Below are 143,787 nucleotides of genomic sequence, written 5' to 3' on the forward strand. Positions count from 1 at the left end.
ATATATGGAGAGTTGAGAATTAAACGAAAATTAATCCATATTTTCTTTTGCATCAATGTACTTGTTCAGCTCCTTAAAGTCCACAAAATTAAATTTTATTGTTTCTAAGCTTATTACTTCAAGCTCCTCAAGGTGTTATTAAGAAACTTCAATTCAACAACTTTAGTTCCATCGTTCTGAATTCGGCCAGTCAAATAGTCAGTTTCTTTAGAGGTTAAAATGTTGAGAGTTATTCTACAGAGAACATCATATTCGGAAGGCATAAGCCATGGACATATAAAAAAATTCATAACTCAAAAAAATAATAAAATAATGCATGATCTGGGTATGAGACAAATAAAAATTAATAAAACAATTCATGATCTGGGTATGAGACAAATAAAAAATAATAAAACAATACATGATATGGGAGTGAGACAAATAAAAAATAATAAAACAATGCATAATTTGGGGGATAAAACAATGCATAATATAGGGTTACACGTACCCTGGAAAAAGAAAAAAAAAACATATAAAACTGATGTGATTAGAGGAAGGCAAAAAAAGACTTATATATAGAGAGAGTATAGATTTTTTTTAGAAACAACAAATAGATAAAATAGGTAACTTAAATTTTATTAGGTAATAGTTTTCAGAGTTTTATAAAAGCTCTAAAAAAGAGTTTCTATAATTTGGAATATATAAATTGAAATGTATTTCATGTTAGAGTTTTAATAAATATTTTATTTGAATTTTATTAGGTAATAATTTTTATATTTTATTTGAATTTTATTAGGTAATAATTTTTATATATTATTTGAATTTTATTAGATAATAATTTTTAGAGTTTCTATAATTTGAAATATATTTCGTGTTAGAGTTTTAATAAATATTTTATTTGAATTTTATTATGTAATAATTTTTATAGTTTCTATAATTTGAAATATATTTTGTGTAGAAAGGCAAAAAAAGACTTATATATAGAGAGAGTACATATTTTTTTAGAAACTACAAATAGATAGAACAGGTAATTTAAATTTTATTAGGTAATAATTTTTAATAAATATTTTATTTAAATTTTATTAGGTAAAAATTTTTAATAAATATTTTATTTGAATTTTATTAGGTATTAATTTTTGGAGTTTATATATTTGAAATGTACTTCGCGTTAGAGTTTTAATAAATATTTTATTTGAATTTTATTAGCTAATAATTTTTATAATTTATTTGAATTTTATTAGGTAATAATTTTTAGACTTTCTATAATTTGAAAAGGTTAGCCAAAAGGTTGAGAAAGTAATATTACACTTGATTTTAGCCAAAAGATCGATTTAATTCTGATTTAATCAACTAAAATTAATCTAAACACTGATACTCAAGGTGAAATCCTTATGAGTTCTAAGAGCAGAGTTAGAAAATAACTTGTCTGGGGGTTTCGAAACACGACTTCTCCTTCCTCTAAATGATAAGGTTCAGTGGACTTCTCGCGATGTCGCCGGCAGCAAACCGCCCACGTCGCTGCGATCCAAACACTTGACCGGGGTGTCCAATTCCATTCGCCTTGCGGTGCTGACGTGGTTCACTCTTCTCAGCTTTTGTGTCTGCCTCAGGTATGTTCGGAGTAGTTCTTCAGTTTCATTCTAGTGTTGTTTTGATTTTCATGATCATTTTTTTGATGTGTAGAGGATCATACTTACTTGCTTGATGTGAGTGTGATATTTGGCCAAACCTGAGGGGTTAGTGAAATTAACCCCTACTTTTCTAAGTAGAAGATAATTGACCTAATTCTCATGCCGACATATGAGTGTGTGGGACTGTACGAGATTTTTTGGTAAAAATAAATAAAACAAATTGTGATACAATATTTTGATTCATGGTTGTTCATTTGTTATTTTTAGAGTAAATTATACTTATTTCCTCCAAAGTTTAGGTAAATTACACTCGAATAGGCACTCATCACACCCCTAAACTTACATATTGTTAATCCTTTAGCAATAAACAAAAGAAAATAAAAAATGCAACATCTAACTACGAAAAATAATTACTGGATAACTCCACTTTCGTAGGGATCACGGTTGCATTTAGTGTATGCAACAAGCCTTTTAAACACCTAGGTTACCCCTAGTGGACGAATGAAGTCTTGCGAGGGTTTCCAGAAATGGTAGCCATCACTCGGCTGACAAGCCCTCGAGACCAATTCCAGTAGCTTTTTTGTGAAAAAAAGTCGTTTCGGCTGGCTGATGATTGGGGTTCAGTTGGCTCAAATATGCAATATTCAGCACTCATCACACCCTCAAACTTTCATATTGCTAGTCCCTTAACAATACAAAATTAAAAATCACTGTAATTGCTTCCATTGGAAATCTTATTTCGACGCGATCAGTTTAGACTCAAGAACGGACTAATTCGGAGTTAAAATGAAAGAGATATGACTATTTGAATTCTTTAGCCAAAAGGCCGATAAATGTGTGATTATTATTTTTTTAGGTCTATAGTTATATAAAAGGCTTCCATGTAATCCTTTTTACTTCATACCAATGTGGGACAAGAAAATTGAATTTTATTAGGTAATTTGTAATTTGTAATTTGAATTAACTTTTTAAATTAATTTTTATTAATTTATTAGATAATTTGTAATTTGAATTAAACTCTTTAAATAATTTTTAGGTAATTTTTTGTTTATAAAAACTCTTTTTTTATATTAATAAACAAATACTAAAAGTCAAAACGCCAAGAAAATAATACTACACTCGATCTTAACCAAAAGATCAAGAAAGGTTAGTCAAAAGGCCAACCCAAAAAAATTTAGTACTGCACTTGATCTTAGTCAAAAGGCCGAGAAAGGTGTGATTATTATTTTTTTAGGTCTATAGTTTTATAAGAGACTTCTATGTAATTCTTTTTACTTAAAACCAATGTGGGACAAGAAATATGAATTTTATTAGGTAATTTGTAATTTGAATTAAACTTTTTAAATTAATTTTTATTAATTTTATTAGGTAATTTGTAATTTGAATTAAACTCTTTAAATAATTTTTAGGTAATTTTTTGTTTATCGAAACTCTTTTTTTTATATTAATAAATAAATACTGAAAGCCAAAAGGCCGAAAAAGTAGTACTACACTTGATTTTAGCCAAATGACCAAGAAAGGTTAGCTAAAAGGCCAACCCAAAAAAATTTAGTACTACATTTGATCTTAGCCAGAAGGTCGAGAAAGGTGTGATTATTATTTTTTTAAATCTATAGTTTTATAAGAGACTTCTATTTAATCATTTTTACTTAGTACCAATGTGGGACAAGAAAAATTAATTTTATTAGGTAATTTGTAATTTGAATTTAACTCTTTAAATTAATTTTTTAAAATTTTATTAGGTAATTTGTAATTTGAACTAAACTCTTTAAATAATTTTTAGGTAATTTTTTGTTTATAAAAACTCTTTTTTTATATTATTAAATAAATACTGAAAGTCAAAAGGCCGAGAAAATAGTACTACACTTGATCTTAGCCAAAAGACCAAGAAAGGTTAGCCAAAAGGCCGACCAAAAAATATTTAGTACTACACTTGATCTTAGCCAAAAAGGCCGAGAAAGGTGTCATTATTATTTATTTAGGTCTATAGTTTTATAAGAGGCTTCTTTTTATTATTTTTTTACTTATAACCAATGTGGGACAAGAAAAATGAATTTTATTAGGTAATCTGTAATTTGAATTAAACTCATTAAATTAATTTTTATAAATTTTATTAAGTAATTTGTAATTTGAATTAAACTCTTTAAATAATTTTTAGGTAATTTTTTGTTTAAAAAAACTCTTTTTTATATTAATAAATAAATACTAAAACTCTTTGCACAAAGCTCTATAGATTTATAAGAGGTTTCTATGTAATCCTTTTTATTTAAAACCAATGTGGGACAAGAAAAATGAATTTTATTAGGTAATTTGTAATTTTAATTAAACTCTTTAAATAATTTTTAGGTAATTTTTTGTTTATAAAAACTCTTTTTTTATATTAATTAATAAATACTGAAAGTCAAAAGGTCGAAAAAGTAGTACTACACTTGATTTTAGCCAAAAGACCAAGAAAGGCTAGCTAAAACGCTGACCCAAAAAAATTTAGTACTACACTTGATCTAAGCCAAAATATGATACCCCTTAATTTCGGAATACGGGTTGATCAAGTCCGCGCACAAAATTAGGAGATATTAAAACAACTAAAGTATTTCAAACAAGCACATAGTACAAAATGAAATAAAAGAATAAATAATACGTTGAAGAAAAACTAATAAATAAAATTTTCATTAATAACTCGCCAAGGGTTACAACTCGGGAATCACTTAACTCAAGGACCCCTTAACCAAAATCCACTATCCATAAATCCATTAATAATTACTGAAGTAATAATATCCTACTTTGAAATAAAATAAAAAGAATAGATAAGTACTCGAGTTGCGAATCATCAACCTTGAGACTTGAACTTCTAATAACCTGAAAGATAAAAATAAGTGGGTCAAATCCACGAGCAAGTTTTCTCTAGCAGGCCTCTGAAAACCAATAAGTAAATCATCTCTGATCAAAACCAAACCTAGTAAAACTTTTATCTTTAATAAACAATGATACACACATATATAAGTAATTATATATAAATAAAACAGTCATATTTATTACTAGGTTCATTAATTCCAAAACCATTATCAATGATTAAATAATAATCATACCTAGACCAATCCACCATTTCTTTTAAATAAAAGTTCCTTAAACTCAATCCCATTCTAGACAGTTAATTTAATCATTTAAACAATAAACTGTATTTAAATGAATATTCCATTTAATCTAATACTTAATAATAATTTTAATTATTTAAATCACACAGCCAATATATAGGCTTTGACAAATCATCAACGTCTCTACCAGTATTATTTTATTAATATATATAAAATAATAATACACTAATTTGCAAGTATTGGATTATTCTAATTTATGAACATCTAATCTTAATCCAACCTATACATACAATACCAATAGATGCAATTTAAACATCTAATACGCATAGCCATTAACTTATACTTTAGCAAATCAACCATGCTGTGATATCCCTCGAATCCGAGACATGGGTTGATCAAGTCCAAGCCCAAACTAGAGGGAATATCAAACAATTAATATTTAAACGAACACAGAATATAAAAGATTTAAGAAGTAAAATAAATAAATAGCTGAAAAGAATTATAAAATATAAAATCCTCCAAAGTTAAAGATTAAAATAATCTAACTCTCCAAAACTTTCAAAAGTACAACTCGGGAATCCATCTAGTGAACCCTTACCTAAAATCTCAAATGATAAATAAACAACTAAAAATACAATCCAAATCAAAACATGGAATGAAATCCTACGTCGTTAGTAGAGTGAATGACCGTCTCTGCTCAGCCCAATCAAGCCCTAAGAATGGAACCGTTCGATACCTGAAAAAATATAAGAGTGGGTCAGACCCACGAACAAGTTCTAATTTAACTGCAATCCATACAGTGACCCGATACGCAGATACATTCTAGATATCTCACCATATCTATTTAGTCCATAAATATATATATATCCACACTAAGGGACATTCACTGAACTACAAAGGGGCTCTCAACTTGAATAGAAGGCAACATGCAAAAATGCACCCAAAGGTGGGCATGAATACCTAGACCGAGCAGGGTACACCTCAACTTATCGTAGCCAGCTACGCATCCACTGCATATACACATCTTAACCAACGAGCCTGAGACTCAAGCTCATCTCGTAGTACCATAACCATATATTTAAAGTCCATCCAAAACCAAAGTGGGTCATTCAATTGTTCATTGATTTGACATACCATTTATAATCCAGTTAATCACTCAACTTATTCAGTTAATCTGACATAACTCCAAACACTAGTTAATCCATGTAGTCACTCAACTTACTCAGTTGATCTGAACTAAATATAAGTAGGATTCAATTTTTACAATCCATTCCCTTATTCCAATAGGGTAGGTCTTAACATTTTGAGCTAAACCATCCATAGTATGACACCATCTCATACCAGTGCATACAAACCACACCATCCAGATAATTGACCGAATTTAATATAATAATTTAGCAATTATAATCCAACACCTAAATCCAGCTAATTGACATAATTTAATATAATAATTCAACAATTATAATACAACACATAAATCCAGATAATTGAAAGAATTTAGTATAATAATTCAGCAATTATAATCCAACACATAATTCCATGTAATTAACAGAATATATTTTAATAATTCTTCAATAAATATCTGAGAGACGCATAACAAAATCTAATATGTATAAGACCTTATTATGCATCTAAAATAAAATTAGAAATCCTATTCCAGTCATCTAAGTTGCTAAAACAAGTTTAAGCAACTAAATACTTTATATCCGTCATCAGTGTGCAACATTACTTAAAACTTCCACACTGTGAATACCATTAGCATACAAAGATAAATTATGCACTGTAGGTTCCAATATAGCATAAAATCATGTTTAAAGTTGTAATACCCCTAATTTTAAAAGGATAGTCTCGGTATTTATTTATTTATTTTTATTATATTTTTTTTAATTGTTTAATTGATTATTTGACTAATTGTTTATGTGTTTAATTGAATTAAGTGTTACTTGATTAATTGGTTACTTATCTATGTGTTATTTGTATTTTGTCTAGGTGTTATTTGTATTATTTGTTTAATTAGATTGTGTGCTTAAATGATGTATTTGATTAATGTTAATTAATTGTAAATTAAATGTTTTCATTTCTTTTATTATTTTATTTTATTTTTCTTTTATGGTTATGGTTAGTGGTAATTGGCCAACCAATTGGATCCCATGGACTGCTTGGATAAGAGGTTGGATGGGTATGGATAATTATCCATGGATAGTTGTATATGTATATATATAGATATATATGTATATACATATATATAAAAAGGAAAGTAATTTATTAATATTATAGTAACTTTAGTATTAATAAATAATCTGATGTATATATTTTATATATTTATATAATAAGGATATACATATATTTTATACGTAACATGTTTTAAGTTACCTTTTTAATATTATGGTAACTTTAGTATAAATAAATAATCTGATATATATATTTTATTTATTTAATGAGAATACAGATAGATTATATACTTAACATGTTTTAAGTTACCTTTTAATATTATGGTAACTTTAGTATTACTAAATAATCTAATGTATATATTTTATTTAATTAATAAGGATATACATAGATTATATACTAACATATTTTAAGTTACCTTTTTAATATTTTCATTTTTATTTTTTTTTATTAAGTTGACTTGGATTGGGAAAAGGAATAGGGTTATTATTTAGCCTATAAATACACAACTATAGGTTGAAAAAGGAGTGAAAATATATCACGTAATATATTCTAGAGAGAGAGTTAGAGAGAGAAGGAGAAAGAGGGAGGAAGGAGGAGAAAACCCTTTAGAGAGAAGATCAAGGAAGAAGAAGTTTAACTTTCAATCCGAAAGTTTAAGGCAAGTTCTTCTTCTATCTCTTTCCCTTTGATTCGTGTTTCTGTACATGCCTAGGAAATTCCAGGATTTACTAAACACATAAAATTAAATAATTATGCATGTTTAATTGGATTAAAGTATAGGTTTTTGTGAAATTGGGTCATATCTGTTCTTGTGTTATAAATTAAAAAATGCATGATTTTGATTTGATTTCTGGTGTGAATTTTTATATGTTTGAATTATGTATTTTTTCATATATGTGGAATGATGGAACGTAGAAACGTGCCTAGGATTCCTGAACATTAAATAGGGACTAGGTTTGGGTTTAAATAAATTTAAATACACTCCATCATAACGATGCTTGCTATTTAAATGTTTACACAAACGAATGGATTTAATCTTTTAAAATGCTTTAGCAATTGAGAATAAATGTGTAGGATGAATTGGATATGGAGAATGCTTATTTGACGATATAATAAAATATCATCATGTATAAGATTCAGTTTGTGTAGGACATATGATATATGAGCTTAAATAAATAATAAGTCATTCATATTCTGTGATAACTTGATATCATATTATCATAGTTATTTCTGGAATGTTTGATGTATTTCTTTAATTATTACATCAATTGTTGGATTGTGTGGTTTAATGCACCGGTATGGGACGGTGGCATTCTAGGGACGGATTAACTTATCAGTTAAGTCCTACCTATTTTATATAAGGGAATGGATTAACTAAAATGTTAAGTCCTACTTATATTCAAGTCAGGTCAGCTGAACAAGTTGAATGACTTATAGAGGATTAATTTATTATATAAGGGAATGGATTAACTAAAATATTAAGTCCTACTTATATTCAAGTCAGGTCAGCTGAACAAGATGAATGACTTATGGAGGATTAATTTATACTGGATAGGATGGTCACTAGATTTTATATATATAAGTATGGTGCCATGATATGAGCTTGAGTCTCAGGATCAGTGGTTAGGGTGCGTATATCGCCAGGGATGTGTAGCTAGATATAGTGTAGTTGTGTACCCTGGTAGGTCTAGGTACTCATGCCCATTATATGTGCGTTTTGCATGTTGCCTACTATTCAGGTTGAGACAACCCTATAGTCTAGTGAGGTTCCTTTAGTGTGTATATATATATATACGGACTACTAGTTACTGTTGGATTGACTAGGATGTATACGTGTATCGGATCTCTGCTTGGACTGTAGTAGAGTAGAACTTGTTTGTGGGCCTGACCCACCATTGTTTTTCAGGTGTTCGTCACGAGTAGAGGTTGTTCGTGCTGAGCGGGGATCAATCTACTTCATTCTTCCGATGCTACATAGGAGTTCCTTTATGATTCGGTTTCCTGTTTTAGAATACTGTCATTTGTTTAGTTTGGATTTTCTAGGGGTCCACACAGTATGGATTCCCGAGTTGTATTTTGGAGGATCAGTTTTATCAGAAGAGTTTATTAATTAATGGAAATATATTATGAGGTTTATTATTAGATTATCATTTTAGTTTCTTGTCAGCATTTTATTTATTCTTCTTTATTCTTTTGTACTCTGTGTTCGTTTATTATCAATTTGTTTTGATATCCTCGGGTATTCGGGCGTGGGCCTGGCCAACCCACATTCGGAAATTCGGGGGTATCACAAAAGTCCATGCTACAGTCCGTTAAATTTGTTAACACAAGATTAAACAATTTAATCCTTCCTATCTGTTAACAGCGTGCACAGTTGCTTATTTTTATACTGTTAATTCTATTTGCACTACGGATTAAATTATGCAATTAGAGAGTTTAAAATCATATGAAATTACTTTTAAAATCCTCAGTCCAGTCCTTGAAACAATCCAGAACACCAAACACGCCCAAAACGATGCCCAAAATAGTTCCGGAACGCGTCTAAACAAGGCCAAACAAGGGAGCCTGCTCTCAAAACCACAGAGCAGGCTCAATACACCATGGAGCCGGCTCCCTAGCCCTTGGAGCTGGCTTTGTGAAGAAGGGAGCCGGCTCCCAACCTCCTAGAGCCGGCTCTCTCCCCCTTTAAGAGCACTGATCCCCTTTCAGCTCCGTTTCTGATAATCTGCTTCGTCTCCGGCCTCTTCCTACCCTTCTGTTCTTCCTTAAAACTGATCTTAACAATCTAATATATATATCCAGTATCATCCCAACCCTTTGTTTATAACCGTGAGAATTAATACAACAATTAAAACAGTACCAATTTGTATGCTTTAAAACAGACGACAAACACCAAACTTGCAAGAACTGTTTCAAACAAACTTAAACACATACATATGATCAAGTTGACATATATCACGCATGCAAGATTCAATTAATATTCAATTACAATCCTAGAGATCATCTAGGTATGCACAGAACACATGCCAACGGGAGAGAGAAAGAAAAGAACTTGCTTGTGTGGTTTTGGAATCAAAACCTTGTCGCCGTCTTCCTAAGCTTTCCGACAACGTCCGTTTACGGTCAATTCAACCTCCTACTGCCAACCTTCCCTCTTCCTAAGTCCGACCTTTAAGCCACAGCCGTCAGTCCTCACCGAACGTGCTCTGTTTTCTCAAAATCTCTCTATTTCTCTCTATATCTTTGGTACGTGAATAGGGTTTTTCCAACCCTTTTAGCAGACTTATAACAGTACTTATAGGCACAATTCAACCCTAAGTCTAATTGTTAACATAAGACAGAAACCCTAATTAAACCCTAGTCGGGCCATAGAATAAAACTTAATTTATAATCTATGTTGGCTACCAATACGTGACTTTTAAAATAACAAAATCTAATGTGAAATATTATAACATAAACCCTAATTTAATCCAAGTAAAATAAGTAATTTTCAACAAAATACAATTAGTCAATTAAAGATAATAAAAATACCATTAATTCAATTAAACAACAAATGTAATGAAATACACAATTAAACACTTAAATAAAACTAAATATTTAAAACAATTAACAATTTAGCAAATACACAATTAATCACACAAAAATGCAATAAAATAATTATTAACAATGCCGAGACTATCCTTTTAAAATTAGGAGTATTACACATGCCATTATAAATATATTTATCTATATATTGGCAACTCAACCATGCCTCCTTAAGTATATATATTTATACTTTTAATTAGTAACTCATCCAGGCTTCCTAGGTATGCGTTTTATTCATACAAATATTTAGGCCATGTATTTAAGTCTTTGAGAACTCATCCATGCCTAAAATTCAACCATGTACTAACTTTAAACTTAACGATGAACTAAATCACAAATAGACATCTCATGCATTTCATAAGCAAAATATTACTTTAATAACCAGCCTATCCAGATATACCAAATAAGAATAATTAATATTAATCATCTTGAATGATATATATATATACATACACATATATTATATAATATATAAATATGTATAATACCATCCATAAAATCAACATGCCAACAATTGAATCAATAATTAAGGACACACATAACAATCATCATATCAATAATTCACGAAATATAAATAAAATAAAACAATTAATCTAAGCACCTAATAAAACAAAGCAATTAAAACTTAAAATAAATGTAATTAATTCAAATTAAGTCAAATAAATTATTTAAAAATAAAATACAAGTAATTAATCACAATTTAATAAATCATTTAAAATATCGAGGTATTACACAAAAGGCCGAGAAATGTGTGATTATTATTTCTTTAGGTCTATAGTTTTTTAAGAGGCTTCCATGTAATCCTTTTTACTTAATACCAATGCGGGACAAGAAAAATAAATTTTATTAGGTAATTTGTAATTTGTAATTTGAATTTAACTCTTTAAATTAATTTTTATAAATTTTATTAGGTAATTTGTAATTTGAATTAAACTCTCTAAATAATTTTTAGGTAATTTTTTGTTTATAAAAACTCTTTTTTTTTTTTATATTAATAAATAAATACTTAAAGTTAAAAGGCCGAGAAAGTACTACTACACTTGATCTTAACCAAAATACCAAAAAAGGTTAGCCAAAAGGCCGACCCAAAAAAATTTAGTACTACACTTGATTTTAGCCAAAAGACCGAGAAAGGTATGATTATTATTTCTTTAGGTCTATAGTTTTATAAAAGTCTTCCATGTAATCTTTTTTACTTATAACCAATGTAGGACAAGAAAAATTAATTTTATTAGTTAATTTGTAATTTGAATTAAACTCTTTAAATTAATATTTATAAATTTTATTAGGTAATTTTTAAGTTGAATTAAACTCTTTAAATAATTTTTAGGTAATTTTTTGTTTATAAAAACTCTTTTTTTATATGAGTAAATAAATACTGAAATACTGAAACTCTTTGCATAAAGCTCTATAGTTTTATAAGATGTTTCCATATAATCCTTTTTACTTAAAACCAATGTAGGACAAGAAAAATAAATTTTATTAGGTAATTTGTAATTTGAATTAAACTCTTTAAATTAATTTTTATAAATTTTATTAGGTAATTTTTAATTTGAATTAAACCTTTTAAAATAATTTTTAGGTAATTTTTTGTTTATAAAGACTTTTTTTTTATTTTTTATATTAATAAAAAAATATTGAAAGCCAAGAAAGTAGTACTACATTTGATCTTAGTCAAAAAGCCAACTACACTTGATTTTAGCCAAAAAACCAAGAAAAGTTAGCCAAAAGGCCGACCCAAAAAAATTTAGTACTACACTTGATCTTAGCCAAAAGGCTGAGAAAGGTGTAATTATTATTTCTTTAGGTCTGTAGTTTTATAAGAGGCTTTCATGTAATATTTTTTACTTAAAACCAATGTGGGATAAGAAAAATGAATTTTATTAGGTAATTTGTAATTTTAATTAAACTCTTTAAATTAATTTTATATTAATAAAAAAATACTGAAGGCCAAAAGGCCAAGAAAGTAGTACTGCACTTGATCTTAGCCAAAAGACCAATAAAGGTTAGCTAAAAGGCCGACCCAAAAAAATTTAGTACTACACTTGATCTTAGCCAAAAGGCTGAGAAAGGTGTGATTATTATTTCTTTAGGTCTATAGTCAAAGAAGGTAAGAGTGAGTTTCCGACCCGGCGGGTCAATAAGGCGACCCTGAAAGTAGGGACGTAGCCGCCCCTTCATGAGGTTTTTATGCAATCCTTTTTACTTAAAACCAATGTGGGACAAGAAAAATGAATTTTATTAGGTAATTTGTAATTTTAATTAAACTCTTTAAATTAATTTTTTAAAATTTTATTAGGTAATTTGTAATTTAAATTAAGCTCTTTAAATAATTTTTAGGTAATTTTTTGTTTATAAAAACTCTTTTTTTATATTAATAAATAAATACTGAAATACTGAAACTCTTTGTACATTTAATAATATATATATATTATAATTGTAAATTTGTAATGTAGGGATATTTTAGTCTTTTTATTTAATTCTATAAGTTATAATGCTTTTGACAAAGTCAAAGGGTATATAAGTCATTTTATATAGTGTCAGAGTTCTGCACATGACGGTTGGGGTGTGAGTGAAAGACGGAATAAACGTTTGAAGGTTGAGTGATGGTTATTTTTAAAAGTTATTTTAATGTGATATTTGGCCAAATCTGGGGGGTGTCAGTAAAATTATCCCAAAAGATAACTTTTTAAAAATATATAAATATTATTATTATTATTATTTTTTATTCTCTTATTTATTTAATATTTGGTGAAGTTTTAGAAGAACACTGATTTCTGAAAGCACTAGCATTCCTTTCCAATAAATTGCAGCATACCAAAGCAAAGCAACTTATGAACCAAAAATTCTGAGGAATTTCAATGTAATGAGCACCACTGAATCATATCTGACCAACACATAATATCTCAAATCAAGTCTTGTATTAGAGCAAGACTAGCCACTATTAAGCTGAGAAATAGTTCAGATCTGAGGAAAGTGTTTAGTCTATACCTCAGCTTCATCTTCTTTTCATGCAAGGTTGCTTCACTGCTTGTGCTCAAACTTGGCTTTTATCCTAATCAAGCTCATGTTCAGATGTTGGAAGTCTGTTTGATGTTAATGCAAATTTGCATATGCTGGTAATGCTTGAAGTTTGTTGATGGTGATAATTTCTGGTTTGTTCTTTCATTATAGTAGAGGGGGAAAATTGTCAAATTTAGTTGTCATTCTCATAAAAAATAAATAAATAAATAACTTTGCTTCTAATAGAAATTGAAAGTATACAGTTGGGATCCATTAGATTTGATGGTGACTTATTTCTTATTTCACCTGCAAAACAGTCCCAAAAAAAAAAAAATTTATTACATTGTAAAATATATATATATATGTAGTTTCAAACTTTTGTTCTTGTTTAATCCGAAAGCAATAAATTCAAACTTCACAAGCCTAGGATCATTTAACCCTTAAAAATAAATCACTACAATCCTATATTTAAAAACAAAAAAATAAAAGGGGGGTGTTGGCTCACAATAATGGTGATTCAGTCGCAATGTTTGCAAAACAATGCAGGAAGGAAAAAAAGGCAAAAAAAATTATCATATAAACGCTTAGGAGAATTTTTTTTATTACATGACCGGATAAAAAATAATATAAGACAATGAAAAATCCTTAATTATCTTAGGCAAAGAAATTATAGCAAATAATTCTTTTTGAAGCAAATAGTACTTATCTCGGTTTTCAGAAATAAATTTTCTTTAAAAAAAAAATTACATATTATTTGTTTTTTTCTTTTCATACTTGTGTGAAGTTTTCCTTTGTATTCTGTTTTCTTTTTGAATTAAACCTCTTGGAAACCAATAAAAGGGTTTTCAAAACTAGATAACAACGCAAGACCTACTGCAACTCTCTCATGGCCCTTCAAACCCTAAACCTCCGAATCCCCTCTACCATTCTTTATAAATTAATTGATTTAACCCCAACAAAAAAAATTGGAAAAAGAAAATAAAGTGTTTTTTAAAAAATAAATAACTTTATTTACTCCTTTTTTTTTTTCTTTTTTCTTTTTTTTTGTATTTTGTTCCTTTTATTTTCTTATTTATTTAATGTTTCGGTGAAGTTTTCCTTCTACAATTATGTTTCCCTTTCAATTAAGAACAAGGATCCTTATGAAAGGGTGAAACCAAATCTCAAACCCTATAAAAAGGTTTCAAAATACAGAATAAAAAACACAAGCTTTAAGACCTAAACCTCAAAAACATTAGCTTTGTATCTATTCCCTCACCCCATGCTATATATAAAAAAAAAAAATCAAGGTCCTGTTTATTCCTCCTCTCTACATCCTCCGCCAAGTATGATTGCGGGAATTATATACTATTTGTTGTGTGATTATTGTGATATTTTGACATTCATGTCTATGGTGAGTTGGTTGCAAGACTTTCCATGGACAGACATGCCCCCAATTAGGTGTGTGGTGAGTTGGTTGCGAGACATAAATAAAGACATTTCATGGGAACGCATGCCGTTTTCGGCCATGCATGACTTGTGCTACTTCCTCTCGAGTCTTTTTAAGGTTATCTTTCCACCTATCTTTCCACCTATCCCATCCATGGAGGTTCTGGATCTCTGCTCAATTGTTACTTGGATTGCGTTGGATACCCTTGTTACCATTCTTTACAGGAGTCGTTACTACTCTGCTATGATGTGATACTCTTATAATGAATTTTGGTTCCACTGTTTTTCAGATGCTGATGAAAATCATCATGGATATGGCATCTAATGGTGTGCCCTTTTCGGATGTTGATGAAGATCACCATGGACGGTTGGTAGAGGCTTATTACGGGTCTTTACCCTTTTTTTCTCCCCCAGTTATTTCCCCTCCGTTGATTGCTAACCCACGATTTCTCTTCACGTTTTTATTTAATTTTTTTCCCTTTTATTTCTTTTTATGTTATGTTGTAATTAATATATGGATGTGACAACCCTTCAAGTAAAAAGCAAAGTGAAGTTCTTTGATAATATTTGCTATGGTTTGATTTGTGTTGAATATGGCAACTTTTAACTTGACAGTACACTTACCTACGATAAGTAGAAAGTTTTTATGTAAAAATAAAGCGACAAGTATTCTTGTAATATAACTAAATTAAAATGCCCCATTTTTGAGTCTTATCAGGAGTATGGTTCCACCCACACCCGGCACCCTTTTTGCTTTCCTGATCGTGAATTTTCTTGCTTCCCTTCTCAATGTTCCTAGTCCTACTCCCCCACTCTAATTTTATATATATATATATATATATATATATATATATATATATATATATATATATTATTTGGTTTATTCCACCCACACCCGGCACCCTTTTTGCTTTCCTGATCGTGAATTTTCTTGCTTCCCTTCTCAATGTTCCTAGTCCTACTCCCCCACTCTAATTTTTTTTTTTTATATATATATATATATATATATATATATATTATTTGGTTTATTCTTTTCATGTTTTGTCAAGTTTTCCTTTGTATTATGTTAAACCTTGTTAAAAATCTTTCATGACCCTTCAAAACTTGAACCTCCAAATCCTCCCTACCATTCCATATAAATTAATATATATATATATATATATGTGTGTGTGTGTGTGAACCAGAGAGGAGAAGCTTGTTTAGATGGACATTGGATTAAGAATAGATCTAATTACTGTAATATTATGTTTGGAAGTGTCTTGCATTTGGATTGAAATTGAAGGAATTAAGTTAAAATTTTGTACTAACTTTTTTTTTTTCAATCCCAAATAATTAGATATATCTAATTACTTTATTATCCCTCACCTTTTTTTATTATTAATTTTTTTTTCTTAATTGGTAAGACACACGCATGCCTCCACTTAGACTCGAACCCCTGACCTCACAGGTATTTCATTGGTAAGACACAGGTATTTCATATGCGAGATGATTCGTCATGCTAAAGTTTTCAAGAAATGTGACTGGCCTAGTGGTGTTATCCCTCACCTTTTTAATACTATTCTGACTTGCCTCTAATTCTCTCCATATTCTTTAATTTTCAATCCTGTTAAATCTTAATTTTGTTTTTTTTGGAAAATCGTTAAATCTTAATTTTGTTAAACCTGAGAGTGAAGTCAGTGTGTATTAATCAGTAAGTGATAAAAGAGCTTTCAAAAAGGAGAAGAATGATTGTCTTTGTTTATTAACAAACTTGAATGCAACACGTCTTTACAGAAATTAAAAATAAATCACTCCTACATTCCTGCATTTAAAAACAAAAAAAAAATAGAAGGGGGGCGCGGGGACACGATAAAATAATAATAAAAAAAGGCAAAAAATATTATTAAATAAACGCTTACCAGAAAAAATATTATTACATGGCCAGATAAAAAATAAATATAAGACAATGAATAATCTTTAATTATCTTAAGCAAAGAAATTATAACAAATATTTCTTTTTGAAGCAAATAGTAATTATCTCGGTTTTCAGAAATAATTTTTTTTTTTTTTTTTATATAAAAAAATTACTCTATATTATTTGGTTTTTTCTTTTCATGTTTTGTGAAGTTTTCCTTTGTATTCTTTATACTTTTTGAATTAAACCTTGTTGGAAACCTATAATAGGGTTTCAAAAACTAGAAAACACAAGAGTTAAAGAAAAGACCTAGCGCAACATTCTCTCATGACCGTCAAACCAACAATAAACATGCAATGCTTTATTATTATTATTATGGTGAGAATAGATTATCTTCATTTACACAAATGAGAAAATAATAATGAGATTAAGTCATGACCAAGCTTGTCTAGATGGTTATTGGATTAAGAATATATTTAATTATTGTAATGTTATGTATCGGGGCACCGAATTGGTAGGGGTGCACACGGTACAATTTCGTTAGGAACCGGATCCAACAATTCTTTAAAAATGAAACCGGAACTTCGGTTCGATTCCACGGCTCCCACCTTAACAGCCAAGAACATCTTGCAGTAATCACATTAAAACGTATCATTTGCAAGGCCTACGAAGTGCCATGCTTAGGTGCCTTAAATTTCAAGCAGCACCTAAAAGATCAAAAGCACAAAGCTAAACCGCAACAGTTGCAACTAAGTAGAGAAGATAACAAGGAGAGAAAAGATCAATGACCATGGTGTGAACCGTGTCAAATTTGGTGCATAGATGAGGATTTGATGAAGATGCACCTAAAAGGTCAAAAACACCAGGCTAAACTACGAGAGTTGGAAACTCATAAGAAAAACGGTGGAGATCATCAGGCTAAACTACGAGAGAAGGGGAGGCGGAGTTTGAGAGGTTAGGTTTATTGGTTTAGGTTTTAACTGAGGAGAGGCAAATATAATAAATATAATAAGGGAAAAAATCACATAACCCCCATATATTATCATTTTCGTTTTAAAACCCCCCATTAAAATTAAACACTCCTGAACTAAAGAAATACTATCAAGTTACTACATATCCGTGACTAGGGCTGCAACTCGGGCTGGGCCAAGCTGAATTTACCCAAGCCCAGCCCGAAATTTTCAGGGCTTGGGCAATGTTTTTCTGTTTTAGGTCTGGGCTTGGACTAGATATTCTAAGCCCGAATTAAATTCGGGCTGGGCTTGGGTTGATATTATATAAAGCCCGAAGCTCAACCCGAACCCAGAAAGGGTATATTTATTTTAAAATTATGTTATTTCACAAGTGTATAATAACTTAGTTGGTAGTATATTTAGGATTTTTCTTACCGAGCACTTTATTAAGGTGTGAAATGACGAAATTAACCTTATAATTTAATATTAAATTTAAAACTGATAATTATAATTTTTAGGGAAAATTACATATAAATGGAGTCAAAGTTCCATATTTACTTAGAGGCTGAGTCAAAGTTCCATATTTCTCTAAAATGGATTGCTGAGGTGGCACATGGTTTTTTACTGTTTAGAAATTGTGGTGCCTAAAATACCCTTCCGTGAAGGTACTACTTTTTCTTCGAAGGTACTACTTTGTTTAACTGAAGGTACTACTTTTTGGCGTTTACGTACCATGTTTTTAAAACACCCGCGAATGTACTACTTTTTCTTCAAAGATACTACTTTTTTGAACTGAAGGTACTACTTTTTTGAACTGAAGGTATTACTTTTTTGTTAGGGAAGGGCATTTTAGGCACCACAATTTTTTAAACTGTAAAAAATTATATGCCACCTCAACAATCCATTTTAGAAAAATATGAAACTTTGACTCAATCTCTAAGTAAATATGGAACTTTCACTCCATTCATATGTAATTTTCCCTAATTTTTACCTCCACCACAGGCGACCCTCTTCTCCAAACTCTTTATCGGTACTCTCTCTCTCTCTCACACTCTCTCTCTATATATATATATTGTATCTGATGTTCTATATATTAATACATACACATATTATATATATTATATACACACACATAATTATATTGTATCAGGCTCTTCTCCAAACTCTTTATCGGTACTCTCTCTCTCTCTCTATATATATTGTATCTGATGTTCTATATATTAATACATACACATATTATATATATTATATACATACACATAATTATATTGTATCAGGAGACAGGAGTGCTTGGTTTCTGAGAATCAGTGCAAGAATGAAACTTTACTTCCTGTCTCCTACGGGTCTGGATACTATGTTCTGGGAAAGTAGGCTCTCAGTTCCCTTCCCCCAATTAGAATCTGACTTCACACTTTGCTGAGTGACTGCGGCTTCGGATGTGGATGGTGATGCCTTCCCCTACGACGAGTCAGAATTTCTTCGATAGCTGGGACATATTCTACTTCTACACAAGCATCCTCTCAACAGCTTCATTCGGCCGAGCTCTCTTCAATTGCTTGCTTCATCAAGCCAAGCGCCTTACCCAAGTTAAATTATTTATGGTGATCACGTGCTGAAAATGGAGGAGAAAATGAGATACAGGAAGGAGGGTTGGACAGGCTAGCGCTATGGAAGATGGAATGGTTTGATTCCCAAGGTCAGTAGTGGTGTGAAAGGACAGATCTACCAAAGGATGGTTTTGTACTTGTGAAATGATCAATCAGAGGAGAGAGAGCACCGATCTGAAAAGGGTGAGTTGAGTTGGATTTAATACAAAATGGGAAAGCAAATTGGAGTGGGAAGTGACCGTTTGAACAGAAATTGCATCAACTTAACAAGAAAAAAAAAAATGATTGCTCTGTTTCTCTGATGGGTCTGGTTTTAGAGAGAGAAAGGTACAGAGAGAGAGAGGGGAGAAGAGGAAGAAAGGCAGAAATTGCAGCAAATGGGTCCCGGAAGGAACTGGGTTGACTCAGAGTGTGAGAGGAAGAAGACCCACTTAGTTCAGGGTGCTTAATTTTAGTTGGAGTTTTTTCTGCGAAAATAATAAACGAGGCAGGATTATGTGATTTTTTTCCATATAATAATATACTAGTTTATGACACGAGTAATGACACACTTAACACTATGGACTTGACAGTATAGTACTATAGTTACTAATTATCAATATTATACAATTAAATATAAATATATAATATAATCAAATATATATATATATACGGTTTGATTCCCACATGCTTAGAATCGGAACCAAATCTTAAATTAAAGGTTTCTAATTTTTGGAATCGAGACCAGAATCGAAGCCCCCATTCTGTTCGGTTTCACAGTTTTTTGGTACACTTTTACGAATCGGTGTCTTAGATTTGGAATTGAAGAAATTTAGTTAAAATTTTGTACTAATTTTTTTTTTTCAATTCCAAATTTAAAAGGCCGATTCAATGTCGCCAACCATAGCATAAAAATCACCTTACGAAACATGTCTTATGTAAAAATAAATAATAAAAAAGACAGATTCAGCAAAACAATAATAATAAAAAAAATCTATAAATTCGAAACAAAACAGTGGTCTTATTATTTTGAAAAAGTTGCATAAATAAGTTTTTTTAAAGAAATTAATTATTATTATTAGCAAGAAATTCGCTTAAAGAAACTCTAATTCTCACCTTCCATATTGAGAAGAGGAGGAAAATACTACTTAAGTGATTTTTTTAAAAATAACTTAAAAAAAAAATTGTATTTTTTCCCTGTTTTTTTTTTTTTTCTTATTTATTTAATGTTTTGGTGACGTTTTAGAAGAAGACTGATTTCAGGATTGTTGTGAGCGAGAGACACATACACACAAACGCACACAGATGTTGGACACACGCACACACACATGTTGTATGCAAAGAAACAGTTGGTTTGGTGGTGAGGGCTTATATAGAGGTCCGCTTAATATGGGAGTGCTAAATCTGGCAAGTGGCAGGTGCAAAAATGTTGAGGGCAAGGTCGTCGTCGAACCGAGAGACTCCAACGACGCCGAAGCCGACGACGACGACGACAACGACAACGACGAGGATTGTTGGCATGGGCGTTGGAGGCTTACTGTCGTCGTCAATGGCGGCGTCCCTCACTCGCTCCGCCTTCCGCATCTCTCTCTTGCTTCTCCTCCTCGCCGCCATCGCCGTCGCTTGCATTTCTTTCCCCGTCCAAAAGGTCTCCTATCTATCTTTCTCAATCGATACGTATATATAAATGTATATGTATTAAATATTTGGCAGAATCTTTTATTCTTTTTTCGGTCGGATGGTATGAATCTTCTTATTTATGATTGTTCTACATTGATATTTGTTTTTATCTAGATATGTGGTTTAGAATTTATGGTGTGGAGTAAAATAAAAATAAAAATCGAAAGGTTCCGTTCTCACTTTCTTGGTTGTTACTATTCTAGTTTTATTTATTTTTCCAGTATCAAGCGTTGGACTTTAGTTTTTGGTCATTAAAATAGGAATTTCTTTTGGTTTATAGTGGAATTTTTTTTGAAACCCCAAAGATTTGGATCTTGAGAGCGCAATTACATACTAGAAAAAATATTTATGGTAAAAACGATAAAATATCTATTTGGAGGTACAACAAAGAAACATAAAAACTGCTAATCACCTACATAAGAACAAGCTAAAACTCAGTGGCCTGGGCCACTTGAACAGATTTTATTGGAAGCAATCATATAAATTCCATTTAGAACCATCACTCAAAATGAGATACTAAACTTCGAATTTATGAGTTTCTTATTTTGCCGTCACTGTATAATAGTAGAGTGGCACTATTCCATTGAATTATTCCTCCAAACCACAGTAATCTGAAAACAGAGCAATGACTTCTCAACTCTCTAGGAAAAATGCAGTGGCACTTGCCATCTGACAAGGGAAAGTTAAATGAACGGTGGTGGAGGAACAAATGATTACCATTTTTTATTTCTTGCTTTCTAATTTGCACCTAATGGAAATTATAAGAGATATAGATGCTTTCATTCTTCTTCATAATTTACTCGGAGCAGCTGCCTCCACTTCATTATCAAATATTTTGTTTGCTAAAAGAGTTGTTGCTGCAGATATTGAAAGATTTCTTGCTATGGGTTAGGCGGGATCTTGGACCTTGGGGTCCATTTGTACTGTAAGTCCTCACTGATGCCCAAATATGTCCAACTATTTCTATTTGTTTTGCAGTAAATATCCGTGCAGTGAGTTTGATACTCATTTTACAGGAGTTCATAATTTCATATTGATTGAGATGAAGGTAAAAGGATTGACAATCTAATTGCAATTAGTGAAGGTTTCTAATATCAATAAATTGCATTTTTAGAAATCTAGAGCATTTTTAGAAATCTAGATATATTGATTTATATTGATATTGCTTTGAAAATATCGCATGAATGATAGAGAATGATAAATTATCATGAAAAAGAAGATAAAAGTAGATATATTGAGGTAATGGAAGTATGGATACATCGGCCAATATGTTGCAAATATCATGGATTTTCTATTCCATAATTAATTCATGTGGGGGATAGCTCTTAATAGTTCAATAATGGCCTGGTTTACATTGATATTACTTTAAATTTGTATTTAAAGAAAATATAATTATCATAGTTAGAGCTTGTGAACCCCAATTAAGATTAGTAGAACAAATTAAGTACAATTTTGAAAACATATGTATGAATTGATTAATAAATACCAATAGGCCTGTGGCCTAGCGGTACTAGGCCCCTACTTCCCAAAGGGAGGTCAGGGGTTCGAACCTCAGTGGAGGCACGTGTGTGTGATTACCAATTAGGGAAAAAAAAAAAAAATTTGATTAATAAATACTGTTAAGAGTGTTTTTTTTTTTTAGGTCATCCTAAACTTTTCAGTGGCAAATAATTTTTATGATACCAGATACATATTATTAAAAACAAATGAATATTTACTATCACTTAAAACCGAATGATTTTTATTATTTTATTTTTTTCTAACTAGAAAAGTTCATAAAGTTAACATAAAAATATTGTAAGGTCATTGCCGCCGCCGGGGGGGGGGGGGGTGGTGTTTGCTTATTAATGAGACTAGTGGAAATTTGTACCACGGGGGGGGGGCGGGGGGGGGGGGGGGGGGGGTGGTGTTTGCTTATTAATGAGACTAGTGGAAATTTGTACCACGTAGATGAAAAATGTTCATATATCTTTTTACAGATTGAGATAATACTCATAATAGTGTATTTTACAGATATAATTTGGTGGGTTTTCTGAAGGAAATAAGTCATAAGTAGATGTATTCTCATGGTAAAGGGAATTTACTATAGGGTTGTGACTATAGTAAAAACTATTGCATAAAAAGCAAATTATTTGCAATTACTAACTCATACATCAAGGATTAGCATCAAGCTCATAGCATTTTGCTTTAGTTATGTATGAACTAGTTAGATGCATTTAGGATGAATTCTTGTGGTGTATTTTATTTGATGATAGCATTTTTTAATTTATGGAACTAAATCATGATTAAATAAGAAGACAGCAACTTAGGATGAAGGTTTGGGAGAAGTTTTAGAAGTAAAAGATTTAAGATAAGTAAGCCGACAACTTAGTATATGAAATGTATTTCAAACAAATTTAACAACACAAATGTGGTTATAGTGAAAATTGTTGATCAAGAGATACGATGTAGTGGTACTTTTGTTATTAAGTTAGATAGGTATTTATGAGAGAGTAGAGATTGGAGATAATTTTGCTCATAGAATTATACAAGGAAAGACATGATAGTGTGTGCTTATGAAGCTCACCCTTGATATAGTGGAATGGTGGCACAATTATTTTTTAACTCGTGGTAAGTGTTGCTTTAATTGGTATATACTCATTTAAAGAGCCGAGATGTAAGTTGTAGTGATCCTCGTTGTGCTTCTCTGCCCCACCCCCTCTATTAGTAAATTCTCGACATCAAGGCTACTGAATAAGAAACAAAATCAATTAATGGGTGCTGAAGTTTGGGCTTACCTTTGATTTATTTTTTATATAAAGAATAAGGGCTCAATCTTGAAAAGTAGAAATATAGGGTAATTGATAGTGACTAGCTTTATATTGATGCTCTAATTATAGTGGATGTAAAAAAGTTCGTTTTGTCTTTTAGTGCTAAAAAAAATCAAGAATAGAATAGGATTCTCGAACTAGGGTCTAGGAGTACTGTTTCACTGTCTAGGAAAATTGTTGTTCACAGCTGTAGCCTCAAAACCTTCGAGTGATCCTCTTAAACTTTGGAGCACTTATATTTGAGAACATTGTAAATAACTAAAAAAGTTAAGGAATAAATATGTATTGTTAAAACAAGAAATTAGTATCTAGTGATCAATAAAATGAAGTAACGATGAATTTGCCCCCCCTAGCTTTAAGGATTAAAACTGCCTCAAAAAGGTACAGAATGAGTTTTGTGGAATAAAATGTATCATCATGAAGTTTTCTGCTGGCTGCTCAGTTGATAGTTTTGGACTTCATTTCAAACATATGATTTCTAATCCCTCAAGGCTAACACAGGACTAACACGGGACTAAAATGGGACTAAATTCTGGCCAAGTTAGATCCACATCCCCAAGATGAACTGTGAATACAAATAAATATGATTGGCACCCTTCTCCCCTTCCCCGTGGAGAAAATGGCCAATACTTGTAGTTATTAAAAGGACTGCAAAATTTCACCGAAATCATATATATTTTCTTTTTCCAAAAATGAAATCAATTGTTGATATAATAGAATCTAATAGTTTTATAAGATCATTATTCTGTTTTTTCGTTGAACTGTGAGGCAGCATTGCACTTGGATTTGGGTGCCTGAATATTTTCACTTCAACTTGTGATTTAATTTTTAAAGTGTACTTTTTGCAATTTTCAGGGCTTTTGCATATATCCCTCTTACTGTCCTGGCAGTTCCGGCCTCAGTACTTACGGTAGGCATTGAACTTTAATTTAGCAAGCAAGCTCCCTTCTGTTAGTCTATGTGGGTTGTCTGTTTATATTATTCATGACAAAGGTTTACGCTGTCAAGCTACCTAACACAACCCTCCTTTATCTGGGCTTGGGATAGGCTGTGTAATGAAACATGGGCGGAGTTTCTATGTGGACCATCTATGTTGTTTAGATAATGGGAACTTACAGATATCAGGACTTGTGCTGCACTAAACAAATTGATGGATCATGCACTTATATGGGAGTTTGACAACTGTGGCTATCTTGTTTTAAAGCAAAAATTATATGTTTCACTCTAAAGTAACCAAAATTTTCAAGTTGGGTTAAAAGTAATTTTTCTTTTTACTTGTCTTTCACTGATGAATGGAGATTATGTGGTTCTTGTACTTCTTAATGTTGCAGCTTGGATGTGGTTATCTATTTGGGTTGCCAGTGGGGTTCATTGTTGATTCTGTTGGCGCTACCATGGGTGCCACAGCTGCATTCATTCTCGGTAGGACAGTAAGTGTCTTGAATGTGACTAAAACCTATCTTTTGATGAGCGCTTGTCTGCATGCATGATTTATGAAGAGGAGGATGTTCCGATCCTTACTTTCTTAGCGACATTTTTTTTTGGATTTGCATTCTCCATGAATTGGATGTTTATATGGATTTATTCTCATGCTTTTGGATATCTATTTATACATATTTTTGCTTCTTCTCTGCAGATGGGGAGATCATATGTGATTTCTAAGTTAAAGAATTATCCAAAGTTTCAGGCTGTTGCTATCGCAATTCGCAGATCGGGCTTTAAGGTTTGAATATTTTAAAGTTTTTCAAGCATCTCTGGAAGTGAGGCACATGCTTACTATTATTCGTACATTTTTTCATTATGCGTCCTATTTTTGTCCTTTCGAGAAGAAAATGGTTCTATTTGGATGTTATCCATTTTTAACAATAGCAAATAGTGTAATAGGAATTTTGAGTTATTGGCCAAGCTGTTGAATAATACTGGAGAATCTCAATTATAAAAGTTCCAATGGCTTATAAGAAAGGTTTTGATTTTATAATGCTGATATTGGCTTCTTTCATGTTTTATTCTTCGTTCTGCAGTCCTGTTTGCTGAGGATGAGATTTTGGTTCCAGTTAACCTACTGAAATATATAATTTTGTCAATTGCAAGTTGAGTGATTGTTGGTTTAGCTAGTGTTAGCAACATGACCGGTCTAATGCTACCACTTACCAAAACAAAGGGTCCATTGCTGGTCTTATTAGTAGGATGTAGTTAATGCATCAGCTAGACAGCTAAGAAGATATGTGTGAGTCATCTTGCCTGGCTTCTTGCATTAGTCCCCAAACAACAAATCTGACTTCAGTGAGCGGTAGCCAATGCTTATGCATCCAAGCATTAAAGTGGCATGTGCTTGTTTAAATGTGTTATTTGGCTGCTCAGGTTCCTAAGCCTCTGAAAGGTCCTCTGCACGTCGATGAACAATTCGATCCATGAGTTAACAGCAACCAAATTGTGTTAGCCATGGATCTATGTATTATGAGAGTGGACAACTCTTTTTTTTTTTTCTATCCCAATATTTTGGTGTTACATACTAATGTATTATTATTCTAGATATTTTTCTTTTGATAAGTAAGAATTGTATAAAAAGCACTCAAAAGGGGAGCGCATCCCAAAGGAACAACAAAAGGCAAAAAAACCTCTAAGCCTTCAAAGAGGCCAAAAAAACGACAATGTCCTCAATGGATCTATAATCTCTACCCGAAACCCAACAAAAAAGAGTGGAAACAATGGAGAACTTAAGAAAAGAATTAGGCAACTCCTTTTCATCAAAGTATCTCCTATTCCTCTCGAGCCAAATGCACCACCAAATACAAAGAGGCGTAGCCCTCCAAGCATCCCCGTATTATTATTCTAGATATGCGTCAATCTCTTTGTAGAATTATTATAAATAAAATTATCCAAGAAATGTACAAGGATATGAGAACTGTAGGATGTACGTATGTGGAAAATCTAATGTTTTCTAATAAAAGTCGGTTTAAACCAAGGATCCCTTTGGTTTTCAATAGTTTTTGATGAAACAGCGGATTTTATATACTTCTAAGGAAAACTAGCAATAAAATGAATATATTGAGAAACACATTAAAGCCAAAAGGTCGAGAAATGTGCAGAATTAAAAATAATATATGGATTGTAAACAAAGAGGCATTTAATAACAATGTAATGATAACAATTTAGGACCAAAGGATTACTCAAGGTATATGTATTTTATTCTAACACAAACCATAGATTGATAAAGGACAATGCAACAATTAGGATTGGAGCAGTTTGCGAAAAACATAGATAATGTGACACAAGACTATCAAATAAGTTAAAAGGAAAATTCTATATGATGGTCACTAGACCAACCATATGTTAGTATTGGAAAAGAAATAAGAACAACGCATCTATGCAGTCAAAATGAGAATGTTGAGATAAATGATAGGAGTAACTTTGAGGAGATAGGATTTATAATTGGTGATGGGAGTGGAGTGATACATGATAGTGATATATATATATATATATATATATATATATATATATATATCAGACCATCAAAAGTGTTTTTCAGTTTCTCAAAAGGGGGGGAAAAAGCAACAAGGCAAGGAATTGTTGTCACAGACAGACTGACTAGATGTATGACTGGGAATAGGAAAGGAAGACTTTATAAATAAAAGTAAGAGGTCAAAGGGTCGATCAAAACTAACAACAAATCTTCAGAAATTAGATATAATAGGGGTAGCTTGTATTAGGGGTATACTCGGATTAAGGCAAGGATGATGATGATGATACTAAAGTATCTTTCTTTGGTTGGAAGTTAAATAATTATGGGTTTATTTAGCATTAGTGATGGGTTGGCTTAATGCTACCAAAACCAACCATACCCATCTTATGATATACTGTAGTTAATGTATCACCCTAGGTTGTCCGTGTTTGCCTGCTGGCTCACTTACTACTTACAAAGCCCAATGGAGATTTTGGGAGTTCCGGGTACGCATTGGAATGCTTATTCATTCAAGTGGTTAAGTTACATGCACTTGCCTTTGTGTTCTATTTCACAGCATAGATCCCTAGCATCAGCAACCAGATATTTTAAGCCACAAATCTATTTAATGTGAGAGTAGATAATTCTTGATCTTGTGGTTCTAAAGAATTTTTTTAACATCTAGCTATAAACATATATTTTTTTTGCTTATATTTTGTTCATGTACTAACCTATTTTATATTTTTTCCCGATATATAGTAGGACTGGAGATGAGATTTCTACTACATGATTTAAGATATATCAATAGTCTAGTCTAGTCTCTTGATTTTTTCTTTTATATATTATTTAAAATTTTAATGTAGTTCACATATAAAGGTTATTTATGTTGTCTTGACAGTTGAGTCGTTGACACTGCCAGTCAAGACATTCCAATACCTGATATGATCTTAAGAAGTGTTTGGAGATATTTAAATATACTTATCAAAAAAAAAAAAAAAAGATATTTAAATATAAAATCACTAAATAAAGGCCTTATAATAAAGGTAAAATTGATGTTGATTTTGTCAGCCTTACATGTTTAAGGTTTGCTTCCTGCTTTGGTTCAGAATTGGATGTGTCCTGCATCTGGTTCGTGTACGCGCTTTGAAATCTACAATTGTAGATGGTACTTGAATGTTGTATGCAAATCGTTCAACAAATATGTAGTTCCAAACTCTAAATGTTGGATGAAAAATTAATTTTTATATATTTCCTCTGACCTTTTCTAATGTAGATTTTAAGTTTTCCTTTCTCTTTCTTACAAAATTGCTAATTATTCCACATACCTATAATAAAAGAGAGGGTTCATAATTTGTGGTTCTAACTTCCTTGGACCATTCTGTCATTCCAAATTTCATCTACAGCTGGCTAGAATCACTATTTTTGTGATTGAAGTAGCTAAGTATTTGCTAGCTGGACCGAGTTCTAAATTAGTAGCATTACTTTGTATAAGCAACTCATGCAATTAAGGTTGTAATTATGATAATTTAAGCACCATGAACATGAATAAGACATCATGCTTTATCTTCTATGTTATTTAAATTCAAAATTCTGTGTCAGTTTCTTCTATGACTCACTGGGTTATTAAATATATATATATTTTATTTTGATCTTTGATTATATGTGATTTTTGCTGTAAGATTTTTAGTTTTTTTTTTTTTTTTTTTTTTTTCCTGATCTTGCAGATTGTTTGGCTGCTTCGGCTTGTTCCCTTACTTCCATTTAACATGTTGAATTATCTACTATCTGTGACTCCTGTTCACCTAGGAGAGTACATGGTGGCTTCTTGGCTAGGAATGATGGTATTCTCTCTTTTTAATCATCCAGCATCTTGCGTATTAGGTATAATATATTATTTAATATACAGTCAGAATCTTTTAAACAGAAGTTGCAAATTTGTAATTTAAGATCGTTGTCATTAAGTTCTGTGGTTGATGTAACATTGGGTTTCTACAAGACAGTCTTGTTGCAAAATTCCAGCCTATCAGCTGTACGCGTTGGTTAGTACACGTGCTTTTAGATAGTTAGACATTCTATCCCGTCTTATTTTATCTTTTGCTGCCCATAAAGAGTCTTTGCATTTCACAAGTGGTGATGCTGAAGTTTCTAGGTCATCTCTGTGTTCTGGTCGTCAGAGTTGAATGTTTACACCTCAAGTAAACTAAATGTGTGATCTTATGGTTCCTAGGCTACTAGCTCTTATTTCACATGGCCATAATGGTCCTACTAAGTTTTTATTTCGGAACTCTGTCAGTTTAAACCAAAATTTAGACTAGAATGCTTCCATTTTTCTCCATCCATATTTCTTTGTCAACTCCCTGTTGGAATAGGTATGATGCAATGAAATGATCTAATAGCTGTCCAACACAATCTTTCTTTTCCTGTTAGTGAGGGTGTCTTGCTGTTCATCAATTAAGTTTGATGACTATTCTGTTTTGTAATTTTTTTTCCCCTTTTTCTTTGATTGATTTTACTCGAGCAAGTTAATGAATTCCTTTTCTGTTTATTGCTGCAGCCACTCACTTTCGCACTAGTATATGTAGGAACAACTCTGAAGGATCTCTCTGATGTCACAAATGGATTGAATGACGTCTCAAGAACTCGTTGGGTAAGAGCCATGCCTCCTATTATTTGATTAGCATTAAGCTGGTTGTTTTAGTTATTATCTTTTTATTTATTTATTTATTTTTTTGATAAGAAAGAATTCATTAGAAACCCTCAAAGGGGAGCGCAGCCCAAGAATAAAGGCAAGACCAAGGTGGTCTGCCTATATCTACTGATTTACAATACCAACCCTGTACCCCAAAAAATAAAGTATTAAAGAATAGAGAACTTAAGCACCCAAGCTGGAACCTCAATCCCATCAAAGGACCACTTATTCCGCTCATGCCACAATCCCTACCATAAACAAAGGGGCGCCACCCTCCAAGCATCACGAACATGCCTCCTCACTGCATATCCTCTCCAAGTTCCGTGGGAACTCCGAAATAACCCAACGGGACATCAAAATAGCAAAAAGCATAGCCCAACTGTCTCGAGCTACTGGCAATGCAAGAGAAGATGGCTAATAGGCTCTTCATCCCTCTTGTACATGCAACACCAATAACAATAACCTAACACCTCATTCTCAGGTTATCAATAGTCAGAATCCTCCCTAGGACCACTGTCCATCCAAATAAGGCTACCTTGAGCAGTGCCTTGGTGTTTTAGTTATATGACGATACAAAGAAGGTATACATGAAAAAAAAGAAAGAGAAAAATAAGTTACAAAGAAGGTCAATCACATTTAGAGTTTAAAGTTTATCAACTGTGTAGACTAGGTAGTATGTAGATAAGAATACACATAATAATATTTGCAGTTTTAAATTAAAATTTGATTCACTTGTGTTTAAGGTGGCAGTCTATGTCAGATAATATCTTCTTTTTGAAGCAATATTGCCTTGTCGGTGACAATGGGCTGCATGTATGGATGAAAGAACTTTGGAGTGACTCGATCTCCCCTCCATGAGTATCTCTATTGGAAGGTGGTGTTTGTAGCTTTTTTCTAATACAATACTAGTCCAACTCTAGAACAAACTATCGTGTGAGAGACTATTAGTTTCATTAGTCATCTCATCTTGTTTGTCCCACCAAGACATGTTGACGAAGAGTATTCAGTATGTGGTGAATTGAAAGTATAGGGGTTCTCTATTCTTTTTGTTAATAAGTACACTCCAAATGCTTTGAAACCTCATATCTAATTTCGTTTGCTAGCTCGGGGATTTTGAGGTAAATACCTGGAATTTTTTTAGCAACTATTGTAAATTGTGGGGGTCTGTCGAAGATTTTGTACTAGGATCTCCTTGAAACATGATTTCCACCTGATGAGCTCGTTATATTGTCATTGTTTCTCTTAGTTTTGGTATAGATCCATGCTATGTTGTAAAGTTAGCACCTTTTTTAAGACATTATCCATGTCGTATTTCCGAGTTAAAAAAGTAAAATAGGAAAGATTTGGATAAGTGGGTTGAAATATATTAAGATGGCATGAATTATGTGTTACGAAAAACATGGTGAACCCGAGAAACAATCAAGAAACACGACAGAAAAGTAAACACCCCACACACAAAGAACACAAAGATTTAGCGTGGTTCAGCAAAGACTACATCCACGGTGAAGATCCGACGAAAGTTCACACTATGCGAAAATCAGGAGATTACAAGTTTCAGCCCCAAACCTTAGCTCTCGCTCTCATTCTCTATCGGGCTACAAGAGAGTACTATAGGGTCCATGACTTGTAAGCAAAAAAAAAGGTAAAAATTCAACGAGACCCGGAACCAAATTCGGGCCACATCATCAAATTATGCATGGCGGAATATTGCAGCTTCAACTGGAGTGAAATTTTTGTAATATTGTGTTTGCTAAGTTGTTTTGAAACTCTCTTCTGGCCTCTCGACCTCTGTTGCTGGATGTGTTTGGCTGAACAATTCCGACAGGTTAGCTCGACTGCTCGAATACAATGTGATAATTTTATCTCAGCATATTCCACTAAAGTTGTATGGTCAAGGATGCAAAATATTCATGCCTGCTATTGCAGTCTGAGATGTCAGCATAAGCCATTAGGTATTATGGTTTGTGGATTTGCGAACCCATTTTTTGGACTGGTAAACAGTAGAAATGTCTACTGTGAGAATGTTGATTACTTTTTGTGCAGATAATGCTAATTGCTAAACTTGTACCTAGTCCATTCCTCCTAGTACCCTCAATTAAGGGGGTCTAACCTTGGGTAATCACCTTTTCTCACTAACATGAATTTAATGTGTTTGTTAGATGACGGACTTAATGTGTATGGTTTATTTATATATTGTTTATTGTGCTAGAAGAAATTCACAAGCTTGCATTATACTATATTAATCTACTCTTTGAACTTGTGTCTTTTTATGCTTATCAACTTCTATTTTGACTATTGTTTGTCGATGCAGATATTTATAGTACCGGGCTGCCTGGCATCTGGTAAGTCACATTTGATTGAACTATTTAGCCTTGTGTAGTTCTCTTGGGATGCGCTCCCCTTTTGAGTGCTTTTATACAATTTTACGTATAAAAAAAAGTCACATTTGATTGAACTTCCCTTTCTACTGCATCATTAAACTGTCATGGTTCTATGCATGTGGTTTGTGGGCGATTGTGTACACCCAGAGTCCTCAAATCATCTGAGAGTCCAAAGTGGCTAGCGGATGGGTTGATTCTTCGTCACCAAAGAAAAATTAATAATAATTATAGTCACGGTTCTTGCTGTTCCATCCTTTCAAATGATTTCGTGTTACGCTTGTTTGTTCTTTCTGTATATTTCATATCAGAGAAATAAAGATGGACCAAAAACCATGACTCCATCCCTAGAATGTAAGCTAAAAGCATGTATTTGAGGGAATGAACTTGATGATTTATTCTGTATTATTTATTGGTTGTGCCAGATATTGTCTTTTGAAAATTCTGTATTTAAAATAAAAGACACAAACTGAGAGAGTGGGTTTTGTAATCATACAAAACATGCGGATTCAACCGTTCAATACAAGGTTGGAGGTCAAAGAATTCCAGGCTTTAAAAGCTGAATGGTAGCTTCTGGAAATTTACTGGTAGACAAAATCAAACTAAGGGTTCAAGTCACCATAAGGGCATGAGTATAATAGGAGGAGGAATTCACTGATTGTTCTTTCTTTTTCATTCTTTGTTGGTTTGTGCATAGTGATTCTGATGGTGTATATCACTAAAGTAGCAAAGGCTTCTTTAGATAAAGCACTAGAGGAAAATGCTGACACAGAGGACATCACAACCTTGCCAGGGCTACAATGGCAAGGGCTACCCGTTGTAGCAGAGCCACTTTTTCCAGAAGCTTCTCATAATTAAGATAGCCCCATCTGGCACGATCATGTCACTTGAATGATATATGTAAGTTCTTTCTTTGCTTCCTATATATATATATATTTTTCCTAGTTGGTATTGACACACCCCCTCCAACGAATTGTTTACGCCTAACAGGAATCAATCCTGAGACGCGATGCTTCATAAGGCACCATGGCCCAAGTCTTTATCAACTAGGCCAACCCCTTGGGGTCTTTCTTTCTTTGCTTCATGGTTGTTTCTCAACCTGCATGTACAGCACCAGGCTAACTTTTTTCAGTAATTAGCCCTTCTCTTATACATGTGATTTCAAAGGGAAACAATTTTCTGAGTTAACAAATTTTTTCATAGTTTGGCGGCCTCAATTAATTTCTGCCAACAATCACTTTCTTCTTCTCCTTTTTTATGGATCTAGGTGATCATATTGAGCTAAAACTGCGTTTGGATGAGTAGATGGAATGGTAAATAGAGGGTAGTATTATTTGTGACCACTACTTCCTAGATAACTGGGGAAAAAAGGGATGAGATAGTGATAATACTTTATATTTAGGACAATGGAGAGAAGAAAATCAATAATTTGTCTTATACGGAAAGAAAAGAGAGAACTATTTTATAATGTGAGTTGTTAGATGGGAATAGAAATTATGTTATAAGAACCGGGGCAACACAAACAGTCCCTATGGATTGACTAGAGCATTTAAAGTAATAAGGCTTGAGAACATGGTGAGAGTAATAAGGAATGTCTCATGCATAGTCCTAAGAAGGCTGCACAAAATACACTGGAAAAGGATGTAGCAGCTATCAGACGGCTGATTGGTAGATTTGACGAGTCTGGATCTGATTTCAAAGGATTCCAGAACTCTAGTGCCAATCTGTCCATATCTACGGAAGGGCAACATGGTCAGATAAAATATCTAACAAGAAACTTGGCTCTTTGTTCATTGTTTCATGAAATTGAAACCCTTCTTTGGTTGTTTTTCCATTCCTAAATATGTCCCTTGCCTGTTTTCTAATACTTAATACTTTTTACTCCAATCCTGTATGGTATTTAAAAGTTTGAAAAGAGGAATTGATTACTGGATTGGTCGAAGAGAATGAAGCCCCTCTCCTAACAATCAACACACACACACGATTTTCATAGAAAAAATGATAGTTTGCTGCGCTTGTGTTTACATCGGAGACCATTATTTGGGCTGAACCAACAGTAACCCTGGGATATTTTGTCCACAGATGAAGTCAAGGAGCGCAGCAGGTATATATATCTGATCAGTGTTAAAGGCACGCCTAGGCTCCAGGCTCATGCGGGTGCAACAATTGCACCTGTTGTGTGCCCACTGCCCAGATGTGCCTTTGACAACATTTGCACTGGAATATGTATATGCTTTAATAATAATTTAAATTTTCAATTTTGCGCCTCGCTTCACTTAGGCATGTGCCTCACCTTGCGCCTAGGCTCCAAAGGACCTCTAGCGCCTTAGTGCGCCTTGGGCCTTTGATAACACTGTATCTGATTGATATGCTCGAGCTGTTTATTATCTTTGCTCATTTTTTAAATTTCTAATGCCTTTTTAAAACTAAAATTCTTTCTCCAATGCCACTTTTCCTTCTTTGTGAGGATATCCTGCTTTGGGTTCACCAATCAAGTTATGGTGACCTATCTCTTCGTAGGATCTTTATATAATATATATATGCATAGATTTTGTTTTCAGTTAATGAATTTCTTTTCTGCTTATTGCAGCTACTCACATCATGGATAGAATGAAGTTTCAATAACTTGTTGGGTAAGAGTTGGACCACCTATACTTCAATTAGCATTAAGTTAAGATAAAATTTACACCATAAAGGTCAATCACACTTAGAGTTACTGGATTTTATCAACTGGTAAACTACGTGGTATCCTCTACCTAATTTTGAATCCACATAATAATTTTTGCATTTTCAAATGAAAATTTAATTCAATTTTATTTAAGGTGGCAGTTTAAGAAACATATCAGGACCTGGTTAACCAAGAGTTGCAGTTTCGATGGATTTCTGGATGTGTTACTGTATGGAGAGTTAAAATAAGATTCTTTCGTGTTGTTTTCCTTAGATTTTTCAGTTAAATTTATCATTTTTCAGTTTCTATGATTTCTAACATGCTTGCGAATTACTAGCTTTGAATTGCTGACTGTACTGAGTGTTGACTGTTAAAATATTCTACACTCAGGTTAGGATTGTTAGCTCAAGTAGTATGTAACTAAGCATTAGTTCGTTCAAAAGACTCATATGATTTTACTCATCTTCTCTTCGTCAACACTCAAGTTAGGATTATTAGCTCAAGTAGTATGTAACTAATCATTAGTTTATTCAAAAGACTCATATGGTTTTACTCATCTTCTCCTAGTTGAGCTGACAAGCGTGAGGATGAAGCGTCAAATTTGACAATGCCTGAAGTCAATTTGGGAAAAAAAATTAATTAAATTGTTAGGTCTATCTTCAGTTTTTTCCCCACCAACAACTCTTTGTGCCTTGCACAACCAACACGATACAATGCCTTTTTTTTCTTTTTCTTTTTCCTTGTGACGGGGATGAGAGGCAAATTATTTTTAGGTGTTGCCAAAGTTTTTTTGTTTTTTTTTTTTCCCAATATATATGGATAAGCTTCATGAAGTTATTTTTCTCCTAGTTGATTACAACCCTCTGCCCCCGCGGGGGGGAATTGTTTGCACCCAAGAGGATAAGCATTACAAGGAGAGATTTGTCCCACATCAGATCCGGATGGGAGAGTGATTGGGTATAAATGGATGGGTATGCAGCGCTACTCAACAGTTTAAGCTTTTGGGTAAATGATTAAGCGCCCACCCGTTACAGTTGGTATCAGAGCCAGACCAGTCTTTGATCCGGTGCCACGCCTCCCGACTCGGAAGGTGTTCAGGTGAGTCACCCGAGTAGGCAAGGTGGCCCGACCGCAACGAGGATGTTGCGAGTTCGGGTTGGGGAGTATGTTATAAGGGGTATTTGTCTCACATCGGATCCAGATGGAACGTGAAAGGGGTATAAATGGGTGGGTATGCAGCACTACCCAACAACTTAAGCTTTTGGGTAAATGGGCAAGCGCCCACCCTTTACAATAAGCTTCATGAAGTTTTTGAATATATATATATATATATATATTATTTTTTTTGAAGTGATGTTGCCTTTTTTTTTATCAAATTGGGTGGAGTGATCATCACTCGTCGTGTGGTAACTGAATTTTGTTTTAGGCATTGGATGATATCAACAAATATCTCTGCAGGAAGTTGGTTTTTGTAGCTTTTTTAGTGTAGAGTGTTAGGCTCATTTTGAAACATTTATTATTTGAGACTGTTGGTTTCATTAGCAGTCGACGTGAGTATTTAGTGTTTGGTGAATTGGGAAGTATAGGTTGTTCAAGATCTAGTTATCTATTCTTTGTGGCAAAATACACACTAAAGCCTTTAAAACATCATATCTAATTGCCATCTGCTAGCTTGGTACTTTTGAGTTAAATTCTTGAAACAATAACAATTATTGACTTGTATAGATATTGTGGATTAGAAAAGTTCTAATAATGAAATTAGAAATGAAGACATTTGTGAGATGGTTAAAGTAGCACTAATTGGAGAGAGAACGAGATAGAATTGGTTAGATGGGTTCTACATGTGCATAGAAATTTAACTGCTCCAGTTAGGAAAAATGTCATAGTCCACATCGTGGGTATTACTAGGGGAAGGGAAGACCAAAGTTATTGTGGTTAGAGTTAGTAACATGTGGTTTGACTGAGGCTATGGACTTAGAGAGGAATAGAATTATAGGATTCATGTAGCCGACCGGCTTTTTTGTTGTTATTAGTTGTTATTATAGATCTTCGAGGTTAGAAGTTTCGATAATGGCGTCTCCTTAAAACTTCATTTCTGCCTTATGAGGTGGCTAGATTGTCATTTTTTTTTTTTTTTTTTTCTCTTAGTTTTGGTAAAATATATGCATATGTTGAAGATTTAAGGGAAAAAAAAAATTCATTTAATTTCATGTCTTGCACTACACTATTCAGATATTATTTGTTTTGCAATCTCTTGGTGCTCACGGTTTTAAAACGCGTTTGAACAAGTAGGAGGCATCTTCACTATAAGTGTGAGCGACATTGTACACATTTTTATTTTCTTAAGAAAATTAGTAAATATATGAATGGTGGTTTGAAGGTGGTCAATATGTCATGCACCATGTATAGTGAAAGTGTGCAGTTTCAACTGGAGTAATTTTTATCTCAGCATACTCCACTACCTAGTTGTACACTCAAGGCCAAAGTATCTGGTGCATATAGCGGTGCCAACACAAAGTATTCTTTGAACTGTGCAAGGTAAACATTTGGAAGTAGATCAAGTGTAGGAGCAGTGTCACTTTGCACAAATATTTATACTGGTCAATTCCTCCCGACACCCTCAATTAAGCGGGTAATGGCCCTTTCTTAATAATAAGTTAATGTTTTTGCTAGATGATGACGTGATATATATTTTTTGGTTACTGAGCTAGACAAAGTGCAAAAACTCCCATTATATTGTGTAATTCAGTCTTCGTTGCCTTAGTTATTTTGATATTGTTTAGAAATGGTGGTATTTGTGTTATTGGGGTGCATGTATTTTCTTATTGGCACAATTTTGTTTGAAGAATTCTATTAAGCATGTTTGTTGTTGAAAAATAATCTCTCTGAAATAAACGACGTGGACTTGGAGAATGGCTTTGAACATAGAAATCTCATGGATTCACTTACAGTGGACTAAGCCTAGTACAAAGTTGGGAGTATAAAACCCGAGGAGGAGTTTGAAACATGAATCAGAAAAATTGAGCATAGAACTTACAATAGCGAACAAGTTTTCTATGTAATATAATATTGAATATTTGCTAATGGATTTCTGTTTCTTTTTTCATTTTGCTGATAACAGTGATTCTGATGGTGTACGTTACCGAAGTTGTAACTTGCAAGGGCTTCTGTATACAAGGGAGTAGCGTTAATAGCGGAGACATGGTATGTGAACCTCGGCGGCGCCTGTCATAAGTAAAAACAGGCATTTTCGGTGTTGATCTGTGAGTGAGTGTCGAATGTGAAAAAATTTCTTGTTTGCTTGTGTCTGTATTGGGCAGAGGAATAGGAAGGAAAGGGACAAGAAATTTATTTGCAGCTTTCTTGTACAAAACACAATGGGTTAGTAAAAACAATTTTCAAGGCCTCTGGGAATAGAGAGGATTTTGTCCGAGGAGGTTAAAATTATGTGAAATTCATTAAATGATGATGTCATGATGACGTAATGTCTCAAAAAAAAAAAAAAAAAAAAATTAGATCATGAGTGTTTCCTGAAGTTGGAAGTTAATTTTTATCCGAACACAACTTTGCATGAAAGATTATTATATACTATTTTATGTTACTTGAATATAATACAGGTGGTGTATGTCCTAGCATAATTTTCTATATAATACTCCAATAACATGTCTTACTTTTCCTACAATATATATGTGGCCATTATTTATTTTAGTATGATTTTTGCGATGCCACTAGTATTAATCTTTATCCTATATATACACACACACACACAGCACATATGTTTGTAGTTCATTAGAAATCTAAATTTATTTTTTTTAATGTTAAGATTTAGGATTTAAAAGAAGCAATAAAAATCTATCTTTATTATATAAAGAAATGTATTATAACATCAATTTGTATTACACATTATATTCGAGAACGGAAAAAAATCAATAAATTAGCGTTCACTTGATATACAAGAATGGTCTTGTTGTCCTTGTAGTCGGTAAAATTTATTAGTTTAAACAATTTGATTGCTAATAAAGCCTAAAGGTTTTGTTTGTATAGCACGAGAAAAAAAATAATGAGAGCAAATACTAAGAAATAACGGTGATAACCTCTTATGGTGTTTAGCTAATGATGCTAATGACGAGGTAAAAGTCAGGTAATAACCTCAAACTGTGTATGGGAAATATAGCAGAGTGATTTTTGTTTGGAGAAAAGAGAGATTTTGTAAATTTTGAGTGACGAGGGTAAATTTGGAATTTGCTTTTTATAAAAATGAAAAAAAAAAAAAAAAAAACTGGTGCCTAACTATGTTTTTTTTTTTCTCCGTCTACGTTTTAGCGAGAAAAGAAAATCACTGGAGTGAGCTTATAGATTCTTACATTATTTTTTTTTTTTTGAAACAAACAAAAAAAATTTGCCTCCAAAAATTTCGCTCCAAATTCATCCCATTATTAAAGGAGGAGATACACTAGGCTGATGCTGAAAAAACAGGACTTATATGAAACCCTCGTCCAAACGAATTCAAGTTATTTAATTTATTGGTGTATTTTGTTATTTTAAAAAAGGAAACTTTTTTGCGTTGTGCAACCACTTTAGCATCCTAGCGCCAGAAACACGATCACGAGAACTTTTCCGAGTTGCCCTAGCCGCGATCTCCTCAACCCATCACTGTCTCTCCTCTCTACCGCAGTCTACTCCGGGTATAGTCATCGTTCTCCACCGCACTGTACTCTCTGAGTCTTTTAGGTTTGTTGTTTTTCACTGCCACTCTTCATTTTTTTTTTTTTTTTGGCCTTCATTCTCTCTAATATACACACGCACACACATGACAATGACAATAATGTCAGGGTAAACATTAATATGGTTTCTAATGCTGGACAAGATTATCCTTTGCTGCACCCTTTATGTGTGTTTGTGTGTTTGCCTGGCAGTTGTTTGTTAGAATGCTTAAGTGAATGTCTGTCACTAAATACACACACACACCCACACACACACACACACACACACACATGTTATGATGGTCAATTTCTAGCACTTCGTTTGTCTGATTTTCACTTTTCTTTGGAAAAAATTCTTCAAATATATATATTTTGATTGAGTCAACTTTTAATTAAGCAAGGGATACTCAGAGGTCAGGTGTTGACTCTTCTGTTGAAGTGGTTTAACAGTTTTGGTGCAAACAGAGAGAAAGACCCTGTTTATTCAACTGTTAAAGGCACCAAATCTGCATATGCTTCCCCCCCAAAAATAAATAAATAACTAGAGAAAGGAATTTCTGCAAGGCATCTGAATCTCTTGCAGTGCAGATGACTGAAAAGATTCGCGGTTCATTTCCGGCTTCCAAAGATAGTGGAATTGATTATGATTGGGACATAGCTGGTGAGGTTAGAGAAATGGAGAAAATTGATGTTAGAGCTAATTCAAAAACCTCAAGGTACTCCGTATATTTTTATATATGCTTCCATTTCTCCTTTGTTATTGTTTTTGTTGCTGTTTTTGTTTTTGTTTTTAAAAAAAATATAGAATTAATGTATTTCTGAAATTATTTGGAGATTTTTTATTTTTATTTACATATAAATAATTATGGTTTCATTCAGATGAATGAGCATGCTTAATTAAGACTTCTAATATTAATTGAATGTCCTTTCAACTTATTATCAATATAGTTTGCTCAATTTGCATCAACACCAACCTTGTGGGAATGGATCCTGATTGCCAGTTTGCATTATGTATATTATGTGTTTTTTAGTGTGCTCAGTTTTTCTTTTTTCAGTTGATGAATGAAGTGGTAAATGGTAATAGTCATGAAGTATATGTTGGTTAAAGAAGGTCAAGGATCAAACATTCTGTAATTTTAGCAAAATTATGGGGATTGTATTTTGATCTGACACTAGTTTTCTTGAATTGTTTGAGATAAATTTGTTGACTAAAAGATGTAGTTCATTGGAATCTATACATCAAAGTGTCTGATTGGCATTGCCTTTTTTTTTTTTTTTTTACATGCATCTATGTATCAATATGTTTTAGCAAGGCACCTTGTGGGTTTCTCATGCTATTGCATCAGGTTCCCACTATCTTTTTCTTTCTTTCTTCATTATACCACTCTTGAAACCTTGACCTCGAGCTAGAAGTTAAGAGCCAAAGCCACCAAGCCAGAGGTAGACCGCTAACCCACTATACATGTGACAAAGTGACATCTCTCTGGTGTTAAATTAGAATAAATCACAATTTAAGCCCTTTGAAGGAAAGAACTTCTAATTTGGCATTTATTTAATGAAGCACTGACACAGACACACGTGTACAAGGCTTGGACATGTGTCCGACACGCGCTAAACATGTCTTGTGTATTTTAATATATCTAACGCTGCCAGACACTCTTATCGGACACAGCCGGACACCGATTCGGACAGCCGGACACCCAGGCTGAAGATACGCCGCTAGGAAATTTTTTTTTCTTTTCAAATAGACAAGATCATGATTCCCATGAATCAGTCGGCTAGAGGAAGAAGATGAAGCGATCCAAGAAGTTGAGAAGGGAGCCAAACCAGTGCAACATGGGTATCATTCATATATATATATATATAACGTAAATTGGTTTGACGTATGTATAGAAGTAAAAATTGTCAAGATAGAGGAAAGGAGAGAGAAAGGCCGGAAACGATGGAGCACATAGTGTTTGTAGATCTGAAATTGAGAAGACAGAGGGGAATGAGTGATAATGGCCGGTAGGAGCACAGAGACGTGTGTCAGTGGAAAAGAGTGATGGGGGAGAGAAAGAGGGGGTAGGTATCACATATATAAGATTCTATCTTATCTATATATATATATATATTTGTTTTTTATTTTATTTTTTTACCTATAATTGTGTAATTTCTTTTATTTTATATATACATATATTTTATTTTATATAAACAACTATATCTATATTTTTTTTCTTTTGGAATTTGGATTAAAGTTTTTGAAAAGAAAGATGGTGCAAGTGGGCTAATTTAAATGAGTGATATTTATTAATATATATAAAAAAAAAAATGTAGAAAAGTAAATTTTTTAATATACAATAAAAAAAATATATTATCATTTTATTGCCGTATCCTTGCCGTGTTCGTGTCCTATTTTTTAGAAAGTTGTCGTATTACCGTATCTGTGTCGTACCCGTGTCCCGTGTCCGCGCTTCATAGGTATTTATTTTCTATTTAATTTAAGTAGATTTTGAAAGCCTTCCTTCAAATGAATCTTGCAGAATACGAAAAAGATCAAGATTATTGAAGGTACAAGGCTTAATAGAGAATGCATGGAATGATTCTTATTTTTTGGTCTGGTTATTTGATTTAATGCTTCATTTGCTTAATTTTCTTTTAGATTCAAACTATTTGATTTTTATAGTTGATAAACCTTTAATAGTGTTGCTTTTCTTGGACATGTTTACTTTTGTTCCAATGTTCAAAACTAAAATAATTTTCACTTTGGATTTCACTTAATACTTAATCAAGCTTGATTATCTTAAAAATAAATTATGTTTCATATTGTTTTACTTATGAATGAGCACAATGAAAATAAATTGCCTTCTACATATTGCTAGTACTCTGACTTATCAAAAAAAGAAAAACATATTGCTGGTACTCTGACTCAAAGGTTGCATGCATGATTTATACATGGAGAGTTGCTTTCATGTGCTATGTTGATTTGCTTTGATTTGGTGAATTAGAAATGGTGAGTAGTTGACTTTAAAAGGCTTCATGCATCTTCTGAGGGTTTATTCTTAAAGGCTGGTTGTAATAGCCCACTCTACCACATGGTATGATAGTGACTGCTTTGGGGCCAAGCTTGCACGTTTTTGTTCTTGGGTTTACCTGAAAAGGCCTCGTACCATTTGGTGTGTACCAATCCTACATATATAGCACTTCCCTTTCTACACCTGGGCAATGTGGAGTCGTGCACTTGTAACCTGCCAGTGCCTTGCATTCGCCCACGCATACCCACCCACAAGGTCCCCACAATCCACCCCCCCTTAAGAGGCCCAACGTACTAGTCGGCATACTTCCGACTGGGTCTGATACCATTTGTAACAACCCACTCTATCATATGGTATGATATTGAACGCTTTTGGTCCAAACTCACACGGTTTTGTTCATTGGTTTTACCTCAAAAGGCCTCATACCATATCAATCCTACATATATGCACTTCCCTTTTCCACACTTAGGCGATGCGGGATCGTGCACCCTTAGTCTACCAGCATGGTAGCCTGCCAGTGCCTCTCACCCGCTCACGCACACCCGCCCACAAGGTCGCCACACTGGTTCTTTGTAAATTGTCATGGCGAGCAGTTGCTTGTTCGGGTCTTTACATTTTACAGAATGGTTGTTTTCTTGTGCAATTTATTTTATGGGTAAGTTATAACAAGAAATGGGTCATGCCAGAACGTAATATATATATGCACCGTAAAGTGCGTAAAATAGACTTAATACTTAGGTATTGAAGTTGACCATTCATCATGCCTTCCATGATCACCGTGTTATCAGATTTAAAAAAACCCATTACTGGTGGAACTTTTGTTGAGCCTAACTCACCCCATGTTGCTTTAAGGATTGACCATGCTATTTAAGCAAATTATGAATATTATTCAAGCATGAACCAGGAGACCCAACGAGGCCATGTATTGAATTGGATCATATCTATTGTTTCTCCCATGTATTACATAGAGTAGTGGGAAAGAATGAATACTATTTAAGCAAATTATGAATATTATTCAAGCATGAACCAGGAGACCCAACGAGGCCATGTATTGAATTGGATCATATCTATTGTTTCTCCCATGTATTACATAGAGTAGTGGGAAAGAATGAATAAATCTTTGGAGTATGGGACAGACTAGGGGGTGAAGCGCATCCTTTCTATTGGTTGTTCTCTCCATCTCTCTCTTGCAAAACAGACAAGGCTTAAACTGGAAATGCTTTGGAGAGCTTCTTTGCATAAATGTGTGGAAAATTGCAACAGGGGAGAGCATGAGTTAAGCGGTTAGGTGTCTTGTGTAAGAAGAATGACAAAAGAGTGATTAAGGCTGTGTTCTTGTGACAGTTTAAAATCATGAACCTCCTCAACTCATCTCTATTTTCAATTTCATTAAACATTTTAAGGTTACCAAACATCTTATTTATTTATTTATTTTGTTTATTGTGTTAGATTTTCTGAAACAGTTTAAGGTTACCAAACAATATTCCTTTATGTTACCAAACAATGGTTTTGTTTATCAATAAACATGTCATAAACACTGCGTAAAGTTACGAAAACAGTTACCAAACGGACAATTGGTCTAAAGTCATTTATTTTATTTTTCTCATATCCATTTAAAGTGCACAATTGGGTATTTAGGATTTTTATATTCTCGTTGTCACTTAATGCACAATTGGGTATTTAGGATTTTTATATTCTCGTTGTCACTTAAATTTTTTTTTATTTTTAAATTTTATAAATTGCGGAGATTAGGGTTTTGATGCTTACAGAAATAAAATTCACCATATAAACACTGCTTGTTATGTAAACTCATTAAATTATTTTGTAAGTACTCTTTATTTTGTTGATTCTCTTTCTCAAGTCTATCACATGAACGATCAAGTAAAGAACCAGATTGCCTGTGTTGACAAAACTGTCGGAAATCACTTCTATAAACCTAGATACATGTATAGAGTGGTATATATACATGTGTCTGTGTGAGTGTGTACGTATACATGTATTTAATTGTGTATATTATTGTAATTGTTTAATTTAGAAATGCTTATGATTTTATTTTATAATTTTTGTTTATTGTACCAGGAAAAAGGTCATCGGATTGGATGATCTTTTGAGTGACTACTACAAAGAGAAAGATAAACTCAATGAGAGGGAAGCTAAACGGGCAAAGACTAGAAAAAGTTACTATTCAGATGAGGATGAGGACAGCACAGTAGCAAAACTCTCTGATTGTGTTGACAAATGTCAAGAAAAGGCATAAATTTTCTTTGTTTATATATATATATATATATATATATATTTATCTTTTTGCCTTTTTGTTTTTGTTGCTATATTGTTCTTTTACATTTCTTTGTTTTCATTTTATTATTATTATTATTATTTTGTTTTTATGTTGTTCTTATATGACTCACTGCATTCCCTAACAAATAGGAATACTATTTGTGCAGATAGGATTAGTAAGTGGCGAGGATGAGATCTATTTGTGGGGTCTCCCAGTTTTTGGAAAACAGGTTTCATTTATTGAGCAAACTGGAGTTTAGGGTTTATACAGTAGTCTACAAATTTGACATGAACTATTTAGGTAGGACAAATTATAACATATGTTTCCTCTTTGTAACTTGCAGAAGACTGGACCATCATTGATACATTTTGAGCTTGAAAATTGCTCGCTTTTGCAATCTTTTATGAGCAATGAGCTCAATTCATTAGTTGATCTTAACATTGACAAAGGTTTCTAATTTTCTTTTTCTTTGCTTGCCTTCTGTCCTAGGATTATATGTGTTACCTGTCTTGATCCTTTGAAATTTTGCACTACTTTTGAGTTTGGTTATAAGAATGTTCTAACAAGCATACCTGATTGAAGTTTAATTTGTATTTGCTATGTTCTTGCAGGAGAAGTTTTCCTTGAAAGTTTGTTGCTCAATGGGTGGCTATTGAATTTGGTCTATTCATGCAGTAGCGTAGAAAAATCCATAGCAACATGGACATTCAATTTGAGTGAGTATGTTGTTCTATATTCATACATCGAAACAGGTACCTGATATTCATCTTACCATTGCTTTTTCTGGCTTCTCAGTGTTGTACTCATCAAAGGAAGTTCTGAGGACTTCAACGGTAGACTTTTGGTGTGAGATTCTCTCACCTAAAAAGGAGGTAATCTTGATCTCTATTTTACAAGGTTAATTTGAAGCAAAGTCTTCTTGTAACATATAAAAGTGGAGTAAATTATTGTGACCTAATTACATACGCATGCTGAGAATGTCAGAAATTACACATACACTCTATGCTCTACTTATTTTAATAATTTTTTTTGTAAAAAATAGAAAGGTCAACATAATACAAAAGACTGTTACACCCCTTTTAAGTTCAAAATTTCTCCCTCAAATCTTCTCACATCATCTTTATCTATACATTCCTCACCCATTTTTCTTCATTCTCTCTACCGTTTTTCTTTAAAAGTCTCGCTCTATATATTAATCATTCTCATATTCTCCCCCTCTTAGGGCTGCAAATGAACCGAGTTGTTCATGAACAACTTGTTGAAACTTGGCTCGTTAAAAGCACATGTTCGTTCATGAACTCATTTTTTAAGGCTCGTTTAAGGGCAAATTGGGTTTTCTGAAAGGTTCACAACTCGTGGCTTGTTAAAAGCTCATGTTTGTTCATGAACTCATTTTTTAAGGTTTATTTAAGGGCAAATTGGGTTTTCTAAAAGATTTTACTCAACAATAGTTAGTAACGGGAAAACTGGAATGATACACCATACCTTAGGAGAGGTTTGAGTAATTTCAACCATTATAGCACTTGTGTAGTTAAACCCAACTTCAGCAAGGTGATTGGATTTACCCATTAAACTGAGTTATAATCTATATATATATATATATATATATATATATATATATATATATAGGGTAAAAAACTGAGTTATAACCTTGTTTGGTTAACTTTATCTTAGTTACAATTCTTTATCTGTCACAATGCTTAATCTGGTTGATACATTGCAGATTAAAATCAACTGGTTACCTAAATATTCTGAACTACAAAGGGCTCTCCTAATCTATGGTTATCTGTTGGATTCACCATCCAATTCTTCGTGCAATACGGAAATGTTCCATGAAGGTAAGCCGCTTTCCATCTTCTATTTGCTACTTCTCATGCACAATACAATGCAGAGGTAGTGCATGTGGTTGAAATGATAATGTCCATGTATTGTAGAGCTTGGTTTAAAACCCTTTGAATCAAGTGTTTATACTTTATAGACATTGGGAATGCGCAACTGAGGAAAATGCAGAGGACTGCCAATAGCAGAGCACAACATATGATTAATAGGTTTAGGATTTAATTAATACAAATCTGTAAAATCTTTTGATTGCAAAAAATTCCTGAAAGTCGAAGATAAATTTTAAATATCAGTAGCATGTTTCAATAATAGGTTTAGGATTTAAGTAATACAAATCAGTATAATCTTTTGTTGGAAAAATTAGTCCCGAAAGTTAAGGATAAATTTTTAATAATCAGTAGCATGTTTCAAATTTGGATATTAATCTTGCTCATTTCATTTTTCTAATTTTTTTTAAAATTGATTTCTACTGTAGTGTCAGGATATTTTTGCCTCCTGTGTCCTTCATATCATTCACCTGAGGACAACTATATGTTGGACTTTATGATTAGACTATCTCCTGGAAAAGAGAAAGGAGGAAGACATTATACTTTCAATATACTTTTAGTTGTACACTGATCTCTAAACTAGTAATTTATTTCTCTTAATTAGAATATACTTGTTGCCAGTTTGGATAAGGAGTTGAATTTAAGTTGATCGTATACTATGTAATATCAAAAGAGGATTGAATTTAAGTTGATCGTATACTATGTAATATAAGGATAAATTTTTAATAATCAGTAGCATGTTTCAAATTTGGATATTAATCTTGCTCATTTTCATTTTTCTTAATTTTTTTTAATTGATTTCTACTGTAGTGGCAGGATATTTTTGCCTCAAACTAGTAATTTATTTCTCTTAATTAGAATATATTTGTTGCCAGTTTGGATAAGGAGTTGAATTTAATTTGATCATATACTATGTAATATCAAAAGAGGATGCTAACAAAAGGCTTCTTGTGTCTAACATGGCTTCATATACTGTTAGTTTTTTGTTAGTGTTCCAATCCCATGTGGCAGATGGGTTAGAGAGGTGTCCTTGTTGCATAGTGTAACTGAACTTAACAAAGAACACTTTATTACTTAACTGATTTTTCAGTAATCCATTGTTGTATATTATTAATGAGTACACTATTTATTAATGATCCAAAGCTATATTTTATTCTCTTAATTTTGCAACATGGGTACTAGTCATTTATCATTTTGTTTGATGTGTAGTGTGAAGATGTGCTAGCAACTCATCTGGTTTTGAAGTTTCAAAAATAAATTCATCTGGTTTTGACTTGACTTGGTGTATAATAATTGGAAAATCCAATGTTGGTTTTTAAAATAATGTTCCATAATAATTATACTACTAAACACTAGCTTTGATGGTATCTTCTGTTGTCCTCTAAAGGAGAGGTGCAAAGGTTCAACTCTTAGATTCCCAATCGGGACATGGCTGTTGTACTTATTGAAAAAATAATTATAATAATAATAATAATAAAAAGAGATTCAAAAATATTTTACGAAATTTTAAGTTTATAAAACCATCTTCACTGGTGTTCTTATCTTACTCACCCACATAAATACAAGTTTTGCATTGACATGATGTAATTTCCCTTGACTTTACAGTGACACATTTTTCCAAACAGAAGCAACAACAATGAACATAAGTTCCTTCTGGAGGGATTCGAAATGTGAACAGTTTATATCATTGAGAGCGTCTATTCTAACTAGAATATGGCTTTGTTTATTATGGGAAGAATTGATATTTACATGCATCTGACTGAAATGGGTGGCACAAATAATATGCATTGATGATATTGAGTTTTATCACTCTCGCTTTTGGGCTCTATTGGCACCATTTTGGTTTGTCTAATATCCTGTGATTGATGTGGTTTCATCTTATATGATTATGAAGATCTCTTTTGTTGCAGTATGTTCTTTTGGTGCTTCTTAATTTTCTAATCTTGCTTTATGAGAAGATATCTGGATTATTTTATTCTCCAACAAAAGCAACAAGGGTGCCAGTAATTTACAACTTTTTTTTGGTGTGTAGTTTGCAAAAGTCCATTATAGTTCTTCCACCAATCACTAGCTTGAGTGGTATCTCCTGCCTTCTTGTAAAGCCCATTATACTACTAGTGTTCTTACCCCCCTCGCCCACATATATACCAATTTTTGCATTGAAGTGATGTCATTTTCCTTGACAGTAATACATAGTCAATTTCCAAAAGATACAACAAACATATTTTCCTTCTGAAGGGGTTTTGAATTTCAGCAGTTTATATCATTGAGACATGCTTCTTACTGCATATGGCTTTCTTTAGGACGGGTAACATTGACATGCTTCTAACTGAAATGGGTTGCACAATGCATTGATGTGTTAGGGTTTTCTCACACCCACATCATTTTGGTCTGTCCAATATCCTGTCATTGATGCGGTTTCATCTCATATAATTCTGATGATCTGTTTTCTTGCAGTACTCTTTTTGGTGTTTTCTTATTTTTCTGAAAGTAGGAATTTTATTACATTTGTGTTGGTGGGTTTTTTACAACTCAAACTCGTCTTCTAGATTTCGACTGTTGGGGACCACCCCAAAATATCAGAGCTTGGATCAAATATGTAGCTGCTTGTTTTCAAGTAAGGTAAGTGACAAATGAACTTGGTGTGGTTTGTTTTATTGACAAAGTGGGGATCTACATGGTTGATTTATTTTTTGAATGTTGAAACCTGCAAATATTTCATGTTTACAACCAAGACTAACTTACAGTAGAGTTGCAATATGATGTTCTCTGGATGGCTTTATATGGATTGAAGTGTCACTGATTTGGGACTTTCGATTGCTGGCATGAATGACATTTTTCTTTGCAGGAACACATATTCAATCTTCTCGACTTCGGAAGCAGAAGAGTTGCTGGTTGTGATTATCTGTCTCTTCTTAGATCGACAGCTTCTAGGCCTGTCTGTGATCTTGTATGAGTGTATGCTATCGGCTATTAGTTTCTTTACAGATTGCGAATGGAATTGGAGTTGCCAAAGAATAGCAAAATCCATTGCTTGCAGGTTATTGATTGATATTATGATTTGCTTCGTTTTACATCAATGGGTGACAACTAAAGCACTTTTTACTTGAGGGCTTTTATGATTTTACATCAATGTATGATAACTAAAACATCTATTTTATGCATTTTATTGTGCTGAACCACCATCTTTTTTGCTATTCATTAATGGTTTGATTCTCATATGCACCTGGTATTCCTTTTGTAGTTATTTTTAGTTAATTGTGCCGGAATGTGGATAGTATCTATTTGGAAATCACCAAAAAGGAACCGGGACAAGAATAAAATGACTAGTACAAAGTTCATAGAATAACGTGATTTGAGTCTGATTTGCAGTTTGTCATGAACCTTAGTCTAAATACATTAGCATACTTTTTCATGATGGTGACTGGTGAGAAGAAGGTTATACTTCTACATTCCTTAACGGGCTGCTTGATGATCAGGTTAAGTATCAGTGCTAGTTGATTGATTTTTTTTAAGGAATTTTTTCTTTTTGAATGAAGAATTCCAGTGGTGAAAAAGAAGGCTAACCTCCTACCATGTAGCATAAGGGGTGACACAAAATGTAACACCATTAATATTCTTCACTCTCTGTAACCCATATTTTTGCTGAGCCAAATTATCAAGTCACTAATAAAACATATATAAAAGATCTTAAAATAACTTCGGTTTTTTTGTCAGGACCATTGGATGTGGGAGCTTGTATGATTTATTTGGTATTGTTGTGTACTTGGGATGAATAAGCTGTGATAATTGTGTTACCAGACTAATAAATATTCAATAAGCTGTGTTGAATGTCACAAACTACCTACAGAAACATTACGACCATATGGCTTCTGCCTTTTTATTTAATGAAATTAATGCCTTGCACACTTCCATATGGTCATTGAACAAATGAATAAATTTCTTGGTTCTTTAAGATTGGCTTTTCTTATTCCTTTTCTCCCTTTCCTCTCTTGTTTTTGCTGATTACATGATGTGAATACAGAGTCCCCAGGGATGTGAACTCCATCAGAATTTTGGAGAGCATTTCAGGAGTAGATGCACGCAGCAAACATCTGAGGAGTATGGTGGCGTTTCAAATACTACACACTTGTTTTGATAACCAGGTAGCCCATATCCTTGTGCAATTACAGATCAAATATGATTGCTTACATATAAGATCCCACAAGATGTTTCGGTTTTATCAGCAAGTTTTTTGGTATAATTTCGTAGTTTCAGTTGATTGCTTGAAATAAATAGTAACCCAATTTAACTCTCTTTCTTGGTAGGTAAGCGCAAGCACACACACAACACACACACACACACACACCTAGACTTGGGTATGTGGTTAGTATGTATCCAAGCATGAAACATATCATATTCCCGAACAGAAGTGCACAGAGGCTGCTAATAATTCACATTATCTAGTGTTCCTATTTCATTTTATGGAGTAAAATAATTTCTTTATGTTACATAGTGTGTAATATAGGCATTTCACTTGTCTGAAGCAATAATATAATAAAATTGAATAATTGGATATGCTTTTTATTTGCATGTCCAACCAAAATTATCAGACACATATCCCATACTTATGTCTAAGTATTGTGTGTACTACAATTCTTACTACTTTTGAAGAGTCCATGTAACATACCATGAACCCACTCACTGTTGCCCAAATGGGTACTTGATCCATCCACCTCTTTTGTGGGAGGAGGAGATGCCACTAGAGCTAAAGCCTTAATGATAACTCAATTCAACTCAAATATGGTTTGTTGTCTACTTTATGTGGGTTAACAAACATCCATCATCTCTACCCCGAGAAATTATTGTATGGACCAAGTCCATACACCTCACTTCGCTGAGTTGGTGGACTACACCAATTAATTTTAGACACATGTAATAAAAATTTATTTTTATATTCAATTTGCCACATCAGCTTTGCAACATCTCTCTCCTCTCTCAGCCTTCCCAATCCACTCCATCTATCTCTATTCTCGTTCTCAACTCTAAACTTGCCCTCTCTCTCTCTCTACAACTACAAAAGAATCAGAAGTTCAAAACCCATATCGGCATCAGTTCAGATTGTTCAAAAAATCAAAACCCATATCTTTCAGTTTCCATCGCCCGCTGTTCCAGTTCAGGTTCGTCGTTCGCAAGCTTCAGCCGCTGTCTCTCAACTCAGTCCACCAAGAAACATCAAGAAAGAAATTCACCGTCTTCGTCGGAAGAATCCCAAGGATAGAATCCAAACGGATCGTCGCCGAGGAAATTGCCGAAATTGGAAGCTTTTGCTCTGAAATGGATGAAGGAAGAGAGCGATTGAGGGCGAAGAAGTAGAAGTGAGAGAAGAAGAAAGAGTGGAGAAGCAGAGGGCACCGGTTTCTGCCATTGTAGAGAGAGAGAGAGTGTGTGTTTAGAGAGAGAGAGAGAGGGTCTTTTGGGTCCCGAATCTGATGGATTTGGGAGAGGTCCGGCGATTAACAATTTGTTTGGTCCAACGATTAACACCTGAGCGGCAACCGTATGGTCATGGTTCTGATGTGGCAAATTGTGATGCGAAATTGTGAAGTACCATCTCTGAAGAAGCCATCGTTTTAGAGAGAGAAACAGGAGAGAGTAAAAGTTGGGTGGAGAAAGAGTTGGGTGAAGAAAGAGATGTTGCAGACGTGGCAAATTGAATTTAAAAATAATTTTTTTATTGCGTGCGTCTAGAATTAATTGGCGTAGTCCACCAACTCAGCCAAATGAGATGGTGGACTTGGTTCATACAATAATTTCTCCCATTCCTTGTAAAGGTGGATCCTTTTGTCAAATCAATTATGCGCTTTTATCGTCTAATTGAGCTCAACATCCATGGCTAGTTGATTACATATGCCAGCTAGACAAGCCTCCTGATATTCCAATTTGTTTCTTCTATAATATGTTAATTATGATTTACATTTATATATTTCCTTGTCATCTCCTCAGGATACTGAAGGAGAAGAGATCCTGAGACGGCTTGTCTCGATAAATGTGAAAGACAAAAATTGTGATCTTTTTAAAATGTATGTTTACTTGGTTCTTATTGAGAACTGGCTGTTATATAATTATATGTTGGAAGACAAGCCAGTGATCTTCGAATTGTGGAGTGTTCTTCTGAGAAATTGTTCTTGTCAAATAACCAGCACAGATTTAAGGTCGTATGCATCAAAGGTGTGCAATTAAACCCTTTGTGTACTCTGCTTGCTCTATTATTTCTTGAAATTATATACTACGTATTTCTTTTTCCAATGCAGGTCCGTAGCAAGGCTTCTTATCTGCTACAAGGCACTGGCAACAAATGATTGTTGTTAAGTAAGAACTTCGCTAAACTGCTACTTATCACCAAATAGTGTGATTAGTCTGATATTGGTTCATTCAGCTATTGCCAGGAAATTCAATGGGAAAATCGGTTCAAACCTCAGCTATTGCCAGGAAATTCAATGGGAAAATCGGTTCAAACCTCAAAAGGATACCTAGTGATGGACTTCGAATCAACCGCTTTTTTTTTTTTTTTTTTGGAGTTAGAGAAGTGAAATGTTTTTAACAGACCTTGAAGTATATGAGATTAGTTGCTCCAGATTTTGTGTGGTGTGACTTGCTGCTCATTCATTATATTACTCTTGTAGTTTTTGAGCTCGGAACTCTTTTAATATGCATGCCCTTTTATTTTTGGGCCAAATTTAGAGCATCCATGTCTGTTCCTTGGAATATTGTTCGCACTAAGGCCATGTTTGGTTGGGATATTGTTCGCACTAAGGCCATGTTTGGTGTGAGTGAATGGAATCAAATGAAGTTGGAATGGAATGTTTTTGTTTCCGTTCTCTTATTTGGTGTGTCACATTAAAATTGGAAGGGCCATACTGAAGTATTTCCAGGAATGCCCATTGTATCTAAAAAGTGGAATGTCCTTTCCTCTTCTCGAGAGGTGGAATACCATTCCATTCCCGCTAACAATTAAAAAAAAAAAAAAAAATCAAAGACAAAATAGCTTTTGGCAAATACACACGTAAAAGTGAAGCTCACAGGTGTGGGATGAGGCTCGCCGGACTAACTTTTTGGTTTGGTCATCACTGGTCTCGCCGGACCTGTTTACAAAGTTTGTCGGAACTGTTGGTCGCCGTGACTGAAGCACGCTGGAACTGATGCTTCAGTTGAATCGTCAATGCTCACCGACCAAGCTTCGGATGTGAACTTTGGTGGGTCATCGGAGAGAGCTGAAATGTAGCAACTCGCCAAAATGATGAAGATTCTGCAACTGGAGCACATCGGAATTAATAGACCTTTGCTGCTCGGAATTCACACCGGAATCACTGGTTGAATGAAGCTCGCCGGCGTTCATGGTGATGGAGCATCAGCTGGGTCTATCTTCACCGGAACCGTTGAGTCTTTGAATGCAGCTCGCCAATTTGCCAGAGCTGAAGGGCTTTCACCGGTTTTAATGGAAGTTGAGAGTCCCAGTGTTCACCGGTTTTAACGGAAGCCGAAGGTCTAAACTTTTGCCGGAACAGTGAGAAGACTCCCTTTTGGGCACAATGAACGCTTCAGATTCAATTTCTATCAAGCTCTGATTTGCTTGTAAATGATTTCTTTTACCAGATTCAATTTCTTGTTCTCGCTGTTATATCTATAATACCCACACATATATATACATGTATATACTTACATATACATATATTTATGTTTCTCTACTTTCTCTCTCTGTGTCGTTTATTTTCTCTTTCTATTATCTATTCTCCCTTTTATTTTTGTAGAAGTTTTTAGTTAAATTTTTTTACTAATATTAAAATATAATTTAAAAAAATAATATACATTCATTTCAATTTTTTTACCAAACAAATGGATGAGAATAAATATTTTATTTTTACATACTCCATGTTTGTAATCAAACGGTAGAATGAGAATCATTATTTTTATTCCATTCTCTTTGTTATTTCATTTCTACCTCCATTCTCATTCCACCGCATCAAAATAATCCTAATATTATTTGAAGAATAATTGGGATTTTCGGAAGAAGATGACGTTGGTTTGATTAAAATTGAGAAATAAAAAGGAATATAGAAAATTTAAATGCCAAAGCTGAAGCAGTTTTTCTTTTGGCCTAATATTGAAACGAGGCACTAGTGAAACTTATTGCAGACAATAAGTATATCCTTATCTAAAAGCATTTTCTCATTATCTTATCGGAAATAAAATAACGGACACGAAAAAAAAATCATGGATACGAATAAAATTCTAATATTTGAAAACTCTCAATAGAGTGTTTTATTTTGAATATAAGTGATAGGAACATTGTTGAATGTTAAAAATTAAAAAGATTTCAAAACATATTTAATTTTTTTTATTACCACTTAAAGTTTTTAATACTTAAAATTCAGCTTATTTTTAGTTTTATCAAATTAACTTCCCGTGGCCAAACAGATCCCAATTATAAAAGGAAAACTGAGTGAGTTACCTGAGACCAACTTCATCCCGCGAATTTTCTCTCTCTAAAATGGGAAAGAGGACCGCTAAGTACTCTGTGGTAATCTCAAACTCCGTCCGTCTCTCTTACACACACGTATTGAATTAGTGTTACGTGTGCGACTCAGTTTGAGTTTTGGAACAGGTGGATGCGTTCACCGACTCGCCTTTCAAAGGAAACCCAGCGGCGGTTTGTTTGTTAGAAGAAGAGAGGGACGAAGAGTGGTTGCAATCAGTTGCAAGTGAGTTCAACGCCTCCACAACGTGTTACTTGACTCGGCTCACTCACTTCGAATCTAATATTCAAGAATCGTCCGATGTAATTATAAACTCTAAGTTCCGTCTCAGATGGTTCACTCCTGTAGCTGAGGTCCGCTTCACTTTTCTCTTTTTTAAGCCTTTGTTTATAAACCCTAGTGTTTGATTGGAACCAAGAAAACAAAGTTTCAAGAATTTGCTCAATAATGCTCATTCTTTTAATTTCACACAAGAATCAGTATATAAAATTAGTCTTTTCAATAACTATCTGTAATTATGATTTATAGTGTCTTAAATACGTGATTCCTTTTCTTTTTTCACATTTGAATTCAGGAATGCTGTTCTTGTGTACTGAATTACCACTTCTGATTCTCCTGACAAATAATAATAATAATAAATTTATTATGGTACTTAACACTTTGATGTTCCTTTGCTATGAATTGGAAGGGAAAAAGTGATGCGGGTTAGTATATGGGTAACATGTATTACCTCTTTAACTTTTAGGATCCAGTTTATTTTGCACTTGGATAGTTATTTTGCAATTAATCCGAGTAGAATTATTGGTTATCTTTCTATCTTGGTTATCTTTCGATCTTGGCGAGGAAGGATTAATTTATATTCATTTATATGCTAAGAGTGGTATATGGTAACTTACATCCCACCGGTGCCTCAGTTGATTCTTATAGTTAATGTGTTATAGTTTAATTTGCAAGAGTTCATGCCTATTTTCAGGTTAAACTTTGCGGTCATGTAACCTTAGCAACTTCACACTACCTATTCACATCTGGTTTAGTTAATGGCAATGAAATCGAGTATTTGACACTATCTGGAATTTTGACTGCTAAAAGAGTTCCAGCTGCCCAAAGATTAGATTCGTTAATGTTTCAGAATGGTGAAGCACTCTTTCATTGAATTGAATTTTCCAGTTGTACCAATGATTGAGTTCACCTGTGCTGAAGTCTTGTCGCTTTCTAAAGTGTTGGGTGGTGCTCCTGTGATGGAAATAAAGAAGACTACTGGAGATGATCTGTTTGTACGTGTTCCATCTGGCTTTTGATTCTTTATTTATTACTTGCATAAGTATGCCACTTCTGATTTTATGTAAAAATTGAAATAGTGAATGGGTTGCATTTTATAAAACCCTGGGAAATGTCCTTGCTATGATTTTCATAACAGAAGGTCATATTAGTTGGTAATGGTATGCATCCCCAAACTTTACTGTTTCACGGTGCTTCTGGAACGAGATAAAATGTTCTTCAAGCTTATTTATGGTTAGTTTGTACTTGAAAGAGACTGATAGTTATTGTACATGGCAGGTTGTGCTTTCATCGGGAAAAGCAGTCGCAGATTTACAGCCACACTTTGACGAGATACAAAAATGTCCTGGAAGGGGAATTATTGTTACAGGGCTGGCTGCACCTGGATCTGGTTTCGACTTTATTAGTCGATTTTTCTGTCCAAAATTGGGTGTCAATGAGGTAATATGTTGAATTTTGGCCTCAAGCCATTGTACATATTTATAATTGTGAAACAAGCAGCCAAAGAGGCATGCAATTCTGTAAAAGTCTTGCAAGGGACTTTATGTTAACTTTTGCTTCGCAAACCAATCCCGATTTAGCACTACAACACTATGAAAGAAAGCTCCACATCTTGGCTACTTGCAAAACATGTTATTTTTGTTTCTCTATATTTTTTGAGGACTGCTCTTACATATCTCTCGTTATTTGGGGACCCTTTTTACCTCTTTGAGCTTCTATTGAATTGAGAAATAGGTTTGATTGTACATCTTTTTTACTGTGAAAGAGTAGAGTGAATGAGATAGATAACGAATTTGGAACCGCTAACGAAAAAAAGTATAGTTAGGAAGGCAAATGGGCTTTTTTGGGGATAGAGGGACTTTAACACTCACGATTTCTAAAATCCTCTACTATAAATTTCACTGTTGTCGGTATTGACATGTAGAATGGGACTTTATCTTTATTTTTGTTATTAATAAGTTCTCCAAAAGATCTATCAGACTATTGAGTGAATGATTTGATCAATGAATATCTGATTCTTTCTTCAATTTGGAATCGATTCACAACAATTCTTCAATTTTTCATATAAAAAAATACAGATTCGTGTCGTCAGTAATCATTTGATATAATATTTCAGTATGTATACGTATGTATATAGTTTCATCCTTCAGACCCTGCTTTTCCCTTCCCAGCCTTTGTCAGATTTAATTTAAACCAGAATCATCTGCATAACCTATATTTGGTTTTCTTTTTCAATGATTGTCCATAGCTGGATTATTGTTAGGTAATCGTAGTATTCAGAAGTAAAGAATTCCCGCAAACTACTTATCTGGATTTAGTGTAGTTTCAATGGACACTGGTATGTCGCATGACTTGTCTTGATTTCCCAGGATCCTGTGTGTGGGAGTGCACATTGTGCCTTGGCACCCTATTGGTCCAAAAAGCTGGGGAAGTGTGATTTTGTTGCATATCAAGTAATCTCTCTCTCTCGTCATCATCATCTTCACCTACATTTGCTTTCTACTAATGTTATTGTTAATTGACTCAGGCATCTTCTAGGGGAGGCATAGTAAATGTGCATTTAGATGAGAAGAGTGAAAGAGTGCTGCTTCGAGGGAATGCCGTCACTGTAATGGAAGGTTCTCTTTTGTTTTAGATTTTGGGGTTAATTCCATCTTTCATGTACGACATGATTGAAGATCTTGGCTATTATTGTTGGAAACAGTCCCTTTGCTTTCTCATTGAAACTTCTGAAATCTTGGCTAAATTAATTACTTGTACTGGAATCATTTGTAAATTCCGACTTTAATCTTCTTTCTATCTATTTAAGTACTTCATACAAGAAAATGTGCTTTCGTTCTATTACAAATCTTTACTATTAATGCCGATTAATGGATCTATCCCACTTAGCTGATGACTAATTATAAACGAAGATTTCTTGAGGCAAGCCCTCAATCACTATATCAAGGTCTTTTCTGTAAAATCTGTGCAATTATTATCTCTTCTTCAATCTCACTCTTCTTATCAAAGGGTGAAAGAGGTTCATTTATTATCAATCCATGGAGTGGATGTGCACGGTAAAAGTTGTAACACCATAAGGAACTGGCAAGATAAAATTATGTACCAAATGGCGGTAAAAGGATAACGGATAGGCAGCAAGTGGAATGCTGCTCTGCTGGGCTGAATTCCTTTTGCGCTCAGAGATTAATCATGTCTTGATACAATGGGTATGTTCAACAGTGTAAGGTAACTTACCAAAGTCCCATTCACTCTTGCCAAATTTCTCTTTTCATTATGTCACTACAACATTTACTTATCTATTTAATACATCTTTACCATTTTTTTGATTGATTTAAAAGAAAAGTTCATATTCTTGACATTATAGTAAACCTTTTGAACTTTTACACCTACGAGAATTTTTTTTTTGAATAACAGCAAATAGCCTTCAATATTGATAATTACTTCGATATTGATTGTTTGATTCTATTTCTGATTTTTTATTTTTATCATTTTGTTGTGACACATGAAAGCACAATATTTACAGTTTAAATCTATTGTAGTGCCAATTTGTTTGCTTAAGTGTAAATCGTAGGTCGGGTGTGCTGTGTAGCCCAGTTGGTGGGCGTGCTCTGCTTTGTGGTTTGGGAGCCAGGAGCCTTGGTTTGAGCCACCCATCAACACCTCGCGCCGCACCCCCCCCCCCCCCCCCCCCCCCCCCCCCCCCCAACACACACCCCCCCTCCTCCTCCACCTCCTTGTCAGGTTAAAAAAAAAATTTGTAAATCATAGGTCGAGCTGAACTGCCGAAGTTAACTATATACCTTTGGGTGAGAGAGAGTTGGGATTACCCAACTACCTCACCTTGCAAGAACCATTCTAGCATTTCCCATTTTATCAAAAGAGAAACGAGGCTTAGCTTAGTGGGAGGATACTGGGAGCACAATTCAAATTCATTGAGGTCAGAATAGTCTATAGATGGTGGTGCATTTTAATTGGACTTCACAGGACCAGATAGGATAGGTCTAAATACTTTTTTCTAAGATTAATTTCCGATTTTACTGCTCATTTTAGTTTACAATAATCAGCTCTTGGATGAACAATTGTTGAAAATCTATGTTGGAAGTGATTTCTGGAACAATTGTTCACCACTGGCTATCTAAAAAGTGTAGGAATAACTGCTGTGCTATTTCTTTTCCCAAAAAATATAAGGGGGAAGAGAAAAAGACAGGAAGAGAATAGTTGTCATCAAATTTATATCTCAAAATAAGATTGTTCTAGTTTCTAATTCAAGTTATGTAACTGTTCCATAGGCACCAGAGCAAGTAAACTAATGTCACTTGCAGCCTTACAAAAATTATCTATATTGCTTGTTATGATGATTTTATTCTTTCACTAATTCCTCAATTTTGTTTTTGGAGATTAGATTACAAACTGCTAGTTAGCTCATATGATGTTGCATTTCTAGCCTTTCCTAATTGTGTTATTATTTTTGGTTAAATCTGCATTACGCTCAGTGTTGCTTAATTAGTTAGTTGGCTCTGTGCGGTAGCATTTGCCTGTCTGTGTATGAGTGTATGCTATCAGCTATTAGTTTCTTTACAGATGGCGAATGGAATACCAATTAACAAAGAAAAGCAAAATCTATCCATTGCTTGAAAGTTATTGTTTGATCTTATAATTTGCTTGGTTTTCCATTAATGGATGACACCAAAGCACCTTTACTTGATGGATTTTATGATTTTACATCATTGTATGCTAACAAAAACATATTCCATTTTATCTATTTTATTTTGCTAAACCACCAGCTTTTTTGCTATTCATTAATGGTTTGATTCTCATATGCATATGGTATTCCTTTTGTAGTTAGTTTTGAATAATTGTGCGAGAATGTGGATAGTATCTATCTGGACAATCACCAAAAAGGAACCGGGCCAAGAGTAAAATGACAAGTATGAAGTTCATAAAGTAATGTGATTTGAGTCTGATTTGCTGTTGGTCATGAATCTTTATGTAAACACATTAGCATCCTTTTTTTTCTTTTTGAATAAAGAATTCCAGTGGTGAAAAAGAAGGCTAAACACCTACCATGAAGCATAAGGGGTGACACAAAATGTAACACGATTAATATTCTTCACTACTATATAACCCATATTTTTGCTGGGCCAAATTCTTCAGTCACTAATAAAACATGTATAAAAAAAAAATCTTGCTATAACTTGTGTTGTTTTGGCAGGACCATTGGATGTGGGAATTCGTATGATTTATTTGGTATGGTTGTGAACTTGGGATGAAAAAGCTGTAATAATTGCATTACCAGACTAATAAAAATACAGTTGTGTTGAATGTAACAAACCACTGACAGAAACATTACGGCCATATGGCTTCTGCCTTTTGATTTAATGAAATTAATGCCTTGCACACTTTCATATGGTCATTGAACAATTGAATAAATTTCTTGGTTGGGGGCAATGTATAATGAGTTTGTATAGGAAGTTTTTTCCCCCTTTAAGATGGGCTTTTCTTATTCCTTTTTTTTTTTTTTCTTTTTTTTTTTTTCAATTCTCTCTCTCATTTTTGCTGATTTTATGATGTTATGAATACAGGGTCCCTAAGGATGTGAACTCCGTGTGAATTTTGGAGAGCATATCAGGAGTAGATGCACGTAGCAAACATCTGAGGAGTATGGTGGCATTTCAAATAGTTCTCAACTTCTCACTTGTTTTGATAACAAGGTTGCTCATATCCTTATGCAATTGCGGGTCTAATATGTGTGCTTACATATAAGATCACACAAGATGTTTCTGTTTTATCGGCAAGTTTTTGGTATAATCCCGTTGATTCATTTGATTGCTTTAAATAAATAGTAACCCAATTTAACTCTCTTTGTAAGTGCACACACCCGAACAACTCACACACATACACCCCCGAACTTGGGGTACGTGGCTAGTATGTATCCAAGCCTGAAACATATCATATTCCCGAACAGAATTGCACAGACACTGCTAAATATTCACATTATCTAGTGTTCCTATTTCATTTTATGGGGTAAAATAATTTTTTATGTTACCTAGTGTGTAATATAGGCATTTCACATGTCTGAAGCAATAATATAATAAAATGAATAATTGGATATGCTTTTTAGTTGCATATTCAACCAAAAGTATCAGACATACTCATGTCCAAGTACTGTGTGTACCACAGCTACTTGTAAGTTCTAACTACTTTTAAAGAGTCCACGTAGCATACCGAGCTTCAAGAACTTGACATGGGTTTTATAGGAAGAAGTAGCTCGTCAGGATCCAATGATGACTGGATTCTTGGATCATCAAAGACAAGTGACGGAGATCGTTCAGGGTGGAGGAAAGACATTCGTCTTGAGTCCTGAGGCTCCAATACCCTCTTATGAGGAAATAGCGGCTGCTTGGGAGCGATTGCACCCACTCGCTGTTGCTCAAATGGGTACTTGATCCATTATCCTCTTTTTCTCATATAATTCAGCCCAACATCCATGGCTAGTTGATTGCATATGCTAGCTAGATAAGCCTCCTGATATTCCAATTTGTTTCTACTATAATATGTTAATGATAATTTACGTGTATATATTTTCATGTCATCTCCTCGGGATACTGAAGCGGAGGAGATCCCACGTTTATTGTGAAGGACAAAAATTATGATCTTTTTAAAATGTATGTTTACTTGGTTCTTAACTTCTTATTGAGAATTGGCTTTTATATAATCATACATTAGAAGACAAGCCAGTGATATACGACTTGTGGAGTGGTTTTCTAAGGAACTGTTCTTGTCAAATAAACAGAACAGATTTGAAGTAATATGTTAATCGAAGGTGTGCAACTAAACCCTTCTCTTTACTCTGCTGCTCTGTTATTTCTTATATTATAGATTTCTTTTTCCAATGCAGGTTCGTGTGGTTAGGCTTCTTATCTTCTGCAAGGTATTGGCAACAAATGATTGCTGTTAACTAAGTACTTTGATACTAATTGTGTAACTCAATTAGTTTTATAATGCCTGTTTTATGTATTTGTATCTTAGTCACTGATTTTGTTGCCCTGTCTAGGTATTTGTCGTACCGCAAATTCTTTTCGAAAATGGAGTACTTGTGCTGCTCTCTCTCTGTAGCAGTGAGATTCCCTAATATCGTGCAAAGAACAGCTTGGATTTATTGAAGAAGATGTCATTCCTTTTATTCCTTTATTATAAATAAAAAGCAATATCGAAAAATTGAATGCAAAATCTGAAGCAATTTTTTTTTTTTTTTTCTTTTTGCCAAAATTTGAACTTATTGAAGACAAGAAGTAACCTTTAATGGTTGAATCGGAAGTTCTTTTTTTTCTCTTTGCCTTTTTCTCCCGTTTTATGTCTATATATATATACCAATTTCTCTATTCCACTCCGTTTATATCTCCTTACTTTTTTCTATTTGATCTCTATTGTAAGAGCTTTCTTTGATATGGAACCCATTCCTGTCCTTGACCACTTTTATAGTTGGTGTGAGGCATCCCTTCAATAGTTACACTGCCACAAACTTTGCCTCTCTTTTGCTTCATTCTCCGGAAGAAAAAAAAAAAAAAAAAAAAAATTGCCTTTGTTTTTCTTGTGGTTCAGCGGTTGATATGGGATTTGGATCATCTTATTAGTTTTTCCCTTCAACTCAGGGTTCTAAATATGCCAATCATCACTTGTGCAATTTCCCACTAATTACAATTCTTAGAACCAATAAAAAACCTTAATAGAGACTTGTCCTTGGCATTTATCGAAAAATAAAAAAATGATCCACATCATGATTACATCAGAGAAAAAGTGAAAAGGAGTTGATTATTTATGCACAATTCAAGAAGGTTTCACTCTCTTATTTTGTTATATAAATAATCAATCAATTAGGTGTTAGGTGGTGCAAGTATTATTATATAGATTTGAGTATGGAAATATATATATATATTACGAAAATAGAGATATAGATATATATGTGCGAATGCATGACAAAGGAAATGAACCTACACAGGGGCACAGGAATCAACTTACACTAGACTTTGAAATGGTGAACAAAGTCAGGACATTAGTCATTAATGTACTAGCCTATTGTCAGTTACGGCCTCAATGGAGACATCTTTTTTGGGACACGGGAGTATTAAATAAGTAAGTAAAAGGTGTAATTTTTTTACACTAATCTCCTCTAAGATTTTGTCAACTTACACATACCTTTCATTTTATCTGTCATATTACATTAACCTCCCGATGATGAGAGTAATTGAAAAAGTAAAATTATTAATTTACTCTTACTTATTAATTTATTATAAAAAAATATAAAATATCATGGATGTAAATTACCAATAGTACCCATTTTAAGATTTTTTTTTTTGTTATTTTCTTTCTCCTTTCCTACTGCCGACAAGCCCCCTCACTCTCTCCTCTGTCCTCGGCAGCCATGCTTACTTGCTTTTATCCCATCTCCTTCCAATAAAATGGTTAAGTCATGATTAAAGTAATGAAACAAAATAATAAAAATAATCTTTATCATCCTTTCTCCAAATGGACTTGATTTTCAAGTATTTGGTATATATGATGCAATTGTGCATTTCATGTTAGTGGGGTAGTAAATGGTCTTGATGAAGAAGGTTATGTAAGACTAAGAGGTATGTGAATTAAGTCTCCTAAATACTATGTTAGTCGGAGTTTGTATTTGTGTTAGTGGAAGACATGAGAGTTAAGTCTACTAAAGACTATGTTAGTGAGATTAGTGGGAGTAATTGGGTACTGAAATGTAATTGGTTACATATGTCTTAGAACCTATATAAACTCATGTACTATGCCTATTTTATGAGGGTAGAAAAGTTAAATGAGTAGAAGAATACAATGAATTAGTATAAGTGAAATAAAAAGTGTTTTTCCTCCATTTTTATTCTTTTCCAAGTAATATAGTATTGTGTGTGTAACTAGGCCACTATTTTCAACAAAGTGGTATCAGAGCAAAGTCAGAAAGTGGTATCAGAGAAAAAGCCAACAATCCTTCCTCCAAATGGATGTTTGTTTCTTATATGTTCCCACCTTGTTAGTGGGTTTGTGCTGGAGACGGGTGACATCAACGGAGAAGAGCATGGACGGCGATGTGCTCGATGACGGAGTGTATTGTCAAACACACGGAACGACGGCGATGCAAGGGACTATTCTTACCGGTGGCGAAGAAAGATGTCTTTACCGATGAGCATGGACTAACTAAATCATGGCGAAGCTAGAAGGAACTGTCCCGAGGAGCAAGCTACTGATTTGCAGATGTTGGGACTGTGCTTTACCGGTGATGACCCAAGCAGGTTTGTACTACTGACAGCAAGAGAACTTACCGGCTATCAAGGATTTTACGGCAATGGAACTTACCGGCTTGTTAGCGGTGAGCTTAGAACAACTAAATGGTCGACAAGGATGACGAGACCTTCGATGATGGTGACCGTCAGTGTACTTGGATGACACCGGTTGTAAACTTGCAACACCGCTTATGGGGGCGACGGCCAAGCCGTCAAAATGTTAAGACATCTTCATAACATTTTTTAGTTTGTTCCGGTGAGCCACCAACACACCAAATTTTTGTGGTTGTAGTTTATATCCATTGGGTGTTCTGGTTTATTGATATGAGGGCACCATTGTCATTTTGAATTTATAAGTTAATGATAGTTTTGTAAATTTACAGTGAGTATTGAGGTTAAAAATGTTATTTCAAGTATTAGAAGGGTAAAATTGTATTTTTTTTTCTACTGACATCAGCACAAACCACTAGTTGTTTAATGGCAGGGGAGGTCCGTGTTATCAGTATACAAACTTTGAAGGATGTTAGTATAATTTGACAAACAAGAGTGGAGGTCTGTGTACGTTGATGAAACTTTAAGGGAGGTTAGTGTAATTATTCCTTTTTTATATTTAACATGTATATGTAATTTACACATACCTCCCCTATGGTTTGCCATAATTACAAGCGGCACCCCTCCTGTTTCGGAAATTATGCGGACCTCCCCTACTTTTGAAAATATCCTACACGGACCTCCCTTATGTGTGACGGATCGTTAAATACACTAACGGAGCTGTCAAAATTACTAAAATGCCCTTAATTCTCTATAATAAATGACTAAAGTACTAAAGAGAGAGGGAAAAAGGCGATCTGAGAGTTCTTCGGCTGGGATCACGATCCGCCATCGTAACTCTGCTTCTTCTTCTGTCACATCATGCAAACAATTCATCTAGCCAAAATTGAACCGCCTTGGGCCAATAGGATAAGGGGCAAAGCCTAACACAACTGTTTGAGGTTAAGATTAGTTCAGAACTATAGCTTAAAACAGATCAGTTCAGAACTGTAGCTTAAAGCAAAAAACAGAAAGAAAATCGGTTGTATTTGGTGGCCTGTAGAGAACATCCATGAGAGAGAGAAAGAGGAGAAGTATCATGGTGGATTGTTGTGTGTATATAGTAGCATCCATCAGATCCAAGATTTGCAGAGGTTGCAAATTGAAGTTCAAGAGAAGAAAATTTGAGGATCAAATGATCGGAGGATGCCAGAAAATTTGATAAAAACAGAGACTTTTAAGTTCAAAAGATGTTGGAAAATTGCCGTCGTCCGCAAACCCTGGATCCCAATCCCCATAATCAAGTTTCGAATTCTCTCTCACTCGTGCCTACTTTGGAAAGGGGTTCTTCATCAATACCTCGATTTCAGATCAGACCTTTAATACATGGCATTACACATTATAACGAGCAAACAGTTGTCCTACTTTTCAGCCAGATAAAGCCGAGATCAATTCGAAACATTTAAATCAATAACGACCTTTTTGAAATCTGACATACTCACCCACGACATGTGATAAATTCTCCCAATCTGACATACTCACCAACGGAAATAAATGATGAATTACTGGTGCAATTGACGGTGCCGGTGAGACAAGTATTGGTGCTGCAACAGGCGAGGTTATTGGAGAATACACCGGAGAAAGGGTTACTAGTGCAATTGACGGTGCCGGTGAGACAACTGAGGTTGGAGACAGGACTGAGGAGGAGAAGGTGATTTGGGTGTTATAGCTGGAACCAGAGAACTTACCGGCGGTATAGTCACCGGATATGGAGAAATGGGTGACGTTGCCAGCGGAGTGTGAGACATTGGAGATGGTGACAGTACGGGTGTTGTGGATGGGGCCGACGAAGGGAAGGATCCTGTGGGTGACGGTGACGTTACCGACGGTGTGTGAGATATTGGAGATGGTGTTGTAGCTGAGGCCGGCGAAGGGGAGAACTTTGTTAGTGAAGGTGACGATGCCGGAGTCTGACCCACCGACGCCAGAGGTATGGCCACCGGGGGAGACTTGTGATGGTTTCTGACTGCCAAAACAACAACGATGAGCTTCTGACCCTTTTGGCAATTTTCTTTGTTTCCACTGATGAAAAAGAATGGACCCGACCGATCAAACTTGAAGACTGAATCACCATCGTCCATCTTCATGATCAACTTCTCTGTGTTGCACTTGTCATAATATCATACACACAAGTGGCATACACACACACACACACACACACACACATATATATATATATCAATTGGTAAGGGTAAGGGTATTTTAGGAATTTTACTAAAATTGGTAGATGACGCCATCATTTTTTGTCGTTGACTCTAACATAAGGGAGGTCCGTATAAGATATTTTTAAAAGTAGGGAGATCCGCGTACTTTCCTGAATAAAAAAGATGTCGCCTATAATTACGACAAATCATAAGAAAGGTTTATGAAAATTACCCACATGTATTGATTGGTGCAAGTGTCAAGACATTGGATGTAATAATTTATTTATTTATTTATTTATTTTTTTCTTTCAAAGTTAAACATACTCAAAAGCATAATAGAATTACTTACTGGTGCCAAACAGATCCCAAGAGTTAAAGTGGGGAATTTAAGTCTGGTATGCTGTTGAGGTTGACCATCTGAGTTCCGATCGACTTGATACCAACTTCATCCCGCAGTCAACTCATCTTTGGTTCACAGACGCCTGAATCTCTCTCTCTAGAATGGAAAAGAAGACCGTTAAGTACTCTGTGGCAATCTCTCTCTCTTACACACATATCACACATATATGTGTTGAATTGGTGTTTCGTGTGTGACTCGCTTTGAGTCAAGGCATTAATTTCATTAAATAAAAAGGCAGAAACCATATGGTCGTAATGTTTCTGTAGGTAGTTTGTTAAATTCAACACAGCTTATTGAATTTTTATTAGTCTGGTAACACAATTATCACAGCTTTTTCATCCCAAGTACACAACAATACCAAATAAATCATACAAACTCCCACATCCAATAGTCCTGACAAAAAAACAGAAGTTATTTTAAGATCTTTTATACATGTTTTATTAGTGACTTGATAATTTGGCTCAGCAAAAATATGGGTTAAAGAGAGTGAAGAATATTAATGGTGTTACATTTCGTGTCACCCCTTATGCTACATGGTAGGAGTTTAGCCTTCTTTTTCACCACTTGAATTCTTCATTCAAAAAGAAAAGATTCCTTAAAAAATATCAATCAACTAGGACTGATACTTAACCTGATCATCAAGCAGCCCGTTAAGGAATTTAGAAGTATAACCTTCTTCTCACCAGTCACCATCATGAAAAAGTATGCTAATGTATTTACAATAAGGTTCATGACAAACTGCAAATCAGACTCAAATCACGTTATTCTATGAACTTTGTAATTGTCATTTTATTATTGTCCCGGTTCCTTTTTGGTGATTTCCAAATAGATACTATCCACATTCCGGCACAATTAACTAAAAATAACTACAAAAGGAATACCAGGTGCATATAAGGATCAAACCATTAATGAATAGCAAAAAAGATGGTGGTTCAGCACAATAAAAGGCATAAAATAGAAGATGTTTTAGTTATCATACATTGATGTAGAATCATAAAATCCCTCAAGTAAAAAGTGCTTTACTTGTCACCCATTGATGTAAAATGAAGCAAATCATAATATCAATCAATAACCTGCAAGCAACGGATTTTGCTATTCTTTGGCAACTGCTATTCCATTCGCAATCTGTAACTAATAGCCGATAGCATAAACTCATACAAGATCAGAGACAGGCCTAGAAGCTGTCGATCTAAGAAGAGACAGATAATCACAACCAGCAACTCTTCTGCTTCCGAAGTCGAGAAGATTGAATATGTGTTCCTGCAAAGAAAAATGTCATTCATGCCAGCAATCGAAAGTCCCAAATCAGTGACACTTCAATCCATATAAAGCCATCCAGAGAACATCATATTGCAACTCTACTGTAAGTTAATCTTGGTTGTAAACATGAAATATTTGCAGGTTTCAACATTCAACTAATAAATCAACCATCTAGATCCCCACTTTGTCAATTAAACAAACACCACCAAGTTCATTTGTCACTTACCTTACTTGAAAACAAGCAGCTACATATTTGATCCAAGCTCTGATATTTTGGGGTGGTCCCCAACAGTCGAAATCTAGAAGACAAGTTAGAGTTGTAAAAAACCCACCAACACAAATGTAATAAAACTCTTAGAACTTTCAGAAACAAAAGAAAACACAAAAAGAGTACTGCAAGAAAACAGATCATCAGAATTATATGAGATGAAACCACATCAATGACAGGATATTGGACAGACCAAAATGCTGTGAGAAGAGCCCAAAACTGGGTGTGACAAGACCACAACACATCAATGCATTGTGCAACCCATTTCAGTTAGAAGCATGTCAATGTTACTTGTCCTAAAGAAAGCCATATGTAGTAAGAAGCATGTCTCAATGATATAAACTGCTGAAATTCAAAACCCCTTCAGAAGTAAAATATGTTTGTTGTATCATTTGGAAATTGACTATGTGTTACTGTCAAGGAAATTGACATCACTTCAATGCAAAAATTGGTATATATGTCGGCGCAGGGGATAAGGACACTAGTAGTATAATGGGCTTTACAAGAAGGCAGGAGATACCACTCAAGCTAGTGATGGGTGGAAGAACTATAATGGACTTTTGCAAACTACACACCAAAAAAAGTCGTAAATTACTGGCACCCTTGTTGCTTTTGTTGGAGAATAAAATAATCCAGATATCTTCTCATAAAGCAAGATTAGACAATTAAGAAACACCAAAAGAACATACTGAAACAAAAGAGATCTTCATAATCATATAAGATGAAACCACATCAATCACAGGATATTAGACAAACCAAAATGGTGCCAATAGAGCCCAAAAGCGAGAGTGATAAAACTCAGCATCATCAATGCATATTATTTGTGCCACCCATTTCAGTCAGATGCAAGTTACCTTACACTGTTGAACATACCCAATGTAGTCGAGACATTGATTAATCTCTGAGCGCAAAAGGGATTCAGCCCAGCAGAGCAGAGTTTCACTTGTTGCTCATCTGGTATCCTTTCTACTGCCATTTTATATATAATTTTAACTTGGCAGGTCCTTCTGGTGCTACCACTGTTACCGTACACATCCACTCTATGGATTGATAATAAATACACCTCTTTTACCCTTTAATAAGAAGAGTGAGATTGAAGAAGAGATAATAATTGCATCAATTTTACAGAAAATACCTGGACAGGGTGATTCAGGGCTTGCCTAAAAAATCTTCATTTATAAGTAGTCATCAGCTAAATGGGGTAGCTCCATTAATCGGAATTAATAATAAAGGTTTGTAACAGAACGAAAGTACATTGTCTTGTATGAAGTACTTAAATTGATAGAAAAAATACAAATTCAGTACATTAAAGTCACAATTAACAATTGATTTCTAGTACAAGGAATTAAATTAGCCTATATTTCAGAAGTTTCAATGAGAAATCACAGGACTATTTCCAATGGCCAAGCTCTTCAATCATGTCGTACATGAAAGATGGAATTAACTCCAAAATCTAACACAAAAGAGAACCTTCCATTACAGTGACAGCATTTCCTCGAAGCAGCACTCTCTCGTTCTTCTCATCTAAATGCAGATTTACTATGCCTCCTCTAGGTGATGCCTGAGACAATTAACAATGCCATTAATATGAAGCAAATGTTGGTGATGATGATGATGATGAAAGAGAGAGAGATTACTTGATATGCAACAAAATCACACTTCCCCAGCTTTTTGGACCAATAGGGTGCCAAGGCACAATGTACACTCCCACACACAGGATCCTAGAAAGTCAAGACAAGCCATACGACATATGAGTGTCCATTGAAACTACACAAAGTCCAGATAACTATTTTGGGGGAATTCTTTACTTCTGAATACTACCATTACCTAACAATAATCCAGCTATGGACAATCATTGAAAACAAAACAAAATATAGGTTATGTAGATGATTCTGGTTTGGAAATGAAACTAATCTTCAAAAAATATAGAAAAACAAAAATTACATGTTGTGCAAGTTGCCAAGATGTGGAGCTTTCGTTATAGTGTTGTAGTGCTAAATCAGGATTGGATTAAGAATCTGAAAGTTTGAGGTTCGACAACTCCCTCACTCTTTCATATTTGGCATTTTCTTTCCAGTTTTCATGCTTCGCGAAGCAAACGTGAACATAAAGTCCTTGCAAGACTATTACAGAATTGAATGCATCTTTTGCTGCTTGCTTCACAATTATAAATATGTACAATGGTTTGAGGCCAAAATTCAACATATTACCTCATTGATACCCAATTTTGGACAGAAAAATCGACTGATAAAGTCGAACCCAGATCCAGGTGAAGCCAGCCCTGAAACAATAATTCCACTTCCAGGACATTTTTGTATCTCGTCAAATTGTGGCTGTAAATCTGCAACCGCTTTTCCCGATGAGAGCACAACCTGCCATGTACAGTAACTATCAGTCTCTTTCGAGTACAAAGAATCCATAAATAAGCTTGGAGAACATTGAATCTTGTTCCAGAAGCACCATGTGACACTAAAGTTTGGGGATGCATGCCAACTATTATGACCTTTGTTCTGAAAATCATAACAGGGACAGTTCCCATCATTTGGTTTTATAAAATGCAACCATTAGCTATTTCAATTTTTACATAAAACAAGAAGTGACATACTTGTGCAAGTAATAAATAAAGAATCAAAAGCCAGATGGAATACGTACAAACAGATCATCTCCAGTAGTCTTCTTTATCTCCATCACAGGAGCACCATCCAAGGCTTTAGAAAGCAACAAGACTTCAGCACAGTTGAACTCAACAGTTGGTACAATTGGAAAATCCAATTCAATGAAAAAGCACTTGTGTGCTTCACCATTCTCAAACGTCAATGAATCTGATCTTTGGGCCACTGGAACTCTTTTAGCAGTCAAAATTCCAGATAGTGTCAAAAACTCGATTTGGTTGGCATTAACTAAACCAGAAGTGAATAGGAAGTGCGAAGCTGCTAAGGTTGCATGACCGCAAAGTTTAACCTGAAAATAGGCATGAACCTTTGCAAATTAAACTACAAAATATTAACTATAACCCCCAATTGACTGAAGAATCAACTCAACAGCGAAGGACCATCAGTGTTACAGTTTACCATAATAATTTTGTGTCTGAAGAATCGCAAAAACAACACTCTCTTAATTCAAATGTGAAAAAAGAAAAGGAATCATGTATTTAAGAACACTATAAATCATAATAATAACATAGCTAAAGGAGAGAGTAATTTCATATTCTGATTCTTGTGTGAAATTCAAAGGATAAGCATTATTTAGCAATATATTCTTGAATTTTTGTTTTTTTGGTTCCAAACAAACAATAACAACGGGAGGCTTGAAAAAGAGAAAGGTGGAGCAGACCTCAGCGACAGGAGTGAACCATCTGAGACGGAACTTATTAGGGTTTATAGTTACATCGGACGATTCTTGAATACTGGACTCCGATTGAGTGAGCCGAGACAAGTAACACGTCTCGGAGATGTTGAACTCCGATGCAACTGATTGCAACCACTCTTCGTCCCTCTCTTCTTCTAACCAACAAACCGCCGCTGGGTTTCCTTTGAAAGGCGCCATATGGTCATTGAACAAATGAATAAATTCTTGGTTCTTTAAGATGGGCTTTTCTTATTCCTTTTCTCCCTTTCCTCTCTTGTTTTTGCTGATTACATGATTTGAATACAGAGTCCCCAAGGATGTGAACTCCATCAGAATTTTGGAGAGCATTTCAGGAGTAGATGCACGCAGCAAACATCTGAGGAGTATGGTGGCGTTTCAAATACTACACACTTGTTTTGATAACCAGGTAGCCCATATCCTTGTGCAATTACAGATCAAATATGTGTGCTTACACATAAGATCCCACAAGATGTTTTGGTTTTATCAGCAATTTTTTTGGTATAATTTCGTAGTTTCAGTTGATTGCTTTAAATAAATAGTAACCTGATTTAACTCTCTTTCTCGGTAGGTAAACACACACACACACACACACACACACACCTGGACTTGGGTATGTGGTTAGTATGTATTGAAGCATGAAACATAGCATATTCCCGAACAGAAGTGCACAGTGACTGCTAAATATTCACATTATCTCAATTCAACCCAAAAATAAATAGTAAAATAATTTCTTTATGTTACATAGTGTGTAATATAGGCATTTCATTTGTCTGAAGCAATAATATAATAAAATTGAATAATTGGATATGCTTTTTATTTGCATGTTTAACCAAAATTATCGGACACATATCCCATACTTATGTCCAAGTATTGTGTGTAATATAGTTTGTCAGAAGTGTACAGTGACTACTTTTGAAAAGTCCATGTAACATACCATGAACCCACTCACTGTTACCCAAATGGGTACTTGATCCATCCACCTCTTTTGTGGGAGAAGGAGATGCCACTAGAGCTAAAGCCTTAATGATATCTCAATTCAACTCAAAAATAGTTTGTCGTCTACTTTATGTGGGTTAACAAACATCCATCATCTCTTCTCCACTCCTTGTAAAGGTGGATCCTTTTGTCAAATCAATTATGCGCTTTTATCGTATAATTCAGCTCAACATCTATGCCAGCTAGACAAGCCTCCTGATATTCCAATTTGTTTCTTCTATAATATGTTAATTATGATTTACATTTATATATTTCCTTGTCATCTCCTCAGGATACTGAAGGAGAAGAGATCCTGAGACGGCTTGTCTCGATAAATGTGAAAGACAAAAATTGTGATCTTTTTAAAATGTATGTTTACTTGGTTCTTATTGAGAACTGGCTGTTATATAATCATATGTTGGAAGACAAGCCAGTGATCTACGAATTGTGGAGTGTTCTTCTGAGAAATTGTTCTTGTCAAATAACCAGCACAGATTTAAGGTCGTATGCATTAAAGGTGTGCAACTAAGTGTACTCTGCTTGCTCTATTATTTCTTGAAATTATATATTTCTTTTTCCAATGCAGGTCCGGAGCAAGGCTTCTTATCTGCTACAAGGCACTGGCAACAAATGATTGTTGTTAAGTAAGAACTTCGCTAAACTGCTACTTATCACCAAATAGTGTAATTAATCTGAGATTGGTTCATTCAGCTATTGCAAGGAAATTCAATGGGAAAATCGGTTCAAACCTCAAAAGGATACCTAGTGATGGACTTCGAATCAACTTTTTTTTTTTTTTTTGTTGAGTTAGAGAAGTGAAATGTGTTTAACAGACCTTGAAGTATATGAGATTAGTTGCTACAGATTTTGTGTGGTGTGACTTGCTGCTCATTCATTGCATTACTCTTGTAGTTTTTGAGCTCGGAACTCTTTTAATATGCATGCCCTTCTATTTTTGGGCCAAATTTAGAGCATCCGTGTCTGTCCCTCGGGATATTGTTGGCACTAAGAACTTCTCATGATGTATAACCACATTAGTTTTATAATTCCCGATCTTTTTATTTTTATTTTTTATTTATTTATTTTTATTTTTTGTATCTAAGTCATTGCTTTTGTTGACCTGTCGAGGTATTTTGTATTCTCCAAATTAACGTCTTTTTTTCTTTTTTTTTCCCCGAAATGGGAAGCTGATTCTCCAAATTAACTTTTCTAAAATGGATTATTTGAAGAATAGTTGGGATTTCCGGAAGAAGATGACGTTCGTTTGATTAGAATTGAGAAATAAAAAGGAATATAGAAAATTTAAATGCCAAAGCTGAAGCAGTTTTTCTTTTGGCCTAATATTGAAACGAGGCACTAATGAAACTTACTGCAGACAATAAGTATTCCTTTTATTGTTGAATATAAATGTTCTTATTTGAAAATTGATATTTCAGCAAATAAACTAAAATATACCGAATCAGTGCAAGAGTGCAGGAGCAATAACACATTGACTAAAATTGTGTGACATAGCCAATAAGTTGTATTAATTACAACCACCTTATCCAAAAGCATTTTCTCATTATCTTATCGGAAATAAAATAACAGACACGATAAAAAAATAAAGGATACGGATAAAATTCTAATATTTAAAAATTCTCAATATAGTATTTTATTTTAAATATTCAATACAGTGTCTTATTCTGTATTTAAGTGATAAGGACATTATTGGATGTTTAAAATTTTAAAAGATTTCAAAACATATATATATTTTTTTATTACCACTTAAAAGTTTTTAATACTTAAAATTCAGCTTATTTTCAGTTTTATCCAATTGACTTCCCGTGGCCAAACAGATCCCAATTATAAAAGGAAAACTGAGTGAGTTACCTGAGACCAACTTCATCCCGCGAATTTTCTCTCTCTAAAATGGGAAAGAAGACCGCTAAATACTCTGTGGTAATCTCTAACTCCGTCCGTCTCTCTTACACACACGTATTGAATTAGTGTTACGTGTGCGACTCAGTTTGAGTTTTGGAACAGGTGGATGCGTTCACCGACTCGCCTTTCAAAGGAAACCCAGCGGCGGTTTGTTTGTTAGAAGAAGAGAGGGACGAAGAGTGGTTGCAATCAGTTGCAAGTGAGTTCAACGCCTCCACAACGTGTTACTTGACTCGGCTCACTCACTCCGAATCTAATATTCAAGAATCGTCCGATGTAATTATAAACTCTAATAAGTTCCGTCTCAGATGGTTCACTCCTGTAGCTGAGGTCCGCTTCACTTTTCTCATTTTTAAGCCTTTGTTTATAAACCCTAGTGTTTGATTGGAACCAAGAAAACAAAGTTTCAAGAATTTGCTCAATAATGCTCATTCTTTCAATTTCACACAAGAATCAGTATATAAAATTAGTCTTTTCAATAACTATCTGTAATTATGATTTATAGTGTCTTAAATACGTGATTCCTTTTCTTTTTTCACATTTGAATTCAGAGAATGCTGTTCTTGTGTACTGAATTACCACTTCTGATTCTCCTGACAAATAATAATAATAATAATAATAAATTTATTATTGTACTATAACACTTTGATGTTCCTTTGTTATTGAATTGGAAGGGAAAAAGTGATGTGGGTTAGTAAATGGGTTGACATGTATAGGTTACCTCTTTAATTTTTAGGATCCAGTTTATTTTTGCACTTGGATTAGTTATTTTGCAATTAATCCGAGTAGAATTATTGGTTATCTTTCTATCTTGGTTATCTTTCGATCTTGGCGAGGAAGGATTAATTTACATTCATTTATATGTAAAGAGTGGTATATGGTAACTTACATCCCACCGGTGCCTCAGTTGATTCTTATAGTTAATGTGTTATAGTTTAATTTGCAAGAGTTCATGCCTATTTTCAGGTTAAACTTTGCGGTCATGTAACCTTAGCAGCTTCGCACTACCTATTCACATCTGGTTTAGTTAATGGCAATGAAATCGAGTATTTGACACTATCTGGAATTTTGACGGCTAAAAGAGTTCCAGCTGCCCAAAGATTAGATTCGTTGATGTTTCAGAATGGTGAAGCGCACGAGTGCTCTTTCATTGAATTGAATTTTCCAATTGTACCAATTATTGAGTTCACCTGTGCTGAAGTCTTGTCGCTTTCTAAAGCGTTGGGTGGTGTTCCTGTGATGGAGATAAAGAAGACTACTGGAGATGATCTTTTTGTACGTATTCCATCTGGCTTTTGATTGTTTATTTATTACTTGCATAAGTATGCCACTTCTGGTTTTATGTAAAAATTGAAATAGTGAATGGGTTGCATATTATAAAACCCTGGGAACTGTCCTTGCTATGATTTTCATAACAGAAGGTCATATTAGTTTGTAATGGTATGCATCCCCAAACTTTTGTGTCTCACTGTGCTTCTGGAACGAGATAAAATGTTCTTCAAGCTTATTTATGGATAGTTTGTACTTGAAAGAGACTGATAGTTATTGTACATGGCAGGTTGTGCTCTCATCGGGAAAAGCGGTTGCAGATTTACAGCCACACTTTGACGAGATACAAAAATGTCCTGGAAGGGGAATTATTGTTACAGGGCTGGCTCCATCTGGATCTGGGTTCGACTTTATTAGTCGATTTTTCTGTCCAAAATTGGGTGTCAATGAGGTAATATTTTGAATTTTGGCCTCAAACCATTGTACATATTTATAATTGTGAAACAAGTAGCCAGAGAGGCATGCAATTCTGTAAAAGTCTTGCAAGGTACTTTATGTTAACTTTTGCTTCGCAAAGCATGGAAACTGGAAAGAAAATGCCAAATATGAACGAGTGAGGGAGTTGTCCAATCTCAAACTCTCAGATTCTTAATCCAATCCCGATTTAACACTACAATATTATTAAAGAAAGCTCCACATTTTGGCTACTTGCAAAACATGTTATTTTGTTTCTCTATATTTTTTGAGGACTGTTGTTACATATCTCTCGTCATTTGGGGACCCTTTTTAAACATGTTACATATCTCTCCACATCTTGGCTACTTGCAAAACACGTTATTTTGTTTCTCTATATTTTTTGAGGACTGTTGTTACATATCTCTCGTCATTTGGGGACCCTTTTTACCTCTTTGAGCTTCTATTGAATTGAGAAATAGGTTTGATTGTACATCTTTTTTACTGTGAAAGAGTAGAGTGAATGAGATAGATAACAAATTTGGAACCGCTAACGAAAAAATGTATAGTTAGGAAGGCAAATGGGCTTTTTTGGGGATAGAGCGACTTTTACCCTTGCGATTTCTAAAATCCTCTTACTATAAATTTCATTGTTGTCGGTATTGACATGTAGAATGGGACTCGACTTTAACCCTCGCGATTTCTAAAATCCTCTTACTATAAATTTCATTGTTGTCGGTATTGACATGTAGAATGGGACTCTATCTTTATTTTCGTTATTAATAAGTTCTCCAAAAGATCTATCAGACTATTGAGTGAATGATTTGATCAATGAATATCTGATTCTTTCTTCAATTTTTCATATAAAAAAATACAGATTCGTGTCGGCAGTAATCATTTGATATAATATTTCAGTATGTATATGTATGTATATAGTTTCATCCTTCAGACCCTGCTTTTCCCTTCCCAGCCTTTGTCAGATTTAATTTAAACCAGAATCATCTGCATATCCTATATTTGGTTTTCTTTTTCAATGATTGTCCATAGCTGGATTATTGTTAGGTAATCGAAGTATTCAGAAGTAAAGAATTCCTACAAACTAGTTATCTGGATTTTGTGTAGTTTCAATGGACACTCGAATGTCGCATGACTTGTCTTGATTTCCCAGGATCCTGTGTGTGGGAGTGCACATTGTGCCTTGGCACCCTATTGGTCCAAAAAGCTGGGGAAGTGTGATTTTGTTGCGTATCAAGTAATCTCTCTCTCATCATCATCATCATCTTCACCTACATTTGCTTTATACTAATGTTATTGTTAATTGACTCAGGCATCTTCTAGGGGAGGCATAGTAAATGTGCATTTAGATGAGAAGAATGAGAGAGTGCTGCTTCGAGGGAATGCCATCACTGTAATGGAAGGTTCTCTTTTGTGTTAGATTTTGGGGTTAATTCCATCTTTCATGTATGACATGATTTAAGATCTTGGCTATTATTGTTGGAAACAGTCCCTTTGCTTTCTCGTTGAAACTTGTGAAATCTTGGCTAAATTAATTACTTGCACTTGGAATCATTTGTAAATTCCGACTTTAATCTTCTTTCTATCTATTTAAGTTCTTCATACATGACAATGTGCTTTCGTTCTATTACAAACCTTTACTATTAATGCCAATGAATGGATCTATGATCTATCCCACATTATAAACAAAGATTTTTTGAGGCAAGCCCCCAATCACCCTATCAAGGTCTTTTCTGTAAAATCTGTGCAATTATTATCTCTTCTTCAATCTCACTCTTCTTATCAAAGGGTGAAAGAGGTGCATTTATTATCAATCCATGGAGTGGATGTGCACGGTAACTGTTGTAACACCATAAGGAACTGGCAAGGTAAAATTGTGTACCAAATGGCGGTAAAAGGATAACGGATAGGCAGCAAGTGGAATGCTGCTCTGCTGGGCTGAATTCCTTTTGCGCTCAGAGATTAATCATGTCTTGATACAATGGGTATGTTCAACAGTGTAAGGTAACTTGCCAAAGTCTCATTCACTCTTGCCTAATTTCTCTTTTGATTATGGCATTACAACATTTACTTATCTATTTAATACATCTTTACTATTTTTTTCATTGATTTAAAAGAAAAGTTCATATTCTTGACATTATAGTAAACCTTTTGAACTTTTACACCTATGAGAAATTTTTTTTTTTTTTTTGAATAGCAGCAAATAGCCTTCAATATTTATAATTACTTCGACTTATCAAAAAAATATATATATTTATAATTACTTCAATATTGATTGTTTGATTCTATTTCTGATTTTTTATTTTTATCATTTTGTTGTGACACATGAAAGCACAATATTTACAGTTTAAATCTATTGTAGCACCAATTTGTTCTCTCAAGTGTAAATCGTAGGTCGGGTGTGCTGTGTAGCCCAGTTGGTGGGCATGCTCTGCTTTGTGGTTTGGGAGCCAGGAGCCTTGGTTTGAGCCACCCATCAAGCCCCCCCTCCCCCTCCCCCTCCCCTCCCCCTCCCCTCCCCTCCCCTCCCCTCCCCTCCTCCTCCTCGCCAGCTTAAAAAAAAATTGTAAATCGTAGGTCGAGCTGAACTGCTGAAGTTAACTATATACCTTTGCGTGAGAGAGAGTTGGGATTACCTAACTAACTCACCTTGCAATAACCATTCTAGCATTTCCCATTTTATCAAAAGAGAAATGAGGCTTAGCTTAGTGGGAGGCTGCTGGGAGCACAATCCAAAATCATAGAGGTCAGAATAGTCTATAGATGGTGGTGCATTTTAATTGGACTTCACAGGACCAGATAGGGTAGGTCTAACTACTTTTTTCTTAGATTAATTTCTTATTTTACCGCTCATTGTAGTTTACAATAATCAGTTCTTGGATGAACAAGCGTTGAAAATCTATGTTGGAAGTGATTTCTGGAACAATCATTCACCACTGGCTATCTAAAAAGTATAGGAATAACTGTTGTGCTATTTCTTTTCCCAAAAAATGTAAGGGGGAAGAGAAAAAGACAAGAAGAGGATAGTCGTCGTCAAATTTATATCTCAAAATAAGATTGTTCTAGTTTCTAATTCAAGTTATGTAACTGTTCCATAGGCACCGGAGCAAGTAAACTAATGTCACATACAGCCTTACAAAAATTATCTATATTGCTTGTTATGATGATTTTATTTTTTCACTAATTCCTCAATTTTGTTTTTGGAGATTTAGATTACAAACTGCTAGTTAGCTCATATGATGTTGCATTTCTAGCCTCATTTACTAATTGTGTTATTATTTTTGGTTAATCTGCATTGCGCTCAGTGTTGCTTAATTAGTTAGTTGGCTCTGTGTTGTAGCACTTGCCTGTCTGTGATCTTTGATTGAGCATATGCTATCAGCTATTAGTTTATTTACAGATGGCGAATGGAATACCAATTAACAAAGAAAAGCAAAATCCATTGCTTGAAAATTATTGTTTGATCTTATTATTTGCTTGGTTTTACATCAATGGATGACTACCAAAGCACCTTTACTTGATGGATTTTATGATTTTACGTCATTGTGTGCTAACTAAAACATCTTCCATTTTATCTATTTTATTTTGCTAAACCACCAGCTTTTTTGCTATTCATTAATGGTTTGATTCTCATATGCATCTGGTATTCCTTTTGTAGTTATTTTTGAATATTTGTGCCATAATGTGGATATTATCTATCTGGACAATCACCAAAAAGGAACCGGGACAAGAGTAAACTGACAAGTATGAAGTTCATAAAATAATGTGATTTGACTCTGATTTGCTGTTGGTCATGAATCTTTATGTAAACACATTAGCATCCTTTTTTTCTTTTTGAATAAAGAATTCCAGTGGTGAAAAAGAAGGTTAAACACCTACCATGTTGCACAACGGGTGACACAAAATGTAACACAATTAATATTCTTCACTACTATATAACCCATATTTTTGCTGGGCCAAATTCTTAAGTCACTAATAAAACGTGTATAAAAAAATCTTGCTATAACTTGTGTTGTTTTGGCAGGACCATTGGATGTGGGAGTTCGTATGATTTATTTGGTATTGTTGTGAACTTGGGATGAAAAAGCTGTAATAATTGCATTACCAGACTAATAAAAATACAGTTGTGTTGAATGTAACAAACCACTGACAGAAACATTACAGCCATATATGGCTTCTGCCTTTTGATTTAATGAAGTTAATGCCTTGCACACTTTCATATGGTCATTGAACAATTGAATAAATTTATTGGTTGGGGGAATGTATGATGAGTTTGTAGAGGAAGTTTTTATCCCCTTTAAGATGGGCTTTTCTTATTCCTTTTTTTTTTTTTTTTTTTCAATTTTCTCTCTCATTTATGCTGATTATATGATGTTGTGAATACAGGGTCCCTAAGGATGTGAACTCCATGTGAATTTTGGAGAGCATTTCAGGAGTAGATGCAAGTAGCAAACATCTGAGGAGTACGGTGGCGTTTCAAATCCTTCTCACTTGTTTTGATAACAAGGTTGCTCATATCCTTATGCAATTGCAGGTCAAATATGTGTGCTTACATATAAGATCACACAAGATGTTTCGGTTTCATCAGCAAGTTTTTGGTATAATCCCGTTGATTCATGCGATTGCTTTAAATAAATAGTAACCCAATTTAACTCTCTTCTTGGTAGGTAAGTGCACACACCTGAACAACTCACACACCCACCCACCCACCCACCCCTGGACTTGGGGTACGTGACCAGTATGTATCCAAGCCTGAAACATAGCATATTCCCGAACAGCATTGCACAGACACTGCTAAATATTCACATTATCTAGTGTTCCTATTTCATTTTATAGTGTAAAATAATGTTTTGTGTTACCTAGTGTGTAATATAGGCATTTCACATGTCTGAAGCAATAATATAATAAAATGAATAATTGGATATGCTTTTTAGTTGCATGTTCAATTAAAAGTATCGGACACAAATACCATACTCATGTCCATGTACTGTGTGTAACACGGCTGCTTCTAAGTTCTAACTACTTTTAAAGAGTCCACGTAGCATACCGAGCTTCAAGAACTCTACATGGGTTTTATTTGAAGAAGTAGCTCGTCAGGATCCAATGATGACTGGATTCTTGGATCATCAAAGACAAGTGACCGAGATCGTTCAGGGTGGAGGAAAGACATTCGTCTTGAGTCCTGAGGTTCCAATACCCTCGAATGAGGAAATAGCTGCTGCTTGAGAGCGATTGCACCCACTCACTGTTGCTCAAATGGGTACTTGATCCATTATCCTCTTTTTCTCATATAATTCAGCCCAACATCCATGGCTAGTTGATTGCATATGCCAGCTAGATAAGCCTCTTGATATTCCAATTTGTTTCTACTATAATATGTTAATGATAATTTCCGTGTATATATTTTCATGTCATCTCCTCAGGATACTGAAGCGGAGGAGATCCCACATTTATTGTGAAGGACAAAAATTATGATCTTTTTAAAATGTATGTTCACTTGGTTCTTACTGAGAACTGGCTTTTATATAAATCATATGTTGGAAGACAAGCCAGTGATATATTGTGCAGTGTTTTTCTAAGGAACTGTTCTTGTTAAATAACCAGAACAGATTTGAAGTTATATGTTAATCGAAGGTGTGCTACTAAACCCTTCTCTTTACTCTGTTTGCTCTGTTATTTCTTATATTATAGATTTCTTTTTCCAATGCAGGTCAGGTTCGTGGTAAGGCTTCTTATCTTCTGCAAGGCACTGGCAACAAATGATTGCTGTTAACTAAGAACTTTGATACTAATTGTGTAACTCAATTAGTTTTATAATGCCTGTTTTATGTATTTGTATCTAAGTCACTGAATTTGTTACCCTGTCTAGGTATTTTGCGTACCGCAAATTTTCTTTTCGAAAATGGAGTGCTTGTGCCGCTCTCTCACTCTCTAGCAGCGAGATTCCCTAATATCGTGCAAAGAACAGTTTGGATTTGTAGAAGAAGTCATTCCTTTATTATAAAAATAAAAAGGAATATCGAATAATTGAATGCAAAATCTGAAGCAAATTTTTTTTTTATTTTACTTTTTGCCTAAATTTGAACTTATTGCAGACAAGAAGTAACCTTTAATGGTTGAATCGGAAGTACTTTGCCTTTTTCTCCCATTTTATGTCTATATATACCAATTTCTCTCTTCCACTCCGTTTATATTCCCTTACTTTTATCTATTTGATCTCTATTGTAAGAGCTTTCTTTGATATGGAACCCATTCCTGTCCTTCACCACATTTATAGTTGGTGTGAGGCATCCCTTAATAGTTACACTGCCACACTTCGCCTCTCTTTCGCTTCATTCTCCGGAAGGAAAAAAAAAATGCCTTCGTTTCTCTTGTGGTTCAGAGGTTGATATGGAACTTGGATCATCTCTATTAGTTTTTCTCTTCAACTCATCATCTAAGGGTTCTAAGAAAAAAAATTATCCACATCATGATTACATTAGAAAAAAAGTGGAAAATGATACTTACACCGGTTGATTATTAGCGCACAATTTAAGTGACCGGAGGATTTTACTCCCTTATTTGTTGTATAAATGATTAATTCATTAAGTATTTAGTCAGCATGTATCATTATTTCCTTATATATATTTTTATTTTTTATTAGATTTGCATATTTCACGAAAATAGAGATATAAATATATATGTGCGAATGCATGTAGTAGGAACCTACACCGAGGGATATCGAAATCAACCTACACTAGAATTTGAAGTGTTGAACAAAGTTACATTACATATATAAATGAAAGAAAGAAACTTGTACCGATTACTTACGTATACACTCCCTCTTCATTTCATAATTTCACCTACCTCCCTTGAGGTTTTGATTTATGTAGCAAATTATCCCCTGTGATTAGGCAATTGGCGGTGTCAGTATGAACAAATTGGTATAAGGTCAATTTTGCCCTTCCAATTCTTGAAATGACATTTTTAACCTCATTGGCCAATGCAAATTTACAAAATTACCATTAACTTATAAAATAAAAAGGATAACTGTGCCTTCATATCACCGAACCCAGAACACCCCCATTCACGGATCGTTTCAACTTTGTAAGTCGCCGGAATTGAGCCCACAGTATTAATCCATGCACCAACAGATGGTGACCAAACAAGTCTGAACGATGTGCAAGGGGGACTAGGCGATGCAAAACGGGAATTGCAGCCACAGAATTTACCAACAAGGACCGACGACGAAGCTGTTTTTACTTGCGCGAAACGGCGAGACTGAATTGACAGGCGATGAGTGATTAAACGGCGGTGAAGAGGACGGCAGACATGCTTCAATGAAGGACGCTGATGAGACTGTTTGGTGGAATGAAATTACCGGCATGAAGCGGGCTGTGACAAGGATGGTGAAGCTTGCGGTTTTAACAATGGTGACGAACTTACAGAGCTAGGCCGGATTCTTCTACAGAGCTTTGGCGTGTCTATGGCCGTTTTGAATTGGGTTTCACCGAGGTGGGTTGAGGAATGGCTGCTCGCCGGACTGAACCGGGTTTGGTCGAACTTAGTTCGCTCTAGCTTTGAGCTTGACTGAATCGCAGAACTGGGTTTGGTATGACTGAATCGCTGTTAGCCGGTCTGAAAAAGGAGGAACCTTAGTTCAGTCCAAACGCCGGACTTCAACGCCGTCAAATCTACGGCTGTGTAGTCGCCATCAAATCTACCTTCGTAACGCTGGATAAGAACGAGGTAAGACGGATCAAAAACGACGACGGCGAAGTTCACAGCTACCTCGACCCAGTTCAGTCCGGTGATCCCAAGTCCGATGAAGCTCAGTTCAGTCCGGCGAAGCTTCGCGGTATGTGGTGGGTGGTCAGTCGTCGTCGTGGTGGGTTGAGGTGGAGAAACGACGAGATCGGTTTTGTAACTCGCCGGAGATCGCTTCACCCAGTTCAGTCTGGCGATCCCTACTCCGGTGAAGTTCAGTTCAATCCGGCGAAGCTCGCAGCGGAGGCTGTGATAAAAAGCAGCGAACTGTCCTTGCAATTGAACGGCGGGCAGTAAGGACTGAAGCTTGAACGACGATGTGTCCTTGCAATTGAACGGCGACTGTCCTTGTAATTGAACGGCGGGCAGTAAGGAGAACGGCTCGGCTGTGATAAGAGCCATCTTTTTCTGTGGTTGCTATCGGTGGCATAGTTTCTTCGTCGCCAGCATTAATAAAGAAAAAAGAAAAAGAAAAAAAAGATATATATAGTGTGTGTATATATGCGTCTGCGAGTAGAGAGAGACATAGAGGGTATTAGAGTCTTTTCATTTTAAGTTATAAATTTTAATATATAATTTAAGGATAAAACAATAAAATCACATTTTTCTGTTAATAAACTAAACAACTGTAACTGACAGGGATGTTGGTGACATTATGAAACGTAAAGGTGGGTATGAAACATTGACAAAGCATAATAGAATTACTTACTGGAGCCAAACAGATCCCAAGAGTTAAAAGGGAAAATTAAGTCTCGTATGCTGTAGACGTTGACTATCTGAGTTCCGACTTGAGACCAACTTCATCCCGCAGTAACTCTTCTTTGGTTCACAGACGCCTGAATCTCTCTCTAGAATGGGAAAGAAGACCGTTAAGTACTCTGTGGTAATCTCTGTCTCTTACACACACATCACACATATATGTATTGAATGGGTGTTTCGTGTGTGACTCGCTTTGAGTTGTGGAACAGGTGGACGCGTTCACCGACTCGCCTTTCAAAGGAAACCCAGCGGCGGTTTGTTGGTTAGAAGAAGAGAGGGACGAGGAGTGGTTGCAATCAGTTGCATCGGAGTTCAACATCTCCGACACGTGTTACTTGTCTCGGCTCACTCAATCCGAGTCTAGTATTCAAGAATCGTCCGATGTAACTATAAACCCTAATAAGTTCCGTCTCAGATGGTTCACTCCCGTCGCTGAGGTCTGCTCCACCTTTCTCTTTTTCAAGCCTCCCGTTATTGTTTGTTTGGAACCAAAAAAACAAAAATTCAAGAATATATTGCTAAATAATGCTTATTCTTTGAATTTCACACAAGAATCAGAATATAAAATTACTCTCTTCTTTAGCTATGTTATTATTATGATTTATAGTGTTCTTAAATACATGTTTCCTTTTCTTTTTTCACATTTGAATTAAGAGTGTTGTTTTTGCGATTCTTCAGACACAAAATTATTATGGTAAACTGTAACACTGATGGTCCTTCGCTGTTGAGTTGATTCTTCAGTCAATTGGGGGTTATAGTTAATATGTTGTAGTTTAATTTGCAGAGGTTCATGCCTATTTTCAGGTTAAACTTTGCGGTCATGCAACCTTAGCAGCTTCGCACTTCCTATTCACTTCTGGTTTAGTTAATGCCAACCAAATCGAGTTTTTGACACTATCTGGAATTTTGACTGCTAAAAGAGTTCCAGTGGCCCAAAGATCAGATTCATTGACGTTTGAGAATGGTGAAGCACACAAGTGCTTTTTCATTGAATTGGATTTTCCAATTGTACCAACTGTTGAGTTCAACTGTGCCGAAGTCTTGTTGCTTTCTAAAGCCTTGGATGGTGCTCCTGTGATGGAGATAAAGAAGACTGCTGGAGATGATCTGTTTGTACGTATTCCATCTGGCTTTTGATTCTTTATTTATTACTTGCACAAGTATGCCACCTCTTGTTTTATGTAAAAATTGAAACAGCGAATGGTTGCATTTTATACAAACCAAATGATGGGAACTGTCCCTGCTATGATTTTCAGAACAGAATGTCATAATAGTTGGCATGCATCCCCAAACTTTAGTGTCACATGGTGCTTCTGAAACAAGATACAATGTTCTACAAGCTTATTTATGGATTCTTTGTACTCGAAAGAGACTGATAGTTACTGTACATGGCAGGTTGTGCTCTCATCGGGAAAAGCAGTTGCAGATTTACAGCCACAATTTGACGAGATACAAAAATGTCCTGGAAGGGGAATTATTGTTTCAGGGCTGGCTCCACCTGGATCTGGGTTCGACTTTATCAGTCGATTTTTCTGTCCAAAATTGGGTATCCATGAGGTAATATGTTGAATTTTGGCCTCAAACCATTGTACATATTTATAATTGTGAAACAAGCAGCAAAAGAGGCATGCAATTCTGTAATAGTCTTGCAAGGACTTTATGTTCACATTTGCTTCGTGAAGCATGAAAATTGGAAAGAAAATGCCAACGACCCACTCCACCACATGGTATGATATTGTCCGCTTTGAGCCTGAGCGGTTCTGTTCTTGAGCTTCACCCCAAAAGGCTTCATACCAATTGGAGGTGACATACTTACATATAAGCATTTCACCTTTCCTCTACCCAGGCGATGTGGGACTGTGCACCTGTAGTTCGCCAGTGTGGTAGCCTGACAGTGTCTCTCGCACCCGCCCACAAGGTCATCACAGAGGGACTTGTCGAACCTCAAACTTTCAGATTCTTAATTACTTATATCGGCAAAAAAAGAAAAAAAATTAAACTTTCAGATTCTTAATCCAATCCTGATTTAGCACTACAACACTATAACGAAAGCTCCACATCTTGGCAACTTGCACAACATGTAATTTTTGTTTTTCTATATTTTTTGAAGATTAGTTTCATTTCCAAACCAGAATCATCTACATAACCTATATTTTGTTTTCTTTTCAATGATTGTCCATAGCTGGATTATTGTTAGGTAATGGTAGTATTCAGAAGTAAAGAATTCCCCCAAAATAGTTATCTGGACTTTGTGTAGTTTCAATGGACACTCATATGTCGTATGGCTTGTCTTGATTTTCTAGGATCCTGTGTGTGGGAGTGCACATTGTGCCTTGGCACCCTATTGGTCCAAAAAGCTGGGGAAGTGTGATTTTGTTGCATATCAAGTAATCTCTCTCTCTCATCATCATCATCATCATCACCAACATTTGCTTCATATTAATGGCATGTTAATTGTCTCAGGCATCGCCTAGAGGAGGCATAGTAAATCTGCATTTAGATGAGAAGAACGAGAGAGTGCTGCTTCGAGGAAATGCTGTCACTGTAATGGAAGGTTCTCTTTTGTGTTAGATTTTGGAGTTAATTCCATCTTTCATGTACGACATGATTGAAGAGCTTGGCCATTGGAAATAGTCCTTTGATTTCTCATTGAAACTTCGGAAATATAGGCTAATTTAATTCCTTGTACTAGAAATCAATTGTTAATTGTGACTTTAATGTACTGAATTTGTATTTTTTCTATCAATTTAAGTACTTCATACAAGACAATGTACTTTCGTTCTGTTACAAACCTTTATTATTAATTCCGATTAATGGAGCTACCCCATTTAGCTGATGACTACTTATAAATGAAGATTTTTTAGGCAAGCCCTGAATCACCCTGTCCAGGTATTTTCTGTAAAATTGGTGCAATTATTATCTCTTCTTCAATCTCACTCTTCTTATTAAAGGGTGAAAGAGGTGCATTTATTATCAATCCATAGAGTGGATGTGTACGGTAACAGTGGTAGCACCAGAAGGACCTGGCAAGTTAAAATTATATACAAAATGGCAGTAGAAAGGATGACAGATGAGCAACAAGTGAAACTCTGCTCTGCTGGGCTGAATCCCTTTTGCGCTCAGAGATTAATCAATGTCTCGATTACATTGGGTGTGTTCAACAGTGTAAGGTAACTTACCAAAGTCCCATTCACTCTCGTCTAATTTCTCTTTTGATATATTTCCATTACAACATTTACAGATCTATTTATAACATCTTTACCATATAAAATAGTTTCATTTGATTGATTTAAAAGAAACGTTCACATTGTTGACATCAAAGTAAAACTTTTTAACTTTAACAAATAATTTGAAAAAAATCCAATAGCCTTCAATATATTTAATTACTTCAATAATGATTGTTTGATTCTGTTTTCTGATTTTTTTTTTTTTTTCATTTCATTTTGTTGTGACGCATGAAAGCAAAGTATTTACAGTTTAAATCTATTGTAGCGCCAATCTGTTCTTTTAGGTGTAAACCGTAGGTCGAGCTGAACTGCTGAAGTTAACTTTATACCTTCGAGTGAGAGAGAGTTGGGATGACCTAACTACCTCACCCTACAAGCACCATTCTAGCATTTCCCAAAAGAGAGACGAGGCTTAGCTTAGTGGGAGGTTACTGGGAGCACAATTTAAAGTCAGAATAGTCTATAGATGGTGGTGCATTTGAGTTGGACTTTACAGGACCAGATATGGTAGACCTAAGTACACTTTCTAAGATTAATTTCTGATTTTACCTCTCATTTTAGTTTACAATAATCAGGTCTTGGATGAACAATTGTAGAAAATCTATGTTGGAAGTGATTTCTGGAACAATCATTCACACTGGCTATCTAAAGAGTATAGGAATTACTGCTGTGCCATTTCTTGTTCCATAAAAAGTAAGGGAGGAGAGAAAAAGACAGGAAGAGAATTGTCGTCAAATTTATATCTCAAAATAAAATTGTTCTAGTTTACCAGGCAAGTTATGTAACTGTTACGTAGGCACCCAAAGCAAATAAACTAATGTCACATACAGCCTTACAAAATTATCTATATTGATTGTTATGATGATTAATGGGTGGATGTAAGCAACCTCACAAAATTTTGAGGTTGACAATGAATGGGTGGATGTAAGCAACCTCACAAAATTAAACAATATTGATGATTACCCCATAATGGTTCCAATCTTTTAACCATGCCTCAATTTGGTTAATGGAATACCTAGAGGATGAACTCCACATGTTATTTAGCATGAAAATGTGAACTCTTGATCAAATATCAAATCTATAATTATTTAGTTTTATTTCACATGTAATAATTTTTTCAACTCCTTAAATTTCCTAAAATGTTTCAAAGGTTGGTTTGTTGATTAGAATTTCCCTTCCTAAGCTTCTCAATTTTATGGAATCACTGAGCTTCAAATTGCAGGGCCCAACTAGTTTGTTGATGAGAATCCAAACATGCATGTTGAGGGGAGCTGCTGGAAATTGTTACCAACGTTGGTTGGATTACGATTTCCCTTCCCAAATATACTTCTTGTTAATATGTGGTTCTATTATAGGTTTTGTGTGTGTGTGTGTGTGTGTGTGTGTTTTCTAAAGCTTATGTACTTGTGTAGGAGTTGTTTTAAACTAAATATGGCATTCGGATATTCCTGAGCCTCAAATTGGGAGTGTTTTTCTTTCATCACACCAATAGTATATAATTGAATTCAAAATATACATATAAAATAGTTGATGCACGTTGGGAATTGAAATCCAATGCATAATGTTCGATGGACTAGTGTAAGCAAAGCAATCACCTTGAATTGTTGATGTTTACTAGTCCATTTTTTGCTGCATACTTATAGGATATTAGCAATTTAGCACATACATACATACATACATATATATATATATATATATATATATATATATATAAACTCAGTTAAACAGAAGAACTTCACTTCAAGAAATTAATGGTAGTAAAGTTAAAGTTAGCACATGCGGTGTTATGAGGCAGAATTGAAGAAGTGAAACCTAGTCTGTTGAGTCCTAGATCAAACTGTAGAAGGTTATCCTCCAACTGATGCCCTCCAATCACGATTGATGTCCTTGGATTGGCCCCACCGTCCACAAAGCCAAGACACCACACATCAGCATCGCTTCTTGCGATCCTGATCATTGAATTCCATCCAAATATCCTCCAAAACACATCGTCACTCTGCATCACAAGATCTACGGTCGGAACAGCCGGTCCCACACGCGTACTTAAAACATCAGCCGCTGAGTAACACACGGTGAACGGCTTCACCGCATCTGTTACGGTGAGGTTCAGCCCAGCGGATTCACTAACAAACGCCTCAGTAAAAGCCTTGTACATCGAAGTCTCCAAAACAGTATATGGAGTAACGGTGCTGATTTTGGTCCCACCGATGCCATTCTGATCGACGGTCAGTAGTGTGGCATTCAATTGCACGGCCTTTCCGTTGACTTTTACTGAAGTAACACCTATAAAATACTCATCCGAGGGGTGCAAGTAGGTTATTATGGTGCTCCCGGCTGGGTTTACTATCAGTGGAGTGTAAATAAGTGATTTGGAGAGGTCAATTTCGGGTGAGAAATAGTAGGGCCCATTAGTATTGAAAAAACCAACCCCAGGTGACGAGGCTGAACCGGACAGGCACAGCGCAAACACGCAAGGCAAAGAGAAGTCGGTGCTAACCTGCGCAGGGAGCGACAGGTTCGATCTACCCAGACCGGCTAAACCGGTAACTCCCTTGGCGAGACCTTGGAGTAAAGACGTGTTGGAGCAAGAGAACACGAACTCGGGCACGTGGCTGAGTTGACCCGGGTTGCGACCGTCCGTGGTGGGCAAAGCGAGCGAGTCAACAAGGGACTCGGCTAAGATGGACTGCTGAGTCACCGGGTTTTCCGGGAAGAGCGCGCAGGAGTTGTTGGCGCAACCCGGAGCGGGCGGGTTGAAACAGTTGGAGCAAGCGTGCGGGTCGAGGGATTCGCAGAGTGAGGAATTGCAGGGGAGGGAATGGTAAGTGGAGGAAGTGTATTTCTGTGTGCAATCCAGCCAAGTGAAGGAGGAGCCGAGGTGGAGGAGTAAATTGGTGGGTTGCGGAGGGGTTTTGAGGTAAAATGTGACGGTGTACTGACGGGTAGAGTGGTCTTTTGTGATGGGAGTGAGAAGAGCTGAATGAGAAGAAGAAACAAAGAGAAAGAAGAAGATGGTGAATGGAAGAGACATTTGTATTGTAGTATTTCTCTATATGGAAAGTGACACTGAGAAATTGAAATGCAGTGGTTGAAGTCAAGTAGAAGGGAATGAAGGATGTTACCGACAATGGCAGACACTAATAATGAACTACTTTTACCTTTTACCCGAAAAAGAGTAAAAAGTTTTACAAAATTTAATTTGACCACGTCGTCATCTATTTGATGAAAATAAAATGAATTACTGTATAAATAGTGATAATTGATTATAATCACTTTTAAAATGGGTCATAAGATAATTATATATAATTTATTTATATCATGAAGGATTTTTTATGTATAATTTATCATGATATTAGGATAATGATATAAGGTGAAGTTCTACCGCTAACCCTAACATATGGATTAATGGGTCAAACTAAATTACCGAATAAATCCTGACCCACTTCTAAAATGGGTCATAAGATAAATTATACAGAATTTATAAATAATTATCATGAAGGATAATTATGTATAATTATTATGCTATCAGGACAATGATCAAAGGTGACGCAAGTTACAACTATACCCTCAACGAAGCCTAGAGGGGTGGAGAATGAGTGAACAACAATACTCAAGAAGGGATAATATTGGAACTCTTTCACACGTAATTTTTATTAACCCTCAATATTCTCTCTTCAAAAAATTTGAAGACGAATAATAATAAGCACATTCAAAGTTCTGTCGTTCTTCGATTTAACAAGTTCAAGCACACCATTTGAGATTAAGCCTCCACGCTCACAATTGGAAATTAATTTAAACTTTCTTCATTCTTCAAAGATTTAAAGGAAGTTCATCACAATCGGTTCAAGATCAAGCATTGAAGGCCTTGTATCAACAAACAAAAATAATTTACCAAAACTCCAACTAATGTCTTAATGAAGTTTTACTAGAACTATAAATAAAGTTTTCTATACCTGATATATTAACTTACCTTAACTTATGTGTTATTTAAGTGATAAATTAAGTATAGCTTCATTAATACTAAGTTAATTACATCCACACTTATACTAATATAAATAGAAGGCCTACGTAACCTACTAAACACACATTCTCAATATAAGATGTATACTCTCTAAACTAGTTATTTAGAGTGAAGGAAAAGAGATTTGAAAAAGTGTTTTCAAACTATTGAGTTTGAGTGTGTGAATTTTATACTTTCAGTTGATCAGTCGAAGATAAATACACATGTTCCCAATGAGAAGTGCCACCTTCATAAATATACATATTTTATATCTGGGCTTAGTTGAATTTCGGAGATAGTGCTGACATTTGTCTTCCGTTTGCACATGTGAGATGCTTCAACTATCTTCAAGCGATTACGTGCCTCTAAGCCTTAATACTCCCCATTTCAACATATTAGTTCCAACATTATCTTCATTTTCTACCCAAATCAAATACTAGTCCAACGAAGTTTGGAAGATTTTTATATTTTTATATTTTATAGACGATGGCGGTGTGGGACCTCTTAAAGTACTCCATAATCCACCACTGGGTATATGCAATCCTCCCGTTCCACATGGACCAAGCAATTATGAGAAAAATTTCTTGAGAATGGCCCTAATGGTAGAGACGAACATAAAAAATTAGGTGATGCGGGCGACATTCAACAATAAGAAGATAAAAAATGTTGTGGAGGCAATGGTGGGTTTTTTTTTTTTTTGTAATTTTAGTGGAGAAAATTTAAAATATTATAGCTATATAATACCCAAAAAACATATAAAAATCAATTAATGGGGGCATTAATAATGGCCCCATTGACTTTCAAATATGTCCGTGCCTATTAAAGGGAATTCAAACTCCCAACCTTTTACATAAGGGAAGTGGTGAGGGGTTAGGCAAAGGGGAAGAGGAAAGGAGGGAGAATCACGGCGAACACAAAAATTTATGTGACGGGTAATAGAGTGATTTTTTTTTTTTTTTTTTTTTTTGTAATTTCAAGGGGGTAATATGAAAATTTCATAAGTATGTGTTGAACACTACAATAGGTAGGGAAGGGCATAGGGGTTGTTTCGTCATATGATTTTGTTAGGAAGAAGGTGGAAGAAGTGTAAGAGGATTTTTTTTTGTTGGGCAATTGGCATTTCCCTTCTTTTATGGAGTAAACAAAGAATAATTTTTTTACCAAACCGGTACCCTTTGGGTGGTGAGAGACAGAAGGATACTCGAGTTTTTTTAATTTCAATGAAACCAATACCAATTTCTACATGGCAACCCAAGTCTTAACTTTCAAGTTATAGGTAACTCATTTTAAATCCAAAATAGGGTAGAGTGCACTAAAGCCCCCTGAGCTATGACCCAATTGCAAGAAACTCCCCTGAATTAAGTAAAAACCCTAAACTATCATTCTGTTGCATATATGCCCAAATCGTTAATAAGGCATTAACAGAAAAGTTAAATTACTGTTTAACCCTTAAATTAAATGATGTCATTTTGATTTCTATCCAACTTTAGCTGATGATGTGGTAAATAGTAGGTTTATTGTACAAAAATACCCTTACTTTGAATCTACCACCTCATTATAACCTGGGTGTTTATGTAATTTTAATTATTTAATTACTCCAACTTTTATTTCCTCTCACGCACCTCTCTCATCTCCTCTCATCCCCTTAACGTCTTTTGCAAACCCTAATTACACGCCGTGGCCGCCATGCCTAGAACAACTCCACCGTCGGCAGAGACCACGAGAACTACGACTACACAAAGGTTGCAAATATCAACCATCGGTCTAGGCTCTGATGGCCGGATCTTTCTCGGCGTCAACCTCGAATTCCCCGGCCTCCCCTTCCACCACAACGTCAGCGCCGAGCAATTCCTCGCCACCAACCTCGCCTTCCACAGCGAGCCTGTAATACCCCTAATTTTAAAAAGGATATTCCTAGTATTTAATGGTATTTAATTTATTATTTAAGTGCATTTTATTTTATTATGTGTCATTATTTTTTTTTATTTGGTGCTTAATTATTTTCTTTTGTGGTGATTTAATTTATTTAAATGATATTTATTTTTAGTTATTTGATTGGAATTACTTGTTAGTGTTTTAATTATTTAATTGGCATTAATGATTTAAATGTAATTGGTTTAGTTATTTGATTGGAATTACTTGTTAGTGTTTTAATTATTTAATTGGCATTAATGGTTTAAGTGTAATTGGTTTAATTATTCTATGTGTGTCTTATTTTATGTGTGTCTTATTTGGTTTAATTGGGTTTACTAATTATTATTTTGTTCAATTAGATTATTTGTTAAGTATTTAATGGTGAATAGGGTAATTAGGTAAATACATCTAACTAGGGTTTTAATTATAGTATAAATTAGGGTTTTATATTGTAGCCGTCGTAGGTTTCTACGTTAATTGGATGGGCCGGTTAGGATTGTGAGTTGGACTTAAATGAACCTAGGGTTTAGGAAAACTCTATAAGTATAAGGTAGACGTCTGTGTAGGGTTTTTTTAAACAAAGCACACGTTTTGTGGAAGTGGAGAAGGAAAAACGCAGTTTTTCACATTCTGCCAAGGTTTGATCAAAGCTCCGATCCCGCTTCGTCCGTGGTCCGATCGAGCTGAATTTTGGAGAAGAGGTTCATGACTCAGTGACGCACAATCTGAACGGTGGAGATCAGAGTTTGACCTCTGGAACAGTAATTCGTACTCGTGAACAGTAACTGGGTCGCACAGGTTTTTTCCATTCTGCCCAGATTTCATCAAACATCCGATCCCGCTTCGTCCGTGGTCCGATCGAGCTGAATTATGGAGGAGAGATTCACGACTCAGTGACGCACAATCTAAATGGTGGAGATCAGAGTTTGACCTTGGGAACAGTGATTCGTACTCATGAACAGTAACTGGGTCGCACAGGTTTTTTTCCATTTTGCCCAGATTTCATCAAACATCCGATCCTGCTTTGTCCGTGGTCCGATCGAGCTGAAATTTGGAGGATAGGTTCATGACTCAGTGTCGCACAATCTGAACGGTGGAGATCAGATTTTGAGTTCAGGAATAGTGTTTCGTACCCGTGAACAGTAACCGGGTTTTGGAACTCGCCGGGATTTTTTAAGAAGACGACATTGAAACTTTGAACAAAAGTTTCTGAGGCAAGATTCTATCCTTACTCTTTCCCTTAGGCTTCATACTCTTTACACTCTTAAATGATTCCAGGATTAATGAAGATTAAACCAAACTAAAATGATATCTGTTTTGCTATGAAACTGGTAGTTACAGTAGTGTTGTATGCTTGTTCAACCTAGACAAAGCATGTTTGTGGATGCATTGTGATTCTGTGGTTCACGTTTTTCCTTACCACTGCTAGTATAAATTATTGGAAGGATGGGTCTAGATGATAGCTATCTTAACTTCTGTAATAGCAACTGTTGGAACTTAAATACTAGGAGGATTTGAGTTTAACACTAGATCGGTTTTGTGGAACACTATAATTTGAGCATGTCTACATACATACTGTGAATATTGTTTTGATGCTTACATTATCACAGTTAGTATCAACTGTGGAGGTTAGGATTTTGTGATACATACCCTACATATCTGTATGTCATTTGTAAGGTGTTGAATGGAAGTTTTAATTAATTCTGTCTTTATATCAAACTAAATGGAACAACTTAAATTTGGCATGTATATGTTGTTGTTGTGACCCTGTTTATCAATGCTTATTTTATCACTGCTAACATTGAATGTTGGATGTTGGAATTTAGTTGATATATACTTGATTTATTGGTATTATTGACTACTGGAGGATTAGAAAGTAGGCACCGGTATGGGACGGTGGCATACTAAGGATGGGTTTGGTTTTTAAATCAATACCATTACCCACCTACTTGGAATAAGAATGGGATTAACTAAAAGTTAAGTCCCGTGGATTTGTATTGTCATGGCAACTACTTGTTGAGCGGCAATACCAGGGATTTTGGATGGATTTTATATATGTACTATTATGGTGCCTCGGTATGAGCTTGAGCCTCAGGACCGATGGCTAGGGAGCGTATATACATCGGGATGTGTAGCTGGCTACGATGGTTGGAGGTGTACCCTGTTTAGGTATAGGTACATATGCCCACTTCGTGTGTGTTTTAGCATGTTACCTCTATTCAGGTTGAGACCAGCCTGTAGTCCAGTGAGAGTTCTTTAGTGTGACTATATATATATTTACGGACTATTAGCTATTGTTGAATTGTTTAGGATGTACATGCGTATCGGGCCTCTGTTTGGATTGTAGTAGTATAGAACTTGCGCGTGGGCCTGACCCACTTCTATTTTTAAGGTACACGACAGTTCCAGGCTTAGACGTGTTCCTGCTGAGCAGAGGTCTCTATTCACTCTTCCGACGATGTAGGGCTCTCTCTATAATTTTATTTCTGGACGTTTATTACATTTGTTCTATCTTCCGTTTGGATGTTTAATAGGGGTCCACTAGAGATGGATTCCCAAGTTGTAAACTGATGGAGTTTTGGAGTTTGGGTTTGATGGATTTTAATAATTATAATATTCTGCGGATTCTCTTTTTAATTCCTTCCAGCTTTAATTTCATTTCTTAATTTATTTTTTATTCCGTGTTCATTATAAAATATTAAGTGTTTGATATTCCCTCGGGTTTGGGCCTGAGCCTGATCAACCCGTGTCTCGGATCCGAGGGGTATCACAGAGCCCCGCCTCCTATACATAACCGTCTCTGCTGCCTCATGCGGCCACTGCCGCCAATTCCTCCAAGAACTCCGCAATGCCTCTGACATCCAAATCTTCGTCACATCATCATCATTCGATAACGAATCCTAAGAACCCCAAAAAAAAAAAAAATTCTTCGGAAAGTCTGATTGAATTTAGTGACCACTTGCAGGTGTAAAGAGAGTATGTGCATCTAGAGAGAGAAATTGAGAACCCCTAAAATTGAAACCCCTATTTGTGTCATAAGGGCTAATTTTGTCCTTTTAAAATTTTTTGACCCCTCACGTGACTTAAATGCTCTCATTTCTATTAAATTTATAAAGGTAGGTTAACATTTGCAACAAATTGAATAGTTTAGGGAGTTAAGTGTCTTTGTCATAGTTCAGGGGGGTTTTAAGAGAGAAAAGAAAGCTCAGGGTCCAAAATATTTCAAACTATTTCATCTCACAAGATGCCTTCCCTTCTTATGAAAAATAAATAAATAAATAAATAAATAATAATAATCCCTTCAATTTCAACAAAAAAAATTTTAAAAATAACAAAACAAGAACTCTCAATAAATTAATAAATAAATAAAATAAATTTTTCAAAGAAAGAAACAATTGATATCTCACTAAACAAGAACTCTCAAAGAATTTAAAGAACCAACTAAAATTTCAACAAAACAAGAACTCTGAATAAAATACCAACTAGGAAAAAAAATAAAAAATAAAAAATAAAAAATAAAGGAACTCTGAAAAGAAAGAATCAACAAAACTACAAGTACTTAGGCATCGGGCGCAAACCCTCTGTTTTGCGGTTTCCATGCTGTCTCCTGCAGTGAGTGTTAAGTGGTCTTGGTTTGGCCACGTTTTACTCCACTCAATAGACACTAAGATTGTGTTTAGCAATTACATCACTATTTATAAGTAACATTTCACCACCATTTATAATTAAGTAACTCATAGAAGTCTAAAAGTAATATCACATGAGTTTAAAAAGTAACATCACCATTTGTAATTACACCACTATTTATAAGTAACATTTCACCACCATTTATAAGTAATATCACAGAAGTCTAAAAGTAATATTACATGAGTCTAAAAAGAAACATCACCATTTGTAAGAGGGTAACATCACTACTAAAAAAGTAAAGGGTTGTTGACAGTCAAATACCTCACAATCCCTTTCAAATTTATGATACCCCTCGATTCTAGAGTCACGGGTAATCAAGTCCGAGCACAAATCCGAGGGAATATCAAACAATTAAAGTATTTTAAATCGAACACGGAATACAAAGTGAAATAAGAAATAAAATTAAATAGCTGGAAGAAACTAAAAGTAAAATCCTTTATAATTAAATACTTAGAATCTAATAATCCAAAACTCCATCAGTTTAACAACTCGGGAATCCATCTCTAGTAGACCCCTAATAAAAATCCCAAACTAAATGAAAGTAAAAATTGAAAATAAAATCCAAATATAATATTTGGAAAGAAGTCCTACGTCGTCGGTAGAATGGAAGATCGTCTCTGCTCAGCACGAACAAGCTCTAGACTGGAAATGTCCGTTACCTGAAAAATGATGAGTGGGTCAGGCCCACATGCAAGTTCTATACTACTACTACCCAAGTAGAGACCCGATACGCATGTACATCCTAACCAATCCAACAATAGCTAATAGTCCGTAGATAAATATATATATATATAATCACACTACAGGACTCTCACTGGACTACAGGCCTGTCTCAACCTGACTAGTAGGCACCATGCGAAAACGCACCCAAAGGTGGGCATGACTACCTAGCCCTAGCAGGGTACACATCCAACCATCATAGCCAGTTATGCATCCCAATGCATATACGCTCCCTAACCAACGACTCTGAGACTCAGGCTCATATCGTGGCATCATAAAAATATATTTAAATTCCATTCCAATCCCAAGTGCCACTCAATTATTTATTGATCTGACACAAAATATAGGTAGGACTTAACTTTTGTAGTTAATCCGTCCCTTAATCCAGAGTAGGTAGGACTTAGTATTTTTGAGCTAGTCCCCCTAGTATGACACCGTCCCATACCGGTGCATACAAACCATCCATCCAGTATTGATAATATATATATGATAGCATAACATATCAATATCAACATATCCAATCATAAGCATAACAAGAATGTTTAATTAGCATGCTTGTTCAATACATCCAGTACCTGGTTCTCTGACAAATTTTTAAGTGCAGAGAAGAACTATAACCATCCTGTAACTCATAATAAACATAATAATAATAACAATAGTATATACATGCTTACTTGTAATTACTCCACAACATCCCACAAGTTGACATAAACAAATTCTTGGTAACATCAACTAGTTCCTAACTGAATTTATATTAGTTAATAGGCTTAATCCCATATCCTTGTTATATGATTTACATATCAAACTCCTAATTCAGTTGCTAATTTAAAATTAATCAACTTGAATCGTCTACAAAATTTCAACCATGTAAACTTCCTTAAAAGTGTCTTACTGTCACTTATGAATATATATAATCATTCTGTAATCTAATAAACTTAACTTAAATTACAGAAAGATGATTTAACAATATTACCATTCCCAGATAAATTGCAACTCATAGGGTTATGCACTTAAAATCCTCTGCCTCCAAGAACAGTCCACAAGTTCACCTGAAACTATAACGGTTTAAATCTACCGATTTCTTTGTAATTTATTATGTAACATCACACCTTCAGAATTTCTAATAGGACTTAGATGCTACTGAAATATCCCTGCATAGCTCCTAATAGCATCTGAAAACACCAAATTCTGAAACCCGTAGCCAAAACCATCACTGAAAAGGCGAAAAAACTGAAACCTGTTGAAGGAGCCGGCTCCACACAAAGTGGAGCCGCCTCCACTACCAAGTAGAGCCTGCTCCACTTTTTTAATTGAGCCTGCTCTACTTGAAATAGAGCAGGCTTCTTCCCCTGTGCGTTGTTTTTCCAATTCCGGCGGTGTCCGGCTGTGTTGATCCTCCAAACCAAATTCCTTGCTGATTAAAATTAAGTCCTTGGGTGTTCAAAAGTTAATTAACTTCCTTGATTAATAATCACATTCAGTGGGAACAAGAATTAAACAAAATAATTTAAAAACGGTTAACATGTACCTACAAGGAAACATGCTGTTCAACTTCTTCTCCAACTCCGGCAACTTTGTTCCTCCAACCCAAGTTTATAACTGATCAAAACTAAGTCCTAAGGTGTTTTAGAGTTAACTAAATTCTTTACTTATTAATCAAATTCAATCAGAACAAGAATCAAGCAAAACAGATTAAAACCGAATGAAAACACATACATGAACACATACTGTTTTGAAACAATTACTTGTGCAACCATATTAATTTAACTTTATTACTTTCTGGGACTAAATTAGCGATGCAAAGAACACAGGCCAAAGAGATAGAGTTAGTTATACAACTTGCCTGTGAGATTCGGTTCAAAAATCTCAACGTCTTTCTTCTACGTTTTCCGGCGAACTACCTTCTCCTAACTCCCCTGATACTTCTGCCTCCAATACGTGTGGTTAGGGTTCTAAACCCTTGCAGTTTTATACGGATATATATATAGGCCAACTAAACCTAGGTGCAATTAAACCCTAATCCTATTACTAGACAGAAAAAATAAGTCGGCTAAATACGTGGCTTCCCTAAACTGATAAAACCCAAATTTAATAAATAAAACATTTAACTTAATTCAAATAAATACTAATTAACATAAACAACCAATTTAAAATAAAACAATTTAAAATAAAACAAATAATCAATTTAAGCAATTAAAGCAAAACAAAAATTTAACTAAATAACAATTTAAATAAACAAACAAACACAACAACTACAAATAACCAACTAAATAAACTAAAAACACAATTAAACATTTAAATAAATTCCAGAACTATCCTTTTAAAATTAGGGGTATTACAAAATTCCTCTTTAAATTAACATGTGACTATTTTTTTGGATGTTCTATTTTTATGTTAAAATTTAACTTAAAAAATATATAAATAATATGTAAAATTGAGTTAGATTTATATGTAACTATTAGTTTTTCAACACTATGTAAATACCTTTTTTTGATAGTGAAGGTGGTGAGTGTGACAATTAGTATTAAACTTTGCCAAATTTTTTCTTTTGATGGTGAAGGTGGTGTGTATAACAATTAATATTAAATTTTTCTAAAAAATTTTCAAAGATATGTTAAATAATTTAAAACTAAGTGCATGTTTTTTTAATATTTTGAAGAAAAAAAAAAAGATGTGGCTCTTTTTCGTTATTTTTGGAAACAACGAGTGTTTTGTTTGTTGTTTAAAGTTAATCGAAGTGATTTTAATTTTAGTTATTTTTTAATATTTTGAAGGAACAAAAAAAAAAAAAAAAAAAAAAAGAAGATGTGACTTTTTTCGTTATTTTTGGAAATAACCAGTGTTTTGTTTGTTGTCTAAAGTTAATTCAAGTGATTTTAATTTTGGTTTAAATTCTTTAAATTAACATGTTAAAGTGTTTTAAAAATACTTTAATTTCAAATTATAACATAAATGATATGTTGAATTGAGTTACGTTTGTATGTGACATTACTTAATCTGTATTATGTGCAAACCTTATTTTGAGGGTGAACATACTTACAAATGGTGGTGAATTGAGTTACGTTTGTATGTGACATTACTTAGTCTGTATTGTATGATACCTTATTTTGAGGGTGAAGATACTTATAAATGGTGGTGAAATGTTATTAATAAATGATTGTGTAAATGCCAAACACAGTCTTAGTGTATATTGAGTGGAGTAAAACGTAGCCAAACCAAGACCACTTAACACTCAATGCAGGAGACAGTATGGAAACCGCACAGCAGATGATTTGCGCCCCTTAGGCATCTATCACCTAAAGTTAAATTCAATAAAAATGGGGCATATGCCGAAACCCAAAAACCATTAAATTTTAAATTGTATTCCTTCCATTTGAGTTAGTATAATGATCATAATTTATGAAGATTTTCTTAAGAGGGATTTAAATTTCCCATTCAATACACTCATGCCAAAAAATCCTAGGTTCTTCAATCTTGAATATTATTGCTATAAACATCCAAAAGCCTGCACAGGATAGTTCCAATTGTTCAAGAGCAGATACAGGAGCTCTACACACAGAAAGTCTTGTGATCGACTCCTCTAAGTTAGTAAATTGGGACTAAATCGATAAGTGTTGCTTGTAAAAAGACTAGTGGTTGTTAAGGTTTCCACGTAATCATACCAAAAAAAAAAAAATTCCAAAATCCTCAAATCATGGTTCCCCATATGTTGACAGTGTTTTTATTCCATATAATTATATGATGATTATTTTTATGTTGTAAGTCCGTCATTATTCATTCCATTCTTATCACAATTATTTTTATTGAAGACAAGAACATTCTATTATTATAAAAATTATTAACAATATACGTGTTGAAGAGCATTATAATATGGAAAAGGTTAAAGCTTCTAGCAATCTTGTACGTAATTGAGTTTTTCTCCACACTTATCCATTAACCAGAATGTTTGAATTGAAATTAAAGGTATTAAAATGGAATATTTAGTTGACCCGTTGTGAGTCACTGCATTACTTATTTGATCAGATCAATTTCCCTATCCTGCCGCGCTAAAGTTTGAACTTTCAATAGTATACCTGTCGAGTGCCGGCATGAAATTTGTCAACCTCACATAGTTGTTACAATTTTTTTTTATTTTTTATTTTTTATTTTTTTTTGTTGGTGTTGTCGTCGTTGTCATTTAAAGGCACAAAAGTTTAAAGTCAAGATAACAGTACAGAAGCATAAAATAAAGTCAGAAAAGACATATAAATTTTGAAACATAGCAAATAAATTAAGAACAAGCTCCAAATTTGTGGAAATAACAGAGTCCAACACCTCCAAATAGAACTGAACTGGAGAGACCGAAAGGTCTGGGCATCAGCACGCTAATCGCTCCAAAATTACAACCACAAGGCGCTCCGACACACAAAATCCTGCACAAGATCCAATCAAGAAAAAAAAGATCAAATCTAGGCGGGAAAAACCCAAACCGGTCTAGATCAGAGATCTAGTCAGAGAAAAATAACAGATCTGTTCAGGCAAGTAGAAAACGAAACAAACATGAGCAGATCTAGCCGAACAAAAACAAAAACGGCGTAAAAGACACCCACGGAGCATACTTATTTGAACACACCAAGTTTATTGCTATAATGAGAGACATGCTAACAGCTTCCCACTTCCATAGAAGGGAACAGGGACTCTAGAAGGAAGAAAACGAAGGCTAGTGTAGAGAGAGAAAGGTGAGGAGGTGAGAGCGTTTTCTGTCTGTGGATCAAAGACCTTTCCATAGTTGTTACATTAATAAATCTCATTTACTGAAGGAAAATGATACTCTCTCTAACATAGAGACCGAATAGGAAGTGGAATTAATTATGCTATCCTATAAATAATCTTCTTCTTTTTCGGTAAATATAAATAATTTTCTTTATACAGATACAATACTGAACAAAAATATTTTAATAATTCCTCTTAATTTTATCTCAATCGGCTCTCCTTAATTAGCATGCATATTAATAATAATAATGAAGATGATCAAAGGACCTGAATTCCATGTAAACATTTCTTGCAAATATAAGCATTCATTTCTTGGTTGATGATGATGAAAGTAAGTTGGCAAAGGACCTGAAATAGTCCACTTATAACCTACCTTGATTTATTTTTATTTGGCCAATGGCTTGAATTCCATGTAAACATTTCTTGCAAATAAAAGCATTCGATTTCTTGGAAATAAAAAATAAAAGTAAAAATCTGGAAGTCAGAGTCGTAAACCTAATGCTTCTAGTCTCGCTGAGCTGGCAAGTGAAAGCAGCCCTCATTGACTTTGGCCTGTCCACCGCGGCTTATCACCGAAGAAACTATGCAAATCAACAATATATAAATAGAGGTGGCCTTCCACCACCTCAAACATCATCCTATCTATCTAGCTAGCTCTACCATGGCTTCCTCCATTCAGATTCTCCTTCTCTCTTCTCTCCTATTCATTTCTCTCTCCAATGCTCAAACCTCTTTTCGACCCAAAGCTCTTGTTCTTCCAGTCTCCAAAGATCCTTCCACCCTCCAATACCTGACCAAGATCAATCAAAGAACCCCTCTCGTCCCGGTTAGCCTCGTGGTCGATATCGGTGGCCAATTCTTATGGGTTGACTGCGAAAACAACTATGTTTCCTCCTCCTACCGCCCTGCTCGCTGCGGCTCGGCCCAATGCTCACTTGCCAGAGCCAGTGGCTGTGGGGACTGCTACAACGGACCCAAGCCAGGCTGCAACAACAACACATGCGGTGTCTCTCCGGACAACAGCATCACCCGCACCGCCACCGGCGGTGAGATTGCTGAGGACGTTGTGTCGGTTGCATCAACGGACGGGTCAAACCCCGGTCGGGCAGTGACCGTTTCCAGGTTCATTTTCTCGTGTGCACCAACCTTCCTTCTAGAAGGCCTAGCTAGTGGTGTGATGGGCATGGCAGGACTCGGCCGAACCAGAATCGGATTCCCCTCCCAGTTTGCCTCCGCCTTCAGTTTCAACAGAAAATTCGCCATTTGTCTCACGTCCTCCACATCAGCTAACGGTGTTATATTCTTCGGTAACGGTCCATACAATCTTCTTCCTAACATTGATGCCTCTCAGTCACTCACCTACACGCCACTATTTATCAACCCCGTGAGTACTGCATCGGCCTATTCCCAGGGCGAGCCCTCCGCCGAATATTTCATTGGAGTGAAGTCCATCAAGATTGGCGACACGGTCGTGCAACTCAACACTTCGTTGCTGTCGATTAACAAAGAAGGGTACGGAGGAACAAAGATAAGCTCGGTCAATCCCTACACCGTCATGGAGACCTCCATCTACAAAGCAGTCACTGAGGCCTTTATCAGTCAGGCTGCTGCTAGGAACATCACTAGAGTTGCATCGGTTGCACCATTCGACGTTTGTTTTAGCTCGGAGAATGTTGGTAGCACTCGAGTTGGGCCATCTGTGCCCTACATTTATCTGGTTTTGCAGAGTGAGAGCGTGGCGTGGACGATGACCGGTTCAAACTCGATGGTGTATGTGAATGACAATGTGTTGTGTCTTGGACTTGTTGATGGTGGTTCAAACCCTAGGACTTCTATAGTGATTGGAGGGCACCAAATAGAGGACAATCTTCTACAGTTTGATCTGGCAACTTCGAGGCTAGGGTTCAGCTCTACCCTCTTGGGCAGGCAAACTACATGTGCCAACTTCAACTTCACCTCTAGTCCCTAAATCATCTTCTCCACTGCATGAGAAACATATATTACACATATATTTACAGTTTGAATAAGTAGGCTTGAATGTCACGTGAGATAGACCTACACTACATTTGTTTTCTAATTTCTTTTGTTACAAATTCTGATCTCTGTGTATTTTTTTTTTTAATAAGAAAGAATATTATCATTTTCCTAAAAATAGTTATATGGCGCTGGATTGATTGATTTTTGAAAAGTATGTCAAAGTTAATTTGCGGACTCAATATGGATAGATATATATCAATAGACTTGAACTTCAGTTGTTGAATACTATTAATGATTTTTAAATATATATCAAATAGTAAATTAACTACTTTATGATATGCAAATGTAACTCTTTTGACATCTTCCCATTTTTTCTTCTTTGAATTTGTGGACCTTTGTGTTCAGGACACAATTGATATTTACATGTGTTACTCTAATCATTCATATTCATCAAATTCGCAATTTGTCTTGAACAAATTATTAGTTGGTGGCACACATATACATTTAAATAAGGATTGCTGTCGTTGTCCACCCTCTAGGCCTATCAAGTAAAGTGGTCATACTCCGAGACCCACCTTATCGATCAATAAGTTGGGAGAATGGCATTATATTTCCACATTGAAAAGCTAAAACAATTTTTAGAGTTACGTTCACTTGTTCAGCACTTGTTCAGCATCTTTAAAATGAACTACGGTTCCTAAGTTAAAATTTCTCTATATTATTTAAGTTGAATCATTATAATTTTAATATGTGTCATTTTATCTAAATTTAGAATTGACAATGCTTCACATAATTTAGTAATAAAAAAGACTTAAAACGACAATATTTTGAGAAAGAAAAACAGTTTTAGGTTCAACTACCCACCTCTCTCTACCAGTATTCTTGGTTTGATTTTTTTTCGTTTCATCTCATGCACAACTAGATTCTCCTATTTTTTCAACGTTTATTGTCTTTCCTCTATTCTAATTCTTTTTTTATGTTTAAACCTGAACTCTTCTCCTTCCAATTTCCTTCCACTGGACATAAAGTTAGGTTCCATTTTTTTTTTGTTTATTATCTAAATCAATGAGATAATTGTATTCTTTTGAATATATGATTTGTTAATTACAGCAAATTAGTAACTGCATTTGATTTCGTCCAAGTGCAGGTTATTTAATCTAAACTGAAAATTAAGGTTTAAACTCACCGATGATCACCACAAATTTGCAAACTTCACCATCAATTCTATAACAATCCATGAAGAACCCACTAGTTTCAGGCAGAAGAGACAAAAAAAAAAAAGAGAGTTAAAGAAGTTTTAGCATTCGTTAACGACGTTTCTTTATTCATCGGTTAAACAACTTTAATTTTTATTTTTTTATTTTTAATTTGTTGATGTGGTGCATTATGAGTCATAGATTTGTGATAAAGGTCACATATCAGAATTTTTAAGATTCAACTTAGCATAATGTAGATCCTAGTCCCTTTAAAATTTAGTGGATCAAACAAATTAATAAAATTTTATCAAAATTAAATTATCAGAATAAATAATATGAATTCTCAGTTTTTTTCTTTTTCTTTTTTGGAGCTGAAACATAAAGCATAAAATAGATCAAGGATCAAAATTTTAATTATGCATCTTATTCCACTCCAAAGTGCTTGGCTTTAAAGATTTATGAATATAGGATTTTATACCTTGCAAAGCTGTAACAGAAAAGAAATCACCTAAATATATGTTCATTTAGTCAACAAGTGCACTTGAGTGTTCTTTTGCATATTTTTTTCTGGCTTGACTTTATATATCTGTACTGTAATCTTGGTTTTAAATTTTTGTATTTTTGAAAAAAAAAATAAAATAAAATGAAAGACATTTGTATTGTATTTCTCTATATGGAAAGTGGAAAGTGACACAGAGAAATTGAAATGTAGAAGTTGACGTCAGGTAGAAGAAGGGAATCAAGGATGTCACCGACAATGGCAGACGCTAATAATGAACTACTTTACCTTTTACCCGAAAAAGGAGTAAAAAGTTTTACAAAATTTAATTTGATCACGTCAGGATCTATTTGATGAAAGTAATATGAATTACTGTATAAAATAGTGATAATTGATTATAATCACTTTTAAAATGGGTCATAAGATAATTATATATAATTCATAAATAATTATCATGAATGATATTTATGTATAATTTATCATGATATTAGGATAATGATAAAAGGTGAAGCAAGTTACAATTCCACCGTTAATCCTAACATACGGATTAATGGGTCAAACTAAATTACCAAATAAATCCTGACCCACTAAATTATTATAATGTCAGGGAAATGATCAAAGGTGAAGCAAGTTATGGTTATACCATCAAGGACGAATGTTTGTTCCCATATTATGAATATCATAAATATTTTTTCTCTCCCTGTTTTGAGGGTTCTTTTTTCTTCTTCTTCCGGTCCGTTTTTGTTCTTGAAACTTGGTTTCATTTTTCATTATCTTTTTGAGTTCTACGCTATGGAGGAGGCTCTGGCATCTCAGCTTCTGTCTTTCAATCTATCTGCAGAAGAGGAGATTGGGGTGGTGTTAGATGACTCCGAGGCCATTGAAGGGGTTAGGCTGTGTGAGAACAGTCTGGTCGGCAAAATCTTTACGGATGGGCCCGTTAATCTCTTTGGCTTGCGCAAGATGTTGAGCGCAGCTTGGGGCTGTGAGCGATTACAGATGCACAGGGTGGAGGAGCTCATGTTCCATTTCATTATTCCACTGAGGAAACTCGGGAGCGAATCCTGAAGAATCGTCCTTGGAGTTTCGATGGTTCTCTTCTTTCGATTCTGTTGATGCCAAAAATCTACACGCTCCGGAGTTCGGTGGCGATTCCTGCAAAACAAGAGAAATGATGACCGGCGTGGTGCTGGCTGGATGCACTCCGACGGTCAAGTAAGTACTTGACGATCTAATATCAGATTACATATAAAATTTCTGGCCTACCTTTTTAGGTTGACCCATCATTTCTTTTATAAAAGTATTAATGGTAGTAGTTGTTGAAACAAGATTCTCCCTGATCCAAGATGATATTGTTTCCTTCTTACAGGAATGGTAACACTAGTTACATATGGTAACAGATATTTTTTATGATTCCATAGAGATTTTGGGTAAGATAAATCTCTACCCTTATCTTATTTCTCTTTTGACTTTGAGTTGCCTATTATTTTTATCCTTATCAGTTGCCCCCATTCTCGTGCTTGCTTGTCAAGTATCGAGAATGTCAAAGTGTTTTTTTTGAGTAACGTCTCTTTAACAGAAATCAATCTCTTTTTAGGTTAACCCTTATTGGGGAACTCTTTTTGGTTGATCTCCCTTACTCATTTAATAAGGAAGCAGATTTGCCCGAACTTCATGAGCTGAGGGAGTAGGCTTTCTTAAGCTGAATGAGCTTCCTTTTAAAAAGAAAAGTATATTTTACGAGCTTCACTCAGCTCGCCCTTTAAAAAGGGAAATATATTTTACGAACTTCACTCAGCTCGCCCTTTAAAAAGGGAAGTATATTTTAAAAGCTGATTTCGACCTCTTTTAATATGGAGGATGACAATTACGAGCTTTATTCAGCTTGGGCCTTTATAGTACGAGACACTTTTATTTCAATCCCTTTTAATACGGGGAACGACGATTATAAGCTTTATTCAGCTTGCTCCTTTAATAAGGAGATTCTTCAAGCTTCAGGAACTTATCCTTTTAATATGGGGGGTTCATCCCCGTGAGTTTCGTAATCTCATCTTTTTAATAAGAAAGATTAATTTTCTATAGTTGCGTGAGCTCACCTATTTGATAAGAAAGACTGATTTTCCAGAGCTTCGTGAGCTTGTATCCTTAATAAGAGAGGTTAATTTTCTGCCCCCCATTCTTTTTTCTTTTCTTTTTTTCTGCGTTCTGACGCCACATATAACATAGCTGCATAGTTACTATTTGCCACTTCACTTAGGGATCAGTCTTTCTTGCAATACAAATAAACCAAACCCAAATATCATTAATCAACATACGAACATGGAGCAAATATAATATTATATGTAAACAAAGTTACCAAAAGCATGTAAAAGAATTACATGCAGTACATACCAACTGATTGAAGGAAAGAAAGAATTTTAAAAACTTTTTATATATCATAATTGAATATATAAATAGAAATTCCAATCAACAACAAGTATTTATTCGTTTATCAGATATAACAACTCTAAAAACATTTAAAGTTCAATTGAAATTATTTGATGCATGTGATATGTTTAGGACTTCAAGAAATAGACCCAATAGCACAGCTAGCGCACTCACTAGTATATTGTTATTCATTAAACAATAAAACAACAAAATCTTAACTATAGTTACCAAAAAAAACGCAGTACCCAATGGTTCTATAGATGCTTTGAAGATTTTCTATTCAAACATCCAGGACTAAGTGCTTGGAGAACCTCTTATAACATCTTGGACCAAATTGTTTTCTTAAGCTAGTAACTAGATTTTTTTTTTTTTTTATTAACTTATATTCATATAAACTAATGAAGAGAAGACTTTAGTGTATATGAGTAATTGCATAAAGGCAACTCTAGAATTCCAAGCTAAAAAGAGATGTTGTCTCGTTCGACATGTACTTTTTAAAACCAAGACCTACTATGGAGTTAAGTAGCACACAGCTATGAGCAAGGAAAAATGGATGATATCATGCAGCTTTTGCATTTATCTTGCATATATCAAAATTCATATAAACATTAACCACAAAATATAAACATTAGTTTTGCACTTTTCATCTAAAGAATGATGATGTCATCAAAGTTCATGTTTAATATACCACACACACACACACACACACACACACACATATATATATATATATATATATATATATATGAAGTTTGTTTCTTTTTGAATGAAAGCTTGATTACCCATAAAAAATATTTGTCCAAATGCTTTCTGTAGTTCAGAAGGCAACAAGGAAATTTAAAAGAACAGAGGTTAAAAAAAACAGTAGGACTACAGGTTCAATGGTGCCCATACAACATGTATATTAGAGATATGCAGGCCTTTGAAATTTTTAATTAAAATTTTTCACAAACAATAAATATTTTAACCTTATAAGTTTATTAGGAGCATGCATACTGTCATGATTTAATGTCTACTCAACAATAATCTGTATTCTACAAAATCTTTCTAAGAGAAGTGTGTTAATCAAATATCTCATAGAATAGTCATTGTACATACATTTGAATGCAAATTAAATATTTTAATATTAATTAAATATTAATCAAATATTCAATTAAACATCTGACATCTTATTTTGATACCTTTCGCTGAAGACATTCGCGAGGTAAATGTTCTTCTTTTCTTTGGCTTTGGTACTAAACTAACTGTCTTGATGTTGGGGTCATGCAAAAATAAATAAATAAATATATATATATATATATATATATATATATATATATATATTTTAAGGTCATGCTCTCAAAAGATGGGACCAAGGAGGTCGGTCAGCAAGTGTTGCCTCCCTGCCCACTGTAATAAGTGTAGAAAACTGGTGACTGTGTGGCCATTTAATAACCTTTACGAGATACCCCTTCCTGGGGAATGTCCTCTGAATTCGTTTTGTTGGGTTTGACCACTTGGTAGCGTATACTGATTGCTTACCAAAGATCCAATCATATTCTGTGTTTGGTTGTTATAGGTTATACCAAATTGAGTTATAAATCCTTATGTACAATGATAATATACATAGAATAACAAAATCCGATTGCATCAGGTGTGGAAAAAAAAATATAATATATATATATATATATATATAATTTTTAATAAAATATAAAAGTAGAAATCAAGTTGGGAAACTTATCTGATTAGAGACCCATCACTCTTGAAATCCCATGTGTCTTGTTCCGTACGCGTTCTGGAACACGTGCCGGGTTGGGGGTCGCCTGAAAATCCCACCTTCGGTAGTTCCCTCGGCCACAGGAATCATTCGGCCATGTGAGGAACCGGATTCGGCCATGTGAGGAACCCGTAGATCATTCGGCCGTGTGATGGTGTGAGCAACATGGAATCGTCGATTGAATATTTATTATGCGTAGTGGTTGGAAAAGGGCTGGGTTCAAATCCTGGACTTGAAGATTTTAATTTCAAGTCATGTTGCTAGACTTGAGATTTTAAGTTGCTGGACTTGAAGATTTTAATTTGAAGTGTTGTAACTTTGGTGGGGATATATTTCTATACGTTTCCCACAGACGGCACCAACTGTTGATGTCAAAAATCTACACGCTCCAGAGTTCGGTGGCGATTCCTGCTAAACAAGAGAAGTGATGACCGGCGTGGTGCCGGCCGGGTGCACTCCGACGGTCAAGTAAGTACTTGACGATCTAATATCCGATGAGGATTACATATAAAATTTCTGGCGTACCTTTTTAGGTTGACCCATCATCTCTTTTATAGAAGCATTAATGATAGTAGTTGTTGAAACGAGATTCTCCCTGATCCAAGATGATATCGTTTCCTTCTTACAGGAATGGTAACTTTGGTTACATATGGTAACAAAATATTTTTTATAATTCCATAGAGATTTTGGGTAAGATAAATCCCTTACCCTTATCTTATTTCTCTTTTGACTTTGAGTTGCCTATTATTTTTATCCTTATCAGATTCATAAATGGCATCCTGATTTTGAGTTTTCGGAGTTATCTTTTCAAAATGTTCCCTTTTGGATTCGGATTGTGAATGTTCCCCAGAAGCTTTCGATTGAGGAGGCTGCTCAAAAAATTAGGTCGAATTTTCCTTTTTGCGAAACAGTGGAGGTCCGTGATCAAGGCCTTATCGGCGACAGTTGGTACCTGCAAATTCGAGTTGCCGTTAACACCTCACAACCCTTCAAACGAGGGGTAAAGCTTTGGACTGGCGTAAAGTGGGTATGGGCACCTTTCAAGTATGAGTGCCTTCCTTCTCTTTGCTTTTGTTGTGGGCGGGTGGGTCATGAGTTTGGATCTTGTAAATGGCGATCGGCGGAACAATCATCTAAAGGAATTTTCGGTACGGATATTCAGGCATCCAGTTTACCTGGCCGCCTCATGAAGAACACCCGGGTTGTTTCTTCCACAAGTGTGTCTTCTCCGCGCTCTAGCTTTCTTTATAGATACCAGTCCGGCGACCGGAGTTTCCACTGGTGGGATTGTTCAGGCAAGTTCCGTCATCAGTCCGTCACCTTCACATGTTGATGGGCCACCCCTGTGTCAGGATATTTGTGGTTCTTTGGAGTGTCCAAATACTCTTCTCAGTGATGTTTCTCGGGATATGCGTCCGCTCAAAAATTCTCCACTTCCGTTTGACCTGGCTACAGTGCAGAAGGAAGGTTCCTTTACCTTACCAGACCCACTTAGTAGGCCTTCTGATAGTGTTCCTGGCCCATCTGCTCTTAATATGTTTTCTGCGAGCCCATCTCCTTCTTTTGATCCAGTGACCCATGACACATCCTCTATTAAACCTACGTTGGCTACCCAGCCTATTATAAGCTCCCCAAATATAATCCAGTCCCCCCTCACAGTTGGCCCATCTTCTTTTTTCCAGTTCAGTTCTCCTAGTCTTCTTATTGACCTTCCACTGTCGTCCCCAAGCCCTCCCCTTCTCTCCTCTACCAGATTATGGAAACGGCGCGCTCGACACCTTACTGTAGCTTCTACATGTTCGGTGATGGTCCAAAAGCGCAAGTTACTCATCGGTGATCTTCCCCTTCGGGGGATTCAAAGAAGTCTAAGGGGGACTGCTCTCTGGATACAGGTACTCTTTCTCACTGTGATGTTTCTCCCTCTCTTTCCAAGTCGGTGGTGGTAGCCAGCCTAGCATGGCCCCAAACCCCTCAATGAGGGTTCTGGTGTGGAATTGTCAGGGTTTGGGGAACCCCCTGACAGTTTCCTAGTTGAGGAGGCTGGTTAACCTCCATTCCCCTCCTTTGATTTTTCTCTCTAAAACTAAGAATAATGGTGATCGGGTGGCACGAGTTAGAAACTGGTTGGGGTTTTACGAGTTGTTTGAGGTTCCGTCTTCTGGCTAAGCCGGAGGTTTGGCTTTGCTGTTCTCTCCACAGTGGAAAATCTCTATTGTTGACTTTACAAAGTTTCAAATCACCTGCGAGGTGATTGGGGGTAGAGGTGCCGATCCTTGGTTTTTTACTGGGGTTCACGGGTCTTATGCCGAGAAAGACAGAGCTTTACAGTGGCTTTACATTCATAGTCTGAAATATCAGTTGGGTTCGCATTGGATTTTGGTCGGCGATTTTAATGTTTTCCTTCATAAAGATGAGAAAACAGGTGGGAAATCAAAGCAAGGTTGGATGCTGCGGGAGTTTTAAAATTTTCTCTCTGACTGTGACCTCTCTGACCTTTGGTTTAAGGGTTTCCCGTTTACATGGTGCAATAACCGGGAAGAGAGCCAGCTTATTATGGCTAGACTTGATCGAGCTCTTGGTTCACAGTTTTGGCTTCAGAATTTCCCGCGGTGCATGCTTCATCATTTAACTGTTCAGGGCTCTGATCACCGTGCTCTTCTTCTCTGTTTGAATGACTCGATTCTTCACCAACAACGTAATTTTCATTTTGACGCGCGGTGGATCCAAGAGCCGAACTTTAAACCTACTATTCAGAAGGCTTGGGAGTTTACTGGGACGGGGTTTCCTTTGTCTGTTATTGCGCAGAGGTTACGTCACTGCCAGTCTGATCTGAAATTTTGGAGGAGGGGCAAATGTGATAATGCCCAGAAGAAGATTAAGTTTCTTTAAGATAGATTGGTCAATCTTAAGGATCAACTCACAGGTTTTAATAGAACAGAGTGCTCTCTTTTGGAACAGAGCTCAGAATAGCTTGGAGCGATGAGGAATTGTTTTGGAAACAGAAGTCCCGAGTAGCATGGCTCCATCACGGGGACAAAAATACCAAGTTCTTTCATAGAAAGACGAAGATTAGACGCCGTAAAAATGAAATTCTTGGATTGGAGGATTTTCAAGGCCAATGGTGTGATTCTAAAGATGATATTCAGAGGGTGGCAGAGGACTATTTTCATTCCATTTTCTCTTCCTCCCCTATCGCAAATGATGCAGAATTTTGGAATTTGGTTTCTCCTAAAGTCTCTCTGGCTATGAATGACGAGTTGTTACAGGATGGGTCAGTTGAAGAGTTGAGACAAGCTATTAGCGGTATGGGTCCGTTCAAAGCTCCGGGTCCTGACGGTTTCACTCCACTGTTTTTCCAAACTAATTGGGAGATGGTAAAAGATGACCTCCTGCAAGGTTTTAACTCTTTTCTTAAGGGAGACCAGATGTTAGGGTGCCTCAACGCCACCAATATTGTTCTCATTCCAAAAATGCAGCATCCTGTTTCAATGGCTAATTTTCGCTGTATTTCTCTTTGTAACGTGGTTTACAAACTCTACTCAAAGGTACTTGCCAATCGTTTGAAACTCATTATCCCTTTGTTAATTAATGAATCTCAAAGTGCTTTCGTTCCGGACAGACTTATTCATGACAATATAATTGTTGCGCATGATTTGATGCATGTTATTAAGTCTCAAAAAAGTTGTTCTGCCCCAGGTTTACTGGCTCTCAAGTTCGATATAGCCAAAGCCTATGATAGAGTTAGCTAGGATTTTTTGGAGAAATTTATGATTCATTTGGGTTTTGCCAGGAGGTGGGTTGATTTAATTCTGGACTGTGTAACGACAGTGAATTTTTCAGTGGTTATTAATGGGGAAAGAGGGGCCAGTTTCTCTCCCTTTCGGGGGCTTCATCAGGGAGATCCTCTCTCTCCATATTTATTCCTTTTTTGCACTGAAGGTCTAACCATTCTCATTCAAGAGGCCGTTCGTAGGAAACACCTTAAGGGACTCCAAATGGGCAGGGGTTGTTTGCCAATCTCCCAGTTGCTTTTCGCGGATGATGCTCTTCTTTTTTGCCCGGCAAAGGATAACCAAGTGCTTTGTCTTAAGCATATCCTTGATAGGTATGAAGCACTTACTAGGCAACTTATTAATTTGGAGAAGTCTTGCTTCTATTTTAGCCCAAATACTCTCGCTCCTTTGCGACATTCTCTACGACTTTTGGTGGGTATTACAAATACGCAAGGCAAAAACCACTGCTGCCAACTCCAAATCATGTGTTGGATAATTGAGCTCATGAGGCTTAAGTTTTCGAGATCTATAAGAAATCGGTCGCTCCTCCTGCATCAATACACACCCAAGACCCTACAATGAAGCATCCGTGTAAACAAGATACTCTATCCCGTTCTGCGGAGTAGCCAGAACCGGTGCAGAAGTCAGCTTCCTTTTTAGCTCATCAAAAGCTCGCTGACAGTGTTCATCCCACACGAACTGTACACCCTTCTTGGTCAGATGAGTGAGTGGTCCTGCTATCTTGGAGAACCCCTGGATGAATCTCCTGTAATATCCGGCCAGACCGAGAAAACTCCGAATCTCAGTAGGTGATGTAGGCTGTCCCCACTCAACCACCGTTGAAACCTTGGCCGGATCCACTGCTATCCCCTTTTCTGACACCACGTGACCCAGAAATTTCACCTCCCGCTGCCAAAATTCACACTTCTCGAACTTGGCATATAACTGGTGTTCACGAAGCGTCTGCAAGACTATGCAAAGATGTCTAGCATGATCGTCCGCCGACCGAGAATAGATCAAGATGTCATCAATAAAGACAATAACAAACTGATCCAAATAAGCCCGGAAGACTCTATTCATTAAGTCCATGAACATTGCATGTGCATTAGTCGTCCCAAACGGCATAGCACGAAACTCATAAGAACCATATCTCGTGAGAAACGCTGTCTTAGGAACATCCTGCTCCCTAACCCTCAGCTGATGATACCCAGAACGCAGATCAATCTTGGAGAAGTATGTGGCTCCCCTTAACTGATCAAACAAGTTATCAATCCTGGGCAAAGGATACTTGTTACGAATCGTAACCTTGTTCAACTTCTTGTAATCTATACACAGACGAAGCGAACCATCCTTCTTCTTCACAAACAGTACCGGTGCTCCCCAAGGTGATGTACTCCTACGAATAAAACCCCGGCTGAGTAATTGCTGAATCTGATCCCTCAGCTCTCTCATCTCTACCGGTGCCATCCTATAGGGTGCCCTAGCAATAGGCGCAGTGCCTGGAGCTAAGTCTATCACAAAATCAATCTCGCGACTAGGTGGCAACCCTGGAATATCTTGAAATACATCCGGGAAATCCTGTACAATTGGTATGTTATCCAATGACACAGTAATCCCCTCATCCTTTTCCTCCTCCACATGGAACAAATAGGTGCTACCGCCTCCTTTAGAACGTGGCATGGCTACTACATACATATCCTGACCAGGTATGGTAAAAATAATAGATCTATCAAAACAATCAACTTGGGCATGGTAGTGAGACAACCAATCCATCCCAAGTATCACATCATAAGTGTGCATGTCCAGGACCAGTAGATTGGCTAGAAACCTGAGTCTGCCAATATCTAGTGTCACAGGCCCATCACTCTCATGTATAATAGCTGTATCACCCAATGGTGTAGAAATACCCTGAGGTCTAGTGCATACCCTCGTCCGCATCCCAGATAAAGCAACAAAAGTCCTAGCTACAAATGAATGTGTAGCACCCGTATCAAATAAAACACGTCCATGTAACCCATGAATAAGAAACTTAACCTCAATAGTCTGAGGTGCCTGAACATCCTGTGGCTTGGGGTTATACACCCTGCCATAGTGCAACTGCTATGGTACCTGTCCCTGAGTCTGCGGCGGTGTCGGTAAAGCCAAATGTGTCTGTCCCTGAATCCGTGGAACCTGTGGAGCTGGTAGAGGCACTGACGCCCTCTGTCCCTGCTGCACATACTGTCCCTGTCCCTGTCCCTGTCCTGCTTTAGGACACTGCCTAGTGGTATGACCATACTCTCCACAAGTGTAACAACTACCCTGGAAAGTACCAAATGGCCTCCTCTGTCAGTTAACCTGTGGCTGACCCTGTCTTGCCTGTGGTCCTCCATTCTGTTGCCTCTGAATAGGTGCCCCATTCCGATGAGCATCTGAACCACCCTTGTGCTTCTTCTAAGGCTGTTGCCCTTGGAACTTGCCTTTGTCATTCTGCCGGTGACCATTGCCATTCTCCTTTTCAGCTGACTGATTAGCAGAGTCTTTATCACCCCGCTTCTCACCACGAGCCTGTCTGATGTCCACAGTCAACTGATACTGTTGTAGCGCGGCGTCTACCACCTGAGCATAGGTAGTATAAGCTGGACTACCTATAATAGCTCTCTTGATAGACCACATCAGTCCCTTGACGAAACTGTTACGCTTCTTCTCCTCTGTATCCACCTCCTCCGGTGCAAAGAGAGACAAGCGTGTGAACTGCTGCTCATACTCCGCCACTGTCATGTTTCCCTGCTGCAGACTTAGAAACTCGGTCTTCATAGCTGCCCTGACTGCATAGGGAAAATATTTCTCGTCAAAGCGAACACTGAACTCATCATAAGACAATGTCATCCTCTCCTATGGGGTGGTAACTGACTCTCACCACTGTAGTGCATCCCCAACTAGCTTGAAAGTAGCAAGCATCTGCTTTTGAACCTCCGTGCACTGAACCAAACGAAGATGATGCCCAATGTCTTGTTTCCACTGGTGAGCTGCTCTCGCATCGGTGGAGCCTGAGAACACAGGTGGACTCCCCTTTGTGAAAGAGCTCCTTGCCTTTCCCCAAGAATCCGTCTGAACCACTGGTGCTGGTGCAGGTGCCTGCTGAACCTGTGGTTGGTTCCGGAGTGCAGCTGTTACCCCAGCCTCTATAGCCCGAGCAACAAGGTCATTGAGGTGTGGAGGAATCTCTGAATCTCTGTCCTAACCCTAAGTCTGTTGAACTTCCTCCTGCTCCTCCTGAAACCCTGGCATTTGCTGTTCTTCTTCCATTTGCCGACGTTGTAGACGTTCCTGCTGTCTACGTGCCGCTCTCCTCTGTCGACAGTTCATGTTCTGTCCTCTTCCAGTGTTAACCATGCTGTTAACATAGAAAGACAGACATCAGTACGAGTTTAAACGAACCGTAAAAGAATTCAACGAATCCTAAACATAAGCTCTATATAAAAAAAAAAATGCTACGCGGAAGTCTTAATACGAAACGTCCTAGAGACACTTGAACCTGGAGTGCTCTGATACCAACTGTGATACCCCTCGGATCCGAGACACGGGTTGATCAGGCCCAGGCCCAAACCCGAGGGAATATCAAATAATTAAAGTATTTTAAAGCGAACACAGATGACAAAATGAAACAAAAGTGATGGAATAAAACTGAAAGTAACATTAATTATAAAATCCTCCATGTATAACTGAAAATTAAAAATCCAATCCTCCAAAACTTCAAGGTTACAACTTGGGAATCCACTGATGGACCCCTAACCAAAAGTTCAACTGAAACTGAAAACTGAAAATAGATAATGCTAGAAACATCGAGAGAAGTCCTACGTATTCAGATGAAAGTGAGACTGTCCTCGACAAGCACGATCAAGCTCTAAGGCTGGAACCGTCCTGTACCTGAAAAGAATAATAAAGGAGTGGGTCAGACCCACGAGCAAGTTCTAATCTAACTGCAATCCATACAGTGACCCGATAAGCAGATACACTGTAGACACCTCACAATATCTATCTAGTCCATACATATAAATATATCCACACTAAGGGACATTCACTAGTCTATAATAGGGGTCTCAACCTGAATAGAAGGCAACATGCGAATACGCACCCAAAGGTGGGCATGAGTACCTAGACCTAACAGGGTACACCTCAACCTATTATAACCAGCTACGCATCCACTGCATATACGCACCCTAACCAACGAGTCTGAGACTCAAGCTCAACTCGTGGTACCATTAACATATATATAAAGTCCGTCCAAATCCAGGGTAAGCAGTTTAACTATTTATTAAATTGACCTACAATAAACCAACTAGTTAGTCACTCCACTTATTCAGTTGATATGACTTAACTACCATCCGTTAATCCAGGAAGTCATCCAACTTGGTTACAGCTGATCTGACTTAGCCACAATTAGGATTCGATATCTTTCAATCCATTCCATTAATCCATTAGGTTAGGTTTATGCGTTTTGAGCTAAACCGTCCCTAGTATGTCACCGTCCCATACCGGTACATACCATCCTCCATATCCATGTAAATTACAACATATATAACAGTTCAATAATTTACAGACCAAAAACTACCATCCAAACAATTGCAGAAAACTATTTAAAGCTTCAGTAATTTAAATCCAAGCATTTAACCATATAGTTGCAGGAGACGATTTTAACAAATCAACAACTAACATCCAGAGCATGCATAGACCAAATTTAATATGTCAGGGACTCCATCATGCATGTAAATAGGTTAAATAATCCTATTATTAACCAATAAATTGCTAAAACAATTCAGAAGATTGTTTAAATATTTCAGCAGTTTAAATCCAAGCATTAGCCATATAGTTGCAGTAAACAATTTAATAATTCCGCAACTAGCTTCCTAAGCATGCATAGATCAAAATTAATAATTAAATGACCCTATCATGCACTTGAATGCATTCTAAAACAAGTTTTATAAACACATTATGTTCCATCAAATTGCTGAATTTTAATTCAACAATTAATTCAATTCCATTGTTAAGTGCCTTAATTTTTACACTGTTTGTCCCGACAACTTAGAATTAAACTTTACTCAATTTAGGGTCTTAATAACACTTAAAATTCATTCCTTGATCCCTCTGTAAAGTTCCAAATTCATTCAAACAGTCTCCATGCTCCAACAGTGAACATAGTATGTAGAAAATTTAAAAAAATCGTAAAAGAAATTAAAAATAACAAGGGAGCCTGCTCCAGAATTTGGAGCAGGCTCTTTTCCAGCTTAGAGCCGGCTCTAGGACTTCCTAGAGCCGGCTCCACTTTGTTGTGGGAGCCGGCTCCCACTTCCATGGAGCCGGCTCTCACCTCCTATGTGAGCCTTCGTCCCCGGTGCGTGTTTCAGCTTTTGTGCTCCTTCTCCGGCTTATTCCTAACCCTCTGTTAGTTTTTAAAACCAAACTTAGGACTCGTAATTTAGTCTAGAAGCATTCCCCAAGGTTGTTTACAATAGTTTTGAAAGCAATTGCAGAGTTTAATCAGGCCATTTAAACTAACGTTGTTAAAGAACGTCACTGAAACTAAATTGCAAGATCAGTTTTATCCCAACCCCTCTGTTCTTTCTCCAATTTAAATTTGAAGTCTTAATTTACGTCTAGTATCCAGTCAGACCTTGGTTGATTTCAGTAAGATTCAAAATAAAAATTAGAACAGTGGGACGTTATGCCAAAACAGAGTCAAGAAAACATACGCGCTATAATTGTTTTGTAAATAAATTTCACAGATAAAACGATCAAGTAAAACATATATAAAACGTGCATGGTTCAGTTTAAGGCCAATTAATCTCCTAGAGACTGTCTAGGTGCACAGAACACAAGCCAAAGGGAAGGAGAAAGAGAAGAACTTGCCTGTACAGTTTTATAAACAGAACCTTGACGCCGTTGTTCTAAGCTTTCCGGCAACCACTGACTACCTTCTAGCCTCCTCTGGTTCTGATCTAATCCACCAAAAACCTCCCTTGGTCCTCTCTGTTATTCTCCTTGACAGACCGTTACGACGCTCTGTTCTCTCAACTTCTCTCTTTACTGTATACGGGAATATGGTGAATAGGGTTTTAGAAACCCTCAGCAGACGTATACCCATATATTTATAGAGTTACACCAAAACCCTACATTAATTAGAGCCCTAACTAAATCCTAACCGGCCCATAGAACTTAATTAAATCCTGTGTCGGCTAAAGAAACTAAACCCTCAATTTTGAAAAATCGTTAATTAAAATACTTCCTAAATTACTTCCTAAATTAAAACCTTTAATAATCAATTAAATAAATAGAATGCAATTTAAACAAATAAATAGATACCAATTAAATACACGAATAATCAATTAAATAAATAGAATGCCATTTAAACAAAGAAAGAGATACCAATTAAATACACGTCACACAGGTAAACAATTAAATAAAATAATTAAACCAAATAATCATGCAAAAATACAATAAAAATAATAAATAAATCAATTAAATAAATAGAATGCAATGTAAACAAATAAATAGATACCAATTAAATACACGAGTAATCAATTAAATAAATAGAATGCAATTTAAACAAAGAAAGAGATACCAATTAAATACACGTCACACAGGTAAACAATTAAATAAAATAATTAAACCAAATAATCATGCAAAAATACAATAAAAATAATAAATAAATGCCAAGACTATCCTTTTAAAATTAGGGGTATTACAGAGGTCATGGTCAAAGCGGTGCTCTCTGCTACTCCCACTTATGCTATGCACTGTTTTAAGATCACCACTCACCAATGCAAGGTTTTAACGAGCAAATTTCTTAATTTTTGGCGGAGTGGTGAGGAGAAGTCTTCCATTATTAAATGGATCAGTTGGGATATCCTTTGCACTTCTAAAGATGTGAGGGGTTTGGGTTTTAAAAATGTTGCAGCTTTCAACTTGGCACTCCTTACATAATTGGCTTGGCGGATGGAGATGGAGGATGGATCATTATTGTTCAAGTTGTTTAAGAAAAAATACTTTAGTAAGTGTTGTTTTCTTGATTCTTCCAATTCACCCAAGTCTTCGTGGGTTTGGAAGAGTATGCAGGTTACTAAAGGTGTAATTCGGAGGGGCCGAAAGTGGCGAATTGGGGATGGTTCAGATGTAAACTGTTGGAAGGATAATTGGCTTCCGGATAGGTCCAACTTTGCTGTAATTTCAAAACAGACTTGTGCTTCAATTAACTCAGTAGCTGAATTGATCAACAAGTCTACTCACTCTTGGAAGGCTGCTTGGATCTCTCGCTGGTTCAATCATAGAGATACTGATTTGATCCTTCACATTCCTCTGCGTTAGTTGGGTGGGACGGATAAAAAAATATGGGGGCTCACCTCGGATGGTCGATTTTCAGTCAAAAGTGCATACTATGTTGCTCTTTCTTTACTAACCCCCCAGAAGCCTAATCTGAACTCTTCTTCTGAAATGGCTAGCTGTAGTTTTGACTCTGAAAAGAAGAGTCTGTGGCGAGAAGTTTGGAAGATTAAAGCTCACCGGAAGATCCAACTTTTTCTATGGCAAAGTTTACATGATAGATTGCCGGTGCTCCAACAACTTTTTTTTAGAGGCGGGTAAGAAGAGGCTGTTTGCAAATGTTGTGGGCCGGCCATTGAGACTATTGATCACATTTTATGTACCTACCCTTTTGCATGCAAGGTTTGGAAACTTAGTCCTTTTCATTTAGATTTTAGTCGTAAGTCCCCTTCCAGTTGGCAAAAAAGATGGGTCTGCCTTGTCGCTCAGTGGAACACATGTGATGGCTCGTCGGAATGTATTAGTCTCGCTACTTTTATTTGTTGGTCTTTATGGAAGTGCCGCAATGATCTTATGTTTAGCAACAAGGTATGGGATCCATTCGATGCCGTTCATCGAGCTCTCACGGAATTTACTGATTTTCAGGATATATGCTCTAAACATGCTCTTCTCTCATTGCCTTTGCCCTCACCCCCCCTACGTCCTCCCTTTTGGATTGCCTCACCGCTTAGCAGTTTTAAGCTTAACTTTGATGCCTCTTTTAATCCGATCTCTAAGTTTTGTGGGGGAGGTTTACTTCTTCGGAATCATTTGGGCCATTCTATCCGGATAGCTACTATTTTTTTTCGCAATGTATGCAGCTCTTCTGTGGCGGAAGGTCTGGTGCTCCGAGAGTCCTTTCAGCTTATTAAGAGTTGGGGTTACAGTAACGTAGTGTTTGAAGGTGATTGTAAACCTGTCATGTCTCTTATTCCCACGGAAGAGGCTCTTGTGGTTATTTTTGAAGATGTTTCTATTCTTCTAGCGTCTTGCTCGGGGGCTTCCCTTGTGTAGACTCCTCGTTTATGTAATGTGGTTGCTCATTTGTTGAGTAGAAAGGCTTTGGAAGCCAATTGTGGTAACTTGGAATGGAGCATATGGCCCAAGTGGTTGTTAAATGCTCTCACTCCCGAATGTTCTCCTTTGGATGGTTAATATAATTGTTGTTTGTTTGGAAAAAAAATAAAATAAAATACCATCAAGGACACATATAAATAGAGGTAGCGGGGTGGGGAATGAGAGAACGACAAGACTCAAAGAGGAATATTATTAAAATCTTAACACCCAACACTTTGTCAATACTCAAATTGTATTTTTATTCAAAAAATTTGAAAGCCAATAATAACATGCACATTCAAAGTTGTGATATTCTTCGATTTAACAAGTTCGAAGCCCAAACCACCAAACAATACCATTTGAGATCAAGTCTCCCCGCCCACAATTGGAAATCAATTTAAACTTTCTTCGTTCTTTAAAGATTTGAAGGAAGCTCATCGCAATTGGTTCAAAATCAAGCTTTGAAGGCCTTATATCAACAAACAAAGATAATTTACTAAAACTCCAACTAATGTCTTAATGAAGTTTTAGTACAACTATAAATAAATTTTTTTTATACCTGATATATTAACTTACCTTAACTTATATGTTATTTAAGTGAAAAATTAAGTATAGCTTCATTAATACTAAGTTAATTACATCCCCGCTTATACTAGTATAAATAGAAGGCCTATGTAGCCTACTAAACACACATTCTCAATACAAGATATATACTCTCTACACTAGTTATTTAGAGCGAAGGAAAAGAGATTTGAAAAAGTGTTTTCAAACTATTGACTTTGAGTGTATGAATTTTATACTTTCAATTTATCGAACGGAGATAAATACACAGGTTCATGATGAGAAGTGCAACCTTCATTAATATACAAATTTTATATTTGAGTTTAGTTGAATCCCGGAGATAGTACTGCCATTTGTCTTCCATTTGCATGTGGGAGATACTTTAACTATCTTCAAAAAGCAATTACGTGTCTCTACGTTTCAATACTTCCCATTTCAACATATTAGTTCCAACACTATCTTCATTTTCTACCCAAATCAAATACTAGTCCAACCAAGTTTGGAAGATTTTTTTTTATAAATTTTTTATAGACGATGGCGGTGTGGGACCTCTTAGAGTACTCCATAATCCACCACTAGGCACATATAATCCTCTCGTTCCACATGGACCAGGCAATTATGAGAAAAATTTCTTGAGAGTGGCCCTAATGGTAGAGACGAACATAAAAAATTAGGTGATGTGGGCGACATTCAACAATAAGAAGATAAAAAATGTTGCGGGGGCAATGGTGGTTTTTTTTTTTTTTTTTGTAATTTTTATAGAGAAAATTTTAAAATACTATAGCTATATAATACCAAAAAAAAAAAAAAAAAAAAAAATCAATTAATGAGGGAATTAATAATGGCCCCATTGACTTTCAAATATGTCCATGCTTATTTAAGGGTATTCAAACTCCCAACCTTCTACATGAGGGAAGTGGTGTGGGGCTACTGGGCAAAGGGGAAGAGGAGAGGAGGGAGAATCAGGACAGACTCAGGAATTTATGTGATGGGTCAATAGAGTGATTTTTTTTTGTAATTTCAAATGGGACAATATGAAAATTTCATGAGTATATGTTGAAGAGTACAATAGGTAGGGAAGGGTGTAGGGGTTGTTTCGTCATGTGATTTTGTTAGGAATAAGGTGGAAGAAGTGTAAAGAGGATTTTTTTTTTTTGTTGGGCGATTAGCGTTTCCCATTTTTTTTATGGAGTAAACAAAGAATAATTTTTGACCAGACCGGTACCTTTTATGATTGTAATCTAATAGTATCTCCTACATTTGAGTGGCGAAAGACAAAAGGATACTTGTTTTTTTTTTTCAATGAAACCAACACTTTACCAACTTCTACGTGGCAACCCAAGTCTCAACTCTCAAGTTATAGGGACCCATTTTTAAACCAAAATATTTCAAACTATTTCATCTCACAAGATGCCTTCCCTTCTTATGAGGAAAAAAAAAAAAAAAAACTTCCATTTCAACAAAATAAACTAAAAATATTTTTTTAAAAAAATAACAAAACAAGAACTCTCAAAAAAGGAAACGATAAAAATAAATAAATAAAAATAAATCTCAAAGAAAGAAACAACTGATATCTCACTAAACATGAACTCTCAAAGAATTTAAAGAACCAACTAAAATTTTAACAAAACAACAACTTATTGGGCATTTGTCACCTAAAGTTAAATTCATTCAAAATCGAGCATATGCCGAAACCCAAAACCCCTAAATTTTAAATTTTATTCCTTCAATTTGAGTTAGTATAATGATAATAGTTTATGAAGATTTTATTGAGAGGGATTTAAATTTCCCATTCAAATACACTCATGCTAAAAAATTCTAGATTCTTCAATTCTTGAATATTATTGTTATTAACAACCAAAAGCCCGCACAAGACAGTTCTAATTGTTCAGGAGTTGGTACAGGAGATCTACACATAGAAAGAAAGTCTTGTGTTCGACTCTCTTTGACTTAATCAATAAGTGTGGCTTGTAGAAGGACTAGTGGTTGTTAGGTTTCCACGTGATCAAATAAAATAAAATAAAAAATTTTCAAAAATCTCAAATCATGGTTCGTTGTATCGTCCAATACACAATTCTATTTTAAGTCCGATACGCGATCCGTATCGACTAATTTACACTAACTTTGTTCGAGTTCGTTACACCGCAATCGATACCACGACAATAACCAATATTGCAAACCATGCCACAAATGCAATCTCGGTCTATTTGAGTTGGTTATGTATTTCCAGCAGCGTAAACGAATATCCACGTACATAATTCACTACCATTTTCCTTTCTGAATACCATACATGCAAATAGAACAGTGCTTTCAAAGTTGCGTACCATCTCGATGCATGATTAATTGGGTAGAAACATGGCCATTATCCATTTGATCTGTATTAATTGTAATTTGTGGGTGTAAGCCTAGATTCATCAAAATTAAAACGGGCTTTCATCTTTTAACCGTTTGAAAATTTCACCACTACGACGTACACGTGCACGAAATAGCTAGCCATTATGTGATAGTAAATTAGTAATTAAAGTTTGATATTATAGATCATTTACGAATGTTGCCAGTGTTAGTGTTTTTATTCCATATTATTATATGATAATTATTTTTATGTAATAAGTCCGTTATTATTCATTCCATTCTTATCACAATTATTTTTATACATGCAAGAGAAGAACATTCTATTATTATAAAAAGGCTTGCGTGCGGTTTACATCTTTATGATATCAATACAGTACGTATAACCCCCATTATTTGTTCAAATATATATACATATATATATATATATGGTGAGGGATGGTAAAGAAACATAAGAAGGGTAATTTTGAAAATAAAGAATTTAAAATGATCATGTGCATAACACATGACTAACTGACTTTCAATTTCTATCCGCATCCGGAAGTGTTTAATTGTACATTTTATCTAGTATGAATATATATAAACAAATTAAACTATAAGGTTGTAATTCTTACATATTTAAAATTATAGAGGTGTTTTTTTTTTGGTAATTAAAAAAAAAAAAAAAGTTATAAAGATGTTTTTCAGACTTTTTCCTTATAAAAATTATCAGTGTTATACCTGTACAAGAACATTATAATATAAAAAAGGTGAAAGCTTCTAGCAATCCTGTACGTAATTGAGTTTTTCTCCCTACTTATCCATTAACCAGAATGTTTGAATTGAAATTAAAGGTATTAAAATGGAATATTTAGTTGACCATTGTGTGAGTCCACTGCATTACTTATTTGATCAGATCAATTTCCATATCATGCCGCGCTAAAGTTTGAACTTTGAATGTATATCTGTCTGAGGGTCGGCATGAAATTTGTCAACCTCACACAGTTCAATTAATAAATCTCATGAAGGAAAATGATATTAGACTGAATAGGAAGTGGAATCAATTATGCTATCTATATAATAAAATAAAAAAATCAATAAATATAATAATTTTCTTTATACAGATACAATACTGAACATAAACATATTAATAGTTCCACTTAATTTTATCTCAATCGGCTCTCCTTAATTAGGATGTATATTAATAATAATAATGAAGATGATCAAAGGACCTGAAAATCACGAATAGCAATGATTTTTATTTTTTTCACAAAGGACCTGAATTCCACGTAAACATTTCTTGCCAATATAAGCATTCATTTTCTTTGTCGATATATGATGATGAAAGAAAGGACCTGAATTCCACGTATAACGAACCTCTTTATTATTATTATTATTATTTTTAAGGGCCTGAATTCCATGTGAAAATTCCTTGCAAATACAAGCAATCGATTTATTGAAAAAAAAAAAAAAATCCTGGAAGTCAATGTCGTAAACCTAGTGCTTCTGGTTTCGCTGAGCTGGCAAGTGAAAGCAGCCCTCATTGACTTTGGCCTGTCCACCGCGGCTTATCACCGCAGAAACTATTCAAATCAACAATATATAAATAGAGGTGGCCTTCCACCACCTCAAACATCATCCTATCTATCTAGCTAGCTCTACCATGGCTTCCTCCATTCAGATTCTCCTTCTCTCTTCTCTCCTATTCATTTCTCTCTCCAATGCTCAAACCTCTTTTCGACCCAAAGCTCTTGTTCTTCCAGTCTCCAAAGATCCTTCCACCCTCCAATACCTGACCAAGATCAATCAAAGAACCCCTCTCGTCCCGGTTAGCCTCGTGGTCGATATCGGTGGCCAATTCTTATGGGTTGACTGCGAAAACAACTATGTTTCCTCCTCCTACCGCCCTGCTCGCTGCGGCTCGGCCCAATGCTCACTTGCCAGAGCCAGTGGCTGTGGGGACTGCTACAACGGACCCAAGCCAGGCTGCAACAACAACACATGCGGTGTCTCTCCGGACAACAGCATCACCGGCACCGCCACCGGTGGTGAGATTGCTGAGGACGTTGTGTCGGTTGCATCAACGGACGGGTCAAACCCCGGTCGGGCAGTGACCGTTTCCAGGTTCATTTTCTCGTGTGCACCAACCTTCCTTCTAGAAGGCCTGGCTAGTGGTGTGATGGGCATGGCAGGACTCGGCCGAACCAGAATCGGATTCCCCTCCCAGTTTGCCTCCGCCTTCAGTTTCAACAGAAAATTCGCCATTTGTCTCACGTCCTCCACATCAGCTAACGGTGTTATATTCTTCGGTAACGGTCCATACAATCTTCTTCCTAACATTGATGCCTCTCAGTCACTCACCTACACGCCACTATTTATCAACCCCGTGAGTACTGCATCGGCCTATTCCCAGGGCGAGCCCTCCGCCGAATATTTCATTGGAGTGAAGTCCATCAAGATTGGCGACACGGTCGTGCAACTCAACACTTCGTTGCTGTCGATTAACAAAGAAGGGTACGGAGGAACAAAGATAAGCTCGGTCAATCCCTACACCGTCATGGAGACCTCCATCTACAAAGCAGTCACTGAGGCCTTTATCAGTCAGGCTGCTGCTAGGAACATCACTAGAGTTGCATCGGTTGCACCATTCGGCGTTTGTTTTAGCTCGGAGAATGTTGGTAGCACTCGAGTTGGGCCGTCTGTGCCCTACATTTATCTGGTTTTGCAGAGTGAGAGCGTGGCGTGGACGATGACCGGTTCAAACTCGATGGTGTATGTGAATGACAATGTGTTGTGTCTTGGATTTGTTGATGGTGGTTCAAACCCTAGGACTTCTATAGTGATTGGAGGGCACCAAATAGAGGACAATCTTCTACAGTTTGATCTGGCAACTTCGAGGCTAGGGTTCAGCTCCACCCTCTTGGGCAGGCAAACTACATGTGCCAACTTCAACTTCACCTCTAGTCCCTAAATCATCTTCTCCACTGCATGAGAAACATATATTACACATATATTTACAGTTTGAATAAGTTGGCTTGAATGTCACGTGAGATAGACCTACACTACATTTGTTTTCTAATTTCTTTTGTTACAAATTCTGATCTCTGTGTATTTTTTTTTTTTTTAAAAGAAAGAATATTATCATTTTCCTAAAAATAGTTATATGGCGCTGGATTGATTGATTTTTGAAAAGTATGTCAAAGTTAATTTGCAGACTCAATATGGATAGATATAATTGTTTTTTTTTTTTTATTTATTCTGCTATCCGCGACTGGGATTTATTGTGAAGAAGAAAGGTATGAAATGATCAATAGACTTGAACTTTAGTTGTTGAATAGTACTAATGATTTGAAATATATATCACATAGTAAATTAACTACATTATGATATGCAAATGAAGTAACTCAATCTTTTGACATCTTACGATTTTTTCTTCTTTGAAATTGTGGACCTTGTGTTCAGGACACGATTGATATTCACACGTGTTACTCTAATCATTCATATTCATCAATTATTCGTTGGTGGCACACATGTATTGTTAAATATGGATTGCTGTCGTTGTCTACCCTCTAGTCCTATCAAGTAAAGTGGTCGTACTCCGAGACCCACCTTATCGATCAAAAAGTTGGGAGGACGGTATTATATTTTCATATTGAAAATATTGAAAAGCTAATAACAATTTTTAAAGTTATGTTCAGCATCTTTAAAATTTAGGGATCAATCAAATTAATAAAATTTTATCAAAATTAAATTATCAGAATAAATAATATGAATTCTCAGTTTTTTTCTTTTTCTTTTTTGGAGCTGAAACATAAAGCATAAAATAGATCAAGGATCAAAATTTTAATTCTGCATCCTATTCCACTCCAAAGTGCTTGGTTTTAAAGATTTAGGAATATAGGATTTTATACCTTGCAAAGCTGTAACATAAAAGAAGTCACCTATATATATGTTCATTTTCAACAAGCGCACTAGTTATGTTGCTGGAGTTATTATAGCTAGAATGCCTTATATAATAAAGGAAAAAGTACTAAAAAACCCTAAACTATTACAGAATCAGCGATTAATTCCTGATTAATTCTTGAACCATTAAAATTGTAACTAACCCCTGAACTATGCTTCCGACCAAGTCACCTACCGAAATACAACAAATCAATAATTTAAGGAATTTCTTTCATAAAATCATAATTGAAAAAAGTTTCCTGTAGTTCAAAGAGTTAGTTTCAAAACCCAATAGTTCAGTAGGTTTGTTTTTACATTTTACCCTCTAATAAATAATGAAGCTTTAGTAAATCCAAGGGTGGCTCAAGGTTAGTCACGGGTCTGGTGACAGATAAAGTGTATTTAAATTTTGAGTGCAAGCAAACTTTATGCCAAAAGTCCAAATTTTACAGGGGGGCCGGGACAAAGATCTAATACCCGATTCCCAAAAAAGAGAGGTAAAAAAAACCTCTAACAGTAACTGATCTATAGGGAAAAAAAAAATTATTTAACTCACATGCATGGCATGATTGTTACATTCCAATATAAACTCAGAATCCCTTAGTTCATTTCTTATAAACATTAATTAGCAGTTTTAAACCCTACTGCCATTGAGCAAGTTAGCATGGGAATACAAAACACACCCGCATACATACATACATATGTATATATGTTATATATATATAGGTGGTACCTAGATATAATAAGCTAGCTAAGCTACCAAAAAATCCTCTCTACAGTATATGGCTTCCTCTATTGAACTCTTCTTTTTCTCCTCTCTCCTATTCAGTACTTGTATTTCTTACGCTCAACCCTCGTTCCAACCAAAAGCCCTTGTTCTTCCAGTCTCCAAAGACACTTCTACCCTCCAATATGTCACCAAGATGAGTCAACGAACCCCTCTCGTCCCAGTAAACCTTGTCATCGATCTCGGAGGCAGATTCTCTTGGGTAGACTGTGAAACCAACTATGTCTCCTCCTCATACCGACCCGCTCGGTGCCGCTCTGCCCAATGCTACTTGGCTGAGTCCAAAGTGTGCGGTGAATGCCACTCAGCTGGTCCACCCAGGCCAGGATGCAGCAACAACACATGCATTCTCTCTCCAGGAAACAACGTCACTCGCACCTCCACCGACTCTGAGGTCGGCCAAGACATCGTGTCCGTCCAATCAACCAACGGCCTCAATCCCGGTCCCACCGTCACAGTGTCCAGATTCATTTTCTCTTGTGCACCGAGCTTCCTCCTAAAAGGCCTAGCTAATGGTGTCAAGGGGATGACAGGACTCGGGCGTTCCAAAATCGATCTCCTCTCTCAGTTTGCTTCGGCCTTTAACTTCAGCAGAAAATTCGCCATTTGTTTAGCTTCCTCTTCAACATCTAACGGTGTTATGTTCTTCGGTGACGGTCCATACAGGTTGGTTCCTAACATTGACGCTTCTCGGTCGCTCACATACACACCACTCTTAGTCAACTCGGTAAGCACGGCCTTGACCTACTTCTTGGGCGAGCCCTCGGTCGAGTATTTTATAGAGGTAAAGTCCATCAAGATGGGCAACAAAGTGGTGCCGTTAAACAAGTCATTGCTGTTGATTGATGAAGAAGGCTACGGAGGAACGAAGATCAGCACCATTGATCCTTACACGGTCATGGAGACTTCGATATACGAAGCATTCACCGAGACATTTATCAGTGAGGCTGCCGCTAGAAACATGACTAGAGTAGCATCTGTAGCACCGTTTAAAGTGTGTTTTAGCTCCAAGAATGTTGTTAGGACTCGAGTTGGGCCGTCTGTGCCGTACATTCATCTGGTTTTGCAGAGTGATAGTGTGGTGTGGACGATCAGTGGTGCAAACTCGATGGTTGGAGTGAGTGAGAATGTGCTGTGCCTTGGATTTGTTGATGGAGGGTTGAACCCGAGGACGTCTATTGTGATCGGAGGGCACCAAGTAGAGGACAACCTTCTACAGTTTGATCTGGAAAAGTCGCGGCTAGGGTTCAGCTCTACCCTCTTGTCCAGGCAAACTACGTGTTCCAACTTCAACTTCACATCTAGCATCGTGGCATAATCTCTCCTCTCTCCAAAGGAGTCCCGTGTTCAAGGTCAAAAATCATATATATTTGGACATGAACCAGTTAATTGCAAAATTTGTTTTCGAGTTACTTATCTTATCAAATACTATGTATTTGTATATTTGGAACTGTTTAATAAAGATGACCATGTTTGTATTGTTATGATTTTAGTATATAACTTTTTTTAATGACATGTTGGCCGGATAAGAATGAATACATAAAAAGACTCCAATTCTCTTGCTGCTCAATTAATACTCGAACGAAGACTTCAATATTTCAGATCTATTCATTTTTTATTTATGTCCACTGTCCTTCCATTTAATTTTATGAAACATTCAGAAATTGGATATATATATATATATATATATATTTTTGGGAAATTAAGAAATTGGATTCCACTCTTTATGAATGGTAGGTGAAAAATGAATGAACATATGTAAGAGGAGGACAGACAAATCTGCAAGAAGAATAGCTTTAGTTTGTTGTCAGTCGTACTGAATTGTCATGTACTGCTACAGCCTTCAGGTCTTTAAAGATGACTGCAACCATGAATGATGAAACTCTAGGGGCTGACCGCAATCATAATTGACAAAAAGTCTTTGTTTAACATTTTTAATTGGAATCGCTTAAAAAAATTAATTTGTGTATCATTATTTATCACGAAGCTATTAAGTCAAAATTTCAAAATTACAACTTAAGAATAATGTGCTCAATTGTTATTTGAACCGAAGGACGGGCTAATTAAATTGAATCTTTCATTGTACTATATAATTGGTATGAAATCTTTTTCATAACATTAGCTTGTCAAATAAATTTATTTATATACCTGTTAATCAGCCCCTTTATTTTATTTATTTTATATTATTATTATTTTATTTATTTATTTATTTATTTATTTTTTGTTATTGGCAAGAAACTCGCAGACCCACTTTGTTCCTTTAAAGATTTAAACTTTCACCATTCATTTTAAAAAATAAAAGAGATATTGGGTCACATTAAAGATTCGATTTTAAAATTAAAATTCTAATTACATGCATAAATCAATATATACGTGCTCTTTAGCCTTATGAGTCTTAACTACTTGCCATTATATTTAAGATGGGCCGGCATGAAGAGAATTCATGATGTTTGTCAGGAATACTTCACCTAAACTGTCGTAGTTGCATCAAATACTCGAATACACGTCAGATATGTGGGTATGGCCATATGGCTCTGAGGAGGCCCCGGATGACATGGGCCAGGTCCGACTCGCAAAACACAACATTCAGTCCGAACAGCTGGGTCAGCCCATAGAAAGACACTGCCATATGGGCCGAACAGAAGGAAGCCCATCAAAGGTGACCAGGGCTTACAGAGGAATAGGCCCAGATCCAGCAATCAGTAAATATCTTGTAAATATCTTGTAAATATCTATAAATAGGAGTTGGAATGAAGAGGGGAATGATCTTTTTGGGGTGGAGGTGTAAGAATTCTAGAGAGAGAAAGAATAGAAGGAGTTTCTTGCATCTTCAATTGGCGCCGTCTGTGGGAAACGCATGGAAGTTTGGTTGATCAATGAGGAATATCGAATGGATTCAAACCAATTCGGTTGATCGAGACTCGATCTTTGGGATTTGAATCCAGATCTGAGCGATTGTGACCTACTCTGGAGGAATTACAATTCTTGAAGCTTTGGCAGGAGTGACTTCAGATCTACGCAACCACGAGTTGTTCGATTGTGGCAGGATCTGACGGATTTAGAGTTCAGACAATTCAGATCTCGTAAACACTGAGCATAATTCGGAGAATTAGAAGCCAGATCTAAAAATTCCTACTCACGAAGCTCGGATCTACTCGCGAACTTGAGATTAATGCCTTTACTCCGCTCGGGAATAATGATAGGTGAAAGCTCCAATCCGATGGAGGCTGTCCAACAAACAAAGCTTGAGGAGTTGATGAACTTGATCGAAGCTCTCCAAAAAGAGAATGCCGAATTGAAAGCTGGACTGCAACATCGGCAAATACCTGCGGTTTCGCATCCACTTCCAGTCGGAGAAGGAGGTGTTCAATCTAATATCGCGCATCAAGGCGAACAGGACGAGAACAATCAGTCGGCTCACCACTGTGATGAAAGGATGATGGACAATTTGCCGCCAAATGTTCGTCGAGTTGAGGATCACGAAGGATCGACTCACGTTGATCCGCAGCGGGAAAGGTTCGACCGAGAGGAAGTGTTGGAGGCTGATCGCCGTCGAATAGCGTCGCCTTGGCAAAGAGAGTTCATAGAGGAACGGTCGTTCGATCCGTCTTACCGGCCCTCCATGGTTACTATCACTCATCACGGTTCGGAGGGCAGAACCGTAACTCACAGAGCTACTGCTGGACTCCAGAGAGAGAATGAAGCTCTCCGATCCGCAGCTCGGACGGTGGATTCACCATTCACCGACGAGATCTTGAATGCCCCGCATCCAAGGAAGTTTGCTATGCCAGTCTTTATTCTGTTCGATGGAACGACCGACCCGATCGATCATGTGTATCATATCCAGTTGAAAATGGCCCTAAATACGGAAAACGACTCTTTAATGTGCAAATGTTTCCCTACAAGCCTGGCCGGACCGGCGCTCAGCTGGTTCAAAAACTTGCCTAGGAGCTCCATTGGTAGTTTCAGAGACCTGTGCGATCGATTCATAAGCCAGTACTATGGGAACAAACGCCCGCCGAAGGACATCTCGAGCCTATTCACGATGAAGCAGCACAAGGATGAACGTCTCCAGGCCTTTCTTACCAGGTTCAATCTCACTAAGAGCATGGTGATCGAATGCCACCCTTCTACGGCAGTTCAAGCCTTCAAGTTAGCCATGACACGAGGAACTCCGTTTCACACCAGTCTGGTAGTGAACACGCCGACTACTATGGATGAACTCAATGAGAGAGCCGATGGCTTTGTGCGCCTAGAAGAAGAGGAGGCAGCTAATGCTCGGACAACGTCGCTTGTGTCGACCGAGGAAAAGTCCAAGGCAAAGATCAGGCAGAAGCAGGCTCAGCCGCAACGTCAGACCTCTTGGAAGGCAGAAAAAAGGTCCAGGGAGGAAGAGTTGATTACTCCGCTGAAGGTCACTCTGGCGAGGCTGTATCAGGAGAACAAAGACAAGTTTCATCCACCACTGCCAATTAGGCAACCCCTCGAACAGAGGGATCAAACTAAACATTGTGCTTTTCATTCTGATTTCGGTCATCAGACTAACGAATGCAGGAACCTGAGGAGGCAAGTGGAGATGTTGATAGCTAGAGGGGAGTTCGCGAGTTATGTTCAAGGCTCGGCGATGGAGCAGAATCGACCGGTGGAACAAATAAAAAGGAGTCATAAACAAAGCTCCCACAATTCGCAACCAGTTCGTATAATCAATGCTATCCATGGTCGACCCGAGCCTAGTGAAGAGTCAGATGAGCTGCTCCGGGTGCGCCTGCGGCAGGCGCAGATGAAGAAAAGGGTCGGCAATGTGACTACTCTACACCAGCAGAGCCCGTCAATGCAGATAAAGTTCGACTGGACAGACCTGCAGCGTGTTCAACTGCCTCATGACGACCCGTTGGTAGTCAGTTTGACAGTGGCAGATTGCCTGGTGCGCAGAGTTCTGATCGACCCTGGGAGCAGTGCGAACGTCATGCCGAGGGACACATTTGACAGGCTCGACATTAAACCAGAGAGGCTCAAGCCCACCGGAAATCCCTTATTAGGGTTCGATGGGAAGAGGGTGGAACCCGTCGGGATGGTGGAAGTGGAGGTTCAAGCTGCAGAACGAGCTCTTATGGAAACTTTTGTGGTTGTGGAAATTCACCCCTCGTATAATCTCCTGATGGGAAGATGATGGATTCACAGAGTTCGAGGTGTACCCTCAACTCTGCATCAGGTCATGAGGTGCCTCGGGCCCGATGGAGATAAAGTAATAGACATTCGGGGGGATCAGGTCGCAGCCAAAGAGTGTTATTCCGTCACACTAAAGCATGCTGGGAAAGGAAAGGCGCCCGTCTGTTCGGCAAGCCCCAGATAGCAATTACAGGAACCTCCGCTCGAGCAGAATAGGGTGGAGGAGTCAGTTGACTTGACCGATGAGCCCCTTCTGGATGTGCAGATCGATCAGTCCAGGCCAGAACGAACTACCAGAGTAGGTATAAGACTGACCAGAGAAGAGCAGCAAGAGCTAGTGGATTTCTTGTCCCACAATGCCGACGTATTTGCATGGAGTCACCTAGACATGCCTGGAATTAGTCCCTCCGTATCCTGTCATTCCCTGAATGTCAATCCCAATTTCAAACCAGTGAAACAGAAGCAGCGAAGATTTGCTCCAGAGCGTAATCAGATCATAGCGGAAGAAGTCGATAGGCTGCTTGACGCGGGATTTATCAGAGAGGTGCACTACCCTGAGTGGTTGTCCAACGTCGTTGTGGTGCAGAAGAAAAATGGGAAATGGCGAGTATGCATTGATTTCACCAATTTGAACAAAGCCTGTCCAAAGGACAGCTTCCCGTTGCCTAAGATTGATCAAATGGTGGATGCCACCACTGGGTATGAGCGTTTAACCTTTCTGGACGCATATTCAGGTTATAATCAGATTCCTATGGACCCCGCAGATGAAGAAAAAACTTCTTTTGTCACCGAGCGAGGAACATACTGCTACAAAGTTATGCCTTTCGGGCTAAAGAATGCGGGAGCAACTTATCAACGACTTGTTAGCAAAGTTTTTAAGAATCAAATGGGTAAGATTGTCGAAGCCTATATTGATGATATGGTGGTAAAGAGTAGGAAAAAGGATGATCATCTGAAGCATCTGCAAGAGGTATTTGATGTACTAAAGCGATATGGGATGAGGCTCAATCCGACCAAGTGCTCGTTCGGTGTGAGTTCCGGACAGTTTCTGGGACACGTGGTCAACCGCAGAGGCATCGAAGTTAGCCCCGCTCAAGCAGAGGCTTTGATTAAGAATGCCGAGCCAAAGACGATCAGAGAGGTGCAAGCCCTAACAGGACGAATAGCTGCATTAAGTCGATTTATTTCAAAATTGTCAGATCACTGCAAACCATTCTTTGACACGATTCGGAGCCATGGAAGGCAGGTCTGGGGGGATGAGCAACGACAAGCATTGACTCATTTGAAGCAATATATGCAGAATCCACCAGTCCTGTCAGCCCCAGAACCGGAAGAAAAGTTATTTCTATATCTTGGAGTATCTGGTGTCGCGACAAGTGCCGTTCTGATTCGTTGCAAGGAAGGGGTGCAATACCCGGTATTTTATGTAAGCAAAACGCTGATGGAGGCAGAAAAAAGATACTCAAAGGCCGAACGGGTGGTACTTGCACTTGTAAATGCAAAAAGAAAGTTGAGGCATTATTTCGAATCCCACCCCATAGCTGTTCTAACAACTTTCCCAATCAGAACGCTTATGCACAAGCCAGAGCTCTCGGGCAGAATGACAAAGTGGGCCATAGAGTTGAGTTCATTTGACATAACGTATGAGCCGAGAACAGCTGTTAAAGGGCAAGCGGTAGCCGATTTCCTACTAGAATGTGACGCCGAAGATACGGAAGAGGACCTTAGAAGCAGCTCTTGGAAACTTTTTGTGGATGGCTCCTCTAACCAGATGGGGGCTGGGATTGGGATCAAACTGCAAACCCCAGAGGGTACTTCCTTGTGCCAAGCACTCAGACTTGAGTTCCGAGCCACCAATAATGAAGCGGAATACGAGGCGTTGCTAAATGGGTTAAAGTTGGCCAGAGAGCTACAGATTAAAAGTTTGACAGTGTATAGTGACTCGCAGCTGATTGTTCGGCAGGTAAATGGTGAGTACGCGACCAAGGATGACACGATGGAGGCATATCGTTCTGCCGTTCTGCATAGAGCCAAGGACTTTGCAAAGATTGAATTCATACAGCTGCCGAGGGAACAGAATGCAGATGCAGATCGTTTAGCATGCACTGCTTCGAGTTGCGGTGAAACATTGGCGAGGGTGATTCCAGTAGGGATAGTGACCCAGCCATCTATTTTCGAAGAACCGTTGGACTCTGACCCTTGGCAAGTCAACGTCATACCGTATGAACCGAGTTGGATTGACCCAATCATTGCCTATATTCGAGATGGCGTTTTGCCTATGCAAAGGGATGAAGCTAGGAGACTCAAAAAGAATGCTGCCAAGTACGCCATCGTGCGGAACCAGCTGTACAGAAGGTCCTATTCTGGCCCATACTTGAAATGTGTCACCCCCGCGGAGTCGCAGCAGGTATTGCGTGCTATTCATGAGGGAGTGTGTGGCAATCACTCTGGCGGGCGATCGTTAGCGCATAAAGCAATGACACAAGGGTATTTCTGGCCAAACATGTCAAGAGATGCGGAGGAGTTCTCTCGAAGGTGCGATAAATGCCAACGATATGGACCATTGATCCACCAACCACCTGAGGAATCGCACGTAATGGCCTCGCCGTGGCCTTTCGCGCAATGGGGGATGGATGTGGTCGGTCCTCTGCCAACTGCAAGAGCTCAGAACAAGTATGTGTTACTGGCCACGGATTACTTCACTAAATGGGTGGAGGCAGAACCGTATCCTAGCGTGACTCAGACTCAGGTGAGACGATTTATTTGGAACAACATTATCTGCCGTTTCGGTGTTCCCAGATCGATAGTCATGGACAATGGCACAAACCTCGACAGCAGGCAAGTAAGAAAGCTGCTGGAGGAGTATGGAATCAACCAGAAGTTGGCTGCAGTAAGTCATCCTCAGGCCAACGGACAAGCAGAAATCACAAACAGAACCATTTTCGCCTGCATTAAGAAGAAGCTGGAAGATCATAAGGGGAAGTGGTTGGATGAACTCCCGAACGTTCTATGGGCTTACAGAACCACCCCAAGGCGGCCGACTGGGGAGAGCCCGTTCGCAATGGCGTATGGTACCGAAGCAGTTATACCGGTTGAGCATTTAGTCCCCACTATCAGAAGCTTAGCATGGAGTCGAGATCAGAACGACAAGATGTTAAGATTGAACCTCGACATGATAGACGAAAGGAGGGACGCAGCGGCTATAAGGCTAGCATCGTATCAGCAAGTGCTGGCGAATAGTCACAACAAGAGAGTAAAACACAGGGATTTTGCCCCTGGCGATCTGGTTCTGAAAAGAAAGGTGGGGATGGTCAAAAAAATGATGCCACCCTGGGAAGGCCCATACAGAATTGCAGAAATCATTGGCAAGGGGGCATATATGTTGGAAACCATGGCGGGAAGGTTGGTCAGCAAGCCCTGGAACGCCACGTCTCTGAAGAGGTACTACCAATAAAAGCTAAGTTCTGGCTTTAATTGGATGTTGTTTGTTGTCAATCAAATACGTATGAATGAGCAAGTTACTGAAATTTACAAAAAAGAATTTTCTTTTCCAACGGTCTACTAATAAAACTTAAAGCCAAGTGGCAAGTGGCATTCTAGCCGAGCGCCAGGCACTTAAGCAAGATAAGTGGCAGCTGGCACTATAAGCCGAACGCCAGACACTTGCTAAAAACTTAAAGCCAAGTGGCAAGTGGCATTCTAGCCGAGCGCCAGGCACTTAAGCAAGATAAGTGGCAGCTGGCACTATAAGCCGAACGCCAGACACTTGCTAAAAACTTAAAGCCAAGTGGCAAGTGGCATTCTAGCCGAGCGCCAGGCACTTAAGCAAGATAAGTGGCAGCTGGCACTATAAGCCGAACGCCAGACACTTGCTAAAAACTTAAAGCCAAGTGGCAAGTGGCATTCTAGCCGAGCGCCAGGCACTTAAGCAAGATAAGTGGCAGCTGGCACTATAAGCCGAACGCCAGACACTTGCTAAAAACTTAAAGCCAAGTGGCAAGTGGCATTCTAGCCGAGCGCCAGGCACTTAAGCAAGATAAGTGGCAGCTGGCACTATAAGCCGAACGCCAGACACTTGCTAAAAACGTAAAGCCAAGTGGCAAGTGGCATCCTAGCCGAGCGCCAGGCACTTGCCGTAAACAAACACACGGCAAAGCTAATATAAAAGAAAAAGAGAGAAAAGATATGTATGTACTGAAGATGAGTTGAATAGAGCACAACACATAGGGAAAAAGAGTTCTGTCGTTTCATTAATATTGAACATTGAGTTTACAAAAGAGAGATGTCCATCATTACAAGAAGATATGAAATGGAAGAATTCGAAGGAGCCCTAGCCAGACGCCTCAGTACCAACAGCATCCTGGTCGTGCCGACTCGCCTCCTTGGCCCCATCAGCCGCCTCACCTTCATGAGGTGGGGAATCAAGGTGAATGACTGAATCGTTCGGCTGGGGTTCAGCGTCAGCAGTGGCTATGGAAGGAACCACGGTTGACGATTGAGGAGCGGTCAGTGGCAGAGCGGTAGGAGGAGCTGTGATGATCCTTGAGGATGCGATGTCCTGGCACTCGTCAAATATACGCTCCGCTTCGGTGGGTTCTGGGTCGACATAGACCCCCAGAGGTTCGATCCCCAGATCCTTGTCTACCTCATCCGGAGTGGAGCTGGTCTGTCCCTCATCCGGAACCCGGTCGGCGAAACCTTCCCGGAATCCTTGAGCATACCTAAGAGCACCGACCCTTGAGAACCGAGCGTGAAGGGCCAGCATCCCACCACTCACTCTGCTGATCGCGTCGATCAGAGCGGTACGCTCGTCCAGAGCTCTTTTTTCAAAAGCCATCCGAGCAGACTGTTCATCAGCGAGAAGGCGCTGGAGTTCTGCCTTCTCTTCTCGAATTGATTCCCGCTCGGTCTGCCAGACGCTCTTCTCAAGCTGGAGGGCGTCCTTCTCATCCTGAAGGGAATCATTCTCCTTCTTCAGGACATCTCTCTCTTGCTCGGTTTTGTCAAGCCGAACCAGCACCTCGGTATTCTTCATGGCAAGGAGGTCATTTTCTTTATTAGCCACCTCCAGGCTGTCAGAATACTTACGGGCCCTGGCGTTCCCCATCTCCACCTGCTTCTGCATGGCCATCATCCCGAACAATGTCTGCATAGGTGCACATTAAAAACGGTTAAACCAATAGTCAGGACGGGCGAAGGCAAGACCAAATAATATGAGAGAATTCATGAGTTAGAAAATAAAAGTCACCTCCATAGCAGATTGGGGAAAGCGGCTGAACACATCCTTCTGGGAAAGGCCCTTTGCCGCCTCAACGTCCTTCGGAGTCCACATGCTCCTGTAGTAGGCCATAGCGGTCTTGCCATCCTTCAGCATGGTCTCGTTCGGTTTCACGAACGTCCCATCCGTTCGGGTGTACCGAGGGGCCCATGGCGGTAAGGTGGGGATAGAAGGGGGGCCTGAAGCAGAAGCAGAGCCACCAGCTGCAGCAGGCCCAGAGGGAGCAGGAGGTCTGATCGCTCGGTGCAAGAGAGTACCCGGCCCAGAGACCCGGGTCCTTCTAATGAGAGGCTCCTCCTCAGGATCGATTTCACTGTCAGGATGAGGCCTTTTGCCTCGTTCTTTGTCCCGACCACCCCCCGCAGCAACAGGAGCTATGGTAGCTGGGGGGGACGCGTTCTGGTTGGCAGCAGGGGCGCTGGCAACAGGATTAATAGCCACTGCGCTCGGGACAGTGTCCGATATGGTGGCTGAGGAGGAAGCTGACGCCGGAGAGGAGGTCACCCCAGCAGCAGGAGTGGCTGGGGGAGTATTCTTCTTCCTGCCAAAAGAAGGAATCTGAAGTCTGCTCATGTTGTAGCCGAGTGATGAGAGCGCTAAGAGGTTGTCTGAAGTGAGGAGGTCTGAGCAGGAAGGAATATCGTTCAGAACGTATCTCTTCAAGTAGTTACTCCTATCCCTGCAAACACTATAGCTCAAGTCATCACAAGGTATTCCCAAGGAACGGCATAAGAAAGTGCAAAAACGAGGAACGCATGTTTCGCAGGGGCAGTCATGCTTATGGGATTTGAATTTTTTATAGGAGGAGACAGAGCAGACACCAAAGGCGCTCGGGATTGGGTAATCCTCTGCAGCCGGCGAAGACCAAGCCCCACTAATGCCCACTATGCTATCCCTCCAACCCTTTTCAGATTTTATTGTGTCAGTACATATGGACATCTTCTCGAACGGGTAGAGGTGGTAGAAGGGCTCGTTAGTACGGATCTTACTGACCTTATAGCACAGAAGGAGGTCTATGAGGTCGAGGTCCAGATTTCTGTCACGCATCAACAAGAGCATAACAGATATGATTCTAAAGAAGTTGGGGTTGACCTGCAGAGGGGATATCCCCAATCTATTGAAGACATAACTAAAGAAAGGGTGCAGAGGGAACCTAACAATATTCAATTGAAGGTTCGTGAATAAGACTTCGCCGGGCAGGAGGCCGGCGCCGGTTGTAATATTAACATCTTGGGGGCAAACCCTAACTTCGATGTTGTCAGGAAGTCTAAGTCTCATACGAAGAACATCCAGATCTACAACCATGGTGGAAGTGCTAGAAGAATCTAAAAGAGGGTAAATGGAAGCCTGCCGAAAGTAAAAAGAACGAAACTAACCTCGGAGGACTGCAAGATCGCTGGAAGAATGACTCTTGAAGGATTTCACCAGAAAAAGCTTAGCACTGTTCTAGAAAGAGAGAGACTTGGCTGATGATGGAGACGGTAAAGGGAAGTGAAGTGGAATTCTAGAGCATTATAAAGGCGAGGAGGCCCGAGGGCCGAAGCGTCGGGAAGGCGAGAAATCCCTCGAGCCCCGGAACATTGATTCTGGATCTGACCGTCCGCTCCCTCACGTGGTTATCTCGAGCCGTCAACATCATGATGAGACGCCATCAATAATTACCCCTTATTAAATAAGGGGCAATTATGGGGGCAGTTGAGGAGGCCCCGGATGACATGGGCCAGGTCCGACTCGCAAAACACAACATTCAGTCCGAACAGCTGGGTCAGC

General features: G+C 36.3%; 11 protein-coding genes, 2 long non-coding RNA genes and 2 pseudogenes across 25 annotated transcripts; 11 read left to right on the forward strand and 4 right to left on the reverse strand.

Moving 5' to 3' along the window:
* Positions 1–12,106: 12,106 nt before the first annotated feature.
* Positions 12,107–12,249, reverse strand: LOC132272306 (U2 spliceosomal RNA; annotated as a pseudogene).
* Positions 12,250–20,465: 8,216 nt separating this feature from the next.
* Positions 20,466–39,210, forward strand: LOC132268923 (uncharacterized). 5 transcript variants are annotated; one of them, XR_009469394.1, is made up of 11 exons: positions 20,469–20,971; positions 21,867–21,928; positions 24,669–24,723; positions 25,145–25,243; positions 25,450–25,536; positions 28,980–29,096; positions 29,810–29,902; positions 32,256–32,286; positions 33,020–33,222; positions 34,913–34,955; positions 38,112–38,191. XR_009469394.1 is itself a non-coding variant. In XM_059769848.1 (10 exons), the coding sequence occupies exons 1-9, from the start codon at positions 20,750–20,752 to the stop codon at positions 34,945–34,947; spliced, it is 801 nt and encodes a 266-aa protein (XP_059625831.1). In that variant the 5' UTR covers positions 20,466–20,749; the 3' UTR covers positions 34,948–34,955; positions 38,112–39,210. The 5 variants fall into 5 exon arrangements, 4 of the variants coding, with proteins under 4 accessions (XP_059625831.1, XP_059625829.1, XP_059625828.1 ...); XM_059769848.1 differs by lacking the exon at positions 33,020–33,222 and having other exon boundaries at positions 20,466–20,971; positions 38,112–39,210; XM_059769846.1 differs by lacking the exon at positions 38,112–38,191 and having other exon boundaries at positions 20,467–20,971; positions 33,065–33,222; positions 34,913–34,956.
* A 156-nt stretch (positions 39,211–39,366) lies between these two features.
* Positions 39,367–53,736, forward strand: LOC132268922 (uncharacterized). Of its 6 annotated transcripts, none has more exons than XM_059769840.1 (14): positions 39,367–39,721; positions 40,282–40,409; positions 44,787–44,958; positions 45,152–45,214; positions 45,329–45,434; positions 45,597–45,701; positions 45,781–45,857; positions 46,709–46,823; positions 49,421–49,493; positions 49,720–49,911; positions 50,896–51,016; positions 52,857–53,081; positions 53,165–53,222; positions 53,290–53,736. In XM_059769840.1, exons 2-13 carry the CDS (start codon positions 40,282–40,284, stop codon positions 53,210–53,212), a joined length of 1,425 nt encoding a protein of 474 aa, XP_059625823.1. In that variant the 5' UTR covers positions 39,367–39,721; the 3' UTR covers positions 53,213–53,222; positions 53,290–53,736. The 6 variants fall into 6 exon arrangements, with proteins under 6 accessions (XP_059625823.1, XP_059625827.1, XP_059625824.1 ...); XM_059769844.1 differs by having other exon boundaries at positions 53,300–53,736; XM_059769841.1 differs by having other exon boundaries at positions 40,277–40,409; positions 53,165–53,736.
* Positions 53,737–55,321: 1,585 nt separating this feature from the next.
* LOC132268925 (uncharacterized) lies at positions 55,322–59,060 on the forward strand (annotated as a pseudogene).
* Positions 59,061–60,210: 1,150 nt separating this feature from the next.
* LOC132268931 (uncharacterized) lies at positions 60,211–63,829 on the forward strand. The gene is made up of 3 exons (XR_009469396.1): positions 60,211–62,489; positions 62,565–62,597; positions 62,721–63,829. It is a non-coding gene; the product is annotated as an uncharacterized LOC132268931 (long non-coding RNA).
* A 2,812-nt stretch (positions 63,830–66,641) lies between these two features.
* On the reverse strand, positions 66,642–67,133 carry LOC132268567 (early nodulin-like protein 18). Its single transcript, XM_059769397.1, has one exon. It carries the CDS (start codon positions 67,131–67,133, stop codon positions 66,642–66,644), a length of 492 nt encoding a protein of 163 aa, XP_059625380.1.
* Positions 67,134–67,531: 398 nt separating this feature from the next.
* Positions 67,532–88,466, forward strand: LOC132268927 (uncharacterized). 2 transcript variants are annotated; one of them, XM_059769851.1, is made up of 6 exons: positions 67,532–67,727; positions 85,840–86,067; positions 86,435–86,743; positions 87,026–87,187; positions 87,934–88,017; positions 88,094–88,466. In XM_059769851.1, the coding sequence occupies exons 1-6, from the start codon at positions 67,698–67,700 to the stop codon at positions 88,199–88,201; spliced, it is 921 nt and encodes a 306-aa protein (XP_059625834.1). In that variant the 5' UTR covers positions 67,532–67,697; the 3' UTR covers positions 88,202–88,466. The 2 variants fall into 2 exon arrangements, with proteins under 2 accessions (XP_059625834.1, XP_059625833.1); XM_059769850.1 differs by lacking the exon at positions 67,532–67,727 and adding an exon at positions 85,561–85,754.
* LOC132268928 (uncharacterized) lies at positions 70,313–72,670 on the reverse strand. The gene is made up of 5 exons (XM_059769853.1): positions 72,458–72,670; positions 71,777–72,085; positions 71,335–71,496; positions 70,762–70,845; positions 70,313–70,685 (listed from the first exon to the last, which is right to left on the reverse strand). Exons 1-5 carry the CDS (start codon positions 72,668–72,670, stop codon positions 70,578–70,580), a joined length of 876 nt encoding a protein of 291 aa, XP_059625836.1. The 3' UTR covers positions 70,313–70,577.
* LOC132268929 (uncharacterized) lies at positions 72,775–74,331 on the forward strand. 3 transcript variants are annotated; one of them, XM_059769855.1, is made up of 4 exons: positions 72,775–72,899; positions 73,761–73,985; positions 74,055–74,112; positions 74,180–74,331. In XM_059769855.1, exons 1-3 carry the CDS (start codon positions 72,858–72,860, stop codon positions 74,100–74,102), a joined length of 315 nt encoding a protein of 104 aa, XP_059625838.1. In that variant the 5' UTR covers positions 72,775–72,857; the 3' UTR covers positions 74,103–74,112; positions 74,180–74,331. The 3 variants fall into 3 exon arrangements, with proteins under 3 accessions (XP_059625838.1, XP_059625837.1, XP_059625839.1); XM_059769854.1 differs by having other exon boundaries at positions 74,055–74,331; XM_059769856.1 differs by having other exon boundaries at positions 73,761–73,969; positions 74,055–74,331.
* LOC132268926 (uncharacterized) lies at positions 75,313–78,729 on the forward strand. The gene is made up of 6 exons (XM_059769849.1): positions 75,313–75,406; positions 75,491–75,718; positions 76,355–76,663; positions 76,947–77,108; positions 78,279–78,362; positions 78,438–78,729. The coding sequence occupies exons 1-6, from the start codon at positions 75,377–75,379 to the stop codon at positions 78,543–78,545; spliced, it is 921 nt and encodes a 306-aa protein (XP_059625832.1). The 5' UTR covers positions 75,313–75,376; the 3' UTR covers positions 78,546–78,729.
* On the forward strand, positions 79,649–83,047 carry LOC132268930 (uncharacterized). The gene is made up of 2 exons (XR_009469395.1): positions 79,649–82,759; positions 82,836–83,047. It is a non-coding gene; the product is annotated as an uncharacterized LOC132268930 (long non-coding RNA).
* Positions 88,467–90,577: 2,111 nt separating the features above from the next.
* On the reverse strand, positions 90,578–91,932 carry LOC132268334 (probable aspartic proteinase GIP1). Its single transcript, XM_059769192.1, has one exon. It carries the CDS (start codon positions 91,886–91,888, stop codon positions 90,593–90,595), a length of 1,296 nt encoding a protein of 431 aa, XP_059625175.1. The 5' UTR covers positions 91,889–91,932; the 3' UTR covers positions 90,578–90,592.
* A 12,643-nt stretch (positions 91,933–104,575) lies between these two features.
* On the forward strand, positions 104,576–106,082 carry LOC132268932 (probable aspartic proteinase GIP2). Its single transcript, XM_059769857.1, has one exon. The coding sequence runs from the start codon at positions 104,592–104,594 to the stop codon at positions 105,897–105,899; it is 1,308 nt and encodes a 435-aa protein (XP_059625840.1). The 5' UTR covers positions 104,576–104,591; the 3' UTR covers positions 105,900–106,082.
* A 22,381-nt stretch (positions 106,083–128,463) lies between these two features.
* On the forward strand, positions 128,464–130,061 carry LOC132268933 (probable aspartic proteinase GIP2). The gene has a single exon (XM_059769858.1). It carries the CDS (start codon positions 128,505–128,507, stop codon positions 129,810–129,812), a length of 1,308 nt encoding a protein of 435 aa, XP_059625841.1. The 5' UTR covers positions 128,464–128,504; the 3' UTR covers positions 129,813–130,061.
* Positions 130,062–131,551: 1,490 nt separating this feature from the next.
* LOC132268335 (probable aspartic proteinase GIP2) lies at positions 131,552–133,054 on the forward strand. Its single transcript, XM_059769193.1, has one exon. The coding sequence runs from the start codon at positions 131,566–131,568 to the stop codon at positions 132,886–132,888; it is 1,323 nt and encodes a 440-aa protein (XP_059625176.1). The 5' UTR covers positions 131,552–131,565; the 3' UTR covers positions 132,889–133,054.
* The last annotated feature ends 10,733 nt before the right edge of the window (positions 133,055–143,787 follow it).

The sequence above is a fragment of the Cornus florida genome, unplaced genomic scaffold, assembly GCF_030987335.1.
Source record: "Cornus florida cultivar Cherokee Brave unplaced genomic scaffold, ASM3098733v1 CherokeeBrave_3.0.0_Hap2_Chr08, whole genome shotgun sequence".
In the NCBI taxonomy this organism is placed as follows: domain Eukaryota; kingdom Viridiplantae; phylum Streptophyta; class Magnoliopsida; order Cornales; family Cornaceae; genus Cornus; species Cornus florida.

Excerpts from the sequence above, each read along its gene's own strand:
- LOC132268923 (XM_059769845.1), top strand. The coding sequence starts at position 20,750 with ATGTTGAGGGCAAGGTCGTCGTCGAACCGAGAGACTCCAACGACGCCG. Across the intron at positions 20,972-21,866 it reads TTTCTTTCCCCGTCCAAAAG|ATATTGAAAGATTTCTTGCT; the intron begins GTCTCCTATCTA and ends TTGTTGCTGCAG. Across the intron at positions 24,724-25,144 it reads TTCCGGCCTCAGTACTTACG|CTTGGATGTGGTTATCTATT; the intron begins GTAGGCATTGAA and ends TTAATGTTGCAG.
- LOC132268922 (XM_059769841.1), top strand. The coding sequence starts at position 40,282 with ATGACTGAAAAGATTCGCGGTTCATTTCCGGCTTCCAAAGATAGTGGA. Across the intron at positions 45,435-45,596 it reads TGATCTTAACATTGACAAAG|GAGAAGTTTTCCTTGAAAGT; the intron begins GTTTCTAATTTT and ends ATGTTCTTGCAG. Across the intron at positions 46,824-49,420 it reads TACGGAAATGTTCCATGAAG|ATTTCGACTGTTGGGGACCA; the intron begins GTAAGCCGCTTT and ends CTCGTCTTCTAG.
- LOC132268567 (XM_059769397.1), bottom strand. The coding sequence starts at position 67,133 with ATGGACGATGGTGATTCAGTCTTCAAGTTTGATCGGTCGGGTCCATTC.
- LOC132268927 (XM_059769851.1), top strand. The coding sequence starts at position 67,698 with ATGGAAAAGAAGACCGTTAAGTACTCTGTG. Across the intron at positions 67,728-85,839 it reads AGACCGTTAAGTACTCTGTG|GTGGACGCGTTCACCGACTC; the intron begins GCAATCTCTCTC and ends GTTGTGGAACAG. Across the intron at positions 86,068-86,434 it reads GGTTCACTCCCGTCGCTGAG|GTTAAACTTTGCGGTCATGC; the intron begins GTCTGCTCCACC and ends GCCTATTTTCAG.
- LOC132268928 (XM_059769853.1), bottom strand. The coding sequence starts at position 72,670 with ATGGCGCCTTTCAAAGGAAACCCAGCGGCGGTTTGTTGGTTAGAAGAA. Across the intron at positions 70,846-71,334 it reads CAAAATTGGGTATCAATGAG|GATCCTGTGTGTGGGAGTGT; the intron begins GTAATATGTTGA and ends TTGACTTTCTAG. Across the intron at positions 70,686-70,761 it reads GTGATTTTGTTGCATATCAA|GCATCACCTAGAGGAGGCAT; the intron begins GTAATCTCTCTC and ends TAATTGTCTCAG.
- LOC132268929 (XM_059769854.1), top strand. The coding sequence starts at position 72,858 with ATGGTGGCGTTTCAAATACTACACACTTGTTTTGATAACCAG. Across the intron at positions 72,900-73,760 it reads ACACTTGTTTTGATAACCAG|GATACTGAAGGAGAAGAGAT; the intron begins GTAGCCCATATC and ends TCATCTCCTCAG. Across the intron at positions 73,986-74,054 it reads TAAGGTCGTATGCATTAAAG|GTCCGGAGCAAGGCTTCTTA; the intron begins GTGTGCAACTAA and ends TTTCCAATGCAG.
- LOC132268926 (XM_059769849.1), top strand. The coding sequence starts at position 75,377 with ATGGGAAAGAAGACCGCTAAATACTCTGTG. Across the intron at positions 75,407-75,490 it reads AGACCGCTAAATACTCTGTG|GTGGATGCGTTCACCGACTC; the intron begins GTAATCTCTAAC and ends GTTTTGGAACAG. Across the intron at positions 77,109-78,278 it reads CAAAATTGGGTGTCAATGAG|GATCCTGTGTGTGGGAGTGC; the intron begins GTAATATTTTGA and ends TTGATTTCCCAG.
- LOC132268334 (XM_059769192.1), bottom strand. The coding sequence starts at position 91,888 with ATGTCTCTTCCATTCACCATCTTCTTCTTTCTCTTTGTTTCTTCTTCT.
- LOC132268932 (XM_059769857.1), top strand. The coding sequence starts at position 104,592 with ATGGCTTCCTCCATTCAGATTCTCCTTCTCTCTTCTCTCCTATTCATT.
- LOC132268933 (XM_059769858.1), top strand. The coding sequence starts at position 128,505 with ATGGCTTCCTCCATTCAGATTCTCCTTCTCTCTTCTCTCCTATTCATT.
- LOC132268335 (XM_059769193.1), top strand. The coding sequence starts at position 131,566 with ATGGCTTCCTCTATTGAACTCTTCTTTTTCTCCTCTCTCCTATTCAGT.